Source organism: Oncorhynchus keta, chromosome 1 (genome assembly GCF_023373465.1).
Source record: "Oncorhynchus keta strain PuntledgeMale-10-30-2019 chromosome 1, Oket_V2, whole genome shotgun sequence".
Lineage (NCBI taxonomy): Eukaryota > Metazoa > Chordata > Actinopteri > Salmoniformes > Salmonidae > Oncorhynchus > Oncorhynchus keta.
Genome location: NC_068421.1, coordinates 66,381,599 through 66,525,777, shown reverse-complemented (window position 1 = coordinate 66,525,777; position 144,179 = coordinate 66,381,599). Strand labels below are relative to the sequence as shown.

General features: G+C 44.4%; 5 protein-coding genes and 1 long non-coding RNA gene across 28 annotated transcripts in view; 4 read left to right on the top strand and 2 right to left on the bottom strand.

The window, feature by feature from the left end:
• Positions 1-1,480, bottom strand: part of LOC118391321 (uncharacterized) — a 2,333-nt gene extending 853 nt beyond the window's left edge. Inside the window, exons 1-2 of the mRNA XM_035782602.2 lie at positions 1,307-1,480; positions 1-1,126 (exon numbers count right to left, since the gene is read on the bottom strand). The exon at positions 1-1,126 is cut by the window's left edge and continues 853 nt beyond it. Of these exons, the coding sequence (XP_035638495.1) occupies positions 1-1,126; positions 1,307-1,480 (1,300 nt within the window). The remainder of the gene's footprint in view (positions 1,127-1,306) is intronic.
• Positions 991-5,903, top strand: LOC118391307 (fizzy-related protein homolog). 5 transcript variants are annotated; one of them, XM_052458208.1, is made up of 14 exons: positions 991-1,053; positions 2,323-2,419; positions 2,640-2,768; positions 2,891-2,954; positions 3,053-3,183; positions 3,264-3,343; positions 3,434-3,617; positions 3,726-3,791; positions 3,908-4,010; positions 4,109-4,293; positions 4,423-4,656; positions 4,741-4,845; positions 4,932-5,024; positions 5,166-5,903. In XM_052458208.1, the coding sequence occupies exons 2-14, from the start codon at positions 2,351-2,353 to the stop codon at positions 5,205-5,207; spliced, it is 1,485 nt and encodes a 494-aa protein (XP_052314168.1). In that variant the 5' UTR covers positions 991-1,053; positions 2,323-2,350; the 3' UTR covers positions 5,208-5,903. The 5 variants fall into 5 exon arrangements, with proteins under 5 accessions (XP_052314168.1, XP_052314172.1, XP_035638473.1 ...); XM_052458212.1 differs by lacking the exon at positions 991-1,053 and adding an exon at positions 1,709-1,850; XM_035782580.2 differs by lacking the exon at positions 991-1,053 and having other exon boundaries at positions 1,860-2,419; positions 3,056-3,183.
• Positions 5,904-15,392: 9,489 nt separating this feature from the next.
• LOC118391291 (HAUS augmin-like complex subunit 5) lies at positions 15,393-25,833 on the top strand. Of its 2 annotated transcripts, none has more exons than XM_035782542.2 (20): positions 15,393-15,584; positions 15,771-15,869; positions 16,069-16,131; positions 16,282-16,314; positions 16,485-16,509; positions 16,640-16,772; positions 16,899-17,058; positions 17,178-17,268; positions 17,359-17,450; positions 17,540-17,594; positions 17,696-17,823; positions 18,297-18,375; positions 18,470-18,618; positions 18,808-18,970; positions 24,179-24,259; positions 24,354-24,499; positions 24,639-24,735; positions 24,855-24,993; positions 25,179-25,311; positions 25,412-25,833. In XM_035782542.2, exons 1-20 carry the CDS (start codon positions 15,532-15,534, stop codon positions 25,512-25,514), a joined length of 2,022 nt encoding a protein of 673 aa, XP_035638435.1. In that variant the 5' UTR covers positions 15,393-15,531; the 3' UTR covers positions 25,515-25,833. The 2 variants fall into 2 exon arrangements, with proteins under 2 accessions (XP_035638435.1, XP_035638442.1); XM_035782549.2 differs by having other exon boundaries at positions 15,500-15,690.
• A 971-nt stretch (positions 25,834-26,804) lies between these two features.
• Positions 26,805-37,834, top strand: LOC118391279 (paired amphipathic helix protein Sin3b). Of its 2 annotated transcripts, none has more exons than XM_035782520.2 (19): positions 26,805-27,288; positions 28,370-28,476; positions 29,052-29,205; positions 29,466-29,825; positions 29,989-30,141; positions 30,261-30,383; positions 30,472-30,561; positions 30,678-30,796; positions 30,977-31,190; positions 31,474-31,590; positions 31,749-31,987; positions 32,101-32,284; positions 32,373-33,108; positions 33,230-33,399; positions 33,576-33,749; positions 34,015-34,107; positions 34,423-34,517; positions 34,868-35,066; positions 36,824-37,834. In XM_035782520.2, the coding sequence occupies exons 1-19, from the start codon at positions 27,181-27,183 to the stop codon at positions 37,052-37,054; spliced, it is 3,666 nt and encodes a 1,221-aa protein (XP_035638413.1). In that variant the 5' UTR covers positions 26,805-27,180; the 3' UTR covers positions 37,055-37,834. The 2 variants fall into 2 exon arrangements, with proteins under 2 accessions (XP_035638413.1, XP_035638422.1); XM_035782529.2 differs by having other exon boundaries at positions 26,806-27,288; positions 29,466-29,804.
• LOC127906365 (uncharacterized) lies at positions 35,073-36,819 on the top strand. 6 transcript variants are annotated; one of them, XR_008061036.1, is made up of 4 exons: positions 35,073-35,426; positions 36,008-36,493; positions 36,544-36,743; positions 36,791-36,819. It is a non-coding gene; the product is annotated as an uncharacterized LOC127906365 (long non-coding RNA). The 6 variants fall into 6 exon arrangements; XR_008061037.1 differs by having other exon boundaries at positions 36,008-36,399; positions 36,447-36,493; positions 36,544-36,817; XR_008061038.1 differs by having other exon boundaries at positions 36,008-36,399; positions 36,544-36,817.
• Positions 37,835-39,321: 1,487 nt separating the features above from the next.
• LOC118381985 (xenotropic and polytropic retrovirus receptor 1 homolog) lies at positions 39,322-139,524 on the bottom strand. Of its 12 annotated transcripts, XM_052458158.1 has the most exons (20): positions 139,183-139,524; positions 128,955-129,006; positions 75,930-76,031; positions 73,260-73,477; positions 71,999-72,148; positions 71,710-71,793; positions 68,459-68,540; positions 68,085-68,272; positions 58,532-58,711; positions 55,992-56,160; positions 54,700-54,894; positions 45,183-45,349; positions 44,950-45,089; positions 44,614-44,835; positions 44,180-44,470; positions 43,972-44,125; positions 43,862-43,927; positions 43,774-43,817; positions 43,676-43,739; positions 39,322-43,555 (listed from the first exon to the last, which is right to left on the bottom strand). In XM_052458158.1, exons 1-15 carry the CDS (start codon positions 139,249-139,251, stop codon positions 44,410-44,412), a joined length of 2,079 nt encoding a protein of 692 aa, XP_052314118.1. In that variant the 5' UTR covers positions 139,252-139,524; the 3' UTR covers positions 39,322-43,555; positions 43,676-43,739; positions 43,774-43,817; positions 43,862-43,927; positions 43,972-44,125; positions 44,180-44,409. The 12 variants fall into 12 exon arrangements, with proteins under 12 accessions (XP_052314118.1, XP_052314110.1, XP_052314121.1 ...); XM_052458150.1 differs by lacking the exon at positions 43,676-43,739 and having other exon boundaries at positions 39,322-43,565; positions 43,762-43,927; positions 43,972-44,081; positions 44,158-44,470; XM_052458161.1 differs by lacking the exons at positions 43,676-43,739; positions 43,774-43,817; positions 43,862-43,927 and having other exon boundaries at positions 39,322-43,577; positions 43,994-44,081; positions 44,158-44,470.
• Positions 139,525-144,179: the final 4,655 nt, after the last annotated feature.

Genomic DNA, 144,179 nt, shown 5'->3' with positions numbered 1-144,179 from the left:
TGCCCTGCTTCTGTGATTCTGGTAGCTGATGAAGGTAATCACATAGCAAAGACCTCACCGCCTCGCCATTGGAGTCATCCAGACATGCAGGAGCTAGGTCACATGGCTGGGAAAGGCTTTGGCTCGACTCTTCAAGCCACTTCTCCATAAAGGGATCATTATTCATCTCACACATATTATGTAGAATGCAGCATGCCTGAGTCATCACAGGGATCAGAGCAGCATTGCTGTTGTTGCGCTTTAAGCACTGCCAGCGGGCTTTCAGGCGACGAAAGGTACCCTCAATAGGGGTCCGTGCATGGCTTAGCTGAGTATTAAATGCATGTTGCTGAGGTGTTAGTTGAGGTGACTCTGGATAACATTTGAGCAGCCAGGTCTGCAAAGGGAAGGCTGCATCACCCAACAGCACAAAGCCAAGAGGTTGGCCCATAAGTTTGTGAGGTGTCTTCGGTGACAGTCCCCCTTCTCTCGCCAACATCCATAGTTCAGAGCCCAGCAGTATGGTTGCATCATCAGTGCTGCCTGAAAAGCCTACACGGATGTCCCAGAAGTGACCATGTCCATTCACAACTCCCTGCACCACCATGGAGGGCCATCCTTTGCTGTTCCAGCCTTCACTGGTTTGGCTTTGAGATTTCACAGAAATGTGAAGGGAATCAATGATACCCACACAATGAGGGAAACCCCACTGTGTGTTGAACGCAGCAGCAATTTCCTCCAGCTCCTGTTCACTTGGCTGATGAATGAAGAGTGGCTTCAGCACTGTCACAATGATATTGCATACGTCTCGTACACATTTGATTACTGTGGTGCTGCTCGTGCCAAGTAGGTCACCAATAGAGAGATAGTCCAAGTTGGTGGCCAACCGTAATATAACCATTGCCACGCGTTTCTCCAGAGAGACATGACAGGTAGGGTCTTTTACTTCCGGTCTGAGCTGGTCACAGAGTTGGTCAAATGTGTCCTTGGTCAGATGGAATGTGTTGAGCCAGTCTTGAGGATGGAACTCCTTAGTCACAACCCTCTCCCACCAGTCTGATTTAGGCTCTGCAGGTGAGTAATGTCTCATGGGTGAGGGTCTTGAGGGGGAGGATGGTCTTGAAGGTGAGCTTGGTGGTGGCTGAAACTAAAAGAAAAGATAGCAGTTATGGATATTTGAATTGCCACTTTTTACTAATTGAAAAACTTAAAAGTTGGGATGTTTGAATCTCCTAGGATATTTGATTTTGTCTTTGAAATACTGCATGTGTTCTCTTGATAGTCACTTTACCTTGTCAGGTTGATTCCACATGAAATTGTTACTTACTGTATGTGCAAGCCTCTTCATTTTGTTGAGGATATAGATTCGATGTCTGATATGCCGTTGGATTTCCATCCGTTTATCCATGATGGCTTTTCTAATCTTCTCTCTACGCCTCATGGACAGATACAGAAGCCTCGACCTCCGTTCCACAACAGCTTTCTTCATAGAACTCTCCATGGCTTAGTGTCGAATCTAGCTACAGCATCAAAATGGAGACATGCATGCAGCAAACTGCTATGTTTTCAAGCTCAAGTTGAGCTAGATAACGTTAACTCATTATAATGCCATGGGTGTTATCAGCACAGCCATATATTAAGATACATAGATGGCTCTGGTTATGAGTATTTTTTTAGCTAAATTATTTGCTTGCTAGCTAACCTGTGTATACTGTTAGCAAAGGAAGTAGTTACGTTGATTAGCTAACCTAACGACATAGCTTATGTGCGTTTTCAGAATTCACCAAACAGACGTTAGCTAGTTGCAGCAGCATTCTTCTCCTCTGGCAACGTGTGACTGTTCAGTGTTTTGATTTGAACAGCTTAGCTACGTAAGCATTTCCCACAATGCATTGCAATTTGGTCAGTAACATTTTATGCTAGCCAGCTAACAAGCTAGCACACATAACTTTGACTTATTTCATTCTACATTATTGCTCTTCAGTTGCTCGTGAATAAGATAAAAAAATATATATACTGGTGTGTCCTGACACCTGCACTCGATTTAAAAATATTTACTTCCGTGTCCAAGGCAATGTGTTTGGTATTTGGTAGCTTATCAGAGTTAGCTTAGTTTGCTAACGTTACCAAGCAGACGGGAAGGCTCCCTGTCTATTCTTCCGGACTTAAGTGAAGTTAGCTAGTTATCTGTGGTTTAGTGAAATGTCATCGACGTAGACTGAACCCTCGTTTCTTTGGTGGTGTTGTTTCTGTTAACTTGGTAAAAAAAATACATGGCATCCAAAGTGCAGAGGATCAGGTCCAGCAGTAGACTGCTCTTTTAACTGTGGCTTTCCAATCAAGATCCAGCCAGCGAGGCACTACCACTACTATGGACCAAGAGTATCAGCGTCGCCTGCTTCGGCAGATCAACATTCAGAACGAAAACACCAGCCCCATTGTAAGTATTAATTATCATGCCACTCTCGCTTTTATTATATTACTGGGAACATTTCTGAAGGGTTATTAAAAGGAAGGTGTGTCTCACCTAACCAAAGTGGCGCAGTGATGAAATACTATTAGAACAATGTTATTTTAAAAGGGCAGTGGCACTTGTTGGTTCACCATTTACTTGTCATGATTCATTAGTAGTCATTATTTTACACGTTGTCATTGTACAGAAGGTGACCGAGGTGATGCGAAACCTGACGCCCAACAACTCCCCGATGTCCTCTCCCAGCAAGCATGGTGACAGGTTCATCCCATCCCGTGCAGGGGCCAACTGGAACATCAACTTCCACAGAATCAATGTATATGTCACTTAAACCTCTTTAATACCCTATCAATTATAATACATTACCTCACTATAGATTATTTTATTGATACATTTAGTCAGCTCATTGAGAAATGTGTATGTGATCTGTCTTTTTAGGAGAATGAGAAATCACCAAGTCCAAATAGAAAAACAAAGGATGTGACATCTGATAGCAGCAAAGGTAAGTTACATGACAAACTATGCCACATCGGATGAAATTACTAACATTTAAGAACGGCATACATTATAGTAGTTAATGTAACTGTGGTTCTGTATTAGCAGATGGGCTGGCCTACTCGGCTTTGCTGAAAAATGAGCTGCTCGGAGCAGGCATTGACAAAGTTCAGGACCCCCAGACAGAGGACAGACGGTTGCAGCCATCCACGCCGGAAAAGAGGAGTCTCTTCAGTGTAAGAATCTAATTTGTTTCCAAGCTACGTTAAGTTATTCTGGAGCAAGGTCTGACCCAAATCTTTTCCTTTATGTGCAGTACTCACTCAGTGCTAGGAGCACAACAGATGAGGACAATGGCATCTCTCCCTACTCATTGTCACCTGTCAGTAGCAAAAGGTAAATTCATAAGTTGGTGTCTCTGTAAAGGTGGTTACTGTTAACTTCAAATCAATGTTTTTTCATTTGGTTTGTTTTCTTTCTGTGCAGTCAGAAGTTGCTACGGTCACCCAGGAAGCAGACCCGTAAAATCTCAAAGATCCCATTCAAGGTCTTGGATGCTCCAGAACTACAGGATGACTTCTACCTCAACCTTGTGGACTGGTCTGCTTTAAATGTGCTGAGTGTTGGCTTAGGCACATGCGTCTATCTCTGGAGTGCCTGCACCAGCCAGGTACTGCTTGTGTGACAAATACATGTGCATATGATTTAATTAGCCTCTCATTCCACATGGTGTTCATTTCTATACAAACCCTCAGAGAGCATTGATTTGTCTTTCCAGGTAACTCGTTTGTGTGACTTATCAGTGGAGGGGAATTCTGTTACGTCCGTGGGCTGGTCAGAGAGAGTGAGTTAAACTCTATATCTGCCGTTTGTAAATCCCACCGTAACACTTTGTACTTGCTCTAGCTGTTTTTTGTGTGTGTGGTTTCCTGACTCCAATGCTGTGCGTTTCTGATTCAGGGCAATCATGTGGCGGTGGGGACTCACAAAGGCTACGTACAGATCTGGGATGCAGCAGCTGGCAAAAAGCTCTTTACACTAGAGGGTCACACTGCTAGAGTTGGTGAGCACTCAGTGGAAATTCCCTGTTATAGATGTAGCATACTAGTTGTTCATTTCATTGGTCTCTCCCTCACCATTCCCATGTCTTATCTTCCACAGGTGCACTGGCATGGAACGCAGACCAGTTGTCATCAGGTAGTCGAGACCGTATGATCCTGCAGAGGGACATTCGCACACCACCTCTCCAGTCTGACCGTCAGTTGCAGGGTCACCGGCAGGAAGTATGTGGTCTGAAGTGGAGTACAGACCACCAGCTGCTTGCCTCTGGGGGCAACGACAATAAGGTATAATAGCATATATCATGACTCTGTGTCCATATCCCTTAGATATGGCTTTTAACATTGATTAGCTAAGTTTACAACATAACAACCTCACCAACCATGTATGTCGGTTCTGGCCTGCATTTCTCTCAGCTGCTTGTGTGGAACCACTCTAGTACGGCACCAATGCAGCAGTACACGGATCACCTAGCTGCAGTCAAAGCCATCGCCTGGTCCCCCCACCAGCACGGGCTGCTGGCGTCTGGGGGAGGAACGGCTGACCGCTGCATTCGCTTCTGGAACACGCTCACCTCACAGCCACTGCAGTGCATGGACACAGGCTCGCAGGTCTGCAACCTGGCATGGTCGAAACATGCCAATGAACTGGTATGTACCACTCAGTGTTGTGATGGTGATCCTATAATGTTATTTAAACTTTGATGGTCTGGTGGCACTCTCCCTTTTCTATAGGTCAGCACACATGGTTACTCTCAGAATCAGATCCTGGTGTGGAAATATCCTGCACTCAGTCAAGTAGCCAAGCTTACCGGACACTCGTACAGGGTACTCTACCTGGTAAAGTAACATTGTCTTGTTTTGATGTTCCTAACCTCCTAGCTTTTCCTAATGTTCTGATATTGTCTATCCCCTGCACTATGAAGGCAATGTCTCCTGATGGTGAGGCCATTGTCACAGGGGCTGGTGATGAAACGCTACGCTTCTGGAATCTCTTTAGTAAAACACGGTCAACAAAGGTGCTAAAGCGGAGTTGATTTTTCACATTTGTGTACAGTACACACTACACTCAAATCTGCTCTTAAATTACAGTACTTGTCTATGTTTTACTTTCTTGTTGTCCTGTGATTTTAAATTAACCTTTTCCTCTTTTTATTCAGGAATCGGTGTCCGTTTTAAACCTCTTTACCAGGATAAGATAACAGCAACGCAAGAATAGACTTGATGGAGTGCCTTGAATTCATTACAACATTCATCAACACAATGCAAAAGAATGACCTAACATGGACATGACATATTGTCATGGAGGAGGAAAGAACTGTTTTACTTTTCCCAGAAACAGAAAATAATTTGTCCTCAATGTTTTTATTAGATTTATTTCTATTCATGTACACTTCAATATACAGTTATGCTTTTTCTATGTTGATTTTTGTATTCCATGTCTATGTTGAAAGTATGTGTTAAAGGAGCCTTAAAGTACAATGTAGAGAAATGGATCTACAATTTTAGTTTATTTTTTTTGCCATTTGAAATTCTATATTTGAATGTTATATAGACGGGCAAATTGTATAATATAATGGGACAATCATGGCTTCTCCATGGCAGTTGTTTTAAGAAAAACAATTAACTTTTGGAATTAAAAAAATAGCCACTAAATGTGTCAAAGCACTACATTGAATATAGTAGGGTGGAGTGAACAAAACTGAGTAAAATGTGATGTTAAATTTCTGGAACTCAAGAACAAGATAACAAGAGTATTGCAAAATAAATGTCTGGTGTTTTCTTAGACTTTACTGAGTTATAGTTCATATAAGGAAATTAGCTTAATAGATAAATTAGACCCTAATGAATAGATTTCACATGACTGGGAATAAAGAAATGCATCTCTTGGTCGAGGACACCTTTATTTTTTTTAGTGCTGTGGATCAGAAAACCGGTCAGTATCTGGTGTGACCACCTTTTGCCTCATGCAGTGTGACACATCTTTGCTTAGAGTTGATCAGACTGTTGTGGTCTTTGGATTGTTGTCTCACTCTTCAATGGCTGTGCGAAGATTCTGGATTTTGGTGGGAACTGGAACACGCTGTCGTACAGGGTGATCCAGAGCAGCCCAAACATGCCAAATGGATGACATTTCTGTTGAGTATGCAGGCCATGGAAGAACTGGGACATTTTCAGCTTCTAGGAATTGTGTACACATCCTTGCGACATGGGGCCATGTATTACCATGATCAAATGTGAGGTGATGGCGGCGAATGAATGGCACAGCAATGGGCCTCAGGATCATGTCACGGTATCTCTACATTCAAATTGCCATTAATAAAATGCGCTTGTGTTTGTTGTATGTTATATAGACAGACGGGGGCAAAAATGCACAGCTTATACCTGCCAATACCATAACCCCACTGCTACCATGGGGTAGTCTAAGCAAACCTCTCGTCCACACGACGGCATACACACCAGCTGCCCAGTACAGTTGAAACCAGGCTTTATCTGTGAACAGCACACTTTGAAGGTGAGCATTTGCCCACTGAGATCGGTTACGATGCCAATCTGCAGTCAGGTCAAGACCCTGGTGAGGATGACAAGCATGCAGATGAGCTTCCTTGAGATGGTTTCTGACAGTTTGTGCAGAAATTCTTTGGTTGTGCAAACCCACCGTTTCATCAGATGTCTGGGTGGCTCGTCTCAGACCATCCCGCAGGGGAAGAAGTCGGATGTGGAAGTTCTGGGCTGGTGTAGTTACACGTGGTCTGCTGTTGGGAGGCCGGTTGGATGTACTGCCATGTTCTTTAAAACAATGTTTATGGTAGAGAAATTAACATTGAATTCTCTCCCAATAGCTCTGGTGGACATTTCTGCATTCATCATTTCAATTGCACACTCCTTCAAAACTTGACACATCTGTGGCATTGTGTTGTGTGACAAAACTGCACTTTTTAGAGTGGCCTTTTATTGTCCCCCAGCACAAGGTGCATCTGTGTAATGATCATGAAGTTGAATCAGTTTCTTGATATGCCACACCTGTCAGGTGAATGGATTATCTTGGGAAAGGAGAAACACTCACCAACAGGGATGTAAACACATGTTTGCAAAAAAAATGAGATAAATAAGCTTTTCATGCTTTCTGGGATGTTTTCTTTCAGCTCATGAAACATGGGTCCAACACGTGTTTATATTTTTGTTCAGTATACTTTTTAAATGTGCAACTTCATCGTCATGAGCCAATCTAAACAACCATCTGGTTTTGGCCTATTAGCAGGGCCGGACCTCCCATTAAGCAAGACTATAGCGGCACTTCAATTTGGGGCGGCATTTTGACAATTTGGCTGCCGCCCTCCAGCGCCACCAGCTCATAGCCTTGCTGCAGTTCGACTAGTATTGGACTTGATAGACGACAATGAGCACATTATGGAAGATAGCTTTATTTGATTTTTATACTTTTACATGTCATTTGATACAGTTGAACATTATTTTCTTTTAGAGAATTAGATTTTTTGGTTTTGATCAGTATTTTCAAAGTGTAATTAAGACACTTTACAATATTAATAACAGCTCTGTTAAATTATCCCATGGAACTTCACAAAGATTCGACATTAGACGTGGAATTAAACAAGGATGCCCAATTTCTCCTTTCTTATTTTTATTGGTCCGACAAGTTATGGCACATCATATAAATAACGCTAGTTTTAGGGGTATTCAGATACAAGACAAAGAGATAAAATGTTCACAATTGGCTGACGACACCACTTTTTTTTATCATAATGAAATCAGGAAAGCTATTGAGTGTATTAATGCCTTCTCACATGTATCAGGTTTATCTCTGAATATTAGGACATGTGAATTATTTGTGTTGAAAAGATATGACTTAAACTCAGTATGTAATATCCCTGTAAAAGATGTGATAACATATCTTGCTATTCAAGTTAGCAAAGATCAGAAAGAAAGAGCCAACTTAAATGTATCTCCTATTGTAGAGAAAATTGGAAAGAGATTTAACTCCTGGTTATTAAGAGATCTGTCTTTATCTGGACGTGTACTTTTATCACAATCTGAAGGTCCAGATGAGTTTATACCTCCCTTGCCTTCGATGTTCCTCTGTCGGTAACTAAAATGGTTGATACTAAATGTTTTAACTTCATATGGAGGAATAAACCTCATTATTTAAGACAAGCGGTAACATGTAGCACCCAGGGTGAGGGAGGCTTGAATTCTCTGGATATTAAAACCTCTAATATAATCTTTAAGATTAAATGGATACAAAACTATTTAAGAAATAAAGATTGCATTTGGAATATCATGCCTAATTTAATATTCCAACAGATTGCTGGTCTAGAATTCTTACTCAAATGCAACTTTAATATGGGTAAAATCCCAATTAAGCGTGCAAACTTTCATAAACAAGTACTTCTACAAACACAATTTTTCCCCACATAGGTATACAATCTGGAATAATAAAGACATAAATACAAAAACAAGTCTTTATTTTCCAGAACTGGTTTGATAACAACATTATCTGGGTTAAACAATTATTGAATAATGATGGACAATTATATGATTATCCAGAATTTATTAGAACACACAATTTTACATTCACTCCTGAGGAGTATCAAATTGTTGTTAGAGCTGTCCCTAAAGGTGCTATTCTTCTTTTAGGAGAATATAACAACACTCCAAGTGCAACTATTGAGGATTTCGTAGCCTCAATACAATTAGAAGGAATCGACATTTTAAACTATAAATGTAATAAACGATGTCAATATGTTACTATTCCCGCTGGTAAAATGTACAGGAATGCAGCCCTAGGACAAGTGAACTGGAACAAAGTCTCATTGTTGTCTGGTAAATATTGTATATCTAATAAGGTGAAAGAAGTATCATACAAACTCATTCATAGAATCTATCCTGTAAAGACCTTTATTATACACAGATTTAAAATAGCTATTGATAACAAATGTGTATTTTGTGGCTGTGACCCAGAAACTCTTGACCATTTATTTTGGGACTGTTCTTGTCGGAAGATTTTGGAGTGAGTTAGAAGATTTATTTTAAAGGAAACGACTATTGATGTTAATTTGAAAGACTCTGATGTTATGTTTTATTTTGATCCAAATGATATGGACCCTGATTTAACTATCATTGTTAATTTGTTTATCTTTCATGGAAGATTCTTTGTCCATAAAATTATGTGGGCAGAGAACAAACCCCTCTTCACATTATTTAAGATAGAATTTAAATATTATTTTGAAATGATCAGTAAATGTAAAAACAAAAAAGCAATACGCACCATAAAAGTATTTAACAAATTGAAAATGAATCTTGACATGTAATACTGTTAGGTTTATGTACTCTTGTTTGTATATTTATATTTTTTTGTATTTGTTGTGTGCATACATCTTTTTTTAAAGCAAGTTTAAATAACATTTTAAAAAGCCATGCTGCAGTTCCCGCCCCAACCCCATTCCCACTTCTCTCGATGTTCACTCCCAATATCCTTGGTAACTATGGTGATGTGTGTGTTTATATGGGATTATCCAATTGTGAAACATTAATAAAAATGAATCTGCCAATTAAATTATTGTATTTTTATTAAATTTGTTTGTGTGTGTGTGTGTGTGTGTGACGAAAACGATTAGTGATTAAGGCAGTAGCCTAACCTCGCTTGTTAACGTTAGCTAGCTACTACTAGTGGATATTGTTTTAGCTAAAAGTAATCTATAGAGATTTGAAACAATTTGCTACCAAGTCTAAGAGAAAAAAACGATCAGGACGCGAATATATTTTTTTAAACAATGAGAAAAGAGGCACAATCTCAAACCAAAGAAAAATTCGCTGGTGAAATTGATCAGCGTGCAGCAATGACCATCAGCTGGTGTGGAGAATGACAAGCCTACGAGGACAGGCCATTCATTCGCTGAGAACGACGAGCCCCAGTTCGCTGATCCTAGCTGCGAAGAAGGCAAACCGGAGGAGTCGGACCCATGCACTTCCACCAATGATTAATGCTCTCTGGCTGGACTAGAACAGGTGGTCGCACCAGGCCTAGCCACACCTCCAAACAATGTTGGCGAAGACCCTACTATCTTGGACGCAGACTCAGATTCGTCGCTCTCCACTCTAGGTGGAGACGAAAAATAAATAAATGTTGAAACTGATTTTGGGCAATCAAATTCGATATGTAAATAAGCAAAATTCGTTAAGGCTGGGTCATTGACATAAAACTTATTTTACACAACTCCAGCGAAACTAGGCCCGCCATGCGTTTATGAAAGCAGTTGTTTCCAAAGCTCAAATGATCTTACTCTGTTTTACAGTTCCACAGAAATATTCAAATATATGTTAAATATGTTATATAAAAGTGTTAACAATTATGGGGTCACGCCATGTGTGATATGGGGTCATGCCATCATAGCACTGAGACTGCACTCGTGAAGGTGGTAAATTACCTTTTAATGGTGTCAGACCAAAGCTCTGCATCTGTCCTCGTGCTCCTAGACCTTAGTGATGCTTTTGATACCATCGATCACCACATTCTTTTTATTTTTTTTCATTTATTTGTTCAACTTTATTTAACCAGGTTGGCTAGTTGAGAACATGTTCTCATTTGTAACTGCGACCTGGCTAAGATAAAGCATAGCAATTCGACACATACAACAACACAGAGTTACACATGGAATAAACAAAACATAATCAATAATACAGTAGAACAAAAGGAAACAAAAAGTCTATATACAGTGAGTGCAAATTAGGTAAGATAGGGGAGTTATAAGGCAATAAATAGGCCATGGTGGCAAAGTAATCACAATATAGCAATTAAACACTGGAATGGTAGATGTGCAGAAGATGAATGTGCAAGTAGAGATACTGGGGTGCAAAGGAGCAAGATAAATAAATAAATACAGTATGGGGATGAGGTAGGTAGATAGATGGGCTGTGTACAGGTGCAGTGATCTGTGAGCTGCCCTGACAGCTGGCGCTTAAAGCTTGTGAGGGAGATAAGAGTCTCCAGCTTTAGAGATCTTTGCAGTTCGTTCCAGTCATTGGCAGCAGAGAACTGGAAGGAAAGACGACCAAAGGAGGAATTGGCTTTGGGGGTGAGCAGTGAGATATACCTGCTGGAGCGCGTGCTATGAGTGGGTGCTGCTATGGTGACCAGTGAGCTGAGATAAGGCTGGGTTTTACCTAGCAGAGACTTGTAGATAACTTGTAGCCAGTGGGTTTGGCGACGAGTATGAAGCGAGGGCCAACCAACGAGAGCGTACAGGCCTCAATGGTGGGTAGTGTATGGGGCTTTGGTGACAAAACGGATGGCACTGTAATAGACTGCATGCAGTTTGTTGAGTAGAGTGCTGGAGGCTATTTTATAGATGACATCACCGAAGTCGAGGATCGGTATGATGGTAAGTTTTACGAGGGTATGTTTGGCAGCATGAGTGAAGGATGCTTTGTTGCGATATAGGAAGCCTATTCTAGATTTAATTTTGAATTGGAGATGCTTAATAAGGTACGGTGGGATTCGAAATGGTCGGTAATCTGTTTGTTAACTTGGCTTTCAAAGACCTTAGAAAGACAGGGTAGGATAGATATAGGTCCTTTGAAGAGGGGGATGACCGCGGCAGCTTTCCAATTTTTGGGAATCTCAGACGATACGAAAGAGAGGTTGAACAGGCTAGTAATAGGGGTTGCGACAATTTCGGCAGATAATTTTAGAAAGAAAGGGTCCAGATTGTCTAGCCCGGCTGATTTGTAGGGGTCCAGATATTGCAGCTCTTTCAGAACATCTGCTATCTGGATGTGGGTGAAGGGGAAATGGTGGGGGCTTTGGCTGTGGAGGGTGCCGGGCAGTTGACCGTGGTAGGGGTAGCCAGGTGGAAAGCATGGCAAGCCGTAGAGAAATGCTTATAGAAATTTTGGAAAGATGGGAAACCCAAATTGGTCTACACTGACAAGTTCTGGCCTGGTTTAGATCTTATCTGTCAGAAAGATATCAGTTTGTCTCTGTGGATGGTTTGTCTTCTGACAAATCAACTGTAAATTTCAGTGTTCCTCAAGGTTTTGTTTTAGGTCCACTATTGTTTTCACTATATATTTTACCTCTTGGTGATGTCATTTGGAAACATAATATTAACTACCACTGCTATGGGGACGATACACAACTGTACATTTCGATGAAACATGGTGAAGCCCCAAAATTGCTCTCCCTGGAAGCCTGTATTTCAGACATAAGGAAGTGGATAGCGGCAAATGTTTTACTTTTAAATGCGGACAAAACAGATATGCTAGTTCTAGGTCCCAAGAAACAAAGAGATCTGTTGGAGCTGACAATTAATCTTGCTGGTTGTACAGTCATCTCAAATAAAACTGTGAAGAACCTCTGTGTTACTCTGGACCCTGATCTTTCTTTTGGCAAACATATCAAGAATATTTCATAGACAGCTTTTTTCCATCTTTGTAACATTGCAAAAATCCAAAACTTTCTGTGCAAAAATGATGCAGAAAAATTAATCCATGCTTTTGTCACTTCTAGATTAGACTACTGCAATGATCTACTCTCCTGCTACCCGGATAAAGCACTAAATAAACTTCAGTTAGTGCTAAACACGGCTTCTAGAATCTTGAATAGAACCAAAAAAATGGATCATATTACTCCAGTGCTAGATTCCCTACACTGGCTTCCTTTTAAGGCTAGGGCTAATTTCAAGGTTTTACTGCTAACCTACAAAGCATTACATGGGCTTGCTCCTACCTATCGTTCCGATTTGGTCCTGCTGTACATACCTACACATATGCTATGGTCACAAGACCCAGGCGTCCTTATTGTCCCTAGAATTTCTAAGCAAACAGCTGGAGGCAGAGCTTTCTCCCATAGAGCTCAATTTTTATAGAATGGTCTGCCTATCCATGTGAGAGACGCAGACTCTGTCTCGACCTTTAAGTCTTTATTTGAGACTCATATTTTCAGCAGATCCTATGATTGAGTGTAGTCTGGCCCAGGGGTGTGAAGGTGAACGGAGGGGCACTGGAGCGTCGAACCGCCCTTGCTGTCTCTGCCTGGCCGGTTCCCCTCTCTCCACTGGGATTCTCTGCCTCTAACCCTATTACGGAGGCTGAGTCACTGGCTTACTGGTGCTCTTCCATGCGTCATTTGAGTGGGTTGAGTCACTGACATGATCTGGTCCGGGTGGGGGAGATCTTTGTGGGCTATACTCGGCCTTGTCTCAGGGTAGTAGGTTGGTGGTTGAAGATATCCCTCTAGTGGTATGGGGGCTGTGCTTTGGCAAAGTGGTTGGGGTTATATCCTACCTGTTTGGCCCTGTCCGGGGGTATCGTCGGACAGGGCCACAGTGTCTCCCGACCGCTCCTGTCTCAGCCTCCAGTATTTATGCTGCAATAGTTTATGTGTCAGGGGGCTAGGGTCAGTCTGTTATATCTGGAGTATTTCTCCTGTCTCTTCTGGTGTCCTGTGTGAATTTAAGTATGCTCCCTCTAATTCTCTCTCTTTTCTCTCTTTTCTTTCGGAGAACCTGAGCCCGAGGACCATGCCTCAGGACTACCTGGCCTGATGACTCCTTGCTGTCCCCAGTCCACCTTGTCATGCTGCTGCTCCAGTTTCAACTGTTCTGCCTGTGGCTATGGAACCCTGACCTGTTCACTGGACGTGCTACCTTGTCCCAGACGTGCTGTTTTGGACTCTCTCTCTCTACCGCACCTGCTGTCTCTAACTCTGATTGATCGGCTATGAAAATCCAACTGACATTTACTCCTGAGGTGCTTTCCTGTTGCACCCAAAACAACCACTGTGATTATCTGACCCACTTGTCATCTATGAACGTTTGAACATCTTGGCCATGTTCTGTTATAAGCTCTACCCAGAAGAGGACTGGCCATCCCTCAGAGCCTGGTTCCTCTCTAGGTTTCTTCCTAGGTTCTGGCCTTTCAGGGAGTTTTTCCTAGCCACTGTGCTTCTACATCTGCATTGCTTGCTGTTTGGGGTTTTAGGCTAGGTTTCTGTACAGCACTTTGTGACATCGGCTGATGTAAAAAGGGCTTTATAAATACATTTGATTGATTGATTTTTTTAACAGGTGGGATATTATTAATGAGAAACTTGTTTTCCTACTATAGGTAGTAGGGTGCATAATGACATCAACATTGTAACTCTCCGATGCAGAGGTTAAATATAATTGGAGCTTATTTCTTCATCTTCCAAAAAATAAGTAGTAAACCCACCTGTTCGACAGACACAATTATCCTATCCATCGATGTCGTTATAGCCAAATACTCCAACACTGTCGTATGCACTGATTAAATACCCGTGTCTGGGAAGGGCTGTTTGACTAAAACCAGGGCTCGAATTGAGTGAGGGTATCACATACCCTTTGTTAAATAAAAGGGCAAAAAGGAAATCTATTGTTTGCTTTATATTTTGAAATAAATACATAAAACGTATCCAGATTACATAAAGCGTTCTATAACAATGCTTAACTCTGTGATGCCTTATGGTAGAAACAAGCTCTAAAATGACTGTGAAAGACGTGACTCCGATGCATATGGGGATATATTGATTCCTCTCTATGACAATCTGAAGCTAAAACAAATACTTTGCTATTCTTTCCCTATATAAACTGAGCTTTTCTCTTTTGAAATGAAAAGATGTTTGTTTAAACCCAGGTAGCTTTTAGGGAAGCACTTCTGTTGCTGGGTTATACAACCGAGGAGTACCCAGCATTTGAAGCTTACAGTTTTCTGCGTCAGTAGAGCCTGTCTGGGTGGAAAGGTAACTTCTGAAAGTGCCATGCGTAGATGAATAACGATGTCTAAACGTAATTATTTTTGTCTCGCCTAGGGCGGCAGAACATCCAGGGCATTCGTGATTTTATCAATGTAATCAGATTGAAAATATTAGGCTATGTTATTGACATTGAACTGATAATATAGCCTACTAAACAGATGTATTAAAAATGTGTTTAACCTATTAATTGGCCTGCTATTATGTTCTGCTCCTCCGACTTTTAGCGGAGAAAAAAATGGTCCGAAACCAAAACCTAGCGGGGGCAGATTTTTATCTCGCCTAGTGCAGCAGAACGTCCAGGACCGGCCCTGACTATTAGGTCTTTATTATTATTTGCCATATGACTGGAATATGTATTTATACGGAATGGTGAAGTGGATGAAAGCTGCTGTGTCGCTCTGACTACTTTATTGAGGGGAAAATGTACTTACTCTGATGTGGTTGTCCCGCCTATCTATTTTATAATTAATGCACTAACTTTAAGTCATTCTGGATAAAATCGTCTGCTAAATTACTCAAATGTAAGTTTCCCATTTTGTGTAACCTTTTCGTGTTCATTACAGAAACCGTTTAAGAATCACACAGACCAAAACGAGAATTCCGAATCCAGGTCGATCTCGTCCAGTTTCGTTCAGTTTGCTTCCGAAATGTTTTGCAATAGAATCGGCGTAATGTTGTAGAACTTTTTACGTACTATTTGTCCTGTTTCAGAACGTAAGCAAACGTCACCGGATATGCTACAGAGCGGGAAGTTGAACGGGTGGAAAAATAACAAGCGCCCAACTGAGTAAAGTCGGACAGTTAACTTTTCTTGCCATCTTTTTGACAGTCAATCACTTGGAAGCAAATCTACTTTGCCATCGTACTATTACAGCCACCTGTCAAGCTAAAATGTACTTGCTAGTATTCGATTTTGGTGAGAATTATTGAGCTGGATAGCTAGCTAACGCCTCGCTTGTTTTGTCTGGAGAAGGATGGGAGACAGGACCCTGCTGCGGGAGCTAAAGCGGTGGGCGATTGAAGAATTTAATCTACCAACCCAAAGTCTCCCAAACGACAACTACTTTAAAACGTGCGTAACGTCATTCATAAATGTCCAATTTAACGTACATGCACTTTTTTTGGCCTTGTTGAGCTATTCCTTTTTGTCTTTGTAGTTAGAATTGCTACCGTCTTTCATATCGGCAATTGCAGACTTATTAAAACGAATTTGTCCCAACATTGAGTTAACCCAAGTGACGTTAAGTATATTGATGTTTGTTTTGATTCAGGTTATGTGTTGGCCCGGGTGCCTCTATATGGAGATATGTCACACAACATATTTTCAATCAGAGGTGGGTATGCAGACAGGTTTTTACAACCTTATTAATTATACTTCCTAGTGTTTCTATCAATTTTTGTTTGTAGTAGCTAGGTCAACTATTGTCGTTTTGTCCTTTTACGTGTGGTCTTCCAATATCTTCTCTATTCCTTTCTCTTTGCAGGAATGTAAGGGTTATGCGTGGAAATCTCAGATGGTATCCTTTATTTTTGGTGTCTTGAGTTATCTACAAATGTGATAATTTCATTGTCTCTGAGATGACACAAACTCTTGATAGGATAACTGCCAAATTTCTCTGATATTAATATGACACACAGGTTTTGTTGTATGTACAGTTATACAAGCCTTGACATTGTGCTCTCTCAGGTACAAAGTTCTGCACGATAAGGAGGTACAACCATATTTCTCTAAACAAATGTCTAGATAGTTTGATAGTCTTAAATGTGATACTGTAGCAATGTGTTAGTGTTATGTTTTCTGTGTGCTCATTCTTTTACATTATTGTATGTACACATTTGCAGTTGAAACAAGTAGTGGGGCAGAGTGATGCTGCTAAGCGGTTTGAGCTTCAGGAGCAGATAGATGAGCTGAGAGTAGAACTAAACCACCTGGACTCTCAAATCAATGGGACTGAAGCACAGCTGGTTACTGAGGGTGAGCATTTGGCCAAATATATACTTTTTTCTACATACCACATCCCAAAATCTTCTAGGTCTGTATATGTGGATGTCCTCTTTCGCCTTGACGCGCTGTTCTCTGTAATCCCTTTGTATTGAGTAGAGGAGTCCATTAACCGGAGCTGGGAGATGGTGGAGGAGAACCAATGCAGGGAGCTGCTTTTACAGGCTTTTAAGCAGCGCTGCATGAAGGAGCGCCACTCTCTTTCAGAGGATATCCTCAAGATCAGTGGGCACTCCCAGGTTCTGGAGCAGCTGTCTAGGTGTGCTTGCTAGAGCCTCTGCCGTTGACCCTTTTACCATTTCTTACCACACTTCCACATGCATTTGACACCTCAAGCCAACCCTAAAATCCATTCTTTACTTTTGGTGTGTTTTGCAGGAGGGCAGAGGTGAAGGTGGTGTTTGGAAATGAAACCTCCAATAGCAGTGGGGACCATCTCAACCCATCAGGAGCAGAGCCTAAGGTTCTGGTAAGTGCTTTACTATATTTTATTACTTATATGATAGTCTTCGAAGTGATGGTTTTGCATTTTACTGGTCTTGTTTATTTTTCTCCTTAGCGTAACATCCGAGAGTTGTGTGATGAAAGACTCCAGTTCTTCCAGTCTTTGCAAGAGAGTGAACTGAACATGACATCTTCCACTGCCACACAGTAAGAATCATCAGATGGTTTTATATAGGAACCGGAGTCATCCATGGGATACTTCTATTGATAAATCATTGATCTCTCTCTTTCTTCAGCTTGACACGTGAACAGAGAACTGCAGTATTTCAGCATTGGTTAAGTGCTGTGGAGGTAAGTTGCATTGTTTGCACCTAGATAGTTACATCATGGTCTGTTTCTTATTTTCTTTATTTGAGTGAGAATCATATTGTTATTTTTTAAAATCTCATCAGGACTTGTTGCAATGCTATCCTCCGAACCAAGTGCTGTCAGCCTTGCAGTACCTGGCCTTGGGACAGGAAATGGCATTGGAGGAGATGCTTGCCTCTTTGGGTATGGCTCGTGATGTTGCTGCATTACGGTAAATGGTTCAAAAAAAAAGTATATTTAACATTTTTTTATTGTATTTTAACCCCTTTTCTCCACAATTTCAATCTTGTCTCATCGTTGCAACTCGGGAGGTGAAGGTTGAGTCATGTGTCCTCTGAAACATGACCCGCCAAACTCGGAGGAAACACCATTCAACCGGCCCGCCACTAGGAGTAATTGGAGCGTGATGAGCCAAGTAAAGCCCCCCTGGCCAAACGCTCCCCTGACCTGGAAGATGTTGGGCCAATTGTGCACCACCCTATGGGACTACCGAACATGGCCGGGTTGTGATTCAGCCCGGGATCGTTCCCGGGTCTGTAGTGATGCCTATAGCACTGCAAAGCAGTGCCTTAGACCGCTGTGCCACTCAGGAGGCTGATAAATGGTTAAATTGATAAAGTTAGCTGGACAAAAATATCTGCATGGATTTGAATTATAGGGGCAAATGTATCTGTTTTATTTTAGGTTTCGCTATGAGAGTAATCACCTGCTGGACATCTCAAAAGAAGAGGAAGAGCTACCAACCGTTAAGAGTCTTTTACAGGTACTTTACACGTTTCCGTTTACACTAAAATACCAACATGGGGCCAAGACACTGCATAGGCTAGAACAGTAATATGTGTGGGATCTTTTTGCAGTCAGCTTGGGAGGAGGTGGAACAGAGTCTGATGGAACTGGCTCAGACACGGTCACGAATTCAACAGCTCCAGACCCAGCTTCATACCCGAAAAAAAGAGGCACATTTAGAGCTGATTGGCGGGGAATCTCAAACCGACGCCCTCTCACTGTAAACCTGCACTATAGATTGGCTTCTTCCACATCATTTACATGTCGTCAATGAACATGCTAAGCCTCTAAACCAGTCATGTCAATTCATCAGAATACTCTGGTTTGTTGTCTGTATCTATTGTTTGTGATGCTCTTTACGCTTTCACAGTTTAAAACCTCTTTTCTCCCATGTTTCCGTCCTGCCCAGGTCAGTGTTTAAGCTGGAGATGCAGTGTGTGATTCAGGCAGCAGTGAGAAATGGTTTGCGGGACCAGTGTGTTCAAATGGAGCAGCATGCCAGCGACCGACAGGAGGACCTCCGCAGCCTACGGAGCCAATGGCAAAACATCATGGACTTCAGACAGCTTGGGGTGAGAACCTGCCATCATTACTATTTCATCACTTGCCGCACATTTATCTCAATCTCACACAAATGATCAAGGAACCTACCAGGTACAACCCATAATCCGTAAACATGGGCACCCACATAGATATCATCGTGACCAACTTGCCCTCCAAATACATCTTTGCTGTCTTCAACCAGGATCTCAGCGATCACTGCCTGTGTCTGTAATGGGTCCCCGGTCAAACGACCACCCCTCATCACTGTCAAACGCTCCCTAAAATACTTCAGCAAGCAGGCCTTTCTAATCGACCTGGCCCGGGTATCCTGGAAGGATGTTGACCTCATCCCGCCAGTAGAGGGTGCCTGGTTGTTCTTTTAAAAGTGCTTTCCTCACCATCTAAAATAAGCATGCCCCATTCAAAAAATGTAGAACTAAGAACAGATATTGCCCCTGGTTCACTCCTGACTTGACTGCACTTGACCAGTACAAAAACATCGCTTGGTGTACTGCATTAGCATCGAATAGCCCCTGCGATATGCAACTTTTTAAGGAAGTCAGGAACCAATATACACAGTCAGTTAGGAAAGCAAAGGCTAACTTTTTCAAACAGAAACTTGCATCCTGTAGTACTAATTCCAAAACGTTTTGGGACACTGCAAAGTCCATGGAGAATAAGAGCACCTCCTCCCACTGCACTGAGGCTAGGAAACACTGTCACCACCGATAAATCTACGATAATCGAGAATTTCAATAAGCATTTGTCTACGGCCGGCCATGCTTTCCATCTGGCTACTCCAACCCAGCCAACAGCTCTGCACCCCCCACAGCAACATGCCCCAGCCCCCCTCTTTCTAAAATGATCTGCCGCAATTGTTGCAACCCCTATTACTAGCCTGTTCAACCTCTCTTTCGTATTGTCTGAGATCCCTAAAGATTGGAAAGCTGCTGCAGTCATCCCACTTTTCAAATGGGGGATACACTCTAGACCCAAACTGCTACAGACCTATATCCGTCCTGCCCTGCCTTTCTAAGGTCTTCGAAAGCCAAGTTAACAAACAAATCACTGACCATTTCAAACCCCACCCTACTTCTCCATTATGCAATCTGGTTTCCGAGCTGGTCATGGGTGCACCTCAGCCACGCTCAAGGTAGTAAATGATATAACCGCCATCGATTTAAAAACAACTTTGCAGCCGTCTTCATCGACCTGGCCATGGCTTTCGACTCTGTCGACAACATTCTTATTGGCAGACTCAATAGCCTTGGTTTTTCAAATGACTGCCTCGCCTGGTTCACCAACTACTTCTCAGACAGAGTTCAGTGTGTCAAATCGGAGGGAATGTTGTCCGGACCTCTGGCAGTCTCTATGGGGGTGCCACAGGTTTCAATTCTCGGGTCGGCTCTTTTCTCTGTATATACAGTGCCTTGCGAAAGTATTCGGCCCCCTTGAACTTTGCGACCTTTTGCCACATTTCAGGCTTCAAACATAAAGATATAAAACTGTATTTTTTTGTGAAGAATCAACAACAAGTGGGACACAATCATGAAGTGGAACGACATTTATTGGATATTTCAAACATTTTTAACAAATCAAAAACTGAAAAATTGGGTGTGCAAAATTATTCAGCCCCTTTACTTTCAGTGCAGCAAACTCTCTCCAGAAGTTCAGTGAGGATCTCTGAATGATCCAATGTTGACCTAAATGACTAATGATGATAAATACAATCCACCTGTGTGTAATCAAGTCTCCGTATAAATGCACCTGCACTGTGATAGTCTCAGAGGTCCGTTAAAAGCGCAGAGAGCATCATGAAGAACAAGGAAACACCAGGCAGGTCCGAGATACTGTTGTGAAGAAGTTTAAAGCCGGATTTGGATACAAAAGATTTCCCAAGCTTTAAACATCCCAAGGAGCACTGTGCAAGCGATAATATTGAAATGGAAGGAGTATCAGACCACTGCAAATCTACCAAGACCTGGCCGTCCCTCTAAACTTTCAGCTCATACAAGGAGAAGACTGATCAGAGATGCAGCCAAGAGGCCCATGATCACTCTGGATGAACTGCAGAGATCTACAGCTGAGGTGGGAGACTCTGTCCATAGGACAACAATCAGTCGTATATTGCACAAATCTGGCCTTTATGGAAGAGTGGCAAGAAGAAAGCCATTTCTTAAAGATATCCATAAAAAGTGTTGTTTAAAGTTTGCCCCAAGCCACCTGGGAGACACACCAAACATGTGGAAGAAGGTGCTCTGGTCAGATGAAACCAAAATTGAACTTTTTGGCAACAATGCAAAACGTTATGTTTGGCGTAAAAGCAACACAGCTCATCACCCTGAACACACCATCCCCACTGTCAAACATGGTGGTGGCATCATCATGGTTTGGGCCTGCTTTTCTTCAGCAGGGACAGGGAAGATGGTTAAAATTGATGGGAAGATGGATGGAGCCAAATACAGGACCATTCTGGAAGAGAACCTGATGGAGTCTGCAAAAGACCTGAGACTGAGACGGAGATTTGTCTTCCAACAAGACAATGATCCAAAACATAAAGCAAAATCTACAATGGAATGGTTCAAAAATAAACATATCCAGGTGTTAGAATGGCCAAGTCAAAGTCCAGACCTGAATCCAATCGAGAATCTGTGGAAAGAACTGAAAACTGCTGTTCACAAATGCTCTCCATCCAACTTCACTGAGCTTGAGCTGTTTTGCAAGGAGGAATGGGAAAAAATTTCAGTCTCTCGATGTGCAAAACTGATAGACATACCCCAAATGACTTACAGTTGTAATCGCAGCAAAAGGTGGCGCTACAAAGTATTAACTTAGGGGGCTGAATAATTTTGCACGCCCAATTTTTCAGTTTTTGATTTGTTAAAAAAGTTTGAAATATCCAATAAATGTCGTTCCACTTCATGATTATGTCCCACTTGTTGTTGATTCTTCACAAAAAAATACAGTTTTATATCTTTATGTTTGAAGCCTGAAATGTGGCAAAAGGTCGCAAAGTTCAAGGGGGCCGAATACTTTAGCAAGGCACTGTATCAATGATGTCGCTCTTGTTGCTGGTGGTTCCTTGATCCACCTCTACGCAGACGACACCATTCTGTATATATCTGGCCCTTCTTTGGACACTGTGCTAACAAACTTCCAAACGAGCTTCAACGCCATACAACACTCCTTCTGTGGCCTCCAACTGCTTTTAAATGCTAGTAAAACTAAGTGCATGCTCTTCATCCAACCGCTGCCTGCCCGACTAGCATCACTACTCTGGATCGTTCTGACCTAGAATATGTGGACAACTACAAATAGCTAGGTGTCTGGTTAGACTGTAAACTCTCCTTCCAGACTCGCATTAGGACCTCATAGAGCTATCCCCCCTACTTTTTTCAATTTCCACCTGAAGACATGCCCAAATCTAACTGCCTATAGCTCTGGCCCAGAAGCAAGGATATGCATATTCTTGGTACCATTTGAAAGAAAACACTCTGAAGTTTGTGTAAATGTGAATTGAATGTAGGAGAGCATAACACAATAGATCTGGTTTAGATAATACAATGAAAAAAAACATACGTTTGAATTTTTTTATTGTTGTATCATCTTTAAAATGAAAAAGATAAAACAAACATTCAGATAGGATGATGGGGACAATTTCAGTGAAAAATATAAGAGGGCAACAGTACTTTTGCAAAGTTTCAGAATGATAACTTCCAAAATGAGTGTGCTACATGACATTTATCACGACGTCACCCAGGTGTCCCACACAAGTAGCCCAAATGTACCCAAGTGGCCAAATTGGTGAATGTATACATTTTGAAACAAATAACTATATACAAAATGCCAAAATGGTATTCTAACACCCCCAAAAAAAAAAAACCCCCAAAAAAAAAAATATGGGGAAAAAATATATACATTTACAAAATAACATGGTTAACTATTTACACACTTTCAATATTTGGAAGACCCTCAGTCCTCTATCAAATCAAATGTATTTATATAGCCCTTCGTACATCAGCTAATATCTCAAAGTGCTGTGCAGAAACCCAGCATAAAACCCCAAACAGCAAGCAATGCAGGTGTAGAAGCAGGGTGGTTATAACTAAGTCTATGATTTCATAGAGCAGTCTGACTGAGCGATGGTAGGCACCAGCAGGCTCGTAAGCATTCATTCAAACAGCACTTTCGTGTGTTTTGCCTGCAGCTCTGCTGTTTATGACGTCAAGCCTATCAACTCCCGAGATTAGGCTGGTGTAACCGATGTGAAATGGCGAGCTAGTTAGCGGGGTGCGCGCGAATAGCGTTTCAAATGTCACTCGCTCTGAGACTTGGAGTAGTTATTCCCCTTGCTCTGCATGGGTAACGCTGCTTCGAGGGTGGCTGTTGTCGTTGTGTTCCTGGTTCGAGCCCAGGGAGGAGAGGGACGGAAGCTATACTGTTACACTGGCAATACTAAAGTGCCTATAAGAACATCCAATAGTCAAAGGTTAATGAAATACAAATGGTATAGAGAAATAGTCCTATAATTCCTATAATAACTACAACCTACAACTTCTTACCTGGGGATATTGAAAACTCCTGTTAAAAAGAACTACTAGCTTTCATATGTTCTCATGTTCTGAGCAAGGAACTTAAACGTTAGCTTTCTTACATGGCACATATTGCACTTTTACTTCTCCAACACTTTGTTTTTGCATTATTTAAACCAAATTGAACATGTTTCATTATTTATTTGCGGCTAAATTGATTTTATTTGGAATGAATTGCAAAAGTCACTAAAGCTGGAGACATATCTCCCTCACTAACTATAAGCATCAGCTGTCAGAGCAGCTTACTAATCACTGCACCTGTACACAGCCCATCTGTAAATAGCTCAACTAACTACCTCATCACCATATTGTTATTTTTTTGCTATTTTGCACTTCAGTATCTCTACTTGCACATCTATCACTCCAGTGTTAATGCTAAATTGTAATTATCTCGCAACTATGACCTATTTATTGCCTTACCTCCCTCATCTTACTACATTTGCACACATTATATAGATTTTTATATTGTGTTATTGACTGTACGTTTGTCTATCCCATGTGTAACTGTGTTGTTTTTGTCGCACTGCTTTGCTTTATCTTGGCCAGGTCGCAGTTGTAAATGAGAACTTGTTCTCAAATGGCCTACCTGGTTAAATAAAGGTATAAAAGGAAATGTGACACTTTTTTTCGTGTTTTTCTTTATAGGATGTCAGGCAGGAAAATATAAGCGGTCTGATCAAGGGGAACTCAACAGCTAAGACTGAACTGACTCGTGTGCACAAGGAGGTAGACCCACTCTATGCTGCGGTGTACTGTAATGCATATTGTGTAAACCGTGGCCATCTAACTTGACCTTTTCTTCTCTCCTGTCTGACCTAAGATTGGACAGTTTGTTCAGGGAAAGCTGGTTCCCCAATTTGCTAAAGTTCTTTCAGCAGCCAATAGGCTTCGCAACTCTGTGTCCCAAGAGGCCAGACAGTTTGGGAACGTGTCACTGTTGACACTTGACCGCAGGATCATTGAAGGGTAAGCGCTTCATATTTGTTCGTATTTGATGGTTGAGAAGCGTTATCCTTCTTATCACTATTTGGTCTGGATGAGAAAAAATGCTCAAAGGAACATTTTTCAGATGGTAAAGTTTTGTAAACTGCTATATATATTTCAGCGAGCAGAGAATTCCAGCATCGTGGTTGTCTATCCATCGCTTGCATTCCTTGCCCTTCCACAATCTGTGTCAAAGCCTGGCTTTCCCAATGTATCGAGTGAGTCCCAGCTGATTATTCCATGGCCATTTATGCACCCAGTGGTTTGCATCTTGCTCTTATCCTCCTGTTTATTTATGTATTGTCTGTTTTGTGCCTGCTTTATGATTCTCTGCCAGGCCCCTGAGGAACTGTACACCCAAGCTCTATCCCAGCATCTGGAGCTTCGATTTCTGCGTCGTTTGCTGCAGTTGCACTCCTCCTCTTTAACAAATGTAGAGAAGCAGGGAGCGCTGCTTCCTGCACCTGACCAACAAGGTACAGATTTTCCATAGAGTTCAAAGACGCAAACTAACAAATGGTAGAGCTCGATGCCATCCAATCAGATGCCAATCAAACTGTATCACTCATCTTTACCTAGTTAACCAAAGGCAGATTATGCAATCGTACATGTTTGATCTCCTCGTCTCGCTTTCATCTCCCTTTTATGTATTCCTCCTTAGCCCTCCTGCTACGTGTCCTGGAGGAAGACAAGGAGCTGCTTAAGTCTTTATTGCCCAAGGTTTGGGAGCTTACCCAGCGCTGCTCACAGGGCCTTTCTTATGGGTATCAGGTCAAGATTGCCATTTCCCATTGGTAAGTGCTACCATTAACACTTTCTCCCATATAACTCTTACTCATATTGAACCTCCATATTATTCACAATTCACCTTTTTCTTGTGTTATTTCTGTGCAGGTGGGATCAGCCTGCTCAGTTTGCTCTGCCTGACATACGCAAGGGGGGACTGACTTTTCAGCAGTGGCTACAGAGGTGGAAATTTGCAGCTAAGGCTTCTTGATGAGCTCCCTAGAAAATAAAGACAAGACTGAAATGCATAGATACCCAGCAAACAGGATGTCCAGGAGACCATGACACAACCTTCCGAAGTTCTGGGGACATCCTAACGACTAATTTCTGTTTTTCAGGGTATGCACCAAGGTGAATTTTAGAGAACAATACTGTTCTTTGTAGTACTAAAACTACAATTTTATTCCCACTGACATTAATTTACAATATTGTTTGTTTCTCATCTTCTTTTTGCTAAACATGATGCCATTCAATTTGTATCACACGTACATTTCTATTGTCTTTATGCCATTAAATGAACTTTGCCTGCACCTTATCTCTGTTTTAATGTGCTTGACGGTTAATCTCAGTCACAAATACAATCCTATTTGACCATTCGTTGTTATCCATATGACCATATTATTGACAATACAGACATGCTTTTTTGGTTGATAGAGGAATAGATTGTTTGAAATGAGTGTTCCATATAGGACCACTTTGTTCATGGTGTGGTTTTGCAACGTCTGTGAGCTGTAGTTGTATAAATAATACTAGTATCCTGTGTTTTATTGGCAACTAGCAATATTCAGGACTTGTTCTTGACACATGGAATGCTTTTCTGTGTGATTTGCATTGTTTGACCAATTTTATGGCATGCCCTATACTTTCCTTCCCAGTTAATGAGAGGCAGGCAGTCAAATGACATTGCTCACACTGGTCATATCTCGATCTTTGCAAGTCGTAAAAATATGCCAATTATACGTGCAACGTGGACACTTCTGTACAAATTTGTCCTCTACTCTGCATATGAAGGTGTGAAAATTGAAAAAGGACTACTGTTATGTTGAACGATGATGCAGAACAATCCCGAGCCCCGACTCAAGTTATGTTGCGTTAATAAACAAGTGGGAAGGTGGTATTTACCTCATTCAAGTGGGAAAAGGCCACATGAAGGACCCTTCCAACTGGTAATTAATTACTAGTCTATCATCGCTGAGCGCGGCTTCTCCCACATACTGACCTCTGAAGTCACCCACTAAGGAAATTATCTCGATAACAGCATTTTTGGCAGTTAAATTTAACAAAACATAAAAATCTGAATTATTTACAAGTATGATTAGCTGTACCTTTCGTTTATGGTTGAAGTAGCTTGTTGGCCATTGGCCAATCTGCATTTCTCAACGAGTAGAAGAACAGTGAATGCATCCAATTGGTAATAACCACCTTCCCACTTGTTATGAACGCTTCATTATGAGGCTGACTCCACCCCTTTCTCCATGCGTCTGCGCACTGATCAACTGTGCTTCCGGATGCCAAGATTGAGCAAGACTGACTGCACAGCTGCCGCCGAATTTAAAGAGACAGGCAATAGTTAATTTGAAATAACATAATCAGCAACCATTGTGTCAAAGCTTGTTTTAAAAGAGGCTTCACTCTGACATAGCGCACCAGTAGTAGTCACTCGTTAGACCAATAATGGCGTTCATTCAAAGTCAAATCGAGTAGTAGCTTATCATAGCTAAGTTACCTGGTTAGATTTTCCCTCTTGCTTGCTGGCTAACGTTAGCCAAATAAGCGTTGCTAGCTGGTTTCCCGACGAAGAGCAAGATTTGTCGGCTAGCCAACAACCATATACCGAAGCTTATAATCAAGTAGTAGTGGCTACTATCGCCGGGATAATGGCGAAAATTCAGGCACACAGCAACACGAAACAAATAAACCAAATTCAAGACAAGGCCTATGTTGTACAAAAACAAGTGCAACAACAGCACTTTCAGAAACTGAAGGTAAGAGACGGGAACAAAAATGGAAAAGTCTTCCTCAGAACCATTTTGTGTTCGTCAGATATTGGCCATCTCTCGATGCTAACGAGTTAGCTTGCTAGCTAATCATAAGGGGTTCTGATTGGAATGTTACTAGCTAGATAACGCTAGTTGGCGTTTGTTGTCGCATGCATGCACAGTACTTTAGTGGAGGTTAGCAAACGCCAGCTAACTTGGGTTCTTCAATGGCGTTAAACACGATTTTAGTAATGAGTCACTGGGTCACCCAAATACAGCCTAATAGGATGTAACGTAGGTTATCTAGCAAGTTGATTTGGCTGGCTGGAAGCTACCTAGTATCGATTGTCAGACAACTTCGGACATCCGAAGTTCCTTGTTCACCTTCTCTGCCCACACTACCAGGCAGAACAAAGTCAAACGTGCGTTGTCTAGAATGGGATGGTGTTTGTTGGCACAAAATGGGAGACTTGTCTTTGCTGGTTTGTAATCCGAGGTCGACAGCTAGCAAACATACTCGTCAGTTCACTCGCTTGGTTATGAACAGCATGGTATATTTAGAAAACCCTAACGTTTATTGTTTATTCAGGCGTATTCCTTGTTTTCCACTAAGCACACAGAACCATCGATTTTGTTAGCTAGCTAACCATACAGTTTACGTTTTCATAGTTGGCCAGATTTGAGCTACGTTAATGTATCAAAGACAAAGGTGTTTCGATGTCATGTATAGTAAGCCTATTTATTAAACTTGTCCGAGCAAGATTTTTATCTGCCTATTATTTGAAGTGCAGCTGCAAATAATACTGGTAGATAGTTGGAAAGGTAGCTAGCTAAACGGGTTATGGTCAAGACATGCCATAAGTTATTCAGCTTGTGACTGCATTGAGGAGCAACATGATTGGTTTGCCCCTGTGTTTGTGAACGTGTAATAACAATTATAACATAATACACACCACATTGTTCTTTGTTGATGATCTGGTGGTAATCTGGAGTGGGCCCCTTCATTTATTGCATGTTCTGGAGAGAAAAAAACCAATTTGCTCTAATGAATTTTCATTTGGTTCCTCACCATGATCTTCTCCCTCAGGTTGAAGATGCCCTATCATACCTGGACCAAGTGAAAATACGATTTGGGAATGACCCTGGAATATACAACAAATTTCTTGACATAATGAAAGAATTTAAATCACAAAGGTATAGCATTTCCCTTTCCTATTTCTTGATAAGTGATTAACTTTAATAGTATAAAAATCTATCTTAATTAAAGGCCCAATGCAGACATTTTATATTAATATCAAATAATTTCTGGCTAACAATTACATACCTTACTGTAATAGATTTCCATTAAAATGCACTGAAAGTATATTTTTGGGTAAAACTTTTATCATGTAAAAGTTTTGTTAGGGCTGAGTGGGGAGGGGGAAACTGAAAACTAGCTATTATTGGCAGGGAGGTTTGGAACTCTCTTTTTGTTATTGATCTATTAATCGATTTACCCCATGGTGGTACCACCATGGAAAGATGACACCCGCTTATGGAAACCTGCTGATTAGAAGGTCCCTGTGTAGTTGCTGGGACCTATAGATTTTATCACACTTTTACTGTGTTAGTTTAATCAGCTTTTGTACAATATGATATACAACACAGTAAAAACACAATTTTGACTGCACTGGGCCTTTAAATGTGATGAAAAGCAGATGTTCTTAATGCCATCTCATTTAAGGTCATGTCCTCTGTCCCTATAAAAGTCTTTCTCTCCTCGTTCTTAGCATTGACACACCAGGTGTTATAAACCGTGTGTCTCAGCTCTTCCACGGACACCCAGACCTTGTCTTAGGATTCAATGCCTTCCTGCCCCCAGGCTATCGGATAGAGATTCCCAAGAATGGAGTGGTTTTCCTTCAGTCACCTTTCTCTGCCCAGGTGGGTCACTATAAATGTGTATTGATTGGGTTTCCAGACAATCGTAATACTGGCTGCCTCTGCTGTGTAACCAGTTGTGTAACCCAGTTTTATGAATCAATATCCACACAAAGTATATATAGTGGGTATATATATGTATGTGTGTATGTATGTGGAGTTTTTCACCAGAGCAGACCATATAGTCACACATGAAGGTGCTCTTAAGATGCATGTTGTGAAGTTAATTTATGTTTAACATGAGTGCACCTTTTCTTTGGTAGGTCTCCCCAGGCCAGGGAAAGAGTATTGCAAGCCCTGCTGTGAGTGCCACTGGCTCATCTGTTGCTGAAGCTGGGTCTGCCCAAAGTGAAGCTGTGGCATCGCCTGAAAGCATCTCCTCGTCCTCTGGACCCCCAGAGCCCCCCAGTAGACTGTCCTTGCCACTCCCCAGCAGAGAGAGCCAGTCCCAGCCACAGTCCTCCTCGGTGTCCCCCCCTGCCTCGGAGCCCAGCCCAGTAGAATTTGACAGTGCTATCAGCTATGTCAACAAGATCAAAAACCGCTTCTTAGACCATCCAGAGATCTACAGATCCTTCCTTGAGATACTACACACTTACCAGGTACACTGTGTCATCAATATGGTAATTGATTTGTTTTTCTGTCAATTGAAAACAACACATTTGATTGATTAAAGTGAAGTTGTTTGCTAGCATCTAGGTCAAGGCAACTTTAAATTGTTGCAGATGAGTGTGTATTCTATCACAGTTACTCAGATGGAACAACGGTCTGTTTTTGTGCTAACAGAAGGAGCAGCTTGAAGTCAAGGAGAGCCGGGGTCGTAGTAGTAGTGGGATGACGGAGGATGAAGTTTTCTCAAAAGTGGCCAGCCTCTTCAAAGGCCAAGAGGACTTACTGGCTGAGTTTGGACAGTTCTTACCAGATGCTAAGAGATCATTGGTTAGTATTTTCCCCCTCTTTCTGAGATTGTTACCTGTCCATGGTCATTATGTTTGATCAGTTGATTTTCAGTGCCATTTGTGTTGGTATATCGAACTATTAGTTCTGTATTCTTTCAGTTCACTGGCAGCTCCCTGACAGGGAAAGACCAACTGAAGAGGGCAGAGGATGAGGATATGAGCAAACATAGCAAGAAGAGATCAAGGCCCATGCTGCTGCCGCACATGACGCCACTGCTCAAGGTTTGGACTTAATCACACATTCATATGCTTTAGCATTTTTCTAGAAGATCTTTATTGTATGTGATTGGTTATGGTTTGGTTATTTTAGAAAAAGATGAAGTTTTCGTGCTCCCAAGACCAGTCCTTTGCCTCAGTTGGGAAGCATGGAGTCTTGCGGGAGTTCACCTTTTTTGACAAGGTAATGCTCAAGACGACACAAGTGTCAGTGTTGGAATGATTCCATAATGTTTTGGCTCTGACAGACATCATGAAATCCTTGGTCACCAATGACGATAATGTTTTGATTTGTTGCAGGTTCGACGTTTCTTCAAGAGCCAGGAGGTGTATGAAAACTTCCTCCGCTGCATTGCTTTGTTTAACCAGGAAGTGGTTTCGGGAGCAGAGCTGCTGCAGCTTGTCACCCCCTTTTTGGGGTAAGTGGACTGTGGGAGCTTACATTGGACCATGGGAGCTTTCAAAGGGAACAGTCACTGATGTCTTCCGGAGTAAATAAATGCATACTGATATTTTTGTACTCTATGAAGGGCAGTATGTTTTGCCAAGTCTCCTCTTGAGCCATTCATTTATTTGTACATGTTCATTATTTCCTCCAGGAAGTTTCCAGAGTTATATACCCAGTTCAAGTCATTTCTGGGGGACAAGGAGCTCTCTCATTCAATGTCGGGCCTGTCAGACCGCTACATGGAAGGGGGTGGGGGCAGGGAGGTCGACTATGCATCTTGCAAGCGCCTGGGATCCAGCTACAGAGCACTACCCAAGACTTACCAGCAGCCCAAGTGCAGCGGCCGCACTGCCATCTGCAAAGAGGTCTGCATAAATTAAACAAGTTGTTTTTTTAAAGATTTGCCATTCCAGCACTGATTTCTAGTCCAAGTTCATAGCATTTTTTGAGTCTGTTAGTGGAAGACATAAAAAAGTTGTTTGAGGGCTAGATATCTGGCCTTGACAGTGATCAGAATTGAGCATGTGATTATTATTTTTCCCAGGCACTAATGGCTTCTGGTTGGCTTTAATGATAATATTCTTAATTGTGTGGTTATTGAAAGTGAAACCAAACAGGTGTTAAAGTCCTGATTTCCTGCATTTACAGGTGTTGAATGACACCTGGGTTTCCTTCCCCTCGTGGTCAGAGGACTCTACGTTTGCAAGCTCTAAGAAAACTCCATACGAGGAGCAGCTTCATCGCTGTGAGGATGAGAGGTTTGAAGTAAGCAAGATGAGATAGCAGAACTACTATTACTTCAGCCACCAACTATATACAATCAGACTGTTCTCCCTTATCTACCCAGGGCATTGTTCTGCAGAATCATTTAGATGAACATGTTCCAGAATGATTGCTAATGGTTATTTTCCTGTTTCCTCAAGTTGGATGTGGTCCTGGAGACAAACCTGGCCACCATCCGGGTCCTGGAGAGTGTTCAGAAGAAGCTGTCCCGTCTGTCGCCCGAGGACCAGGACCGCTTCCGCCTGGATGACTGTCTGGGTGGCACCTCTGAGGTCATCCAGCGCCGAGCCGTCTACCGTATCTATGGCGACAAGGCCCCTGAGATTATAGAGGGTCTGAAGAGGAGCCCTGCTACTGCTGTGCCTGTGGTGCTCAAGAGGTCAGGGTGCAAACACAAACCACACACACATCCAGGGGTGTAACTAAGATACTTGGCGAATGTGAATCTATCTGTGTGTTAATTCTTCCATGTCTTCTCTGCTGTGTCTGTAGATTGAAAGCAAAGGAGGAGGAGTGGAGAGAAGCCCAGCAGGGCTTCAACAAGATCTGGAGGGAGCAGTATGAGAAGGCCTACCTCAAGTCCCTGGACCACCAGGGGGTCAACTTCAAGCAAAATGACATGAAGGCCCTCCGATCCAAGAGCCTGCTCAATGAGATTGAAAGTGTTTATGATGAGGTGAGTACTCCGATGTCAATTGTCTACTTTCTTTATTGATAAACTGATACATCTCCTCTCTGTGTCTAACACGTCTGTACCCCTTCAGCGTCAGGAGCAGAGCACAGAAGAGGGGGGCGTGGGCCAGCAGGGGCGTGATGGGAGCAGTGCGGTAGTGGTCAGCGAGCCACACATGGTGTTCACCTATGAGGACAAACAGATCCTGGAGGACGCCGCCTCTCTCATCATCTACCACGTCAAACGCCAGCCCACCATCCACAAGGATGACAAGGACCATATCAAGCGCATCATCCAGCACTTTGTCCCTGACCTATTCTTCTCCCGCCGCGGCGAGCTCAGTGAGACTGAGGAGTGGACGGACGAGGAGGCCGAGGTGGAGGAGGGAGGAGACCGGGGAGGTGGTGGTAGCAGCAGCATAACAGGAGCAGTAGCAGCACCAGTTGGCCAGCCACAGCAACAACAGCAACTGAACGGGGAGTCGAGGCGGCGGCGCTGCACCTCTCCTCAGACAGCGGAGCTGGGTGGAGCCTCCTCTCACAGCCTGGCCCCAGAAGGAGGGGAGAAGGTGGACCTGAGAGACCCTGAGGCAGAGCACCAGAAGGAGCTGGACGGAGTCTACAACCTGTTCTTCGTCAACAACAACTGGTATTTCTTCCTGCGGCTGCACCAGACCCTGTGCCAGCGGCTGCTGAGGGTGTACCGGCAGGCAGAACGGCAGCTGCTGGAGCACCGGGCCGAGCAGAACCGTGAGAGGCTGCTGATGGCAGAGGGTCGCAGGGATAAGGCCAGTGACCTGGCCATGGAGCTCCGCCTCAAACAGCCAAGTGAGAGAACTTCTCTGTTTTTGTCTTTTAATATTTTGTATTCCACATTGGTGGGTGTGTATCTCTGTATGGGAGAGGGAACATTGGGCTAAAGTTATTTTTTTTTGTACTCGATCCACAGGTGAGGTGGAACTGGAGGAGTACTACCCAGCGTTTTTGGACATGGTGCGCAGTCTTCTGGATGGGAACCTGGAGTCTACGCAGTATGAGGACACACTGCGGGAAATGTTCACCATCCACGCCTACATCGGCTTCACTATCGACAAGCTCATCCAGAATACCATTAGACAGGTCAGGGTTGTCTCTTAAGCTGCCCGGTTGCATTCTACAGAACCAGATCCATATCCGTTCACTACATATTCATGCTTTACCTCAACATTGTGATCCTGAAGTGTTTGACTGTTCTCTGAATGCCTGTAGGTTCTCCTTCCTCCGGGCTGACATATCATTTCTCTGTCTCTGTGCAGCTGCAGCACCTGGTGAGTGACGAGGTGTGCCTGCAGGTGGCTGAGCTGTACCTGGCTGAGAGGAAGAGGGGTGCAGCGGGGGGGAACCTGTCGTCCCAGTGTGTGAGAGCAGCCTGGGAGACCAGCTACCAGTGGAAGTCTGAGAGGGTCATGGCTGAGGAGAACTGCTTCAAGGTAATGGCCTGCACTGGGGAGACAGACGGCGAAACTTTTAGCCTTGAATATTTGATATGATTTTCTATTGATTCTGTGCTTGAGCATGGGGAGACTCTGAGGGTGTATCTTTTTATTTGGTTGAGAGGGAATAGTTTCCTCCTAGCGTTAGTGTAGGGCTTTAGCTGCTGCTTTTTTGGAACAGAGATTTTGTGCATTCTGAAACCGTCATAGGTGTTAATCGTTGATGTTTAATAGCTTTCTGTGGTGTGATTGGCCTTTGTAGGTGTTGTTCATTCAGAACAAAGGCCAGGTCACCTTGACCATTGAGCTGCTGGACACAGAGGAGGCGCAGGCCGATGATCCCCTGGATGTGCAGGTAAAGAATCCTATGGACAGTCGCACCCATAGAATGTCACAGGATTCCCTTTGGACATCAACATAGACTGACCTTGTAAGGCAACTTGCTGCTTCAGATTTTGATGGGCAGCTTGCATTTATACAACACAGTTTGAGGTTATTAAATTGTAAACATTATTAGTTCTCCCACCTACTTTCAAAAGTCAATACAAGGTAAAATGATCATTAAACCTCTTGAGTTTATAGCCTTTTTGTTATTTAATCTCAGTTTTAGTGTTTTTGCAATGTCCTGGCTTTTTTCCATATTGATGCCATTTTCTCTTTCCCTGTCCAGTGCCTGTCCAGCTATATGGAACAGTTTGTAGGGACAGAGTCGACGCTTTGCTCGCAGACTGAAGGCTACTTTTTCAAACCTGTATTTTTGCCCAGGTAACAGATTCATGCTATTACCGTTAGTTGTGATGTCCATATATTGGCCATCGTATGAAGCCACATTATTTCCCTAGATGTTACATGGCAATCCTCTATTGTGTTTTCACATTTTGCCATTTCGCTGTCTTCAATAATGACTGCGCAAAAGTATTTGAATGCAGATGGTTTTTGCCCGCCAGAACAGCAATGCACAAAATGAGTCCTACTATCACAGGCCCTGATTTGAATCTGAATGTGGCTGTCCCGGTGGTCCTCTGTCTGATCCTGAGGCACAGTATTTTCCTTCTGATAAACTCTTGACTGTCCCCCGCTTCCCTGTGCTACCGTGTGTGGGTCTCTGTGTGTAGGAACCTGAGGCACTTCAGACGCTGGCAGGTGCGCCAGGTGGAGGCGATGCGCTGCAGACGGGAGTGGCACAGACAGCTGGGTGTGGAGAGTGCTGGCAGTCTGGACTGCCGCTTTAAACTCAACACCCACAAGATGGTGTTTGTCATGAACTCTGAGGACTACATGTACCGCCGGGGAGCGCTGGTCAAAGCCAGGAAGGTAGCTATCTATTAGTATTTATGTCTTACTCTGTATGTGTTTTGAGGTGAACAGCTAAGGAAGGAATATCTTGTCTCTTTATTGATTTATAGCTTTAGATGGCAGACATAAATTCTGGTTCCAAGTTCATTTAATGTTATGTGTCTTGTTTTGGCATCAGCTGGACCTTATCATCCAGACTGCTTCCACAGTGGTGCATGAAGCCCTGTCTGTAGGCTTCACTAACTCTTCCCATCCCTCTCCCTCAGTCCCAGCACTGTCTGTAGGTCTAACTCTTCCCGTCTCTCTCCCTCAGTCCCAGCACTGTCTGTAGGTCTAACTCTTCCCGTCCCTCTCCCTCAGGCCCAGCACTGTCTGTAGGTCTAACTCTTCCCGTCCCTCTCCCTCAGGCCCAGCACTGTCTGTAGGCTTCACTAACTCTTCCCGTCCCTCTCCCTCAGTCCCAGCACTGTCTGTAGGCTTCACTAACTCTTCCCGTCCCTCTCCCTCAGGCCCAGCACTGTCTGTAGGCTTCACTAACTCTTCCCGTCCCTCTCCCTCAGGCCCAGCACTGTCTGTAGGCTTCACTAACTCTTCCCGTCCCTCTCCCTCAGGCCCAGCACTGTCTGTAGGCTTCACTAACTCTTCCCGTCCCTCTCCCTCAGGCCCAGCACTGTCTGTAGGCTTCACTAACTCTTCCCGTCCCTCTCCCTCAGGCCCAGCACTGTCTGTAGGCTTCACTAACTCTTCCCTCAGGCCCAGCACTCCCTCTCCCTCAGGCCCAGCACTGTCTGTAGGCTTCACTAACTCTTCCCGTCCCTCTCCCTCCCCAGCACTCAGGTCCAGCACTGTCTGTAGGCTTCACTAACTCTTCCCGTCCCCCTCTCCCTCAGGCCCAGCACTGTCTGTAGGCTTCACTAACTCTTCCCGTCTCTCTCCCTCAGACCCAGCACTGTCTGTAGGCTTCACTAACTCTTCCCGTCCCTCTCCCTCAGGCCCAGCACTGTCTGTAGGCTTCACTAACTCTTCCCGTCCCTCTCCCTCAGGCCCAGCACTGTCTGTAGGCTTCACTAACTCTTCCCGTCCCTCTCCCTCAGGCCCAGCACCGTCTGTAGGCTTCACTAACTCTTCCCATCCCTCTCCCTCAGGCCCAGCACTGTCTGTAGGTCTAACTCTTCCTGTCCCTCTCCCTCAGGCCGAGCACTGTCTGTAGGTCTAACTCTTCCCGTCCCTCTCCCTCGGTCCCAGCACTGTCTGTAGGTCTAACTCTTCCCGTCTCTCTCCCTCAGTCCCAGCACTGTCTGTAGGTCTAACTCTTCCCGTCCCTCTCCCTCAGGCCCAGCACTGTCTGTAGGTCTAACTCTTCCCGTCTCTCTCCCTCAGGCCCAGCACTGTCTGTAGGTCTAACTCTTCCCGTCCCTCTCCCTCAGGCCCAGCACTGTCTGTAGGTCTAACTCTTCCCGTGTCTGTCTCTCCTCAGGCCCAGCACTGTCTGTAGGTCTAACTCTTCCCGTCCCTCTCCCTCAGGCCCAGCACTGTCTGTAGGCTTCACTAACTCTTCCCGTCCCTCTCCCTCAGGCCCAGCACTGTCTGTAGGCTTCACTAACTCTTCCCGTCCCTCTCCCTCAGTCCCAGCACTGTCTGTAGGCTTCACTAACTCTTCCCGTCTCTCTCCCTCAGGCCCAGCACTGTCTGTAGGTCTAACTCTTCCCGTCCCTCTCCCTCAGGCCCAGCACTGTCTGTAGGCTTCACTAACTCTTCCCGTCTCTCTCCCTCAGTCCCAGCACAGGGTGGCTGTGAAACAGCACGAGCGCTTTGACAAGTGGCACCAGGGCTGGCTGGCAGAGCACGTGCCTCCGGTGGCCGATCGCTCGGTCCACGACTGGCTGATGGGTGAGGAGGAAGAGGACATGATCCCCTGCAAGACCACCTGCCTCAACACACAGGTCAAAGGCCTGCCTGTCAACAGATACCAGGTGCATTACAGTAGGAAACCCCCCTCTCCCTAGAGGCTGGATCCACACACAATCTCTCACACACACACACACCTGACCTACTACACACGGAGAGAGACTGGGTGGACTTTGCAGATGTATTGAGACTGAGATTGGGGGATCCAGTGCGGAACACAGGAGCTCTTCATCCGATTCACCCATGCTGCTTCTCTGTTCACACAGTCAGCAGTGCAAGCAGAGGGACGTGAGAATAAAATCATTGTTTGTTTCGGAAATGTTTGTTTCAGAAATGTGAATGTCTTATTTTTTTCTTTTTTTTGAAAGTCCATTGTAGTTTTTAGCTTCTGAAGCCAGAGGGCCTTTTGTTTGTTTTTGTATATGTTTATACTGAAGTACTGAGAAATGGTTAAAAATGTGTTTCATGCTCCACAATGTCTTTTGTACAGTAAGCTCAACTTCAGTAATTTGATTACTGTATGTGCATATACAACTGTACACATTTTATATATGCATTTACATGAATATGATGAAAAATGTAAAATTACATGATCTTAGTGTTTTGCAGGCAGCCAATTCTAGATATTTACTTTTTTTTCTGGTCATTTTTATTTTTCTTGTGACTAAACAGATGATTGATTGCCAGTGTGACAAGTCCTCACAATTGATTTAACTTTGTACATTTTATGGAACATCAGAATTATGTATCATATTCAAATCTTTACTTTGGTTTGTCATTTTGCATATTAAAAATAAACTATCAGTGTTAAAATAATGTATAACATTTATCCTGTATCAGTTATCATGAATAAACAACTGAGTTGTGAACTTCTTAAACAGCCTGGAAAAGCATTTTTAACATTTGTATACAGTACCAGTCAAACGTTTGGACACGCCTATTCATTCCAGGGTTTCTCTTGGCATTCTCTCAACCAGCTTCATGAGTTAGTCCCCTGGAATGCATTTCAGTTAAAAGGTGTTCCTTGTGGAATTTCTTTCCTTCTCAATGCGTTTGTTGTGACAAGGTAGGGGTGGTATACAGAAGATCACCCTATTTGGTAAAAGACCATGTCCATATTATGGCAAGAACAGCTCAAATAAGCAAAGAGAAATGAGTCCATCATTACTTTAAGATCAAGGTCAGTCAATATGGAAAATGTCAAGAACTTTGAAAGTTTCAAGTGCAGTCGCAAAAAACATGAAGCGCTATGATGACTGGCTCTCATGAAGACCACAGGAAGGAAGACCCAGAGTTACCTCTGCAGAGGTAAAGTTCATTAGAGTTAACTGCACCTCAGATTGCAGCCCAAATAAATGCATCAGAGTTCAAGTAACAGATACAGCTCAACATCAACTGTACAGAGGCTGCGTGAATCAGGACTTCATGGTCGAATTGCTTGCTGCAAAGAAACCATTACTATACTCCATGTTTCGGATATTCAATAAAAAAATATACTAAACACCAATAAGAAGATTTGCTTGGGCCAAGAAACATGAGCAATGGACATTAAACCGGTAGAAATCTATCCTTTGGTCTGAGTCCAAATTTGAGATTTGTGGTTCCAACTGCCTTGTCTTGGTGAGATGCAGAGTAGATGAACAGATGATCTCCGCATGTGGTTCCCACTGTGAAGCATGGAGGTATGGGTGTGTTGTGCTGGTGACACGGATTTATTTAGAATTTAAAGCACACTTAACCAGCATGGCTACCACATCATTCTGGTTTGGGCTTCGTCCCACTATCATTTGTTTTTTAACAGGACAATGACCCAACACCTCCAGGCTGTGTAAGGGCCATTTGACCAAGGAGGGAGTGCTGCATCAGATGACCTGGCCTCCACAATCACCCGACCTTAACCCAATTTAGATGGTTTGGGATGAGTTGAAATGCAGAGTGAAGAAAAAGCAGCCAAAAGTGTTCAGCATATGTGGGAACTCCTTCAAGACTGTTAAACTATTCCAGGTGAAGCTGGTTGAGAGAATAACAAAGAGTGTCAAGGCAAAGGGTGGCTACTTTGAAGAATCTAAAATCTTTTTTAATTTTTACATTTTTGTTTACATGATTCCATATGTGTCATTACATACTTCTGGTGCCTTTATTATTCTACAATGTAGAAAATAGTAAATAAAGAAAAATTAGGTGTGTCTAAACCTTTGACTGGTACTGTATATACAGCAACACCTCCCCCATGTAATTAGTTTTCTTGATTGTGTTGGGCTGCAGAACTTGGAAGCGCAACATTGTGGCTTTTCTTCTCATTCCAAAGAATTTGCCAACAAAATTCCTAACATATGTATGTATGTTCAACATTAGGAAATCTCGGTACAGACAACACTATTTTTATTATGGAATGGACAAAATAAAAAAGCCAGAGCCAGGGCGACAGTTTAAAAAAATATGCTTGGTTTATAAAACCCAGATGTGACAGGATCACCAAAGTGTATACAGAAATACAAATGAGACCATCGTTAAAACCATCATAGTACAGCGTTATACACTCAACATTTACAATCTACTCTGTAAAAGGGCTATTGTAAGACATTTCCTTTCTTGTCTTTTTAAAACACAACCACATAACTGATCTTTTTATCAGTTTTCAGAACGCGTTTAAAGTACATCCATGTAGTTACTATAGACACCATTAGTCTTCTACTTTAGAAAGGATACAACAACATCAAGAAGGAAGTAAATATGCAGAGACATCAAGCACATAACATGGGATTTAGCAAGCAGTAAAATCAGCAAATCATTGAGAGGTATTACTCATGAGAAAATGTGATGTCAGGGCTTGCGTATGATTCAGGTCTTAGAAAATACCTATACAAAGTAACCCTCAATGTCAAAGGGTTATCACTTTCTAACCATATCTTGACATTAAAAATGGCTCAGTTGTACATAAATTAGTGAATAACTGCTAAGCAGTCATATGCATTAGAATGCTTCCATCTTAGGAAACCATTAGTATCTTGTTAGTGTCATCACTCGCTTGACTGAGGGTTGTCAACCCCTAGTCTCCTCCCTCCAGTAGCCCTGGACGCAAACCCTGAGGATGAGGGAGTCAGGAAAAAATATGGAAACACCAACAAGATACAGCCAATCACAATCCAGGTTCACTTTCTACTTTTTCTCCTTTTTTTTAACAAACACAATTCAACAGGTTTTACACTTAAAGAATGCAGGATTGTGAACAATCAAAATGCTCCTCAATACCTGGAATACTGCTTGTTCTAAAGCTAAATGAAAAACAATGTATGTAATCAAGGAAGAACAGTACAGCTAGAATAATCAGTATTCTCCAGATAATTAAATCATTCAGATATGTACAATGGAAAACAAAAGCAGCATGCAGGCAAGACAATTGTCAGAGTGATACTTAAACAATCTCATGAAGGTGGGAGGGAGAAGTTTGTGGTCTCTGACAAAACAGGACAGTGTTAAAGTTTTAGACTAGATTAAACAGAGTGTGTGTGTGTATCTGTGTGTGTTTTGGGAGGTAGAAGAGCTCTCCATCACTTCAAAAGGACTGAAATGCCAAAGGCAACCTTGCAGCAGGGTGCTCTCTGGTGGAAAGACTGGTTGACTAGCCTGTTCCATATTTGTCGTGAGTGTGGAAAGAAAGTGGAAGCAACTATTCTTCCAACAAAGAAGACACAATCAGTAGTTAGATAATTTAATTGTGTGTTTTGTGATAGTGGTTTCTATCACTACCAGACTTCATTGCACAGCCATAATTGCCATATGTCTAAGTGCATCATCACCACAGTAATGGAAGAAATCTATCTCAAAGGCACACGACATTGTGTGTATTTCTTGTTGTTGATGGTGCTATTACACATTTACAACATTTTGTAGCCTATGAACTTTGCAATTTAAACAAATATTTCGTGCTGGGACCCCAACTGTCATTTCTCATTAGACGTGTCAACAGTCTAAATAAATAAGAAAAGCTAAGAGAAAGGCAAGACAAGCTCATGCTGATTGATCGACACATCAACACTGTACATCAACTACTGCATTGTGTAAACACAGTTGAGCCCCAGGGTGAAAGAGAGAGGCTGTCACACACAGTGAGTGGGGAGAAAGCAGTCAACAACACACACTTATCCTTCCCTTGAAAAGCCACGAGGTCCACGGATAAGGGGCTTACCCGCTTCAAAGTTACAGCCGATAGATTGTGCTTGAAAATGATATAAGTAAAGCGTGCATGTAACAAAATGAACAAACAAAAAGAGCGCCAACAATGGATGCCAGTTGAACAATTTCCATGGGGTTCTTTTTCTTGGCGAAACCAAGTAATAAAAAGTACCAATGTTAATCAAGGAACATATATTAAAGCAAAATCATGAGTTGTGTTGATGAGTGCGTTGCCATAAAAGCATGAGAAACAGACATGTACTGTAGAATGAGTTGATCATTGATAAATCAACTTCACCTTCAACATAATTTTTGGGCACTGAGACTTGAAACTGTGAGCTAACCCAGTCCTAAACAACAGAGTAAATACTGCAGGCCCTACAACCCAAGGAGGACGGGCCTATTTAATCACGGCTATCTGATCTGAGAACTACTGTTTCACAGCATAGTCTTTCCAGGATTAAAGATCACTTGACACAGCAGGTATACGACTCGCTCACTTGGTCCCTTTTCTAGTCAACAGGCCTGACAAACCCTACCACCAAAAACCCTGACACACGCAGAGTCCCAGGACCTATGATACTGTACATGACGCATGCATTCTATATTCAAAACAGGTGATGCAGTAGCTTTGTTGTAAAGTTCATAGATATTTCAGAGGAAGAATGGCAGATCAGGGTGTGGACTGTTATTTGGATAGTGAAAGTGCTAGCAGACATGACAGATGAGGATCTCCTGTTTAGCCAGGGCATCCCTCCCATGGAAAACCCATCTCAGCAGACGAAATCAATATCCTGTGAAGATGCCACATGATCTACTTGGCGATATTACAGTCAGAGGAACCTCAGTGGAAAACCCTGATCACTGTCAGCTGATCTCGCTCCACTGCTTCTGAGAAAGTAGAACAGAGAAAATACAAAGTGCCCCACACAATCAGTAGAAAACACTGCAATCGAAAATGGTCACAGTGCTGTTTTAGTTGTTGAGCAATAAAAAGAGAGAATGGGATAGTATTCTTAAAAGGGTAGAGAAATGCACGAGACTCTCAGACATCTCAGTAGAACAAACAGACTATTCTTCTCAGGCTAGCTAGATGATTGATGCTACGCCAGTGAACAACATTCATTAAAATAACGCTTTAGCAGAAAAGCAAAGTACAGTTATGAACATGTAGGGCACTTGAACTAAAGCCAATTAGATAATTGACTTGTTTGTTTTTGCAAAACTTTGAAGTTGTAACATGGGCTGGCTAACTGATCTGTGGGAAAAGTTTATATGAGAGGGAGAATGAGCCACCTGAAGTGTTCTTAGTCTTCTACGGAAACAGTAGCTTTTAGAAAACATGGCACAAGTCTAATTCAACATTCCCACCATTGAGAAACACATACATATCATTGCACATATGCTTGAGCTATTCTCATTCTTCTAAATAATACATGGAGTACATAATAGTGCACATGAACAAATATACAAAGCAACTTTCACAGACTAAAATATGTTTAAATTATATTTTTGTACAAGTTGTTTTTGTTTGTTTGTATTAAATGCACTTTTCCTGCAAGTGCCGCCAGGGTTTTACACTGACTTTATTATTACAACTCAATAAACAAAATCAACCCAGTAAGTGGAGTAGAAAAAGAAGCAACAGGTTGAAACCAGTTGATGTTGTTGATATGCTGTGGTAAATGTTGCGATCCAGAGTCCATGCTCAGGCTTCTTATTATTATTAGTCTTTTTGATAAATATTTCTTCTCCCTGTTCATCCTAATATAATAAATGCATGTAAACAGTCGGTTGTTCTCTAATACATCTCCAAAAATGGCAAAGAACTACAAAAACAAATATACAAACAAAAAAGTATCAACATAAAGTCCGTTAAAAAAATTAAAGTACTCCCAGTAAATCCCAGTGCTTGGTGGGTTTTCTAAATATGTTCCTGTGTGTATCCCTCTTTGTCTGAAGAACTCAAAACTGTGTGTGTGTGTGTGTGTGTGTGTGTGTGTGTGTGTGTGTGTGTGTGTGTGTGTGTGTGTGTGTGTGTGTGTGTGTGTGTGTGTGTAATCCCATCTCATCTATACCAATATCATATACTGAGATTGTGCTTGAATAAATTAATCTGTTTGTGTGTCACTGAATTATTGTGTGTTTCTTTGTATGTCTATATGTATTAGTGTGTATGTTTCATGTCTACCTGTGTCTGCCTGCATGTCTACCTGTGTCTGCCTGCATGTCTACCTGTGTCTGCCTGCGTGTCTACCTGTGTCTGCCTGCGTGTCTGCCTGCGTGTCTACCTGTGTCTGCCTGCGTGTCTACCTGTGTCTGCCTGCGTGTCTACCTGTGTCTGCCTGCGTGTCTACCTGTGTCTGCCTGCGTGTCTACCTGTGTCTGCCTGCGTGTCTACCTGTGTCTGCCTGCGTGTCTACCTGTGTCTGCCTGCATGTCTACCTGTGTCTGCCTGCATGTCTACCTGTGTCTGCCTGTGTGTCTATCTATGTCTGCCTGCATGTCTACCTGTGTCTGCCTGCGTGTCTACCTGTGTCTACCTGTGTCTGCCTGCGTGTCTACCTGTGTCTACCTGTGTCTGCCTGTGTCTGCCTGCGTGTCTACCTGTGTCTGCCTGTGTGTCTACCTGCGTGTCTACCTGTGTCTGCCTGCGTGTCTACCTGTGTCTGCCTGCGTGTCTACCTGTGTCTGCCTGCATGTCTACCTGTGTCTGCCTGCGTGTCTACCTGTGTCTGCCTGCGTGTCTACCTGTGTCTGCCTGCGTGTCTACCTGTGTCTGCCTGCGTGTCTACCTGTGTCTGCCTGCGTGTCTATCTGTGTCTGCCTGCGTGTCTACCTGTGTCTGCCTGCGTGTCTACCTGTGTCTGCCTGCGTGTCTACCTGTGTCTGCCTGCGTGTCTACCTGTGTCTGCCTGCGTGTCTACCTGTGTCTGCCTGCGTGTCTACCTGTGTCTGCCTGTGTGTCTATCTGTGTCTGCCTGTGTGTCTATCTGTGTCTGCCTGTGTCTGCCTGTGTGTCTACCTGTGTCTGCCTGCGTGTCTACCTGTGTCTGCCTGTGTGTCTATCTGTGTCTGCCTGTGTCTGCCTGCGTGTCTACCTGTGTCTTCCTGTGTGTCTATCTGTGTCTGCCTGTGCGTGTGTGTATGTGTGTGTGTGTGTGGTGTCTGTATATATGTGTGTATGTGTGTGTGTGTGTGTGTGTGGTGTGTGTGTGTGTGTGAGGCAGCTCTGTGATGGAGTGATCATTGGGGTTGTAGAGCTGGTGCTTTGGGCTCAGCTGAAGGCCTCATCATCTGTGTCCTCAATCAACACCTTGGTGTCCTTCTTGGATGATCTGGATGAGAGAAGGAATAGACACATGAATACTGTCAGACAAACTCAAGGCTAACATATACCGATTCCTGTCCATGTGGCCGTAAGTTATGTGTATTTTTGGTGTGTGTGTGTGTCTGTGCGTGTGTGTGAGGAGGTTCTTACTGAGAGGACAGCAGGGGGCGCCGCAGGGACAGGCTGTAGCTGCGTTTCCAGCTCTTCTTGCCCTGACGGTTCCTGACTCCGTCCTCCTGGTCCATCATCTGCTCCAGCAGCGTCTGGTCGTCAGCGTTCAGCGGAGCCACCGAGATGTCCCTCACGGCACGGAACTCACCACAGTTATTCAGGTGCTCATTCTCCAGACGGAAGAAGTTCCAGACAAAACGCCTGTGTGTGGATACAGAATGAGGTATAACATAATGAGCAGAGAGAGAAAGAGAGGGGGGGGCAGAGAGACAGAGAGAGAAGTAGTCTGTCCAGCTCTGTAATACTGTAACCCACCTGAACACCTCTAGAGGAGCCAGAACGGTGGCCACAATGTCTCCCACAGAGGGGATGTTGGTCATGGTGGTGAGGGAGATCTGGATGGTCCAGGCGAAACGCAGGATCACGTCCTCTATGATGGCACAGTAGTAGTATGCCTGGGAAATATAATGACCAAGTCAGGTCAGAGGACGAGTGTGTGTGTGCCGTGCTGTGTGTGTTCATGCAGGTTATGTGTGTGGGATGCTCACTTTCTGTGGGTAGACAATCTCCTCCCTAAGGAAGGTGTTCTCCCCTGCTCCACGGTCAAACAGGCCCCAGTCCATCTTCAGGTCCCAGATCAGAGTGTACAGGGAGCTGACGGCTGAGAACACCATCAGCAGGTAGAAGAACATGTCTGCATCGGAATGCTTTTGTTCTGTGAAGCACAAACACAAAGCAATGAGTCCATTCGTCTGTGTAACGGTAGTGAAATCAAATAAATAAATACATTTTGCCCAATCTGTGTGCATTATACCTTGATAATTAAGAAGAACACATATGTTGCCTGCTTTGAACAGCGGACAGAGACAGCAGCTTGTTCATAAACGTTTGTCTCTGGTCTTCACTATCCCCACCAGAGGGAGAACTTCTACCATAAGTACTGCATTTACTGAGACAGGTTACCATGGATGTCATGCTAATTCTTAGTATACTATTCAGAGGCTCTTGAAACAACATGTTGATATGTCCTTCAGTTTGGCAATTCACTACTAATAAAAAGTATATTTATTATGTTCTAATTTCATCTTGACGTCATGCCAGTTAGAATGTGTAGTGGTAACCAGCTCGGCAGTAGCGTCATGTTGATTTCCCTGTATCATAGCTGTGTATTTTGACTGGGCCAGACTCCCATGCTGTTCCAGCGACAGCCTGAATGCCTGGGGGATTATTGATGACTGAGGTATTCTAGTCTGATCTGCCTGGGCTCTGGGCTCCCCCGCTGTGACAGAACAGTGTGGCCTGACACTGAGAGACTCACACACCAACAGGACACCCAGGCCTAGAAGACACGTCACGCAATGTGACGCAACCACTCTTATGACAACTATTCACACCCAACTATTCACACCGGCCTCCTTTACCCAGGTGGAGAGTTCTGACTGAACTGAAAATGACTATGGTGAATCCCCTGGGTAAGTCTACTGTGCGTCTTAGAATAGTCTGTTGTATTGTTATTTTTCCCCATGAAGGAATATGACCAGTAAGTAACAGCAGGTGTGTGTGCAGTGTGTGTGTGTGTGTGTGTGTGTGTGTTGTGTCTGTATACCTGTGTGTGTGTTATGTGTTTGTGTTCATATGTAGTGTATGTGAATGTGTGTGGGTTTTGTGGTGAGTGACAGTCTAGTGTGCGTGAGGGTGTGTGCATACAGTGTGTATATATAGTCTTGTGAGTGTGCATAGAGTCAGTACAAAATAAGGTCAATTCAGATAGCCTGGGTAACCATTTAATTAACTATTTAGCAGTCCTATGGCTATTTAGCAGTCCTATGGCTATTTAGCAGTCCTATGGCTATTTAGCAGTCCTGTGGCTTGGTGGTAGAAGCTGTCTCGGAGCCTGTTGGTCCAAGAGACGACACTACAGTGTGTGCATGCATGGTTGTGTGCGCACTGACAGACTGGTTAGATACACAGTCTGACCTGACCACACACAGACTCTAGCAGGGCTGAGACAGGGACAGTGCCAACCGTCATGGTCAATGCCTCCCACATACTGCCACCAGGGCGCCAGGAAAGTAACAGTGTACATTTTTCACATAGAATTACATTGGTCCCTCTAGCCCTGCTCTCACCCTACAGTGGGTTCTGCATCAGGCTACCTCATCTAGTACCATGTCCCCGCATTAACCCAGTATTACTAATATTATAAATATTTCCTGATGAGGTTTATCCCTCAAACTTAAATGTTTTACGTCTCCTTTAAAAAAGTATTTTTGATATATTCACAGCAGGCAATTACATACATTATACATTACATACTCATTAAAGTTTGCAGGACAAACTTGTGTCCCAAAATGTGTAAATCCGGAATGAAGGAAAACTGGAGCATCCTAACACCACCAAACTACTGCATCAACAAACAATTACAGATACAGATAGATTGTACAGGTGCCTCAAAGCTGGGAAACTGAGAAATGACAAAGCAAAATGACAAAGAGAAAACAGATTTTTATAAATGTTTGTCATTTATAATAATAAAAACCTGGAAATATCACATTTACATAAGTATTCAGACCCTTCACTCAGTACTTTGTTGAATCACATTTGGCAGCGATTACAGACTCAAGTCTTATTGGTTATGACGCTACAAATTTGGCACACCTGTACTTTGGGAGTTTCTCCCATTCTTCTCTGCAGATCCTCTCAAGCTCTGTCAGGTTGTATGGGGATCGTTGCTGCACAGCTATTTTCAGGTCTCTCCAGAGATGTTCGATCGGGATCAAGTCCGGGATCTGGCTGGGCCACTGAAGGACATTCAGAGACTTGCTCAGAAGCCACTCCTGCTTTGTCTTGGCTGTGTGCTTAGGGTCATTGTCCTGTAGGAAGGTGAACCTTCACCCCTGAACATTCTGAATGTTCTGGAGCAGGTTTTCATTAAGGATCTCTCTGTACTTTGCTCCGTTCATCTTTCCCTCCACCCTGACTAGTGTCCCAGTCCCTGTCGCTGATAATAATAATAATAATATATGCCATTTAGCAGACGCTTTTATCCAAAGCGACTTACAGTCATGTGTGCATACATTCTACGTATGGGTGGTCCCGGGAATCGAACCCACTACCCTGGCGTTACAAGTGCCATGCTCTACCAACTGAGCTACAGAAGGACCACGCTGAAAAACATCCACACAGCATGATGCTGCCACCACGATGCTTCACCGTAGGGATGGTGCCAGGGTTCCTCCAGACGTGACGCTTGGCATTCAGGCCAAATAGTTGGTTTCATCAGACCATTGGTTTCATCAGACCAGAGAATCTTGTTTCTCATGGTCTGAGAGTCCTTTAGGTGCCTTTTAGCAAACTCCAAGCGGGCTGTTATTTGCCTTTTACTGACGAGTGGCTTCCGTCTGGCCACTCTACCATAAAGGCCTGGTTAGTGGAGTGCTGCAGAGATGGTTGTCCTTCTGGAAGCTTCTCCTATCTCCACAGAGGAACTCTGTCACCTCTCTGACAAACGCCCTTCTCCCCCGATTGCTCTGTTTGGCTTGGCGGCCAGCCCTAGGAAGAGTCTTGGTATTTCCAAACTTCTTCCATTTATGAATGATGGAGGCCACTGTGTTCTTGGGGACCTTCAATGCTGCAGAAATGTTTTGGTATCCTTGACACAATCCATGGCACGGCTTTTGCTCAGACATGCACTGTCAACTGTGGGACCCTATATAGACAGGTGTGTGCCTTTCCAAATCATGTCCAATCAATTGAATGTACCACAGGTGGACTCCAATCAAGTTGTAGAAACATGTCAAGTATGATCAACGGAAACAGGATGCACCTGACCTCATAGAGAAGGGTCTGAATACTTATGTAAATAAGGTATTAAGTATAAGTATTCAGTGAATTCTTATGTAAATAAGGCATTAAGTATAAGTATTCAGTGAATTCTTATGTAAATAAGGCATTAAGTATAAGTATTCAGTGAATTATTATGTAAATAAGGCATTAAGTATAAGTATTCAGTGAATTCTTATGTAAATAAGGTATTAAGTATAAGTATTCAGTGAATTCTTATGTAAATAAGGCATTAAGTATAAGTATTCAGTGAATTCTTATGTAAATAAGGCATTAAGTATAAGTATTCAGTGAATTCTTATGTAAATAAGGCATTAAGTATAAGTATTCAGTGAATTCTTATGTAAATAAGGTAAAGTATAAGTATTCAGTGAATTCTTATGTAAATAAGGCATTAAGTATAAGTATTCAGTGAATTCTTATGTAAATAAGGCATTAAGTATAAGTATTCAGTGAATTCTTATGTAAATGAGGTATTAAGTATAAGTATTCAGTGAATTCTTATGTAAATAAGGCATTAAGTATAAGTATTCAGTGAATTATTATGTAAATAAGGCATTAAGTATAAGTATTCAGTGAATTCTTATGTAAATGAGGTATTAAGTATAAGTATTCAGTGAATTCTTATGTAAATAATGCATTAAGTATAAGTATTCAGTGAATTCTTATGTAAATAAGGCATTTCTGTTTTTGTTTTTGTTCTTCTAAAAAAAATTGTTTTCTTTTGCCCCTAATTTCATGGTATCCAATTGTTAGTAATTACTTGTCTCATCGCTACAACTCCCGTACGGCTGGGGAGAGACGATGGTCAAAAGCCACGCGTCCTCCGAAACACAACCCAACCAAGCCGCACTGCTTCTTATCACAGCGTGCATCCAACCTGGAAGCCAGCCATGTGTCAGAGGAAACACCATGCACCTGGTGACCTTGGCTAGCGTGCACTGCGCCCGGCCCACCACAGGAGTCGCTGGTGCGCGATGAGACAAGGATATCCCTACCAGCCAAACCCTCCCTAACCCGGACGACACTAGGACAATTGTGCGTCGCCCCATGGACCTCCCGGTCGCAGCCGGCTGCAACAGAGTGTGGGCGCGAACCCAGTCTCTCTGGTGGCACAGCTAGCGCTGCGATGCAGTGCCCACTGCGCCACCCGGGAGGCGTGCAAACATTTCTTAAAAACTGTTTTCGTTTTGTCATTATGGGGCATTGTGTGTAGATTGATGAGATATATATATATATATTCCAGTCCGTAACATTGCGCGTACTGAAATGTATTGAAAAAATATCTGGATTATGTTTGCATTGTTTATTTAAATGGTATTATTGCTAGGTAATTACTGCACTGTTGTAGCTAGAAACACAAGCATTTAGTTGCACCTGCGATAACATCTGCTGTGTATGCGACCAATACAATTTCACTTGAATTTATTTGATAGATCTGAAATCAAAAAACGTTGAATATGATCACATAAGATACCACTCGTCCATCACTAAGCCTTTCTGGTTGGCCTCAAGGGCTCTGTAGGACTGATGTCTAGTGTAGGTGGCTAGTCATTGATCTGGAGCTAAATAGAGGACAACGGCGGTCACTTGCTTCTGTCACGCTCACTAAATGTTTGTGTTTAACAGGGGCCTAAGCGGTTAAAAGACATTTAAGAGTGAGATGTTGCCATGACAGGCTCAGGACAGGCCTCCCATTGAAGGTTATAATAAGCACCTGGGAACCCGGGAAAAGCAATCATCTGTCTCTGGGTTGTTATCTGCTGCGGTGCTGCCTGCCTGGGCTGTCTTGTACTGCTGTTCAGGTGATAAAGAATCTATTACCTGCCTGCCCCATCACTTTCACCACCCCCTCTCCTCACAGAGCCTATCCAATCAGACACTGAGACCTAGCAAGACAAACAAAGGTTATTGACTCAGGGAAAGTGGCCTCGTGTTGAATTCACACGGCTGATTGGTAGTGAGATAGTGAGTCTGTGTAGTGATATTAGTACCTGCCTGGGTGGAGTATAATTTCTATGGATATGGATTTACATTACAGATACCGGTAGTTATATCTCAACTCCACCTACAACTGAATATGATGCTTGGTCATAATAGGCAGCATGTTTCAGAGAGATAGTGTTGTTGTAACAGGGTTGAGGCAGAGTTCAGTGGGTATCATGACCCTGTTAGTTGGTTTGGGGAGTGTTAGAACGTTGAGCTCTTTCCTATGCAGTGGTTCTGGCAGCTCCATGTGTCCATAGACAACAACATCCTACTCAGTCAGCAAGCCATGGCCTGGCCCTGGGTCTCATCTCTATTCCAGCAGCATCCACCAGAGATGTGTTTCGCCGCAGGAAGGTTATTACAGCTCACTCTCCTCGAGCAAGTCCATCCTCTTCCCCTCTTCCACTGCTGCCCTCCCTCCCTCCCTCCCTGCCTCCCTCCCTGCCTCCCTCCCTGCTCTCTGCTCTCCTTTCTATCTGATGATCAGTTCAACTTTTTCTTTCATCTTCATTGTCGTTTTACTCTCACCTACACGGCCGGTCTATTATTCCTCTTTAGCGTTAACACTTTTTTAATATTAATATATTTTTAGTCTTAGGAACATTTTCCCTCTGTCTCTCACCTAGTCCGTCTTCTACCTGATCCATTGTCCCACCCACACTCTATCGGCCAATCATTGTCTTTCCCACCAGACCAATTCTGCTATTTTGTGTTTTTTGCGCTGATCTTAATGAAATGTTGTTGTACATAATGTTTCCACCATTGTTTCCTATGGCTGTTAAGAGTATCTGGACATCAGAACAGAGATTAATAACCTCGATTTGGATGAAGATTTCTACTTCAAAGGGGCAAAAAAGTAAAAGGTCATAAGTAAATCAGAACATGCTAATCCAGAGGTGGCACTCCTAGTGGCCTGTAATTTGGATGCAGGAAAACTGAAATCTATTTGACCTAATTTCTTGTCACATGTGCAACAAGAGGCAAAACATCTCTAGATCACCTTCACTCCACACACAGAAACGCATACAAAGCTCTCCCTCGCACTCCATTTGGCAAATCTGACCATAACTATATCCTCCTGATTCCTGCTTACAAGCAAAAACTCAAACAGGAAGTACCAGTGATGCGCTCAATACGGAAGTGATCCGATGAAGTGGATACTAAACTACAGGACTGTTTTGCTAGCACAGACTGGAATATGTTCCGGGATCCATCTGATGGCATTGAGGAGTTCACCACATCAGTCACCGGCTTCATTAATAAATACATTGACGACGCCGTCCCCAGAGTGACCGTACGTACATATCCCAACCATTAAACAGGCAAAGCATCAATATAGGTCTTAGATTGATTCCTACTACACCAGCTCCGACACTCGTCGGATGAGGCAGGGCTTACAAATGATTATTACAAAGTGAAACCCAGCCACGACCTGCCCAGTGACGCGAGCCTACCAGACGAGTTAAATGCCTTCTATGCTCTCTTCGAGGCAACCAACACTGAACCATGCATGAAAGCATCAGCTAAGTATCTATCATGGTCCACACACACCAACACAGATGTAAAGAAGGCACGGCAATGCCTCTTCCCTCTCAGGAGGCTGAAAAGATTTGGCATGGCCCCTCAGACCCTAAAAGAGTTCTACAGCTGCACCATTGAGAGCATCTTGACTGTCTGTATCACCGCTGTGTATGGCAACTGCTTGGCATCCGACCGCAAGGTGCTACAGAAGGTAGTGCGTACAGTACATCACTGGGGCCACTCCCTACCATCCAGGACCTATGCTAGGTGGTGTCAGAGGAAGGACCCAAACATTGTCAAAGACTCCAGCCACCCAAGTCATAGTTCTCTCTGCTACTGCCCGGAAAGCGGTACCGACGCATCAAGTCTACTCTGGAACCAACAGGATCCTGAACAGCTTCTACCCAGTTGTAAATGAGAACTTGTTTTGAACTAGCCTACCTGGTTAAATAAAGGTGAAATAAATAAAAATACCCTCAAGCCATAACACAGCTAAATAGTCAGTTAAATAGTTAACCAAATAGCTGTCCGGACCATCTACCTTTCTATTATTTCTCTATTTTTTTCTCTGCATTGTTGGGAAGGGCCTGTAAGTAAGCATTTCACTGTTAGTCTACACCTTTTGTTTACGAAGCAAGTGTCGAATAAAATGCTATTTTATTTTAATTAAGCTACTACTGTACAAGAGCTGATGCCATATTGATCCTGAATAAAGTATTTTGCCATACTGTCAGGCTCAATATCCTGTGGTTCTGGGGACTCTAAAGTCAGGAAATCCCTTCGTCCTTTTTCTACATTTCCAGGAACAACAGCTGGGACAACATACACAGCACCAGTCTATGATTTAATTATAGATGATTTCTACTGTAATCGTCTATTCACAGGACTGCCAAAACTGTATCTGCACAACTTCAGTCTTTAACCTGCATTCAAATGAATCCTACTCCTTTACTATATCGTAGGAGAGTACATACTAAAACCCAGTAGGAGGGTACATTTTACCCTCTGCATTGAGTCCCTTTTGCATTATCATACATTTATTGTAATGTGAATATAGCACAATTCTCCGTGGTATTGGTGTAATACTGGAATCAATGGGGTCATGAGGCAGCATCAGAGCACTACTTTGTGGATGTATAATGAAGGTGATATATATATACACAACCTGGGAACCCTGCCAACATTTCTGATGCTGATTTACTACCGCTGTGCCCGGCATGAACATGATTCAATACTGAGCGATGATCATCATGTGTGCTGTGCGGCGCTCTGTTCTTCGTATGAAACAGATGCTCTGTCATTTAGGTGCTAGGCTCCGGTCCACTGGGTCCAGGCCTCATTTATCTATCCCATCTACTGTATGTCACAACAGAACTGTCAAACTCTGTGTCCAAGATGCACCTCACCTCCACATTCACATCTGGCTAGACTTCAGTTGATTGGCCCATACAGCAGACATACCAACATATACTGTATACTGTGACTCAGACTGAGTCTAGCAACAATAAAGAGCAATGGACTGGACAATTTGATAAGTATTTTCATATTTTTAATAGTCTAACCCATATTCATCTCTTTTAGATTCGAATGACTATGAAGAACATACTTCAAATATGTATGGAAACCCTGTGCATACACGTTTTGTAAATTCTCAATTTGGTAGCCATGCCAACGCAGTTGAAAGACTGCGGGTTAAGTGGGTATGGTCGTCTGGATATTCCCTCTATCCCTTCTCACTTAACGCCCCCCGACTCTACCTCTCTGTTAAAAGGGGGGGGGGATGAAACAGGTCTTCACACAGCATATGAAATGAAGAGGGCTCATTAGTCCAGGGTCCACAGGGCTGAAGACTAGAGGAATGGACCGACTGACTGGAGGAGGAAAAAGCCTTAATGGATTCATTTCCTAAGAACCTAAAACCTCCTCACTGCCTCCAAACTGACAGCCAAATGGAGTCAGGTTACAGAAGAAACACAAACATTGATTTAAATGTATAAAGAAAAATGAAGCAAAAATCATGCTGTGCAGTAACATTTAACATTTTCAAAGGTTGAGCGGAAGTTTAAAAGCTGGCATTTGCACAAATAAATATATAACTGTCGATGGACGAGCATATAAATAATGAAATGGCAAAAACCGCTTAGCAAACTGCTTTGAAATTATCCACTTGGACAAACATCTATGCAGCCAAGATATGAGATTGCACAAAGGCAGAGTATTGAAGGGATGCTGTTGTGATAACACCTCTGAACCAGATTAATCAGCGGCTGATTGTGGAGCTGGAGAATGACAAGCCAGCCTGCCTTCTTATGTCCTAGTCTCTCTCTCTCTCTCTCTCTCTCTCTCTCTCTCTCTCTCTCTCTCTCTCTCTCTCTCTCTCTCTCTCTCTCTCTCTCTCTCTCTCTCTCTCTCTCTCTCTCTCTCTCTCTCTCTCTCTCTCTCTCTCTCTCTCTCTCTCTCTCTCTCTCTCTCTCTCTCTCTCTCTCTCTCTCTCTCTCTCTCTCTCTCTCTCTCTCTCTCTCTAGTCTATGCTGTGCTTTAGTACTTTTTCATTTCCATTATAATGAGGCATTGACAAACAGAGAAGAAATCCAGCCATTTGCACTCAAGGTCAGCTCTGCTTTCATTGTGTTCATACAGCTTGTGATGATCTGAGCTTCAGCATTCCCCTTCCTGTCCAACTGGCTCAAAAAGCAAGGTGTGTCTCCTTACCTTTGTGGGTGCTGTAGAGTGCAGCGAAGGTGACCACAAAGAAGGTGGTGGAGTATTTGCCAGCGTTGACCAGGTGGGGGAAAGCTCGCTTGGTGTCTCGGTACCGACGGAGGCACTGCACGAAACGGAACCAAGCAGGCAGACACTGGATAATGGCACGTAGACCGTAGGAGTAACTGTGGCATGTGTAATCACCTATTGGGAATGGGGGAGAAAATTACACTTTAACAACCAAAACATTCAAACATTTATCAAACACAGCCATATTTTCATGATGTATATGGTTTTGGTATCAACCATTCTTATAGCTTGACCTTTTGAACTGTTCTGTTAGAATGGAATGGGTTTGTTGGACTCACTGAGAGACAGCTCAAGGTCATTTGTGGACTAGCTAGCTGTAGTCCCAGTGCTTTGACTCATTGCCATACACCCACATTGATCTTTGTGGGCTATACTCAGCCTTGTCTCAGGATGGTAAGTTGGTGGCCAAGATGCAGCAGCACTCTCTACATCACTGGGGCCGAGCTTCCTGCCATCCAAGACCTCTATAACAGGCGGTGTCAGAGGAAGGCCCTAAAAATGGTCAAAGTCTCCAGGCACATACGCTGCTTCTACTGTTTACTATCTGTCACTTTAGTCCTCGTTATATGTACATATCTACCTCAATTACCTCGTACCCCTGCATATCCACTCTGTACTGGTACCCTGTTTATGTAGCCAAGTTATCATTACTAACTTTTATTTTTACATGTTTATTTCTCTATTTCCTTTCTCTCTGCATTGTTGGGACCCTAAGGGCCCACTAAGGGCCCATAAGCATTTCACTGTTAGTCTACACCTGTTGTTTACGAAGCTTGTGACAAATACATTTTGATTTGACTCTCTGAGTGGACAGCTAATCAACATGAGAGTCACACTGCTGGACACAAACATTTCCATTCAATTACCTCGCTGCTGATTTTTCAGGCCACAGCAGGGGGCTGCAAATTACTGAGGAGAACCATTTTCCAGACAAACAGACACAGTCAGACTTGCAGACAGAGACAGGCAGACAGAAAGACAGACAGACAGATCCCACTGAATATTGACTGGAGTCAGAGAGAGCTAAACCATTCCACCTTAGTACATGTCTCCTAAACAAAACTGTTATAGATGAGTTTGAACAGAGCTGCTGAACCAGCATGATATATAGGTTTGGGTTACATACATTCAGCTGTTCCTTCACTGCATACCTGACATGACAGTTCTGCACTTACAGAGCAACGGTAGGTACTCATTATGGTCTAACTCACTGTTGAACATGGGCAGGAGGCCTTTGCGGTCGGTCCATTTGAGCTCAAAGCTGTAGAAGCAGATGAGATACTCCAGGTCCATCAGTACAATCACCAGAGAGTTGAGCTGGTCGGCCAGCCAGAAGTCTGCAAACTCCACGCGATGGAACGGCGCCGTGAACACACGGAACTGGGAGACAGACAGACAGAGTTAGTAGTCCCATACAAGACACAGGAGATCTGATTAAATACATATGCTTCACTGAAGGGGTGCAATGTGTGTTGGAATAGTCTGAGGTTAAGATAACATTGACAGCTCTTCTGTCTACAGTACACCTCTGCATACTAATGCCACTAGAACTCCCATGCTTGTCTCACAATAAGCCATTTAAGACATTACAAATAAACAAAGAGAAGGGACACACATGTAAAGACCTGGGCTACAACCATGTATAAGAGACTTGAACACTGAGGAAGCTCATTGTCATGCAGCAAATGAGGCTGTAATGTACAGGGTATTATAAACTGGGTGGATTGATCCCTGAATCCAAATTGGCTCACAGCCGTGGTGTATCAGACCGTATACCACAGGTATGACAAAACATTTATTTTTACTGCTATAATTATGTTGGTAACCAGTTTATAATATCAATAAGGCACCTTAGGGGTTTGTGGTATATTGCCAATATACCACGTTAAGGACTGTATCCAGGCACTCCGTGTTGTGTTGTGCATATGAACAGCCCTTAGCCGTGGTATATTGGCTATATACCGCACCCCCTCGGGCCTTGTTGCTTAATTAGAGTAGTGGAAGACGAGAGGGCAGAGCAGAACAGGAAGCTACTCTCCAAATGAGCTGGGACATGTTGAGGTCATGAGCCCTGCAACAGCCAGCAGTCCTAGTATCTCCCTACAGTAAATGGACTGCTGGATACCTATGGAAAGCCTGATGAGGCTCGAGCTGGATTGTGTCAACCTGTCACTAATTTAACAGAGCTATTGCCACACCAGCAATAGTTTGCCCCTCACTGAGAGGTACTGCTTAGGTAGGTATATATGGGCTCACATTCTGTGAATGGCTGGTGAAGTAATAGACCATATTTTTTTCCACTTCTATATTTTATTACACCTTTATTTAACCAGGTAGGCCAGTAGAGGACAACTTCTCATTTACAACTGCGACCTGGCCAAGATAAAGCAAAACAATGTGACAAAAACAACAACACAGAGTTATACATAGACAAACGTACAGTCAATAACACAACACAAAAGAAAAATAGAAAAATCTATGTACAGTGTGTGCAAATGTAGAAGAGTAGGGAGGTAGGCAATAAATAGGCCCTAGAGGTGAAAATAATTACAATTTAGCATTAATACTGGAGTGATAGATGTGCAGATGATGATGTGCAAGTAGAGATACTGGGGTGCAAAAGAGCAAGAGGGTAAGTAATAATATGGGGATGAGGTAGTTGGGTGTGCTATTTACAGATTGCTTTCTACAGATACAGTGATCGGTAAGCTGCTCAGACAGCTGATGCTTGAAGATAGAGAGGGATAAGATAAGACTTGATTTGCAGACAAATTATATTTTTGCTGACACAGTAGTCAATCCGACACTCCACACATGCACAGACATGACGGTCTGGGACCAGCACAGGATCAACTGCATGGCCATGCCCCTGGAGAAGTCTGATTTAATATAGCCTAATATGATTGGGTTTACTAGTGCTTTGGGTATGGTTTCTGTTGGGACTGGATCATGTTATCACGGGTCTGCGAATGAGACTGTGGGTGAATGGGAATAATACTCTCCCCCTCTTGCCTCCAGGGTGCTACACAGCCTCACTACGCAGCCTGACCGAGTCCCAGATTGTTTCAGTTGCAAATGTCAAACAGTATTGATTCATCCTGTTATGTATGCGAGTTAATGAAAGATTTCTACCTGGCAATATATGCCGTTATTGATCTCCACACCATCTCCATACACATAAATTATAGACATTGAGAAGATAAACCTTCCTCAAAATGTATTCATTGTGTAAACAAACACACCAGGCAATCTGTCTCGATTTGTTCTCTCATTATGTGTTTGTCCTCAGGTTAGTTCCTGTGTTCAGTGTGGGTGTGTGGCTCTCTAGGATGCTGCACAGGCCCCAATGGAGCCCAATCAAAGCTGGAGAGGGCTGTGGAATGGCTCAGAGGGCTGGGAAACTAAGGGATGGGGAGGATTGGAGGAGCAGCATACTGATGGATCCATCCCTGTAATGATTGCACAGTCACAGCCGCCACATCCCCCAGGGACCCGCCTGCATTCTATTATCCCTCACCCCACTGGCCTCTGTCTCACACACACACTGAATCCTCCTACCTCCCATCCCCATCCCCCTAGCCAGCAAACATCAGACAAGTCAAAGACAAGCTGAATACAACAAAACACAATACAGTAGGAGAAAGATATCAAATACAGTGTTGTACAAACAAACACCAGTTGAGTCGGGTTTCATTATACTGATATCATTGCATCATTATAATACAGTAGTCCCAGTGGAGAAGGAGCTCACCAGCAGTTTGAGCAGCCAGAAGCGGGACTTGTAGTAGCCAGTCTTGAAGGGGTTGATGAGGAAGAGGAGCATGAAGCCGTAGAGGATGAGGGGGTTGACCTGCATGGGCAGCATGGTGTACTCAGAGTACAGACAGGACAGGATGCTCATACACCACAGCACCCCCAGGAACCCTGCAATCTAGGGAAGAATTCAATAGATAAAACAATCAAACACGCAATAGATTTTTTATTCAACTACCTTTATAACACTTTATATAATTTGTCCTTGGCAATATGATCAGAAAGAAACATAGTGCATGTCTTCAGATTAGTATTATTGTTGAAATGTTTAATTTCCCTTATTCAGCACATTCTCTCTCTGGTGGTCACACTAGATCATTTTCTCTCTGTGGTGGTCACACTACATCATTCTCTCTCTCTCTGGTGGTCACACTAGATCATTCTCTCTCTCTGGTGGTCACACTAGATCATTCTCTCTCTCTGGTGGTCACACTAGATCATTATCTCTCTCTGGTGGTCACACTAGATCATTTTCTCTCTGTGGTGGTCACACTACATCATTCTCTCTCTCTCTGGTGGTCACACTAGATCATTCTCTCTCTCTGGTGGTCACACTAGATCATTCTCTCTCTCTGGTGGTCACACTAGATCATTCTCTCTCTCTGGTGGTCACACTAGATCATTCTCTCTCTCTGGTGGTCACACTAGATCATTCTCTCTCTGGTGGTCACACTAGATCATTCTCTCTCTCTGGTGGTCACACTAGATCATTCTCTCTCTCTGGTGGTCACACTAGATCATTCTCTCTCTCTGGTGGTCACACTAGATCATTCTCTCTCTCTCTGGTGGTCACACTAGATCATTCTCTCTCTGGTGGTCACACTAGATCATTCTCTCTCTCTGGTGGTCACACTAGATCATTCTCTCTCTCTGGTGGTCACACTAGATCATTCTCTCTCTCTGGTGGTCACTAGATCATTCTCTCTCTCTGGTGGTCACACTAGATCATTCTCTCCCTCTGGTGGTCACACTAGATCATTCTCTCTCTCTGGTGGTCACACTAGATCATTCTCTCTCTCTGGTGGTCACACTAGATCATTCTCTCTCTCTGGTGGTCACACTAGATCATTCTCTCTCTCTGGTGGTCACACTAGATCATTCTCTCTCTCTGGTGGTCACACTAGATCATTCTCTCTCTCTCTGGTGGTCACACTAGATCATTCTCTCTCTCTGGTGGTCACACTAGATCATTCTCTCTCTCTGGTGGTCACACTAGATCATTCTCTCTCTCTGGTGGTCACACTAGATCATTCTCTCTCTCTGGTGGTCACACTAGATCATTCTCTCTCTGGTGGTCACACTAGATCATTCTCTCTCTCTGGTGGTCACACTAGATCATTCTCTCTCTGGTGGTCACACTCTGGTGGTCACACTAGATCATTCTCTCTCTGGTGGTCACACTGGTGGTCACACATTCTAGATCATTCTCTCTCTGGTGGTCACACTAGATCATTCTCTCTGGTGGTCACTAGACTCATTCTCTCTCTGGTGGTCACACTAGATCATTCTCTCCTCTGGTGGTCACTAGATCATTCTCTCTCTGGTGGTCACACTAGATCATTCTCTCCTCTGGTGGTCACTAGATCATTCTCTCTCTCTGGTGGTCACTAGATCATTCTCCCTCTGGTGGTCACTAGATCATTCTCTCTCTCTGGTGGTCACACTAGATCATTCTCCCTCTGGTGGTCACACTAGATCATTCTCTCTCTCTGGTGGTCACACTAGATCATTCTCCCTCTGGTGGTCACTAGATCATTCTCTCTCTCTGGTGGTCACACTAGATCATTCTCCCTCTGGTGGTCACTAGATCATTCTCTCTCTCTGGTGGTCACACTAGATCATTCTCCCTCTGGTGGTCACACTAGATCATTCTCTCTCTCTGGTGGTCACACTAGATCATTCTCTCTGGTGGTCACTCTGTGGTGGTCACACTAGATCATTCTCCTCTGGTGGTCACACTAGATCATTCTCTCTCTCTGGTGGTCACACTAGATCATTCTCTCTCTCTGGTGGTCACACTAGATCATTCTCTCCCTCTGGTGGTCACACTAGATCATTCTCTCTCTGGTGGTCACACTAGATCATTCTCTCTCTCTGGTGGTCACACTAGATCATTCTCTCCCTCTGGTGGTCACACTAGATCATTCTCTCTCTCTGGTGGTCACACTAGATCATTCTCTCTCTCTGGTGGTCACTAGATCATTCTCTCTCTGGTGGTCAGATCATTCTCTCTCTCTGGTGGTCACACTAGATCATTCTCTCTCTCTGGTGGTCACACTAGATCATTCTCTCTGGTGGTCACACTCATTCTCTGGTGGTCACACTAGATCATTCTCTCTCTCTGGTGGTCACACTAGATCATTCTCTCTCTCTGGTGGTCACACTAGATCATTCTCTCTCTCTTCTCTCTCTCTGGTGGTCACACTAGATCATTCTCTCTCTCTGGTGGTCACACTAGATCATTCTCTCCTCTGGTGGTCACACTAGATCATTCTCTCCCTCTGGTGGTCACACTAGATCATTCTCTCCCTCTGGTGGTCACACTAGATCATTCTCTCTCTGGTGGTCACACTAGATCATTCTCTCTCTCTGGTGGTCACACTAGATCATTCTCTCTCTCTGGTGGTCATCATTCTCACACTAGATCATTCTCTCTCTGGTGGTCACACTAGATCATTCTCTCCTCTGGTGGTCACACTAGATCATTCTCTCTCTCTGGTGGTCACACTAGATCATTCTCTCCTCTGGTGGTCACACTAGATCATTCTCTCTCTGGTGGTCACACTAGATCATTCTCTCTCACACTAGATCATTCTGGTGGTCACACTAGATCATTCTCTCTCTGGGTGGTCACACTAGATCATTCTCTCCTCTGGTGGTCACACTAGATCATTCTCTCTCTCTGGTGGTCACACTAGATCATTCTCTCTCTCTGGTGGTCACACTAGATCATTCTCTCTCTCTGGTGGTCACACTAGATCATTCTCTCCCTCTGGTGGTCACACTAGATCATTCTCTCTCTCTGGTGGTCACACTAGATCATTCTCTCTCTCTGGTGGTCACACTAGATCATTCTCTCTCTCTGGTGGTCACACTAGATCATTCTCTCTCTCTGGTGGTCACACTAGATCATTCTCTCTCTCTGGTGGTCACACTAGATCATTCTCTCTCTCTGGTGGTCACACTAGATCATTCTCTCTCTCTGGTGGTCACACTAGATCATTCTCTCCCTCTGGTGGTCACTAGATCATTCTCTCTCTCTGGTGGTCACACTAGATCATTCTCTCTGTGGTGGTCACACTAGATCATTCTCCCTCTGGTGGTCACTAGATCATTCTCTCTCTCTGGTGGTCACACTAGATCATTCTCCCTCTGGTGGTCACTAGATCATTCTCTCTCTCTGGTGGTCACACTAGATCATTCTCCCTCTGGTGGTCACTAGATCATTCTCTCTCTCTGGTGGTCACACTAGATCATTCTCCCTCTGGTGGTCACTAGATCATTCTCTCTCTCTGGTGGTCACACTAGATCATTCTCCCTCTGGTGGTCACTAGATCATTCTCTCTCTCTGGTGGTCACACTAGATCATTCTCTCTCTGGTGGTCACACTAGATCATTCTCTCTCTCTGGTGGTCACACTAGATCATTCTCTCCCTCTGGTGGTCACACTAGATCATTCTCTCTCTCTGGTGGTCACACTAGATCATTCTCTCTGGTGGTCACACTAGATCATTCTCTCCCTCTGGTGGTCACACTAGATCATTCTCTCTCTCTGGTGGTCACACTAGATCATTCTCTCTCTCTGGTGGTCACACTAGATCATTCTCTCCCTCTGGTGGTCACACTAGATCATTCTCTCTGTGGTGGTCACACTAGATCATTCTCTCCCTCTGGTGGTCACACTAGATCATTCTCTCTCTCTGGTGGTCACACTAGATCATTCTCTCTCTCTCTGGTGGTCACTAGATCATTCTCTCTCTGGTGGTCACACTAGATAGTTCTCTCTCTCTGGTGGTCACACTAGATCATTCTCTCTCTCTGGTGGTCACACTAGATCATTCTCTCCCTCTGGTGGTCACACTAGATCATTCTCTCTCTCTGGTGGTCACACTAGATCATTCTCTCTCTCTCTGGTGGTCACTAGATCATTCTCTCTCTGGTGGTCACACTAGATCATTCTCTCTCTCTGGTGGTCACACTAGATCATTCTCTCCCTCTGGTGGTCACACTAGATCATTCTCTCCCTCTGGTGGTCACTAGATCATTCTCTCTGTGGTGGTCACACTAGATCATTCTCTCTGTGGTGGTCACACTAGATCATTCTCTCTCTCTGGTGGTCACACTAGATCATTCTCTCTCTCTGGTGGTCACACTAGATCATTCTCTCCGGTGGTCACTCTGGTGGTCACACTAGATCATTCTCTCCCTCTGGTGGTCACACTAGATCATTCTCTCTCTGGTGGTCACACTAGATCATTCTCTCTCTCTGGTGGTCACACTGATCATTCTCTCTCTGGTGGTCACACTAGATCATTCTCTCTCTCTGGTGGTCACACTAGATCATTATCTCTCTCTGGTGGTCACACTAGATCATTCTCTCCCTCTGGTGGTCACACTAGATCATTCTCTCTCTCTGGTGGTCACACTAGATCATTCTCTCCCTCTGGTGGTCACTCTCCTAGATCATTCTCTCTCTCTGGTGGTGGTCATTCTCACTCTGGTGGTCATTCATTCTCTCTCTCTGGTGGTCACACTAGATCATTCTCTCTCTCTGGTGGTCACACTAGATCATTCTCTCTCTCTGGTGGTCACACTAGATCATTCTCTCCCTCTGGTGGTCACACTAGATCATTCTCTCCCTCTGGTGGTCACACTAGATCATTCTCTCCCTCTGGTGGTCACACTAGATCATTCTCTCTCTCTGGTGGTCACACTAGATCATTCTCTCACTCTGGTGGTCACACTAGATCATTCTCTCCCTCTGGTGGTCACACTAGATCATTCTCTCTCTCTCTGGTGGTCACACTAGATCATTCTCTCTCTGGTGGTCACACTAGATCATTCTCTGGTGGTCACACTAGATCATCTGGTGGTCACACTAGATCATTCTCTCTCTCTGGTGGTCACACTAGATCATTCTCTCTCTGGTGGTCACACTAGATCATTCTCTCTCTGGTGGTCACACTAGATCATTCTCTCTCTGGTGGTCACACTAGATCATTCTCTCTCTCTGGTGGTCACACTAGATCATTCTCCCTCTGGTGGTCACTAGATCATTCTCTCTCTCTGGTGGTCACACTAGATCATTCTCCCTCTGGTGGTCACTAGATCATTCTCTCTCTCTGGTGGTCACACTAGATCATTCTCCCTCTGGTGGTCACACTAGATCATTCTCTCTCTCTGGTGGTCACACTAGATCATTCTCTCCCTCTGGTGGTCACACTAGATCATTCTCTCTCTCTGGTGGTCACACTAGATCATTCTCTCTCTCTGGTGGTCACACTAGATCATTCTCTCTCTGGTGGTCACACTAGATCATTCTCTCTCTCTGGTGGTCACACTAGATCATTCTCTCCCTCTGGTGGTCACACTAGATCATTCTCTCTCTCTGGTGGTCACACTAGATCATTCTCTCCCTCTGGTGGTCACACTAGATCATTCTCTCTCTGGTGGTCACTAGATCATTCTCTCTCTCTGGTGGTCACACTAGATCATTCTCTCTCTCTGGTGGTCACACTAGATCATTCTCTCCTCTGGTGGTCACACTAGATCATTCTCTCTCTCTGGTGGTCACACTAGATCATTCTCTCCTCTGGTGGTCACACTAGATCATTCTCTCTCTCTGGTGGTCACACTAGATCATTCTCTCCTCTGGTGGTCACACTAGATCATTCTCTCTCTCTGGTGGTCACACTAGACATTCTAGATCATTCTCTCTCTGGTGGTCACACTAGATCATTCTCTCCCTCTGGTGGTCACACTAGATCATTCTCTCCCTCTGGTGGTCACACTAGATCATTCTCTCCTCTGGTGGTCACACTAGATCATTCTCTCCTCTCTGGTGGTCACACTAGATCATTCTCTCTCTGGTGGTCACACTAGATCATTCTCTCTCTCTGGTGGTCACACTAGATCATTCTCTCTCTCTGGTGGTAGATCACTCTCTGGTGGTCACACTAGATCATTCTCTCCTCTGGTGGTCACACTAGATCATGGTGGTCACACTAGATCATTCTCTCTCTCTGGTGGTGATCATTCTCTCTCTGGTGGTCACACTAGATCATTCTCTCTCTCTGGTGGTCACTAGATCATTCTCTCTCTCTGGTGGTCACACTAGATCATTCTCTCTCTCTGGTGGTCACACTAGATCATTCTCTCCCTCTGGTGGTCACACTAGATCATTCTCTCCCTCTGGTGGTCACTAGATCATTCTCTCTGTGGTGGTCACACTAGATCATTCTCTCTCTGGTGGTCACACTAGATCATTCTCTCTCTCTGGTGGTCACACTAGATCATTCTCTCTCTCTGGTGGTCACACTAGATCATTCTCTCCCTCTGGTGGTCACACTAGATCATTCTCTCCCTCTGGTGGTCACACTAGATCATTCTCTCTCTCTGGTGGTCACACTAGATCATTCTCTCTCTCTGGTGGTCACACTAGATCATTCTCTCTCTCTGGTGGTCACACTAGATCATTCTCTCTCTCTCTGGTGGTCACACTAGATCATTCTCTCTCTCTGGTGGTCACACTAGATCATTCTCTCCCTCTGGTGGTCACACTAGATCATTCTCTCCCTCTGGTGGTCACACTAGATCATTCTCTCCCTCTGGTGGTCACACTAGATCATTCTCTCTCTCTGGTGGTCACACTAGATCATTCTCTCTCTCTGGTGGTCACACTTCTCTCCCTCTGATCATTCTTCTCTCTCTGGTGGTCACACTAGATCATTCTCTCTCATCTCTCTGGTGGTCACACTAGATCATTCTCTCTGGTGGTCACTCTGGTGGTCACACTAGATCATTCTCTCCCTCTGGTGGTCACACTAGATCATTCTCTCCCTCTGGTGGTCACACTAGATCATTCTCTCTCTCTGGTGGTCACACTAGATCATTCTCTCTCTCTGGTGGTCACACTAGATCATTCTCTCCCTCTGGTGGTCACACTAGATCATTCTCTCTCTCTGGTGGTCACACTAGATCATTCTCTCTCTCTGGTGGTCACACTAGATCATTCTCTCTCTCTGGTGGTCACACTAGATCATTCTCTCCCTCTGGTGGTCACACTAGATCATTCTCTCCCTCTGGTGGTCACACTAGATCATTCTCTCCCTCTGGTGGTCACTAGATCATTGTCTCTGTGGTGGTCACACTAGATCATTCTCTCTCTCTGGTGGTCACACTAGATCATTCTCTCTCTCTGGTGGTCACACTAGATCATTCTCTCTCTCTGGTGGTCACACTAGATCATTCTCTCCCTCTGGTGGTCACACTAGATCATTCTCTCTCTCTGGTGGTCACACTAGATCATTCTCTCTCTCTGGTGGTCACACTAGATCATTCTCTCTCTCTGGTGGTCACACTAGATCATTCTCTCACTCTGGTGGTCACACTAGATCATTCTCTCTCTGGTGGTCACACTAGATCATTCTCTCTCTCTCTGGTGGTCACACTAGATCATTCTCTCTCTCTGGTCACACTAGATCATGGTCACACACTAGATCATTCATTCTCTCTCTCTGGTGGTCACACTAGATCATTCTCTCTCTCTGGTGGTCACACTAGATCATTCTCTCTCTCTGGTGGTCACACTAGATCATTCTCTCTCTCTGGTGGTCACACTAGATCATTCTCTCTCTCTGGTGGTCACACTAGATCATTCTCTCTCTCTGGTGGTCACACTAGATCATTCTCTCCCTCTGGTGGTCACACAAGATCATTCTCTCTCTCTGGTGGTCACACTAGATCATTCTCTCTCTCTGGTGGTCACTAGATCATTCTCTCTCTCTGGTGGTCACACTAGATCATTCTCTCTCTCTGGTGGTCACACTAGATCATTCTCTCTCTCTCTGGTGGTCACACTAGATCATTCTCTCCCTCTGGTGGTCACACAGATCATTCTCTCTCTCTGGTGGTCACAGTAGATCATTCTCTCTCTCTGGTGGTCACACTAGATCATTCTCTCTCTCTGGTGGTCAAACAATATCATTCTCTCTATGTTGGTCACACTAGATCATTCTCTCTGTGGTGGTCACACTAGATCATTCTCTCTGTGGTGGTCACACCAGATCATTCTCTCTGTGGTGGTCACACTAGATCATTCTCTCTGTGGTGGTCACACGACATCATTCTCTCTGTGGTGGTCACACCAGATCATTCTCTCTGTGGTGGTCACACTAGATCATTCTCTCTGTGGTGGTCACACGAGATCATTCTCTCTGTGGTGGTCACACTAGATCATTCTCTCTGTGGTGGTCACACCAGATCATTCTCCCTCTGGTGGTCACACAAGATCATTCTCTCTCTCTGGTGGTCACACAAGATCATTCTCTCTGTGGTGGTCACACAATACCATTCTCTATCTGGTGGTCACACTAGATCATTCTCTCTCTCTGGTGGTCACACAAGATTATTCTCTCTCTGGTGGTCACACCAGATCATTCTCTCTGTGGTGGTCACACAATACCATTCTCTATCTGGTGGTCACACTAGATCATTCTCTCTCTGGTGGTCACACTAGATCGTTCTCTCTCTCTGGTGGTCACACAAGATTATTCTCTCTGTGGTGGTCACACCAGATCATTCTCTCTGTGGTGGTCACACAATACCATTCTCTATCTGGTGGTCAGACAAGACCATTCTCTATCTGGTGGTCACACTAGATCATTCTCTCTCTCTGGTGGTCACACAATACCATTCTCTATCTGGTTGTCAGACAAGACCATTCTCTATCTGGTGGTCACACTAGATCATTCTCTCTCTCTGGTGGTCTCCCAAGATTATTCTCTCTCTGGTGGTCACACAAGATTATTCTCTATCTGGTGGTCACACAAGACCATTCTCTCTGTGGTGGTCACACAATATCATTCTCTCTCTGGTGGTCACACAAGACCATTCTCTCTGTGGTGGTCAAACAATATCATTCTCTCTGTGGTGGTCAAACAATATCATTCTCTCTGTGGTGGTCAAACAATATCATTCTCTCTGTGGTGGTCAAACAATACCATTCTCTCTGTGGTGGTCAAACAATACCATTCTCTCTGTGGTGGTCAAACAATATCATTCTCTCTGTGGTGGTCAAACAATATCATTCTCTCTGTGGTGGTCAAACAATATCATTCTCTCTGTGGTGGTCAAACAATATCATTCTCTCTGTGGTGGTCACACAATATAATTTGTTCTCTCTATTATTACCAGTAGTTGTCTCAGTGTACTGTCTGGCTTGATTCTTGTTATTGTCCTTTTGTACCCCCTGGTTCTCCCCTCTCCCTTACCTCAAACAGGTGCTGGTGGGAGAGGTTGCTGCGAGGGTTCAGCTCAAAGATGAGCACGTGGTTGACCCCCGCCTGGCGCCAGCCGTACGTGTTAATGCCCAACAGGAAGAGGAACTCGATCAGCAGGAAGCCACCACGGTAGATACGCACCAGAGGCCACACGTTCTCATACCGGATGAGTACAGCACCTGCAAAATAATAATAGCAATTAAATAATCTAATTCTCCATCAAAATATCTGAGGCTACAGTCTTGTCATAAAATACAGTATGCACTACTAACTTGAGCTCCCCACTAATGGCAAGCCCCATATCCTGTGTATCTGTTAATCCCCCAGTAAAAAGGCCTTATTAGCATGGTTGTGTGTGAATGTACCACTGAGGATGAAGGAGATAGAGAGGACGATGAAGACCCCACAGTAGAGGCCAACGCGGAAGGTAGTCCAGGCTAGAGCAGGCTGCAGGAAGGAAAAGCAGAGAATGACAGAGATGAGCAATTACCAGTTACTAGGCCTGTGTGACTGCCAGTCTGCTCTGCTCTACTGTAATGTTGTCAGGCACACAGCTGCAGATCCACACTAGGCAGTTACTAGGCCTGTGTGACTGCCAGTCTTCTGTGCTCTACTGTAATGTTGTCAGGCACACAGCTGCAGATCCACACTAGGCAGTTACTAGGCCTGTGTGACTGCCAGTCTTCTCTGCTCTACTGTAATGTTGTCAGGCACACAGCTGCAGATCCACACTAGGCAGTTACTAGGCCTGTGTGACTGCCAGTCTGCTCTGCTCTACTGTAATGTTGTCAGGCACACAGCTGCAGATCCACACTAGGCAGTTACTAGGCCTGTGTGACTGCCAGTCTTCTCTGCTCTACTGTAATGTTGTCAGGCACACAGCTGCAGATCCACACTAGGCAGTTACTAGGCCTGTGTGACTGCCAGTCTTCTCTGCTCTACTGTAATGTTGTCAGGCACACAGCTGCAGATCCACACTAGGCAGTTACTAGGCCTGTGTGACTGCCAGTCTTCTCTGCTCTACTGTAATGTTGTCAGGCACACAGCTGCAGATCCACACTAGGCAGTTACTAGGCCTGTGTGACTGCCAGTCTTCTCTGCTCTACTGTAATGTTGTCAGGCACACAGCTGCAGATCCACACTAGGCATTTACTAGGCCTGTGTGACTGCCAGTCTTCTCTGCTCTACTGTAATGTTGTCAGGCACACAGCTGCAGATCCACACTAGGCAGTTACTAGGCCTGTGTGACTGCCAGTCTTCTCTGCTCTACTGTAATGTTGTCAGGCACACAGCTGCAGATCCACACTAGGCAGTTACTAGGCCTGTGTGACTGCCAGTCTTCTCTGCTCTACTGTAATGTTGTCAGGCACACAGCTGCAGATCCACACTAGGCAGTTACTAGGCCTGTGTGACTGCCAGTCTTCTCTGCTCTACTGTAATGTTGTCAGGCACACAGCTGCAGATCCACACTAGGCAGTTACTAGGCCTGTGTGACTGCCAGTCTTCTCTGCTCTACTGTAATGTTGTCAGGCACACAGCTGCAGATCCACACTAGGCAGTTACTAGGCCTGTGTGACTGCCAGTCTTCTCTGCTCTACTGTAATGTTCAGGCACACAGCTGCAGATCCACACTAGGCAGTTACTAGGCCTGTGTGACTGCCAGTCTTCTCTGCTCTACTGTAATGTTGTCAGGCACACAGCTGCAGATCCACACTAGGCAGTTACTAGGCCTGTGTGACTGCCAGTCTTCTCTGCTCTACTGTAATGTTGTCAGGCACACAGCTGCAGATCCACACTAGGCAGTTACTAGGCCTGTGTGACTGCCAGTCTTCTCTGCTCTACTGTAATGTTGTCAGGCACACAGCTGCAGATCCACACTAGGCAGTTACTAGGCCTGTGTGACTGCCAGTCTTCTCTGCTCTACTGTAATGTTGTCAGGCACACAGCTGCAGATCCACACTAGGCAGTTACTAGGCCTGTGTGACTGCCAGTCTTCTCTGCTCTACTGTAATGTTGTCAGGCACACAGCTGCAGATCCACACTAGGCAGTTACTAGGCCTGTGTGACTGCCAGTCTTCTGCTCTACTGTAATGTTGTCAGGCACACAGCTGCAGATCCACACTAGGCAGTTACTAGGCCTGTGTGACTGCCAGTCTTCTCTGCTCTACTGTAATGTTGTCAGGCACACAGCTGCAGATCCACACTAGGCAGTTACTAGGCCTGTGTGACTGCCAGTCTTCTCTGCTCTACTGTAATGTTCAGGCACACAGCTGCAGATCCACACTAGGCAGTTACTAGGCCTGTGTGACTGCCAGTCTTCTCTGCTCTACTGTAATGTTGTCAGGCACACAGCTGCAGATCCACACTAGGCAGTTACTAGGCCTGTGTGACTGCCAGTCTTCTCTGCTCTACTGTAATGTTGTCAGGCACACAGCTGCAGATCCACACTAGGCAGTTACTAGGCCTGTGTGACTGCCAGTCTTCTCTGCTCTACTGTAATGTTGTCAGGCACACAGCTGCAGATCCACACTAGGCAGTTACTAGGCCTGTGTGACTGCCAGTCTTCTCTGCTCTACTGTAATGTTGTCAGGCACACAGCTGCAGATCCACACTAGGCAGTTACTAGGCCTGTGTGACTGCCAGTCTTCTGCTCTACTGTAATGTTGTCAGGCACACAGCTGCAGATCCACACTAGGCAGTTACTAGGCCTGTGTGACTGCCAGTCTTCTGCTCTACTGTAATGTTGTCAGGCACACAGCTGCAGATCCACACTAGGCAGTTACTAGGCCTGTGTGACTGCCAGTCTTCTCTGCTCTACTGTAATGTTGTCAGGCACACAGCTGCAGATCCACACTAGGCAGTTACTAGGCCTGTGTGACTGCCAGTCTTCTCTGCTCTACTGTAATGTTGTCAGGCACACAGCTGCAGATCCACACTAGGCAGTTACTAATTCATTTAGCTTGACAGATAGACACACCTATCCAGGGAAGCTGAAGCCATTCACAGAATCCAGTTCACCTGTTCAATGCACCTTATAGGTAGTGTATTTACATTAACATGTGTTATCGTCAAGTACTTTTGTACGTGCTAAAAATACACTTCCTATAAATGTTCCCACAGGAGTCTGGACAAGCCATTTGGATCTGGCATAATTCAGGGTGGACATGACATTGATATCAATACAACTATAAATATGAAGGATAAATATGAAGGAGATGGATGGATGGATGGATGGATGGATGGATGGATGGATGGATGGATGGATGGATGGATGGATGTCTGTCTGTCTGTCTGTCTGTCTGTCTGTCTGTCTGTCTGTCTGTCTGTCTGTCTGTCTGTCTGTCTGTCTAAGCTCTTTTTCCAGTCTAGTATGGAGAGCCTCTTACAGGATCAATACTGTGGGGATGAATATGGTGTGTGTGTCACATACCTCTAATGTATACACACACAGCAGGAAGGACATGAAGAGTGGGAAGTGTGTCACTCTACCATACGACGTTTATGTTGATGAGATCCTGGCGCTGGCAGGGAATTATGGTGGGGATGATCTAATTGGTTAATTGTACACTAACTAACATACACCCTCTAGTAAACCTGTGGTGTCAGTCTCTCTCACCTGTGCTGCCCCCAGTGGAGGCACTCTCAGCCTCTTCATTGCCTTCTGACGGTCCCCTCCCTCCAGCTCTGTCGTCACCACAGCCTGACAAACACAACACACATGTCACTACTGTTCATCCAGGAACAAGTTCAAATCCAATACAACATATTAAAGAGCAAAAGTCAAACACCGGGATCCGATTTTGCCAGAATTAGCAATTTTGTGGTTAAAACAGATGATTGATAATGAATATCAACCTAAACAATGCTTTGACCTCCACAGTCAGGTGCTTCTGTTCCATACTTACCTCAGTCTCAGAAATGAGCTGGGTGATCTTCTTACAAGTGTAGAAGGGGGCCACCTCCACATGGGCCACGCGCCAGTCAGCCCCACGGGGAGTCTCCAGGATCTTATCATGCTTCTTCAGGATCTTACGGAAGCCTGTGAAGTTCAGATTCTGGGAGAAAGACAAATCGGGGGGTTAAGTCTGAACTGAGCAAGAGATGCAGAGAGGGAGAAGGAGACAACGATTAAACGGTTGAGAAAAACTGAACTGCTGAGATAAAGAGAGGAACAGAGAAGAAAGACACACCACTAGAGAGAGGTGGATGGAGAGGTAGTAAGATGCAGAGATATTTGCAGAAAGATGAGAGAGTGTAGATAGGCTGACTGTTTCACCTGGTAGTTCCGCATCAGGATGAGACTGAGGTAGTATCTAGGGGTAGTGTGTAGGGTTTAGGGTTAAGGTTACCAACTTGGTAGTTCTGCAGTAGGATGAGGTTGAGGAACTGCCTAGGAGTGGTGTGTAGGGTTTAGGGTACCAACCTGGTAGTTCTGCCTCCGGATGAGGAAGTACCTAGGTGTGGTGTGCAGGGTTTAGGGTACCAACCTGGTAGTTCTGCCTCCGGATGAGGAAGTACCTAAGGGTGGTGTGTAGAGTTTAGGGTACCAACCTGGTAGTTCTGCCTCCGGATGAGGAAGTACCTCGGGGTGGTGTGTAGGTGCCTCCGGAATGAGGAAGTACCTAGGGGTGGTGTGTAGGGTTTAGGGTACCAACCTGGTAGTTCTGCCTCCGGATGAGGAAGTACCTAGGGGTGGTGTGTAGGGTTTAGGGTACCAACATGGTAGTTCTGCCTCCGGATGAGGAAGTACCTCGGGGTGGTGTGTAGAGTTTAGGGTACCAACCTGGTAGTTCTGCCTCCGGATGAGGAAGTACCTAGGGGTGGTGTGTAGGGTTTAGGGTACCAACCTGGTAGTTCTGCCTCCGGATGAGGAAGTACCTAGGGAGGTGTGTAGGGTTTAGGGTACCAATCTGGTAGTTCTGCCTCCGGATGAGGAAGTACCTAGGGGTGGTGTGTAGGGTTTAGGGTACCAACCTGGTAGTTCTGCCTCCGGATGAGGAAGTACCTCGGGGTGGTGTGTAGGGTTTAGGGTACCAACCTGGTAGTTCTGCCTCCGGATGAGGAAGTACCTAGGGGTGGTGTGTAGGGTTAAGGGTACCAACCTGGTAGTTCTGCCTCCGGATGAGGAAGTACCTAGGGGTGGTGTGTAGGGTTTAGGGTACCAACCTGGTAGTTCTGCAGTAGGATGAGGCTGAGGTAGAACTCGGAGAAGGCCAGCTGTAGGTCCTTGATGTTGCGGTGTTTGCAGCGTTCCTCCTGGGACAGGTGGAACACTGTCTTGCGTTTCCGCAGACCTGGCGCATTGCTCTCACGCTGCGCATCCAGAGACGACTGCAGCTCATTCTGCAGGGTGGCAAAACGCCTCTGGGCTTCCGCAAGTTTCTCTGCATGAGGGAAGGAGATATGGAGAACAACCGAGTGAGCAACAGTGTCAGTATGACAAAGACAGATTTGATTTCACTCTGCTGATGTCTCGTGGAAATTTCTAGTGGTTTTGAGAGTAACTTCTACTGCACTGAGACTGTCAGAAACATTAGCTTGCATTAACAGCCCTGCAGTAAATCCAGCCAGAGGTAAACACACTTCTCCCTGCCCTCCTCTCCATTACGGAGAAGTGAAAAGAGGAGTATTAGGTTCTGCAGACGTGTAAATGCAGCCCTCGGCAGGCCCATTACCAGGGTCATGACAGGGTTCATTTCCCTCCTGAGAGAGACAGCAGCAGGGCAGGGGGGAACCTGAGTAGATCTGGAACATGGCCCTCATTCTCCCCCAGCCTCCCCATCCCAGTCCCACGAACACATTCCAGGACTGAACTCCTCGAGCCCGGCTTTGGCACATATCCTCCACTGTCACCTCCGCCTGTGTCTGCACTCTGCACCCCACCACATCCTATTCATAGGCCAAGGCTGGAGAGAGGGTTCTGCAATAGACCTCTTCAGTCCTGATTCACAACTAGACCGCCTGGTCAATGGCAGGGCAGAGAGGCCCTGCCTGCATGTGTTTGTGACAATGACGAAGCACCGTCTCATGTTCCCCACGGTCAATCAGTGAAGACAGGGGTGTTACGTTAGGTGCAGTGGGTTAATTGGTTACTTTAACGCTCAGTTGCAAACACAGCCTCGGAATTTCACAGTACTCGACTCACAGGAATGCCTGCTCTTTTGATGGCTAAAATTAGAGTAATCCCTCACAGGATAACAGTAGATTATGTCACTGACACTGTCTACCCTGTCCAGAGGGTCTCTATCTGCCGCTCTGCATGGATCAAGTCATGACTTAACATGAGGCGTGAGAAAGTCAAGACTCACACACTTGACCTAAATTGGAAGAAATGAAGCCTGGGTAGATTTGTGTGTACAGACAAAGGTGTCAGAATGGTATGCAGGCTGAAGAGACTAAAATAAGCCTTAACGTCTGAGCTTTGCCAGGATCAGCCACAGGTCAAATATTGTCTCTGGAGTCTATATCTGAGGATACATACAAATATTTTAGATATTGTGACAGCATTTAACAGAGACTGTGTTGTGCCTTGGTTTTTCTCACTGGCATAGAGTTAAATGTACTGCTCCAGGTTAACTTAAGGGGGTCGATGACCCCTTTCAGAAGAGGGAAGCTGCTTGCTACAGCTCTCTGCGGAGGCGACGACTCTCTTATGTAAAGCTCACACCTTGAACAAGACATGAAAAGAGGGAGATAACGATGTCTGTCCAACAAGATTCAGTAATTGCTTGTTTCATCCCAACATCCGGCTAGAAGGATATACAACACATCCAGGCGTAGAAAATGAGAGATTATGACGCTGCAGTCTGGAGTCCGAGAGTGAAGTGACTGACTGTGGCTGGGCTACAAGCCAGCCAAGAAGACCTAACACTGCGAAAAACAACATTTACTATAGATTTCCTTATAATCTGAATTGAGACAGATTTATTCTAGTAAAGCCAGATGTCTGGCCTTGATGTGGGGCGGCAGGTAGCCTAGTGGTTAAAGCGTTGGGCTAGTAACCAAAAGGTTGCAAGATTGAATCCCCGAGCTGACAAGGTAAAAATCTGTCGTTCTGCCCCTGAACAAGGCAGTTAAACACACCGTCATTGGGTGATAACCCACCTAGGCCGTCATTGAAAATTAGAATTTGTTCTTAACTGAATTGCCTAGTTAATTGAAGATAAAACAAATAAAATACTCAGACTCATTCTGCTGGATGTGCTTAATGAGCAACAGTGATGGGAAATCCTTGTTTTCAGGGAAGATAAAAACGAGGAGCAACAGGATGTTGATCAGAGTGCCAGTTCTCTTTGGCAGTCCAACCTGGTCTGAGTTTATTTCAACTTCTGGCAAAGCCTCAACTCTGAAGGGGATGGGAGGGGAGGTTTTAAGGAAAAGCAAATTAAAGTAGACACTAATGAATGCCCCTTTTCTATATTTTGTTGGCTTCCTGTCTAACTCGTACCATTACCAATAAAGTATGTACTCGTTGGTAATGGGATTCAGAATATATCAAATGTCCATGTTGCCAGGCAGCATCAACCCATTAAATACAGTTCTACAAAACATCACGTAGTTGGCACCCAAATAAAGGTTATCACTCAACATGACAACCGTATGTGCAAGAGGTCAAGTAAATTACTGGCTACTCCCATTGCACTGCAGGCATTAGTTATTATGGCATTATAAGTAACTACGAGTGGACAAACTGCAGATGCTCACAGAAAATCAAAGGGGTGGTCTAACTTAGTCAGAGAGACAAACTTGCATAGCATAGCATAGCATAGCATAGCATAGCATAGAATAGCATAGCATAGCATAGCATAGTAGCACTGCTCCATCAAATTAGCCTACCTGAATAAAATGTGTTGATCTTCAAAAGCTCCTTCTCACAATTCTGAAAAAACCTCTCCTCAAACTTGGCGTAGTATCTCTTGACAGTGTCTTCATCTGTAACTGGAGGGGGGAAAAAAGAGACGGAGAGAGAGAGAGAAAGGTCACGTTTCGAACAAAACATTCAACATAAAAACATTATTTAACCAATGAAAAACAATTAATGCACACATCATTATAGACATTTTCAAAATGTATGCATCTGGAAATGATTGACCTAGATGAATATGACCACAGCTTGGAGCTAAACAGGTAGCCTATCAGTTTGGCTTATGATTACATTCACATCCCTTTTCAAGATGATCCTCCTTCAACAAGCATCAATGCACTTAAACAATGCTTTCATTCAGACCAGGGTACCAAGAGAAACAAAACGGTTAAAAATGGCTTGATTGACAGTGTACTGTTCAGCCCAGAAAAGACACCAAAACGCCCCTGCCACTCTCGTTCCTCTGACGGTCATTAAATGTTGGGGACAAGCACAGTGGCACAGTTCTAAATAAGGATACATTTAATTTGTCCCTTCCCTTCCCTCTTCTGTCTTCTTACTTGGTGTTGCTCATCCAGTACACAGAGTAACCCAACACCCCTATGAGTTGCCTGGGGGACTCCTCCCCCTCTCTGCATCCCATGCTCCCCCCACCCCATCCCCATTAACCTTAGCCCAGCTTGGCCCACTGGCGTTCCAGTAAAGACAATAGCAGCCAAGAGGACCAGGGCCACAGGGCACTGTCCCAGCCACAGCTTAAAGTCTGACCACAGGTCCACAGCACAGGATCAACAGGCTATAGTTCTAATGATTTTATTTATAGTGACCACAAGTTCCAAAACCCATCCATCTATAACAGCTGGCAATATTTGACTGTGATCCTTAGAGTAGAGAGTCACAGTGTAAGAGATAGACCTCATCTCCTGGGACTGAGAAAGACAGAGACAAAGAGGACCTGCACACTGAGAGAATGTGCATCTTAATATCCTCTCTCTGCTACTAAAACATGCATTATTTTCAATGATTATCCATCACGATCACTCTCTTATCAATGTTAGCCTGGCCAGACTTGCTAGTTGACACCAGTACTGATGCATCATTGATGTTCTATCTAAATGCCACAGCCAGGGATACATCACACCATCCATCACACTATCTCTGCTAAATGTTTGTGCAAGAGTGGGGTTATAATAGAAATGTCAGCTAACCTATCATATGAAATGGCCCTTTAATGCAAGTTGAAACCTTTAGATGGAGAGGCATTCCATTCTGTTCTTAGTAAAAGCAAAAAGATGCCTAAGGCTGTGTAGGCTGTCAATATTCCTGCTCTATTCACCTGCATACAGAGAATCCAAGGAGAGACTGAGTGTTCAGTAAAAGGCTGTGAAAATGTTCCTTGGGGTCAGTGAGCCAGTCAAGCGATGTGCAGATTTATATACAAAATTAGAAACACATCTGTATATCAATAATTAGTGAATTGAATCATGTTCAGTGGTTGAAACTTCCTCATAAGGGACTTTATATGATGATTCACTCTGATAGTGCTGGGGAGATGTGTCCCCTTACTGCAGTTCAGACTAACCTCATGACAGAGGCATCTTGCAGTCCTCATTAAACATCAAAAACAACATCATCAATGAACAAAAATAAAACAACAGCAGCCATGCTCAACTGTTCAGAACTGAGACATAAAGAGAGATCAGAATGTGTGTGCTGTAAGACACAGCTGGCATCAGTGGGTCATAGCCAGTGTTAAGTGTAGGTCAGGAGTGTGTGAGTGCCTTACAGTGTACACCCACACACCTCATCCCCTCCTGTCTGGAATAGAAGAGAGGAGGATGAGAGGAGGATGAGAGGAGGATGAGAGGAGGATGAGAGGAGGATGAGAGGAGGAGGAGAGGAGAATGAGAGGAGGATGAGAGGCAGCAGCTAGCTATCTGCATGAGGAATGAGGGATGGAAGTTCACTCCCTCACTTCCTAATTCCATTGCAGTCACAACACACCTTGGACCAGGACATATCAATGGAGAGTTTAGCCATTTTACATCGTCTGGCTGGTTGCCAGTCCTCCCAGCACAGACTGGGATAAGTGTAGAGAACAAGCCTGTGAGAACAGGGCACTGCAATACCGCTGCAAAACCAGGTCAAATACAAGATCCCAAAGGAAGAGGTTATAGAACACTGGAACTAGTCTACATGACAACAACTGAGGGAGGAGGCAGATGAAGGAAGAAAGCGAAATAAGAGGGATGTGGACTTTGGATGAAATGATCAGAGATTATGTTATGAGAGGAAATGGAGGAGAGGAAAGCCTGGAGAGAAAGGTAGGTAGAGGGCCGTGGAGTGACCCCTCACCCCTATCTCCCCCGCTGAAGTTCTACTGACCCCTATCTCCCCCCGCTGACACTCTACTGACCCCTATCTCCCCCCGCTGACACTCTACTGACCCCTATCTCCCCCCGCTGACACTCTACTGACCCCTATCTCCCCCCCGCTGACACTCTACTGACCCCTCCCCCGCTGAAGATCTACTGACTCCTATCTCCCCCGCTCACTCTACCCCCTATCTCCCCCCGCTGACACTCTACTGACCCCTATCTCCCCCCCCCCCGACACTCTACTGACCCTATCTCCCCCGCTGACACTCTACTGACCCCTATCTCCCCTGCTGAAGATCTACTGACCCCTATCTCCCCCTGAAGATCTACTGAAGATCTACTGACCCCTATCTCCCCCTGACACTACTGAAGTTCTACTGACCCCTATCTCCCCCGCTGACACTCTACTGACCCCTATCTCCCCCCGCTGACACTCTACTGACCCCTATCTCCCCCTGCTGAAGATCTACTGACCCCTATCTCCCCCCGCTGAAGATCTACTGACTCCTATCTCCCCCCGCTGACGTTCTACTGACCCCTATCTCCCCCTCCCCCGCTGAACTCTACTGACCCCTCTCCCCCGCTACTGAAGATCTACTGACCCCTATCTCCCCCCGCTGAAGATCTACTGACTCCTATCTCCCCCGCTGAACTCTACTGACCCCTCTACTGCTGAAGTTCTACTGACCCTATCTCCCCCGCTGAAGCTCTACTGACCCCTATCTCCCCCCGCTGAAGATCTACTGACCCCTATCTCCCCCCGCTGAAGTTCTACTGACCCCTATCTCCCCCGCTGAAGTTCTACTGACTATCTCCCCGAAGCTCTACTGACCCCTATCTCCCCCCGCTGAAGTTCTACTGACCCCTATCTCCCCCCGCTGAAGCTCTATCCCCTCTCCCCCGCTGAAGCTCTACTGAACCCTATCTCCCCCCGCTGAAGTTCTACTGACCCCTATCTCCCCCCGCTGAAGCTCTACTGAGGAGGTCTGCTGGTCCCCAGGAGACTGTGTCTGTGTGTATTCGTGCACGTGTAGAAGTGTGTGTGCGCATGTGTGTGCGTGAGCATGTGTGGCGTGTGAGAACAAAGGAGCGAGAGGCAGCGCCGTCCCTGCAGCTACACATTGAGTATTCACCATGCCTCTGATGCAAAAACGTCTCTATAACCAACACTCTACCCTCATTTGCTTCACCTCAACCTTACTAAAATCTGCATGAATCAATATAATTAGGCTCACAGAGTTAGAGTAAAGTACAAACTGTCTGTGCTAATTTATTTTCAACAAAAACAAAGGACAGAAATAAACAGCTTAATTGCAGAGGAAAAAAATATGAGTTAAATCATAGACGGTATTTAGTGTGTTTATTCCCATTTATCAAAAATGTCTGTATTTATCTGAACTCAATGTCTTCTCTCCATCACTGTATGGAGCCTCATTATTGCACCACTGGCTGGTGATGAGACAGCCAAGCCCACTCATAGTCCAATGGTACCATCCTCCCCAGTGTCCCTCTGACAGGCAGCTCTGGAGGGCCTCTCCCTGAGCTCATTATCCTCAGAGTGGTACTGTGGCACAGCTAACAGCCAACATCCCTCAAGGCAACCAGTCCAGCCCACTACTGCCCCAAACAGCACTCTGCTACAAAGACCCAGAGCCACAGCAAACAGGCTGGGCCATACCAAAGCTGTCTCCACCAGCCGTCACTAAATGGCTTCCTGCAGCAGTATCTGCCCTAACATTACAGGGATAAGTGAGCGCTTAGGTGGATATGTGTGTGCGCGTAAGTGTGTGGTGCAGGCAGTAGGATGATGATGAAATGACTCCGAGGAGAGTAACAGTTTTGTCCCTGGGGGCTCTGTGTGAAGATGGATACTCTGGCCACCTCATCTTGTGCTGTTTGATAGTGTTTGTTGGACATTAGTATTTCACCTCTCTGTCAGCACTGAGCAAGGTTCTACTCTTTCTTTTGAGGTGAGCTCCATGATGTTTTGTCTATATAGTGACATGATGGAGCTCTGAGGTTTGTAACCTTTTACTCGCGACAGAGTGTCTCATGGCTGGGTAAGTAGTCATTTCTTTGTTTTCCTTCATGGTTTCTTAGTTGTGTTTGTTTCAGTAGTTACTGGGTATAGTAAGTCTAAAAAGTAAGCTTTCAGTTTGATCAAGATGTGTTAACAAGCGCTGCATATCACGGCCATTTCCTGTAGGTGCTTGAAGTGGGTGGGGTATGCGCCACAGTCCGAGTACAGAGGGGCTTCCCAGCATGGCCTACATACTGCCGTTCGCCATCCTGTTTCAATCCGTCAGCTGGTGACGCTCATGGCAGTCACAAGAGGGACGTGAGTAAAGCTTAAGTGCTTTAGAGCAGCCAGGAAAAGAAAGGCACTTTATTATTCTGTTGTGGAAGGATGGGTGAGTCCAAGTGTTTGTGAGTGTTTGTGTGTGCATAAGGATGCATGTGTTTGTGAATATACAGTACCCTCCCGAATTATTGGGACAGTGAAGCATTTTTTTCCTATACTCCAAAAGCAAAAGTATCGGGACAAATTCACTTATATGTTTATTAAAGTAGTAAAAAGTTAAGTATTTGTTCCCATATTCATGTTGGGTGACTCTACACATTTGTTGGATGTGTTTGCTCTTTGTTTTGGTTGTTGTTTTGGTTGTTTTTGTGCCCAATAGTTATTAATGGTAAATAATGTATTGTGTCATTTTAGTCACTTTAATTGTAAATAAGAATATTATATGTTTCGAAACACTTCTACATGAATGTCGACGCTACCATTATTATGGATAATCCTGAATTAATCATGAATAATGACGAGTGAGAAAATTAGAGATGCACTATGTACAAAAAGTGCTGTAATTTCTAAACGGTTCACCCAATATGGGTACAAAATACCCTCAAATGAAAGTGGACAGTCTGCACTTTAGCCTCATATTAATTGTATCATTTCAAATCTAGACTTTTGAAGTGTAGAGCCAAAATAATAAAAAGTGCTTCACTGTCGCAATAATTACAATAATTGCACATCTAATAAATATATGATCTAAACCTACACAAACTGTTAGCAGCCATCTTTATCAAGCCATGATTAACCCTATGTGCATTCACTGGTTCCCAGTGCTCCTGTAAGATGAGGTTCAGGAATATGGACAGCTCTTGCTCAGCTGTTATCAGTGATGCCCAGTCCAGTGGGGACACGTCCTTGGGTTACTGGTGGAAGCAGTAACATATTAGTCTACCTCATGATAAATCAATACAACAATAGGAGAGCAACCATGAATAATTTCTACAGCCTTTGATATCCTCTTGACCTTTATGCAGGTCAAAAGTGAGAAAAATAAGGGGATCTGAATAAAATGTTCTATATCTGAAGACAAATGATTAAATTTACTGCCTACATTGTGTTCATTCAAGGTCTTCTGTCAGAAAAACAATCTGGTCTTCTCTGAGAAAAACAATTCCCTTGCAGGTTGCATAATGGTGGGCAGCCCCTTTCCCTTCTGTGGTGTAAATAAATCATAAGGAGCACGAGCAACTTCTCCAGACCTGACTCAAATCTCCCCTCCTGACCCACCCCATCAAGCCTCCACATAAATCTTTCACACAAACCCCCAAGTGGAGATGAGAAAACATGAGCTCTCCACCATGTCAGAGGCTCTAACGCTCCCTTGCTGTACGAACACACACACACACACAGAAAGAAACATGAGGTGTTGTGGGTGACAGGATATAGTACTGTAGTTTTCAGACGAAGGAGAGGGTTGTTTATAGCCTAATCAACAGGTAAAGTGGAAGTCTTTATTCCTGGTTGTTTGACCCATAGGAGAAAATCAAGCTGATGTACCGGTGTTCCATTTTATGCCCATAGTCCATTTTCCTCTGTCCGTTTTTACTGAATGTCTTCATATTGTGGCGTTTATCACTGGGAGTGTGACAGGAACATGGAGTATGATTGGCCCAGAGGAGAGGGGTGATGTGCCCCTTTATGTTGGGACCAGTGATGTCGTCATCTCCCATTATCCTGAATGTGAAGCCAGGCGAGAGAACATGACATGGATCCTTCTCCGAGTCTCACACAGACACAGCTATATCAGCCCCAGTCATTTTACACCTCATTTAAGCCATGTAATGACACCTCATTGCTGTTTATCACCCATGTCCTTCTGGCATCATCATTAGCTGAAAGTGCAGTTACTGCCACTATATTCATGAAATTAATGTCCCTCATCTCTTTCCACTCAACCTGAGTTAAATCATTTTAATGGAATGGAACTTTACCAGAGGTGGCTATATATATTTTTTAAAGCTCTATTATCGTAGGTGCTGTGAGGACTCTACGACCTGCCCACATTAGACAGGGTCTTTTCTTATCGTATCACCTTCCTGTATTGAACTGAGAGAGTGGGTGGGAGTGCTCGGGTGCTGCCTCAGCTGGCATTATTCTCAGGTTTCCCCCTATCTGAGGAGGAAGGAAGCCTTGTTTGGGAGAGAAAGAGAAAGTGCCCTCACACAGAGCAGTGCTTCCATTCTACATCCTCTTGTTCCAGACATACAGGATAACCATGAAGCAAAACCATGCAGACAGTGCCCCCACACCAACCCAACCCCTCCTCCGCTTTGTTCCTCTTCCCATTCCCCCCTCCAGCCACAATTCATTATAACAATCATGCAGTTTGTGGAGCCAGGAGACCATTCAGAATGAACATTAACTAGGCTAGCCTGCTACTGTAGGTCCGGAGTGGTTTATCAGCCCGAATAAGGAGGAGTATAAATAAAAACTGCCTGCTAAGTAAGCAACTCAAACACAGTAGTAATAGTAAGGTAGGAATCACTTTTCAAGAGGCCACTTTACAACTTGAGAGAGGTGTTTGTTTATCCGGTGCATTGATTAGTGTGTGTGTGTGTGTGTGTGTATGTTTAGGTTGGATTCCCGGCAGCCTGCAGATATTGCACCAGTTGAATACATTAGTGGCAGGAAGGAGTCAAGACCAGATGGGATATGAAATGATCTGAGGGACCAAGAGGGATACTGAGACAGGAGAAGGATATAATATGGAATATTACACCAGCTCAGTGAGACAAAGAGACACACAGGGAGAATGAATCATGAAACATTCACCAGTTCACTACTTAATAAAACACACTGCAGCTAACTCGATTATGCTGGAGGTAGTGAATGCCTTTTATTGCTTTTGTTAATATATGCCATGTCTTAAGGAAAAAAAGAAGTTGTTGATTGAGCTGAAAATCATCCCATCCTTTGAAGTGCACGCACTGAGAATGTTACAAAAAAAATCAGGAGATCCGTTTGCTGTAGTTGAAAGCGCTGTCCAAGGTTCTGAAACAGCTTTTGAGTGAAGTAAAAACATTTCGGATAAGAAAAAAGCCTGATATACAGAATAAGTTGTCTGGTGTACTTTCAGGCAATTTCTGCACCAAGATAGGAATGAATGTCAAAACCATGAATTAAAGACAAATTGGCTTCTCTCCTCTCACCCATAGAAGGATGTTTTAATATATCCCTTTATCATAGCCTACATCCCTCAAACCGCATTAGAGCAACGCTCCTAAACCAAAGGGAATTTTGTCATACTTTCATTAGAACTTCTTCAATTTTCCTCCATATAGTACTATAGTAAAACTTTCACAATAGCTTTGACCCAATTACCTTCCAGAGTTCTGTTGTCCATCCTCTTTAAGTCAAAACAATGACCAATCATTGAGAGTCTGAGAACAAGAGAGTCTGACAACAAGATGCTTCTAACCACATGGGTCATTTATGCCATATTTATCATTGCTGTATCTCTCTCTTGACCTAAAGATGCTCCTGCAATTGTTTTGGGGACTCCTGAAGTGGAAACATTGAATTACCATCTGACTCTGAGTGTGTATGACTGCCGTTGTACTCACCACTGCCCTGCACTGTTTCCATCACCACTGTGATACAGTCGGACAGTTACAGCATTTAGGGCAATCCACTGGATACATAGCCCTCAGAGCACCACAGTGCATACACACCCAGTGGGCCTCTCTCTATGCAGTAGAGACGGAGTCATTTAGACTAAGGGGCTTGTTTAATAGTTGAGCTGTGGAAGAAGGAGGATAGAGTCAGAAGGAGTTACAGAGGCCACAGAGGAAGTAGACCACACAATCCTCCAGCCAGGCATAAAGAAACCCACAGCACAGGAAGCATATTTACTATGAATGGACTCTTAATCACTTCTTCCATTTAGCTAACAAGGCTTTAAATCTCCTCCACTTACTGTGTCCTCCCTGTCCTCATAAGGATGGGAGGTCAGAGGCAGCAGTGGGCTACAATTGAATACAACTAGGCATGTCTGTTGATCTCAACTCACTGGTTTACTTTAGAAAGTCTCTCTCTCTCTCTCTCTCTCTCTCTCTCTCTCTCTAAAACCTCCTCACTGCCTCCAAACTGACAGCCAAATGGAGTTAGGTTACAGAAGAAACACAAACATTGATTTATCTCTCTCTCTCTCTCTCTCTCTCTCCTCATGTGTAAAGAAAAATGAAGCAAAAATCATGCTGTGCAGTAACATTTAACATTTTCAAAGGTTGAGCGGAAGTATAAAAGCTGGCATTTGCACAAAAGATATATAACTGTCGATGGACGAGCATATAAATAATGAAATGGCAAAAACCGCTTAGCAAACTGCTTTGAAATTATCCACTTGGACAAACATCTATGCAGCCAAGATATGAGATTGCACAAAGGCAGAGTATTGAAGGGATGCTGTTGTGATAACACCTCTGAACCAGATTAATCAGCGGCTGATTGTGGAGCTGGAGAATGACAAGCCAGCCTGCCTTCTTATGTCCTAGTTGTTCTCACTCACTCACTCACTCGCTCGCACGCACGCACGCACGCACGCACGCACGCACACACACACACACACACACACACAGAGGATGTTTGGCCCAGACCTCACCCTGCCTGCTAACAGCTCCATATGCAGCGGCTCCTTGAAGATCAGGGCCCTCCTGAGTAACTCCTCTCCCCCACACCTCCCTCGGCAGGCAGAAGGAAAAGCCATGCTGATAACAGAGCTGATTGAGGGGCTCACTGGCTGTCACTCTGCTATCTCTTTTAAGCAAAGGAATGGAACTGATGAAGGAGAATTAAATGTTTTTTCACAAAGTTTGTTAAGTCTTTTCGATTAATATTTCAAACAGTTTAACCCCTTACACTTGTGGGTATATTGGCCTGTATGGATAGGGCCATATTTAAATGTTTCTAACAGAAGAACTATAAAAAGCATATGCATGACCATGGTACCAATTGAAAGACGACACTTTGAAGATTATGTAGAAATTATCAGACCAAGGTGAGGACACAACAGTTCACCAGGCACAAGACTGAATCTAAACATTACAATGTTGATGCAAGGGTTTGAGTGAGATGCACTTTTATGACTCATTGAAAGAGCCTTCAACTATAAGGTTATTTTTTTTTAGCTCTGCCAGTTTTGCCATTGAGGAACTGAAGCAAGCACACTTTCGAACCCTGCCCTGCGTCCCCACTATCACACAATTACTGTTGTTGTTAACGCAATCTAAAAATGTCCCATTATTTATCGCAAACTGGGTCAGGTGGGCATTATTTGAAAGCGTATTCTATTACCAACATGGTTAGCTAAGTTATAAAATACGATTTTACAGTGTTAGGCTTTCTAAAGACACTTCAGACAAACAGATTGTCATTTTGATGCACATATAATGGAGTCCTGAGTGCATTCAGGTGTGTGTTTCACGGCTAATTGTCTTCACAATTAAATAAACATAGGCTAATTCAGTACAGGACAACCCAGGGTACAACGTGTCATCTTGTAACTGTACATCAAACATAGCTATCATAGACGTTGATAGAGTAAATGACATAAGTTCTCAAATATGAAATGTCAAGGGCACATTTGAACTCGGGTGTGTGGTTTGGTTGTATTACATCAAAGTGCTATTTATTATCATCCTCAACGTCTCATCTTTCAGAACACATCCACTCCCCTCAATTTACAGCATTTCTCTCACTCAGACAACAACAAATGTGCAAAAAGTAGCCCAATTAGCAGGAGGGATGGGGGCATCTTCTTGTCGTGCACAGTGCTCCCGTTTATAATGGCTGTCTGTCAAAACCCATACAACGCTGTGAAGCGGAGAACCTGACCTCTGACGTCATGTATAGCATGTTACTGTACAGCTACTGCGTTCCAATTTAGGCCCTTATCAATGACAAAATCTGCCATTTTCAACCCGTATACGGGATGACAGGGGCTGTGAGCGGAAAGGGCTACGTCACTCTAAATTACAATTCTGCATACCTGCATACATACCCATTGCATACATGTACCCATTGAAATAAAATTCAAGAACTGTTGTACACATACTAAATACAAGCTACATATGGAGTGTGCAGTGATGGCTGTGTGGATGGAGATGTATAAACAGGGAGTTCTTTGAAGAACAATATCAAACAGAATCATCTACCTAGGGAACAAGTGTCCAACTGTGACAGTGAAATCACAATGATGTAAAGACTGGGGAAATTAATCAAGAACACAGATCCTGGGAGGTGGAATAATTCAACCTGAACCACAACATGTTTTGTATCATGCATCATAGCATGTGTTGTCCTTCAACTACAATATGGAATTCCTGGCTATTAATATGTAAATGCTTTTGTACTGCATTTCCTTTCGAATAGGCCAACACATTCTCATGATCATGTCAGGCATCTCAGATTACATTGCTTTTCATTAGTTTGGTACTGATCCGATAAAGGAAATAAGATAAGCATTATGTTCTCAGCATGCACAGTCACGCAGCACTAATAGGAGAGACAAATACAATCAAAGAGACAAGCTATTATTTCAAGGAGGATCTTTCAAAGAAAAAACATGACCCTGCAGAATAAGCTAAATCCGCTCTGGGATGCTACACAACCAAGTCACATGAGCCACGCAGCTAGAACATTAGGCAGGAGCAGGACTGTGCTTTCAATTACTTCAGAGATATATGCTTGCATGATAATTAGACAATTAACAATTTCTCCCTCCTCCTCTGTGGAGCAGTGTAGCCGTGCCTGTGAATTAACAGGACTGTCACTGCGTACATCAGCACGTAGCACTGCACCGCATGAAATCAGGTGGCCTGCTCTGCCTTGGGAAACAGTCACATCCCATTTTAAAATGTCACAACATGAAGAGCTGAGGGATGAGGCAGTGAGGTAATGCCTGTTCTCTGCAGGAGAGCTGAGCTGACCAATACACTGCGCCATGCTGACCCCGGCACAGACCCCAGACAAGATGCCCTGGTGCAGAGCTCTGACACCACGTGTTCCTGTGAGAGGAGCAGTCTGGGGGAGGGGGGGATGCCAGGTCTCATCAGAGAATAGTCTTCTCTCCCAGCAGATGTCCAGAGCCTGGCAGTGTTTGCCAACTCTCCACAGACACCAGCGCCTGTGGTCCTCCTGAGGCACAACAACAGAGGAGAGAAATGTTGATCTGTCCTCCATCAGCCTAAATAGGACAGCTAGCTCTTACTGATGCTAACAGCCTGCTTACATTTCTACATGAGGAGAAACTGCATCTACATTTTCTTATCATCAGGACCGACGACATTTCATGATAAATCAATTGCAGGGAATAATGTCAGATAATCTTGTCAATTATTCAAAGTAAAAAGTAAACGTTCACTGGCCGATGACTGAGGGCAAAGTCTAATAACTTGAACTGTAGCTAAAATGAAAGCTACAATTTGAACTGGGCAAGATAATGGTCTAGATGTGCAGTTTGCACGCTTGGAAAAATCTTCCCTGCAAGTGAGGGGCTGACATCTGAGATTAGATCCAGTCTGTAATGAGATCAGAGTCCAGTTAAAGGGAAGTCATTCACCTGAATAGAGAAGCTCTAGTGACACTGACACTACTGTCAATCCCAGATGGATCACATCTCAGTACTTTAGCTCCTCAGAAATATTCACTTATTCAAAACATTTCTTTATCTCCTATTTAATGACCATTTAATGGTGTGTAATTCATTTAAATGCCCCCATTACATTCTATTATTGTGTGCATTATGATGGGGTAATCACCTTGGGGCAGAGAGTGGAATAGGGGTGGAGATCTGGGACAAGACGGCTAGGACAACCCTCTCAGAAATGCCTTTCCTCTGTCTTCAGACATTTAGCCTGTCTTCCTTTGTGTGATCTGAGGATCTCTCCCATAAACAACCGCATTAGGAGGGCAGGTCTATATGGCCACGCCTCATTATGGACCGTCTGCCGGGCTTATTAAGACAATGTTTCTGTTCTCATCTCACCAGACAGATTGATATTAATAACCATCCCATCTTTAAGACACGCGCAGCACTAAGGATCAGAACCGGCTGGCTGTCCTCTTGATGTCTCATTTACCGCCTCGATGGAGGTTAGACTGAGAGAAGGCTTCTTCCCTGGCTCCATGGCTCCGCCCTTCTACCTCGCTCACTGCTGTGCACTCAGGTGGAAGGGATAAGGGCGGTGTTCACACAGCTCTGCATTCAAGGGAAAACAACCCTGCTACTGTTGATGCTGCTGCTGTAAAGTCTATAGCGACAACCTCTGAGCTTTGCAGACTGAACACAGTCACAGTGAACACAGTGGACCCGGTTCATTTAGCCACATCACTAGGCTGGTGATTCACTTCGCTCACATATTTCATCATGTCTAGAGGCACAACAGAGCTGTGGGGTCTGAGCCAGAGGCTTAGGGCAATTCATTGCTTTGTTTAAAACCTGGAGACACTGTAGGTGGAGAGAATGAATTGTCTGCAATAAATATATTGGTACTGCCGAGAGATGTTTGCTATTGTATCATGTCTCCTTGGAAACGACTGGCATTCAAGTCAGTGTGATGGTGTGAGGAAATGAAGTCTTAGAGCCTAATCTCCCAGGCTCTTCTCTGTTGGCCAGGGTTAACGAGCGCCTCATCACTGTTACTAGGGAGGTTCTGAACCCATACGCCTTAACTATCAACAAATATTAACCACATAATTACAAACTTTGCATAGAAATGCATGGAAATAATCTTCTTTACAACTGACAAATAAAATAACTAAATGCACAATCTAATTTGAACTGAATATCATTTGAATGTTCTGACAAAATGTGTTGATTAGATCCAGCAGAAAAAGACACATCTTTCTCTTCTCTTTCCGTATATTTCACCCTTTTACAACAGTTGTTGATGAAAATAATAATACAGCCATCACCTGGCTGTCTGGCAGAAAATAGCTGTTCCATTTTAGTGGGTTCACTGGGAGTGGCATTGTTATTATCGACATCTCGCTCCGTCTCCTCCCCTGGACCGTGTAGCCATTAGCAACCATCTACAGGAGTGAGGCTTTTCCATTGATGCAGCCAATTGCTTTCACATGAATGTGTGCGCATGCATGCGAATGAGCAGGTGTCCATGGATGTGTGTGTGTGAGTCTAAGGGAGTGAGTGTGAGCGAGTGGATGTGAGCGAGTCCATGTTTTATTTTTATTTTATTTAACTAGGCAAGTCAGTTAAGAACAAATTCTTATTTACAATGACGGCCTAGGAACAGTGGGTTAACTGCCTTGTTCAGGGGCAGAACGACAGATTTTTACCTTGTCAGCTCAGGTATACGATCTAGCAACCTTTTGGTTACTGGCCCAACGCCCTAACCACTAGGCTACCTGACGCCCCACTCCAGGCCCTGGAGTGATGGTGTGTTGGTGGGTTAGTGTTGAGGGGAAATGATTGAGAGGGTCTGGGGGTTGTTTCAGTGATTGTACATGATGCGGTTTCAGTATTCATCATTTTCCCCCAGTTTGATTTCAGATCAGGCAGACATCCATAATATGCATTATCTTGACAGAAAGGAAACAATGGAATTTGTAAAAATCCCTTTACTTTCACAGGATGTACGTTGAAAAGTAAATCTGCACACTGCAAGCAGTCAGCAAAAAGTGATCAATGGGCATTGACCAGGCAAGTTCAGTATCTTTGTATTGCATGGCAAGCAACACCCCTCTCTGTATGCCTCCCAATCAATATCACACACTCCTATTATAGCTGGGATAGCTAATCTCACTGAGGGGTGGAAAAGGCAGCAGAAATGACTGCAATGAAATGAGATTGGGAATGGCATGAAACATGACAAATACAGCATTCAATGTACAAACTGTAGGATAGACACAGTCCACTAAGTGACCATGCCCTTTCCTCAGGCAGTGCAGTGTGTTGGTACCAGGGGTGGAACTTTGGTTTTAGAAGTGGGGGGGACATATTTAACACTCCAAACAGCCTACCTGACTGCTTGGCAGCATCCCCATAGTCCTAAAGCACACCGTTGCCTCGTTTTGTATCACATTCCAATGATAAAACTGGGGGGGACAAAAATGCAATTTCAGAATGTGGAGTGGGGGGCATGCCCCCATTCCCAGTGAAATGTGCACCCTTGGTAGGTACAGTATGACTTCATTTTGGCACTGTAACGTGAAAACCCTTTTAGACTGAGCCTTCCACTGGGGAGTCATGTGTAAAAAAACATCCACACTTTCTCCTTATCGCTTGGAGATCTCAAGCCACCTGAGAAAACTGTGTGTAGTAGCTACTAGGAAGGCTAACGATAAGGCTGCCATTGTGCTCAATCAGACTGCCTATAGGAGGAGCTTGTTGATGCAGTGTACCACTTCCTAATTACTGTCGGTTAACTAATCTCTGAAGTCTTTGTCTTCGTTTCCAAGGGAGCTAGAATCATGTGACACCGCATGGGTGTGCCGTGTGGGAGTGTGTGTGTGCATGTTTGAGACAGTAAGAGTGTTTGTGCATGTGTATAATGTACAGAAGAGAGGGGAGGTTAAGAGGGTCTGCATTATTGCATTAATCATGGCAGTTCTAAAAACACAGAGCTGCTGGAGGAAGGAATGGAGGCTCTTTGTGATCCAGCTAAGCCCTGGGAGATCAGCCTCACCTCTCCTCTCCCCTCCCCAGCAAAGCCCTGGGAGATCAGCCTCCCTCCCCTCTCCTCTCCCTAGCCAGGCCCAAGGAGATCAGCCTCCGTCCCCTCCTCTCTTCTCCCCAGCCAGGCCTGGGGATATCAGCCTGCCACACCCGCTGATTGATGTGATTGACTATCTTTCATTGGAGGCCGGGAGCACAATCTGATAGTTTATTCATTAAAACAATCCTAACAGTCCTGGTGGGATCCTAAAACGCCCGCATAGAGAAGAAGTGTCTTCAAGAAAAACGCATTTATTATGATGGATAGGATACTGTATTGCAACTGCATGGATTTTATTTACAGGTATAATCTTCTACCGTCCATAACCTAACTGCATGGATTTTATTTACAGGTATAATCGTCTACCGTCCATAACCTAATTGTATTGATTTTATTTACAGGTATAATCTTCTACCGTCCATAACCTAATTGTATTGATTTTATTTACAGGTATAATCTTCTACCGTCCATAACCTAATTGTATTGATTTTATTTACAGGTATAATCTTCTACCGTCCATAACCTAATTGTATTGATTTTATTTACAGGTATAATCTTCTACAGTCCATAACCTAATTGTATTGATTTTATGACATTGACCCCACTCAACATGTGTCCTCGGTGGATTCAATTATAGGAGCACTGTGTCGTCAGTGACGTTTCAACCTATTTACATCATACAGGATGATTTAGATAGAAGTGAACATATCTAAGCTGTTGTACCAAAATTGTATTCAGTTGTTTTGGATGAATTCCTTGCCAAAATGATTCCTAAGTGTCACTTGGGTTTATAGTCAACACCTTACAAATACAGCACTCAGAATCTATGGAATTTATATGTACATATTCTTATTCCATCCCTTTAGATGTGTGTGTATTAGGTAGATATTGTGGAATTGTTAGATTACTTGTTAGATATTACTGCACTGTCGGAACTAGATGCACAAGCATTTCGCTACACTCACATTAACATCTGCTAACCATGTGAATGTGACCAATAAAATTAGATTAGATTATTTCTGAAAGGTGTTGAGTGGTTTGCCCTGTCTCTCAGTTTGATATTGCTCTGTAATGTTTGATGTGTTCTATACAATGCCCTCTTCATCAAACTCATTCACTATAAGAGTTCCCCAAGGTGATGTTAAGGTCTATTAAAAACACACACACACACACACACACACACACACACACACACACACACACACACACACACACACACACACACACACACACACACACACACACACACACACACACACACACACACACACACACACACACACACACACACACACACACACACACACTGAGTGGTGGAAGGCCCCTGAAGCTCAGTCAGCCTCAGTGAACTGTGAGTATTACCTGGGCCAGCTGCTGCTGCTCAGGTTCACTTAATTAACCCAGCCATTAATAAACAGCAGAGCGGGAGGAGGGAGGGGCTCCATTTGGAACTGAGGCTCTAGACTCCAGGACACATCAACCAGTGACTCTGAATCCTGTAAATATCACACAGAAAACTATGCACACTATGCAGGTCTCATGGCACATAACAAGGCTGGATGTTATTGGATGGCAGTGAAACCAAAGGCCAACTAATTTTAGACAATGAGGCTTAGTGTGGCTTAGAATGTTAGGATTCCCTGACCTACAGTAGGATTAGACGGGAGACAATCTGACAGCATACAAGGTAAACACCGGCAGTGATACGTGTTCCTGGTCCATGGTCGTAGAATCATTTATCCCTGTCATTTATATGTGTGTGTCCTCCCACTTTGTGGTCAGGGTGTCAGATTCCTGTTTACCGGAGGTGCTGGAGTGGTTCCTTGTGGCTAACTCCACATCCCCCTGTCTCCAGGGATCAACACTGGGAGTAGAGCTGGATGTCAGCAGGCCTAGACACGGTCACTCTATCACAGTCTGAGGAGACCCCAGGCTCTATTCCTGGCTCCCTGCTCTCTCAGGAGCAGCGTCCGTGGGGCAAAGATCCTCTGTCTGCTCAGAGGCTAAAGGAAAGTCATTAGAGAGTTTAACGTTTAACTCAGTCTATCTACCCTTTAGCCTCTTGCCTTCAGCCTAGGATGTCAGGAAAGACAGGCCTGCAGAGAACAACACTGCAACTGCGTTGATATGAAGGGCCACCCTTTTAGAGAGTGGAAGATATAATCCTGGTGGTTATCCCAGGTCTCACACACCACTCAGACATAACAAAGCATTCCAGCGATACCCTTAAAATATCAACAGCTTCATTCTCCGCAAGAGCTCCCTGTTATGAGCGAGACGGAGGTAAAATCACTTTATATAGCCATGGAAATGAACATGCTAATGCTGCCTTCCTAAACGCTATCACAGCTATCACACTGAATGGTAATGCAGCGTAGGCCTTTGTTATTGATTTGGCCTGTTCTACTCTGTGCCTCCCCCCACCTCTTCATTACAGGGCTAGCCCTCCTGTGTGATTCATAATGAGACCCACTCCCCCTCTCTCCCCTCTGATTGGTCCAACTCCGTTCTGACTGAAGGCTGCCTGCTGTCTGAGTGAGGTACATACTGTATATCAGCTTGATGCTCTTGGTTTTAGAGGAGTAAACAGAGCAGGGTATTGTACTGTAGGCAGTGTCCCAGCAAGAGCTGAGTTCGCTGTGGATTATGGTGCATACATCTTGCTGTCAATCTCTACAATTCTATTATTTCTGTTTTTCCCGCTGGACTCTCTTTAATAAGGAAATCCTTGAGCCAATTTAACGGTTCATTAGATGAATGAGCAGCCGATGAAGAAAGAAATCACATTTGTCTGTGTTTTCTGTCATTCTGAGCAAAAAAACATGAACTGCTGCAGTTTGTTGATTCACAATGTTATCCTGAGGTTTGACAGTATCCACAACCCCCCCACCTCCTAACAACCACCGAAGCCTTGTGGTGACCTTAATAACCTTGTTTGAATACATACATTTAATTTCAATACCGTTAGCAGGCTGCATGTGTGTCAAGGGAGGGGGGTGAAAGGACTAGTCATCTCCAGTGAGTAGACTGCTAATGCACACATGATGTGCTGGCCGACCCATTAATGACATGAAGACAAGTTAAAGGTTTGCTGTTGCTGCACTGCAGCCATGTTTCTCTTAATGGTTTTCATCCATAGCAGACACACAACATTCATATTCACAAATATACATGTGAGCTCACAAACAAAGATGAAAACACACAGAGATGCGCACACACACATGAACACACACACACACACACACACTGTGCCACAGTCCAGATGAAAAGAGGGCCAGGGCAACAGGAATAATAGCATTGCTCACAGTTATAAAATCTCTCACAGCACCTCTAAGGACGGGTGGGGAGGATAAACACACACACAGATGTACAATAAACATAGCAACACACACAAACCCATCGAAGAGAGAAGAAGATGAAAGTCAGTCAGTCTGTGGATGCTAGGGGAGGAGGGGGAGAGAGGGGGAGGGTCTGAGAGACAGACAACAAAAGACCAGTCCAGTCATGAAGTTCAAAAGACCCCTTTCAACCGCACATCTATCGATGCACACACACACACACACACACACACACACACACACACACACACACACACACACACACACACACACACACACACACACACACACACACACACACACACACACACACACCACTATGTTTACTAAAACATGTATTTTACACACATATTTTCCTGTAACGAGGGAGTGTACATAATGCAGAAGCCCTGGGGATATGTAATACTCCAGTAATATGGTATCTGGATCATTTGTTGTAATCATCTGGACTAACATGAGTGTTTAGTCCTAACCCTTCCTCTGATAATGAGTGGACTGTGTGTGAGGCACACGCCCAACAGGCTGACTGACTGCTGTTTCACACACTAACACTCAATGATGCTCTTTGTTTCCAAGGGCTCTCCTCGAGCACATGGAGTACAAACACTTACACATGGGCTGTCCTCTTCAGTTGTCTGAGAGGGCTCCTCCTGTACTCACAAGCTTAAAAACTAGGCCTATAGATTATAGGTCATTTATCCAGGTTCGTATCGCGTTCATCTCCATTACTCCAGACTTCCTCTCCGTCTCTCCATTCCTGAATAATTGAATCTCCAACCATTGTCTCTATCACCATGCTTGAGGATAGCCATTGTTTGTCACTGTTCTAAAATGTAATTGAATGACCTCTGAAACATAGCGTTTTATGGATTCAAATATAAACTAAAAAAAGGCACATGGGCCGAGAAATGTGTTCAAATTTAGAACTTACATAAAATCAAATGAATAACCATCAACACAGATCTGGTTCATCACACCCACACAGATCTGGTTCATCACACCCACGCAGATCTGGTTCATCACACCCACGCAGATCTGGTTCATCACACCCACGCAGATCTGGTTCATCACACCCACACAGATCTGGTTCATCACACCCACACAGATCTGGTTCATCACACCCACACAGATCTGGTTCATCACACCCACACAGATCTGGTTCATCACACCCACGCAGATCTGGTTCATCACACCCACGCAGATCTGGTTCATCACACCCACGCAGATCTGGTTCATCACACCCACGCAGATCTGGTTCATCACACCCACGCAGATCTGGTTCTTCACACCCACGCAGATCTGGTTCTTCACACCCACGCAGATCTGGTTCTTCACACCCACACAGATCTGGTTCATCACACCCACACAGATCTGGTTCATCACACCCACGCAGATCTGGTTCATCACACCCACGCAGATCTGGTTCTTCACACCCACGCAGATCTGGTTCTTCACACCCACGCAGATCTGGTTCATCACACCCACGCAGATCTGGTTCATCACACCCACACAGATCTGGTTCTTCACACCCACGCAGATCTGGTTCATCACACCCACGCAGATCTGGTTCATCACACTCACGCAGATCTGGTTCATCACACCCACGCAGATCTGGTTCATCACACCCACGCAGATCTGGTTCATCACACCCACACAGATCTGGTTCATCACACCCACACAGATCTGGTTCATCACACCCACACAGATCTGTTTCACCTGTCTTGTGATTGTCTCCGCCCCTTCCGGGTGTTGCTTATTATCCCCAGTGTATTTTTCTCTGTGTTTCCTGTTTCTCTGTGCCAGTTTGTCTTGTTTGCCAAGTCAACCAGTGGTTTTCCTTGCTCCTATTCCCCCCCCCCAGTCTCTGTTTGTTTCTAGTCCTCCTGGTTTCGACCCTTGCCTGTCCTGACTCTGAACCTGTCTGTCTGTTCTGACTACCAGCCTGCCTATCCCCTTGTACTGTTTTGGACTCTGATCTGGTTTCTGACCCCTGCCTGGCATGACCTCGAGACTGCCTATCGTCTGGTACTGTTTGGACTGGCCTTTGCCTACTCCCTTTGTTATAATAAATATCAGAGCTCTACCATCTGCCTCCTGTGTCTGCATTTGGGTCTCGCCTTGTGCCCTTATACAAATCAAACAAATAACCATCAAATGAATAACCATCAAATCTGTGTATCTCCAGAGTGACCAGACCAGTGCTTTGTGGTCTTAAGGCCTTGCTCCCTGTGCAAAACAATATTCTTAATGTTATCCCTGCACCACCAAAGAGACTAGACAGACTCCCCCAGGTATTTGTCTTCGACTCAACAGACAGAGCCTCAGGTCTGAATGATTGTTGATGGGAGCTACAGGTAACTGGCAAAATAAAGGGAACACTTGAGTAAATGAGGGACATAAAGTATATTGAAAGCAGGTGCTTCCACACAGGTGTGGTTCCTGAGATAATTATGCCTAGGGTCATGTATAAAAATGCCAAGTTGCCCATTATTTTGTCTACCATGGCTAGAAGAAGAGTTCTCAGTGACTTTGAAAGAGGTGTATAGGGGGTTTAAAGGGTGTGTGTGTGTGTGTGTGTGTGTGTGTGTGTGTGTGTGTGTGTGTGTGTGTGTGTGTGTGTGTGTGTGTGTGTGTGTGTGTGTGTGTCAGTCACCAGATCTCAACCCAATTGAACACTTATGGGAGATTCTGGAGGAGCAGAGCCTGAGACAGCGGTTTCTTTTATTTTGTCAGCTACCTGTATCTGTACTACAGAGGAGCAGCTTTCTCTCCCAAGCTAAAAGCTCAATCTTCCTTAGTCCCATTGAAAGGGAGTGGAGATGCTTCAGTGCTAACTCACCCGGCCCCAGAGAGCCTACCTCCACGGCATTAGTTATTGTTCAGAGAGAGGAGGAGATGGTGAATATTCACACAAGCAACACACACGCGCCGTGACTAAACAAAGCCGAACACGATTTTGCTGTAACCAACCTGGAGAGACATGTAAATCAAATTCATGAATGAATAAGCAGAGAATGATGTACTTAGAAAAAGGATCAGTGTAAGACATGCACTGACACTATATCAACTGCAAGCTGACTAAACAAAGCTTAAACTTGCCTTGAGACAACCAAGAGGGAAAATGCCACCGAGACCATATGGAGTATGGCTTGGAAAAGCTCCAAGACACACACAACTCAGCAGCTCAAATTAAATTAACAGAAATCATGTGGGGTTTTTTCAACCAATTGAAACTAGGATAGATATACAGAAGACATGCAGTAGTTTGGCTCTGTAAATGTAAATCATTGTATATACTTTCCTAAAACAGTAAGAGGATGTGAGAGAAATGGCAATGACCGAGGGCTCGGGGAGGAATAACATAACGATGAACAGTGATGGATGTGGAATATGAGAGCACACACAACGTGAAACCCTAACGCAGCCAGCCATAGTGACAGTGATGGGTGATTTACAACAACACTTTGGCTAGGCAGAATTTACGTAATTGCAGCACTTATCACACCATCACAGAAACATGAATAGATTTGCAGAGCGGGGCAGTTGTCACGGCAACAGCGACAAGGGTTCACCAAGAGCATGTCTTGGGCCTTAGGAGGGAGGAGAGGGGATGGAAAGAGCAGGAGAGAGATATTACATGTTAAGTGAACAGGGACGGTAAGACATTAAGGTGTGTCACTATGATAAAGTTAAAACCATGTAAAACAGCAGAGACTAATCTCCATTATGTAATTGCAGATCTATAGTATAAATCACCTCCATATTTCAGCATAGTTAGCACAAATCAGGCTGCACTGGGTGTCAGGGAAAATGTACTGTACAGTCCCAAACTTATCCAGATCACCTGTAGCTGTTATTTGGGGTATTTCATGGTGTGGTTTGACCACAGTTCTGGAAAAGCATCAGTCAGTATTTATAGTGTGCACTGACCATTCTAACGACCTAGCAGGAGATTCACTTCACAACGTAATCTGGATTTAGAGGGCTAGGATGAATGAGTATGGAACCATGTGTGTTGTATTTGTCCCAGGGACATAGTGTGGTAGAAACACATGGAAAGGATGAGTGTAATAGAGAATTTGGATTTGGTTTATTGTAAATGTAACCTTTATTTAACTAGAGAAGGCAAAGGCCATACAGGAAGGTTGGCATTGCAGTGTCTTTAGTTAACATGTCATTTAGAGACATGAATTTTCCAGTAAGCGTTTCTAAACATGCATAAAGAGATTGTTAGGAACGTGAAATAGGGTTGCTGGGGCATCTGTGACTGCCGTGAACAGTGTTAGGGCGCTGTGTGTTTTTCACAGTCCTCTGAGCAACGCATGCGCCAGTAGCAGAAGAGTTTTACGGGATGACAGATGTGGCCAAGTTCACAGAGTGAAATAAACAAGCAGCCTCTCACTGAGTCACCGTCTAAGCATCTGAGTCAGCCAGGACAGCACACACACACACACACACACACACACACACACACACACACACACACACACACACACACACACACACACACACACACACACACACACACACACACACACACACACACACGTCTGAGTTGGCCTGGAGAATATGCAACTCTATATCAGGACAGGCACATCATCCACGTCTGGGAAGTGTGCTTTACACACTAGCAGAGATAAATTATCAGGCAGCTTTTGAATCCTAGTTTGAAACACAACCTGGTGAAGTAGGTCCTATACCAGAGTTGGTCTCTCTTTATGAACTAGGTATGGCATTGCTTCCCCAGCCATTCCTGGTACCCCTGTTGGCATGTCTGTGTTTAATCTGAAATCACATTGTTCTATGTCTGCACTCTCTGCATGATGTCACTGGAATGTTAGATAAGTGACAAAACAACCACTATAAAAATGTTAAATAAATTGTTCAAATACCATCAGATCAAGAGGTTTATTTTTAGTAATCTGATAACACATTTCACAAGTGTATATACAGTTGAAGTCAGAGGTTTGCATACACCTTAGCAAAATGCATTTAAATTCAGTTTCTCACCATTTCTGACATTTAATCCTAGTAAAAATGCCCTGTCTTAGGTCAGTTAGGATCACCTCTTTATTTTAAGAATGTGAAATGTCAGAATAATAATAGAGAGAAATATTTATTTCAGCTTTTATTTTTTTCATCACATTCCCAGTGGGTCAGAAGGATACATACACTCAATTAGTATTTGCTAGCATTGCCTTTACAATGTTTAACTTGGGTCAAATGTTTCGGGTAGCCTTCCACAAGCTTTCCACAATAAGTTGGGGGAATTTTGGCCCATTCCTCCTGACAGAGCTGGTGTAAATGAGTCAGGTTTGTAGGCCTCCTTGCTCACACACGCTATTTTAGTTCTGCCCACAAATTTCTAAAGGATTGAGGTCAGGGCTTTGTGATGGCCACTCCAATACCGTGACTTTATTGTCCTGAAGCCATTTTGCCACAACTTTGGAAGTATGCTTGGGGTCATTGTCCATTTGGAAGACCCATTTGCGACCAATATTTAACTTCCTGACTGATGTCTTGAGATGTTGCTTCAATATATCCACATACTTTTCCTACCTCATGATGCCATCTATTTTGTAAAGTGCACCAGTCCCTCCTGCCACAACATGATGCTGCCACCCCCATGCTTCATGGTTTCGGAGCAGTGACTTCTTCCTTGCTGAGCGACCTTTCAGGTTAGGTCGATATAAGACTCATTTTACTGTGAATATACAGTGCCTTGCGAAAGTATTCGGCCCCCTTGAACTTTGCGACCTTTTGCCACATTTCGGGCTTCAAACAAAGATATACAACTATATTTTTTTGTGAAGAATCAACAACAAGTGGGACACAATCATGAAGTGGATCGACATTTATTGGATATTTCAAACTTTTTTAACAAATCAAAAACTGAAAAATTGGGCGTGCAAAATTATTCAGCCCCTTTACTTTCAGTGCAGCAAACTCTCTCCAGAAGTTCAGTGAGGATCTCTGAATGATCCAATGTTGACCTAAATGACTAATGATGATAAATACAATCCACCTGTATGTAATCAAGTCTCCGTATAAATGCACCTGCACTGTGCATCTCAGAGGTCCGTTAAAAGCTCAGAGAGCATCATGAAGAACAAGGAACACACCAGGCAGGTCCGAGATACTGTTGTGAAGAAGTTTAAAGCCGGATTTGGATACAAAAAGATTTCCCAAGCTTTAAACATCCCAAGGAGCACTGTGCAAGCGATAATATTGAAATGGAAGGAGTATCAGACCACTGCAAATCTACCAAGACCTGGCCGTCCCTCTAAACTTTCAGCTCATACAAGGAGAAGACTGATCAGAGATGCAGCCAAGAGGCCCATAATCACTCTGGATGAACTGCAGAGATCTACAGCTGAGGTGGGAGACTCTGTCCATAGGACAACAATCAGTCGTATATTGCACAAATCTGGCCTTTATGGAAGAGTGGCAAGAAGAAAGCCATTTCTTAAAGATATCCATAAAAAGTGTAATTTAAAATTTTGCCACAAGCCACCTGGGAGACACACCAAACATGTGGAAGAAGGTGCTCTGGTCAGATGAAACCAAAATTGAATTTTTTGGCAACAATGCAAAACGTTATGTTTGGCGTAAAAGCAACACCCTGAACACACCATCCCCACTGTCAAACATGGTGGTGGCAGCATCATGGTTTGGGCCTGCTTTTCTTCAGCAGGGACAGGGAAGATGGTTAAAATTGATGGGAAGATGGATGGAGCCAAATACAGGACCATTCTGGAAGAAAACCTGATGGAGTCTGCAAAAGACCTGAGACTGGGACGGAGATTTGTCTTCCAACAAGACAATGATCCAAAACATAAAGCAAAATCTACAATGGAATGGTTCAAAAATAAACATATCCAGGTGTTAGAATGGCCAAGTCAAAGTCCAGACCTGAATCCAATCGAGAATCTGTGGAAAGAACTGAAAACTGCTGTTCACAAATGCTCTCCATCCAACCTCACTGAGCTTGAGCTGTTTTGCAAGGAGGAATGGGAAAAAATGTCAGTCTCTCGATGTGCAAACTGATAGAGACATACCCCAAGCGACTTACAGCTGTAATCGCAGCAAAAGGTGGCGCTACAAAGTATTAACTTAGGGGGCTGAATAATTTTGCACGCCCAATTTTTCAGTTTTTGATTTGTTAAAAAAGTTTGAAATATCCAATAAATGTCGTTCCACTTCATGATTGTGTCCCACTTGTTGTTGATTCTTCACAAAAAAATACAGTTTTATATCTTTATGTTTGAAGCCTGACATGTGGCAAAAGGTCGCAAAGTTCAAGGGGGCCGAATACTTTCGCAAGGTAGATACTTTTGTACTTTTGTTTCCTCCAGCATCTTCACAAGGTCCTTTGCTGTTGTTCTGGGATTTATTTGCAGTTTTCACACCAAAGTACGTTCATCTGTAGGAGACAGAACGCGTCTCCTTCTTGAGTGGTATGACGGCTGCATGGTCCCATAGTGTTTATACTTGCGTACTATTGTTTTAACAGTTGAACGTGGTACCTTCAGGCATTTGGAAATTGCTCCCAAGGATGAACCAGACTTGTGGAGGTCAACATTGTTTTTCTGAGGTCTTGGCTGATTTATTTTTATTTCCCCATGATGTCAAGCAAAGAGGCACTGAGTTTGAAGGTAGGCCTTGAAATCCATCCACAGGTACACCTCCAATTGACTCAAATGATGTCATTTAGCATATCAGAAGCTTCTAAAGCCATGACATCATTTTCTGGAATTTTCCAAGCTGTTTAAAGGCACAGTCAACATAGTGTATGTCGACGTCTGACCCACTGGAATTGTGATACAGTGAATTATAAGTGAAATAATCTGTCTGTAAACACACAGGCCTCCACTCAGACAGGCTGTAACATCCAAACACAGGCCTCCACTCAGACAGGCTGTAACATCCAAACACAGGCCTCCACTCAGACAGCCTGTAACATCCAAACACAGGCCTCCACTCAGACAGGCTGTAACATCCAAACACACAGTCCTCCACTCAGACAGCCTGTAACATCCAAACACACAGTCCTCCACTCAGACAGGCTGTAACATCCAAACACACAGTCCTCCACTCAGACAGGCTGTAACATCCAAACACACAGTCCTCCACTCAGGCAGCCTGTAACATCCAAACACAGGCCTCCACTCAGACAGGCTGTAACATCCAAACACAGGCCTCCACTCAGACAGCCTGTAACATCCAAACACAGTCCTCCACTCAGACAGGCTGTAACATCCAAACACAGTCCTCCACTCAGACAGGCTGTAACATCCAAACACACAGTCCTCCACTCAGACAGCCTGTAACATCCAAACACACAGTCCTCCACTCAGACAGGCTATAACATCCAAACACACAGTCCTCCACTCAGGCAGCCTGTAACATCCAAACACAGGCCTCCACTCAGACAGGCTGTAACATCCAAACACAGGCCTCCACTCAGACAGCCTGTAACATCCAAACACAGTCCTCCACTCAGACAGGCTGTAACATCCAAACACAGTCCTCCACTCAGACAGGCTGTAACATCCAAACACAGTCCTCCACTCAGACAGGCTGTAACATCCAAACACACAGTCCTCCACTCAGACAGGCTGTAACATCCAAACACACAGTCCTCCACTCAGACAGGCTGTAACATCCAAACACAGGCCTCCACTCAGGCAGCCTGTAACATCCAAACACACAGTCCTCCACTCAGACAGGCTGTAACAGCCAAACACAGGCCTCCACTCAGACAGCCTGTAACATCCAAACACAGGCCTCCACTCAGACAGGCTGTAACATCCAAACACACAGTCATCCACTCAGACAGGCTGTAACATCCAAACACAGGCCTCCACTCAGACAGCCTGTAACATCCAAACACACAGTCCTCCACTCAGACAGGCTGTAACATCCAAACACAGGCCTCCACTCAGACAGCCTGTAACATCCAAACACACAGTCCTCCACTCAGGCAGCCTGTAACATCCAAACACAGGCCTCCACTCAGATAGCCTGTAACATCCAAACACAGGCCTCCACTCAGATAGCCTGTAACATCCAAACACAGTCCTCCACTCAGACAGGCTGTAACATCCAAACACACAGTCCTCCACTCAGACAGCCTGTAACATCCAAACACAGGCCTCCACTCAGGCAGCCTGTAACATCCAAACACACAGCCTCCACTCAGACAGCCTGTAACATCCAAACACACAGTCCTCCACTCAGACAGGCTGTAACATCTAAACACAGTCCTCCACTCAGGCAGCCTGTAACATCCAAACACACAGCCTCCACTCAGACAGCCTGTAACATCCAAACACACAGTCCTCCACTCAGACAGGCTGTAACATCTAAACACAGTCCTCCACTCAGACAGCCTGTAACATCCAAACACACAGTCCTCCACTCAGACAGGCTGTAACATCCAAACACACAGTCCTCCACTCAGACAGGCTGTAACATCTAAACACAGTCCTCCACTCAGACAGCCTGTAACATCCAAACACACAGTCCTCCACTCAGACAGGCTGTAACATCCAAACACAGGCCTCCACTCAGACAGGCTGTAACATCCAAACACAGGCATCCACTCAGACAGCCTGTAACATCCAAACACAGGCCTCCACTCAGACAGGCTGTAACATCCAAACACAGGCATCCACTCAGACAGCCTGTAACATCCAAACACACAGTCCTCCACTCAGGCAGCCTGTAACATCCAAACACACAGTCCTCCACTCAGACAGCCTGTAACATCCAAACACACAGTCCTCCACTCAGACAGCCTGTAACATCCAAACACAGGCCTCCACTCAGGCAGCCTGTAACATCCAAACACACAGCCTCCACTCAGACAGCCTGTAACATCCAAACACACAGTCCTCCACTCAGACAGGCTGTAACATCTAAACACAGTCCTCCACTCAGACAGCCTGTAACATCCAAACACACAGTCCTCCACTCAGACAGGCTGTAACATCCAAACACACAGTCCTCCACTCAGACAGGCTGTAACATCTAAACACAGTCCTCCACTCAGACAGCCTGTAACATCCAAACACACAGTCCTCCACTCAGACAGGCTGTAACATCCAAACACAGTCCTCCACTCAGACAGCCTGTAACATCCAAACACACAGTCCTCCACTCAGACAGGCTGTAACATCCAAACACAGGCCTCCACTCAGACAGGCTGTAACATCCAAACACAGGCATCCACTCAGACAGCCTGTAACATCCAAACACACAGTCCTCCACTCAGGCAGCCTGTAACATCCAAACACAGGCCTCCACTCAGACAGGCTGTAACATCCAAACACAGGCCTCCACTCAGACAGCCTGTAACATCCAAACACACAGTCCTCCACTCAGACAGCCTGTAACATCCAAACACAGGCCTCCACTCAGACAGGCTGTAACATCCAAACACACAGTCCTCCACTCAGGCAGCCTGTAACATCCAAACACAGGCCTCCACTCAGACAGCCTATAACATCCAAACACACAGTCCTCCACTCAGGCAGCCTGTAACATCCAAACACAGGCCTCCACTCAGACAGGCTGTAACATCCAAACACAGGCCTCCACTCAGGCAGCCTGTAACATCCAAACACAGGCCTCCACTCAGACAGGCTGTAACATCCAAACACACAGGCCTCCACTCAGACAGCCTGTAACATCCAAACACACAGCCTCCACTCAGACAGCCTGTAACATCCAAACACACAGTCCTCCACTCAGGCAGCCTGTAACATCCAAACACACAGTCCTCCACTCAGACAGGCTGTAACATCCAAACACAGTCCTCCACTCAGGCAGCCTGTAACATCCAAACACAGGCCTCCACTCAGGCAGCCTGTAACATCCAAACACACAGCCTCCACTCAGACAGCCTGTAACATCCAAACACAGGCCTCCACTCAGGCAGCCTGTAACATCCAAACACACAGCCTCCACTCAGACAGGCTGTAACATCCAAACACACAGTCCTCCACTCAGGCAGCCTGTAACATCCAAACACAGGCCTCCACTCAGGCAGCCTGTAACATCCAAACACAGGCCTCCACTCAGATAGGCTGTAACATCCAAACACAGGCCTCCACTCAGGCAGCCTGTAACATCCAAACACAGGCCTCCACTCAGACAGGCTGTAACATCCAAACACAGGCCTCCACTCAGGCAGCCTGTAACATCCAAACACAGGCCTCCACTCAGACAGCCTGTAACATCCAAACACACAGCCTCCACTCAGACAGCCTGTAACATCCAAACACACAGTCCTCCACTCAGACAGGCTGTAACATCCAAACACAGGCCTCCACTCAGACAGCCTGTAACATCCAAACACAGGCCTCCACTCAGGCAGCCTGTAACATCCAAACACACATCCTCCACTCAGACAGGCTGTAACATCCAAACACACATCCTCCACTCAGGCAGCCTGTAACATCCAAACACACAGCCTCCACTCAGGCAGCCTGTAACATCCAAACACAGGCCTCCACTCAGGCAGCCTGTAACATCCAAACACACAGTCCTCCACTCAGACAGGCTGTAACATCCAAACACACAGCCTCCACTCAGACAGGCTGTAACATCCAAACACACAGTCCTCCACTCAGACAGCCTGTAACATCCAAACACAGTCCTCCACTCAGGCAGCCTGTAACATCCAAACACAGGCCTCCACTCAGACAGCCTGTAACATCCAAACACACAGGCCTCCACTCTGACAGCCTGTAACATCCAAACACAGGCCTCCACTCAGACAGCCTGTAACATCCAAACACACAGCCTCCACTCAGACAGCCTGTAACATCCAAACACACAGCCTCCACTCAGGCAGCCTGTAACATCCAAACACACAGTCCTCCACTCAGACAGCCTGTAACATCCAAACACACAGTCCTCCACTCAGACAGCCTGTAACATCCAAACACACAGTCCTCCACTCAGACAGCCTGTAACATCCAAACACACAGTCCTCCACTCAGACAGCCTGTAACATCCAAACACACAGCCTCCACTCAGGCAGCCTGTAACATCCAAACACAGGCCTCCACTCAGACAGCCTGTAACATCCAAACACACAGTCCTCCACTCAGGCAGCCTGTAACATCCAAACACACAGTCCTCCACTCAGACAGCATGTAACATCCAAACACACAGTCCTCCACTCAGGCAGCCTGTAACATCCAAACACACAGTCCTCCACTCAGACAGCCTGTAACATCCAAACACAGTCCTCCACTCAGACAGCCTGTAACATCCAAACACAGGCCTCCACTCAGACAGCCTGTAACATCCAAACACAGGCCTCCACTCAGGCAGCCTGTAACATCCAAACACACAGCCTCCACTCAGACAGCCTGTAACATCCAAACACAGGCCTCCACTCAGACAGGCTGTAACATCCAAACACAGGCCTCCACTCAGGCAGCCTGTAACATCCAAACACAGGCCTCCACTCAGACAGGCTGTAACATCCAAACACACAGCCTCCACTCAGACAGCCTGTAACATCCAAACACACATCCTCCACTCAGGCAGCCTGTAACATCCAAACACACAGTCCTCCACTCAGACAGGCTGTAACATCCAAACACACAGCCTCCACTCAGACAGCCTGTAACATCCAAACACACATCCTCCACTCAGACAGCCTGTAACATCCAAACACACAGTCCTCCACTCAGACAGGCTGTAACATCCAAACACAGGCCTCCACTCAGACAGCCTGTAACATCCAAACACACAGTCCTCCACTCAGACAGGCTGTAACATCCAAACACAATCCTCCACTCAGACAGGCTGTAACATCCAAACACAGTCCTCCACTCAGGCAGCCTGTAACATCCAAACACAGTCCTCCACTCAGGCAGCCTGTAACATCCAAACACAGGCCTCCACTCAGACAGGCTGTAACATCCAAACACAGGCCTCCACTCAGGCAGCCTGTAACATCCAAACACAGGCCTCCACTCAGGCAGCCTGTAACATCCAAACACACAGCCTCCACTCAGACAGCCTGTAACATCCAAACACAGGCCTCCACTCAGACAGGCTGTAACATCCAAACACAGGCCTCCACTCAGACAGGCTGTAACATCCAAACACACAGTCCTCCACTCAGACAGCCTGTAACATCCAAACACAGGCCTCCACTCAGGCAGCCTGTAACATCCAAACACAGGCCTCCACTCAGATAGCCTGTAACATCCAAACACACAGTCCTCCACTCAGACAGGCTGTAACATCCAAACACAGGCCTCCACTCAGATAGCCTGTAACATCCAAACACAGTCCTCCACTCGGACAGGCTGTAACATCCAAACACACAGTCCTCCACTCAGACAGGCTGTAACATCCAAACACAGGCCTCCACTCAGGCAGCCTGTAACATCCAAACACACAGTCCTCCCCTCAGACAGGCTGTAACATCCAAACACACAGACCTCCACTCAGACAGGCTGTAACATCCAAACACACAGTCCTCCACTCAGACAGGCTGTAACATCCAAACACACAGTCCTCCACTCAGACAGGCTGTAACATCCAAACACACAGTCCTCCACTCAGACAGGCTGTAACATCCAAACACACAGTCCTCCACTCAGGCAGCCTGTAACATCCAAACACACAGTCCTCCACTCAGACAGGCTGTAACATCCAAACACACAGTCCTCCACTCAGACAGGCTGTAACATCCAAACACACAGTCCTCCACTCAGACAGGCTGTAACATCCAAACACACAGTCCTCCACTCAGACAGGCTGTAACATCCAAACACACAGTCCTCCACTCAGACAGGCTGTAACATCCAAACACACAGTCCTCCACTCAGGCAGCCTGTAACATCCAAACACACAGTCCTCCACTCAGACAGCCTGTAACATCCAAACACACAGTCCTCCACTCTGACAGCCTGTAACATCCAAACACACAGTCCTCCACTCAGACAGGCTGTAACATCCAAACACACAGTCCTCCACTCAGGCAGCCTGTAACATCCAAACACAGGCCTCCACTCAGGCAGGCTGTAACATCCAAACACACAGTCCTCCACTCAGACAGGCTGTAACATCCAAACACACAGTCCTCCACTCAGACAGGCTGTAACATCCAAACACACAGTCCTCCACTCAGACAGGCTGTAACATCCAAACACACAGTCCTCCACTCAGGCAGCCTGTAACATCCAAACACACAGTCCTCCACTCAGGCAGCCTGTAACATCCAAACACACAGACCTCCACTCAGACAGGCTGTAACATCCAAACACACAGTCCTCCACTCAGACAGCCTGTAACATCCAAACACACAGTCCTCCACTCAGGCAGCCTGTAACATCCAAACACACAGCCCTCCACTCAGACAGGCTGTAACATCCAAACACAGGCCTCCAAACAACATCCAAACACAGGCCTCCACTCAGACAGGCTGTAACAGGCCTCCACTCAGACAGGCTGTAACATCCAAACACACAGTCCTCCACTCAGGCAGCCTGTAACATCCAAACACACAGCCCTCCACTCAGACAGCCTGTAACATCCAAACACACAGTCCTCCACTCAGACAGCATGTAACATCCAAACACAGGCCTCCACTCAGGCAGCCTGTAACATCCAAACACACAGCCCTCCACTCAGACAGCCTGTAACATCCAAACACACAGTCCTCCACTCAGGCAGCCTGTAACATCCAAACACACAGTCCTCCACACAGACAGGCAGTAACATCCAAACACAGGCCTCCACTCAGGCAGCCTGTAACATCCAAACACAGGCCTCCACTCAGACAGGCTGTAACATCCAAACACACAGTCCTCCACTCAGGCAGCCTGTAACATCCAAACACACAGCCCTCCACTCAGACAGCCTGTAACATCCAAACACACAGTCCTCCACTCAGACAGCCTGTAACATCCAAACACACAGTCCTCCACTCAGACAGGCTGTAACATCCAAACACACAGTCCTCCACTCAGGCAGCCTGTAACATCCAAACACACAGTCCTCCACTCAGGCAGCCTGTAACATCCAAACACACAGACCTCCACTCAGACAGGCTGTAACATCCAAACACACAGTCCTCCACTCAGACAGCCTGTAACATCCAAACACACAGTCCTCCACTCAGGCAGCCTGTAACATCCAAACACACAGCCCTCCACTCAGACAGGCTGTAACATCCAAACACAGGCCTCCACTCAGGCAGCCTGTAACATCCAAACACAGGCCTCCACTCAGACAGGCTGTAACATCCAAACACAGGCCTCCACTCAGACAGGCTGTAACATCCAAACACACAGTCCTCCACTCAGGCAGCCTGTAACATCCAAACACACAGCCCTCCACTCAGACAGCCTGTAACATCCAAACACACAGTCCTCCACTCAGACAGCATGTAACATCCAAACACAGGCCTCCACTCAGGCAGCCTGTAACATCCAAACACACAGCCCTCCACTCAGACAGCCTGTAACATCCAAACACACAGTCCTCCACTCAGGCAGCCTGTAACATCCAAACACACAGTCCTCCACTCAGACAGGCAGTAACATCCAAACACAGGCCTCCACTCAGGCAGCCTGTAACATCCAAACACAGGCCTCCACTCAGACAGGCTGTAACATCCAAACACACAGTCCTCCACTCAGGCAGCCTGTAACATCCAAACACACAGCCCTCCACTCAGACAGCCTGTAACATCCAAACACACAGTCCTCCACTCAGACAGCCTGTAACATCCAAACACACAGTCCTCCACTCAGACAGGCTGTAACATCCAAACACACAGTCCTCCACTCAGGCAGCCTGTAACATCCAAACACACAGCCCTCCACTCAGACAGCCTGTAACATCCAAACACACAGTCCTCCACTCAGATAGCCTGTAACATCCAAACACACAGTCCTCCACTCAGACAGCCTGTAACATCCAAACACACAGTCCTCCACTCAGACAGGCTGTAACATCCAAACACACAGTCCTCCACTCAGGCAGCCTGTAACATCCAAACACACAGTCCTCCACTCAGGCAGCCTGTAACATCCAAACACAGGCCTCCACTCAGACAGCCTGTAACATCCAAACACACAGTCCTCCACTCAGGCAGCCTGTAACATCCAAACACACAGTCCTCCACTCAGACAGGCTGTAACATCCAAACGGTCCTCCTGACATAATACTGTAAATTACTGTAGTAAATTAACAGAGCAGAATACATTAGTGGTCGGTGGTCGGACAGTATGTTCATCTAAATCATAATTAGACATTCAGGATTCAGCACAGATCCAGAGTTAAAAGGCTTTGCAGACATATCTAGTGATTCAACTATGAAATGGGAGAGACGTAAGTGAGTGTGTCAGAATTAGTGGGGTATTAATGCAGATTGTATATAGAACAGAAACAGTAATGAGAAGAAGAGTAGGAGAAACAGAGATCAGATGCATACCTCTGCAGAACACTTAGCCTGTCACTCATTCTCAGGGCCACTCACACAATAAGGGGACGGCTGTATCCAGGCAACGTGTAGGACTACCGCGCTATTGCTGACTGTATCTCCCGGCCATCATCCAATCACACATAAATTCATACATCTGCTATTCCTCAAGGATCCATTGTGCTTGCCAGCCAGCTCTGTGTGTGTGTGTGTGTGTGTGTGTGTGTGTGTGTATGTGTAAGTCACTCTGTAGTGTGTCTGAATGTCTTCATTCAACTATCATTCCTCTATTATTATTCTGGCTGTCTAACTGGCTCCAGTCCACACCTGCTATTATGATTTATTTTTGTACAGTCTGTACTTCACATGGAACTCAAAGCAGTTTTTGTTTTAGTTTGTACTCAACTGACTCAGCTGTATAAAAAGAAAGGAATTTGCACACTTATGTGCTCCCAACAATTTAATGTGTAAACCTAACCAATAATAATCAAATAAAAATGGTTGGGAGCATGTATAGAGTGTGCAACTTCCTTTCTTTCTTTTTCTACAGTTTACTCTTCGTTAGTCAGCACCTCTCCAAAAAATGTTGGGTGTGCGTCGGCTCGTGATTTTTACTAGTTTGGACTCAACTGCCAACAGGTCTCAGGATGGAATAATACAAATAAAAACATTTGCAGAAAAAAAGCCCGAACTACATGTGCAGAGAGAAATATCAAAATACACTACATGACCAAAAGTATGTAGACACCTGGTCGTCGAACCTCTCATTCCAAACGTATGGTCATTAATATGGAGTTGGTCTCCCTTTTCCTGCTATAACAGCTTCCACTCTTCTGGGAAGGCTTTCCACTAGATGTTGGAACATTGCTGCGGAGACTTGCTTCCATTCTGCCACAATTGTGAGGACAGATGCTTGGAGACAAGAAGCAAGTACAGGGAGTGAACATTTAATGAATAAACAGAAACAAGACAGGACAGCGTCTGGACATGAAAAACACAACGACAATAATACTGACACAGGGAACAAACTGAGGAGCAGACAGATATTGAGGGGCAATCAACAAAGTAATGGAGTCCAGGTGAATCAAATATTGCGCAGATGCGCGTAATGATGATGACAGGTATGTGTAATGATGGGCTGCCTGTTGCCCTCGAGCGCCAGAGAGGGGGAGCGGGAACAGGTGTGACAACAAGAGCATTAGTGAGGTCGGGCACTGACGTTGGGAGATTAGGTCTGGCTCGCAGTCAGCATTCCAATTCATCCCAAAGGTGTTTTATGGGGTTGAGGCCAGGGCTCTGTGCAGGCCAGTCAAGTTCTTCCACACCAATCTCCACAAACCATTTCTGTATGGACCTCACTTTGTGCAATTGTCATGCTGAACTATACATTCTGGCAGGTAGCATTCTCAGAGCATCTGCCAAACCCAAATTTTTCCATCAGACTGCCAGATAGTGAAGCATGATTCATCACTCCAGATAATGCATTTCCACTGCTCCAAAGTCCAATGGCGGCAAGCTTTACACCACTCCAGCTGACACTTGGCATTGCGCATGGTGATCTTAGACTTGTTTGCGACTGCTCGGCCATGGAAACCCATTTCATGAAGCTCCTGACAAACATTTACTGTGCTGATGCTGTTTCCAGAGGCAGTTTGGAACTCGGTAGTGAGTGTTGCAACCGAGGACAGATTATTTTTATGCGCTACGCACTTCAGCACTCACCGGTCCCATTCTGTGAGCTTGTGTGGCCTACCACGTCGGCAGCTGAAATATTGTTGCTCCTAGACGTTTCCACTTCACAATAACAACACTTACAGTTGACAGGGGAAGCTCTAGCAGGGCAGAAATTTGACGAACTGACTTGTTGGAAAGGTGGCATCCTATGACGGTGCCACGTTGAAAATCTCTGAGCTCTTCAGTAAGGCCATGCTACTGCCAATGTTTGGCTATGGAGAATGCATGGCTGTGTGCTCGATTTTATACACCTGTCAGCAAAGTGTGTGGCTGAAATAGCCGAATCCACTAATTTGAAGGTGTCCACATACTTTTGTATATAAAGTATACAGTATTTACGGATACATGGTACAATATCACAATATTCTGTTTGGTGAAGAGTGTCAAAAGCAATCTGTGATATTATGGTTCAATGTTCTGGCACATGTTCCAATTATTACATTTCCAATCCCCCGGTCAGGCACACACTGTGAACAACAAACACAGGAAGGCAGGCAGCAGACACCTGGCAACACAGCACAGACTGTAGAGATAGAGTACAAGGCTGCAGGAACGGAGCTCACATCACACCCCCACACACACACACACACGCTGCCTACTCACTCAGTGACAGACACAAGTTTAGTCAAGGCAATCTGTTAGCATAACCGCCAGTGACAGGCCTTGTGATGTTCTCCTCAGAGTGTGTGTTTGATCCTTCAGGTAGAGGGGAATCAAAGCCCTCAGGGGGATCTCATCCTCTCATTCTCCTCTAACTGTTGCAGTGAAGTCACACAACAACATATGCATTAAAGCACAGAACACTAGAGCTTGTTTGTTTGTGATACAGAACTATTAACAGCCAGTGGAAAATGCTCATGAAGCTGCAGAGTGGACAGTTAAAGGACAATTCCACTCAAAAATGATATTTTGGTATTTGTTTAATTAGTCCATTGTTGATAGTCCCAAAATGTTTTTCATGTCAGCGATCAAGTTTTCAAGATGTATAACTTTCAAAACACAGAAATATAGACAGTATGATGCACTTTGCATCATCTGATGCAAAATGCTTCATACCGGCTGTATTTCTGAATTGTGACAGTAACACATCTTGAAAACTTGATCGCTGACATGCAAAACATTTTGTGACTACATCAACAAATCGACAAATGAAACAAATACCAAAAGTTAGTTTTTAGGTGGAAATGTCCTTTAAGTTGTCAGGATCAGAGCAGCAGCTGAAGCATAGAGACGCTGCAGGGCTAAACTGTAGCTGTACGTCTTTATGAGGAGATATGAGGACGCCATGCAACAGTGGGCTCATAAATGCTCAGATAAGTGTTGTGTCAATAGTCAAAGTTGGACCCATTAATCTTGAGGGAAGTCTTGGCTACTGTTAGGATGGGAGATGTGGTGTAAGCACAGCTAGTGAGACTGGAGGATGCTGCTGGGTCCATTAACCTAATGTGACCGTGCCATTAACAGAGTGCACCGGGGTTAAGTTATCACATGTTTTATGGTCATGTTCTCAGAGATCTTAGAATACATCTATTCATTGCCATTACAGTACTGTACAATACTATTACATCTCTTCTGTGTTTGAGACAGTGCTCTGGGAGAGTTAATAATTATATTGTTAGGTTGAGACATTATTATTGTCACCTATAGTGAATTTTCACATTTTGTAGGGCCTTTCAGTAGAAGTCTTGCCAAATAATTAATTGAGATGGGAACTTGTTCAGGAGTGCCTCAGTTAGCAGCAGGCTACAGTCAGTTAGTCAGTCAGTCAGTCAGCTAGTCAGTCAGTCAGCTAGTCAGTCAGTCAGCTAGTCTAGTCAGTCAGTCAGCTAGTCAGTCAGTCAGTCAGCTAGTCAGTCAGTCAGTCAGTAAGCTAGTCAGTCAGTCAGTCAGTCAGTCAGCTAGTCAGTCAGTCAGTCAGCTAGTCAGTCAGTCAGTCAGCTAGTCAGCTAGTCGGTCAGTCAGCTAGTCGGTTAGTCAGTCAGCTAGTCGGTTAGTCAGTCAGTCAGCTAGTCAGCTAGTCGGTCAGTCAGCTAGTCGGTCAGTCAACTAGTCCGTTAGTCAGTCAGCTAGTTGGTTAGTCAGTCAGCTAGTTGGTTAGTCAGTCAGCTAGTCGGTTAGTCAGTCAGCTCGTCAGTCAGTCAGCTAGTCAGTCAGTCAGCTAGTCAGTCAGTCAGTCAGCTAGTCGGTTAGTCAGTCAGTCAGCTAGTCAGCTAGTCGGTCAGTCAGCTAGTCGGTCAGTCAACTAGTCCGTTAGTCAGTCAGCTAGTTGGTTAGTCAGTCAGCTAGTTGGTTAGTCAGTCAGCTAGTCGGTTAGTCAGTCAGCTAGTCGGTTAGTCAGTCAGCTCGTCAGTCAGTCAGCTAGTCAGTCAGTCAGCTAGTCCTCTCAGAATGCCAGATAGGTCTCCTTTCAGACCTTCCTGGCATTCTAACTGCTGCAGCCTGCAGCCTTTCGATAAGAACCACGGCGTAAAGCCTCTCTTTGATGACAATAATGAAGTGAATTGCGAACACACACGCACACCCTGCACTCTGTGTGAAACAGGCTGACAGTAGGAAGCTGTCCCATGACAGCCAATTAATAGGCATGAAACACCAAATATCTTCACTGACAGCAACAGCTAACTTTTGGATGGTCATTGTAACTATTAGTGAATTCTTATTGCAGTAAGACTTCAGCTATCAAGATAGATAACCGCCTACACACACATCATCTCACTCAGGTCAGACTAAGAAACCGGTTCTTATCACAACTCTATATACGTCTGTCACTGATGATGAAAGTAGTCTACTATAGATGTACCTTCTCCACATGGTGTGCTAAATATCAAGGCAACAATTATCAATGTGAAATCTCTCTATATAGGACTCTGGATCGGATATGCAGCATCTGCAGCATCTGTCTAGGCTTACACACTACACACAGACTCCTCCAAGGTTGTTACACACTTCTCTAGCACTCACCCCAATCAGAGCACTAACAACGCTAAAACCTTGGCTATGAATTACTTACTGCCAGATAGCACATTTCTAAAAGTGACGTGAAGGACATACGGTAATGTTAACTGTGACTGTCTTGGAGGTATTTCTTGGTGAGAGCTGATTCTGAGAGTTGCACTGGAAAGTTCAGATGAACTTATTTAAAATCTTATTTTAGCTGCTCGCTCTAATCTCTGAGAGCTGTTGGTTCTCTATCTGGCCTGGTTAAACTGTGTCTGGACTATATACAGGAAATCAAGTCACCAGGGAGTCATGAAAAAATAACAACTCTGGAAATAATGGACCGTTGGAGAAAGTTGATCTACGCTATTATGTCATGTTATTAGATTCCCCTGTGTGATAACAGGCTGTTTTCATTTTGGTATCACTTTCCAATGCAATGCTACACCTGATACCTGTTCAGAATGGTACCTATAAAACGGCTAATAAAGACGTTTTAACCTAAGTAATGAACTGCTTCACAGGATATGCATCATAGCAGGACATAGCGGGAGGGGAATGTGGAATCCAATACTTGAAATGATTAAATTAGCTGCTATTTCCTGATTCAATTAAATCAAGAGGTATTTCCCATGCCTCTTATAGTGACTCATGTTTCATCATGATCTGATCATTGTGAAGAATAAAGCATCATGGTTCACACAATACAAAGTACCTGAGATCCCAACAGATATCACAAATAACCGGAACATTTTCTATTTTAGGGAACCGTATAAATCCGAGGGGGAGGTTTCACTGTAAAGTCTACACACCTGTTGTCTTCGGCGCATGTGACAAATACAATTTGATTTCAAAATGCAACCACCCCAAATTGCAAGTGATTTCATCCAACAGGCAAAGCATTTACTTAGGACAGTAATGTTCATGAGGCACTTGATCGATCTGGCTTCCCAGAAACATTTGAATCAAATCCATAGCCATGGGTGAGCATTTAGGCTAACAGTGGGAAGGCTCCTGGATAGGGGGGAGAGAGGAAGGCTGGTTTGGGAGCCGGAGGGTGTGTGTGTGGCACACTGTCAGTGGAGCGGCATGGGTCAGGGGCCTGCTGTGTTCAAAGAGCTCGGCAAGGGCAGAGGGGCTTTGTCTCTAAGGAAAGAGAGCAGTACGCTCTATAATGTCATTAACCTAAACGCAGTCCAAACAGACCATAGAAAGCTTGAGAGAGAAAGCTTGAGAGAGAGAAAGCTTGAGAGAGAGAAAGCTTGAGAGAGAGAGAGAAAGCTTGAGAGAGAGAGAGAGAGAGAGAGAGAGAGAGAGCTTGAGAGAGAGAGAGAAAGAAGAGCTCCAAACAGACCATAGAAAGCTTGAGAGAGAAAGCTTGAGAGAGAGAAAGCTTGAGAGAGAGAAAGCTTGAGAGAGAGAAAGCTTGAGAGAGAGAGAGAGAGAGAGAGAGAGAGAGAGAGAGAGAGAGAGAGAGAGAGAGAGAGAGAGATTGAAGTGTGTGGGACAAAAACAAAGGAGAGATTATCCAGGTTGTCAGGGGGGTCAGCTAAAAATGGGTCAGTGTGGCTGACGCTGTTAATTGAAGCCTGATATGATCCTGTCCTTTAGAAAGCTCAAGCTCATTAGCTTGCTAATGCACTGTACGAGTCCTCCCTGTCAGGTAGAACTGCAGCCAGAAGGGAAACAAAGGCTAGCCCTGATCTAAGGGGAAGTTATGCAAAGCAGACGCAAGCTGCTGCAGTAGCTAAATAACAGATCTGGAAATCAGTTAGGCTAGGCCTATGTCAATGGACGATTTTTGTAAACACAATATATTTAACTTGTTGGGACATCACAAGTGTAGCACAAGGTCTTACATTTTTCTAGGCCATGAAAATCTGATCTCATGTTGTCAGCTATCAACAGCCAACGGAGTGTTTTTGGCCCCTTGAATGTGAAAAAAATGTCCAAATGGATTTTGCTCACGAACTGAGTGCCATGGTTACCTTTGGCTGTGAGGTTTAGCTCTGTTCACCCCTCTTGGTTTCTCAGAAGAAACACTTATACAAACAGTCACGTATATTTGCACATATATTTGGTCCGGCAGGGTAGCCTAGTGGTTAGAGTGTTGGACTCGTAACTGGGAGGTTGCAAGTTCAAATCCCCGAGCTGACAAGGTACAAATCTGTCGTTCTGCCCCTGAACAGGCAGTTAACCCACTGTTCCTAGGCTGTCATTGAAAATAAGAATTTGTTCTTAACTGACTTGCCTAGTTAAATAAAGGTAAAAAATAACTAGAAACACATCTCAAGTCTAACATGAAAATGAGCTCTTACTGCAGACTGCACTTTCATGCCAAGGGAACAATAGGTTTGTTATGCTCAATTTAACTGCATACTAATTGGGCATATGGAGCCTAATTATGAGATGTTGACTGTCAGGACAACATGCATTTTGCCTGGGGAGAGAAGAATCCATAGACAAATGGTCATTTCTAGAACCACAATAGAAGAGATTAAGGTAACAATATGGCAGGGTATTTCCTGAAGTAACCACACAGCATATTAACACACTTGGGAGATGGTGGGCTGGTTTGTTTTGGTGGTGGTGGTGAAACAACGAGGGTGGATTGAGTAGACACCCTATCAGAGTAAGTACATTAAGTCCCTTCTCCACCGGTGGCTTGGTGCTTTTCTCTCTCTGTGCTTCCTGGCACCAGCCAGTCCCAGTCCCAGTCCCAGTCCCAGTCCCAGTCCGTCCCCAGGGCAGAGAGAGAGACGGAGGCTACATGGTACCACATGGTGTGAAAACTCTGACGCAGGATTAGACTCACTGTACAACGGTAATTGGTTATTATTAACACTCATCCCGAATATATTATCCACAAGCTGCGGATGACATGAAATATGCATATTTCCCGAGGCCACCATATGATAGCGACGGTTAAAATTAAGTGTTACGAAATAGAAACGCTCACATTCTTGACATAGAACTACTAGCTCAACGACAGACATTTGGGACGATTTTCCAACAGCTGCACAACAGAGGCGCTAGAAACTGTAACAGTGTGTATAGTGGGCCTGCCAGAGTGCGTATGTTTGAGTGTTTGAGTGTGTGTGTGTGTGTGTGTGTGTATGTGGCAGTCCAGTGTTTTGAAGCCTAACGGAAGTCTCTAGGGCTAAGCAAGCTGGTCAAAGATTAATGAAAGAAATGCTGGTCCATCGCTCGAGTCTCCACAAAGAGATTATTATGAATATGTTAGGAAAAAGAGGATATATTAAAGGAACACTTTGTTGGTCATGTGAAGCCATATTTAAAGTAATTGCAGTTCTCCTGCTACACCAGATAAGTATCCAAAACGTGTTTCTTTGAAAATGACATAATATCTATTTCAGGATTATCCGCATTTGTCACAACAGTATTTATTTACTGCAAATTAATATATTAATCTCTATGTGGAATATTGTTGTATCACAAATGTTTTGCTTTCTACATAAATTCTGATTTGTAGATTAAAGCACTGTAAACCATAAACACATACGATCCATTCCTCTAAATACAATGTATGTCTAACTTCACAATGTCTTTCTGTAACTGGGATAAATTACCAGATTTGTGAAGAGAGGCCATATTTCCAATCTAACACAGTGTTAATCATTCATTATTTAATATAAAACCAAACAAGTTGTCCAGACACTAGATCATTGAATAATTGATTCACTACTATAATAATAAAAATCACATTATTGCCTTAATGGGTTGACCCCTTGCACTCAAATAAGATAGATATGGTCATATACAGCATCTATTCTCTGTGAAATTTTGTAATTGATGGAAAAACACTTATTTGCTCATCCTTGTAATGAGAGCATTTAACAGAGGAGAGAAGATGCCATCCCCAAGACTCTAGCTCACTGCTTTACTATCTTCCAATCACTGTCAATGTCACCAGTCTCTCCTCTGCCACTTTAGCCCACGGGCACAACTGAGCATGGGGAGCTCCAACTCAATGCAGGAACGGCCAACTTCTCTCTCTGTCTCTCCCTCTCTTTCTCTCCCACTCACTTATACTGACCCCATGGGAAGGGACTCAATTTAAACCAACATGCCACTTGGATACATTCTGCAAAAAAAGATCCTATTTCCTACTGCCCACTCAAAATAGATCCATCTTTAACTGTCGAGTCAAATAGCGCAACTAGACCTGCAACTGTACGGGCCTAAAATGTATCTGTCAAAAGCAGTGACACAAGCTTTACCATAACTAGTCAGAGCATTTCAGAGATATTTTCTGTCATCACCTGCTCCCCTCTGGTGAGAATTACAATATAGATTAAAGAGTCAGTGGGAGAGACAGTGGAATATAGAGGGAGGGAGGGGCCAACACAGACCTCCAGCAACAGCCACCAGACAGCAGGTTACCCAGGAGGATACCGGCAGCCAAACAGCTAACAGTCTCCAGCCATCTCTGCAGAGGGACAATGGACAGAGTGGAGCACTGAAGGACACTGTCTCTCCTACACACTGCTAGCACGTGTGCACATACACAAACACAAACACACACTGGGACACAATGCTTCGTATTGTGTGTTTAGAAGTCAATAGTGGAAAAAACGTGATTAAGAATTGACATTTGAGAAATCGCTATGTGTGAGTTGAACATCGTTACACAATGAATCTAATTGTACTTCTAGATTAGGAACAGTTTCTCATTTCCCCAGCTCGGCAGCTTTGGAAGATACATTGTTAACCTGAAAGATTAGAAGAGCATGTAATGAATGCATTTGATTTGCATCAACACAAATAAAAAGACTTGAACATATGGTACTGCCGCCACCACCCAGGGTTCAGCCACGCCCACCCCCGGGTGTTTGTGCACTCTATATGTGTGAGAGTGTGTGAGAGAGGCGATAAACACACAGACTACAGACAAGGGCATAGTATGTCTCTATTTTTCTCAGACTGTAGTTGCTTTTTGCTCTTCACACACATGCCATACTGTGCTGTCAGTGAATGTAGGCATCACAAACCAACCTGTTTCAATAGTTATATAGAATCTCAATCATTTAGTTATAGACTCTTAATGGACATGGACTGAATACTACTCAATAATTCAATAGATTATTTTTTCAGAATACTTCTTGAAAAAAGAGGAATGCACACAGCTAAAACAAATCAATATGCCACAACCCATGCAAGACTGATCATGTCCATGAATGCAAGAAAAAGGTTAAGTTTGACATAACATGACTGATGGCAGCCATACAAGCTACTGATTAGGTCTGTGCCCTGATTAAAGCTGCTTCAGTAACCTGGCTGTCACGGTGAACAGAACCAAGTCAACAGAGCAGAGACAATGTCTGAAAGCATTTTAATTCTGAATAAACTCTCTGACTCCTGAGACCTGAGCAAATAACAACACCCTCAACTCATTCTCATCTCAGTCAGTCTGTTGGCTATCAGACCATCCATATGATACCCAGATTAGTGCCAACACACAGCCCGCTGGCACATGTTGGTCTTCATAAGGACGTCCCCCTCCATGTGTCACGCCTTGGTCTTAGTATTTTGTGTTTTCTTTATTTATTTGGTCAGGCCAGGGTGTGACATGGGTTATTGTGGTGTGTTTTTTGTGTTGGGGTTTTGTGGGGTGTCTAATTAGTCTATGGCTGCCTGAGGCGGTTCTCAATCAGAGTCAGGTGATTATCGTTGTCTCTGATTGGGAGCCATATTTAGGCAGCCATTTTCTGTGAGTGTTTTCGTGGGTGATTGTTCCTATCTTTGTGTTTGCACCAGATAGGGCTGTTTCGGTTTTTCGTTATTTCATTTCATTACTTTTGTAGTTTCTGTTTGTATCATTTTTCCTTCATTAAAATATATCATGAATCATCACGCTGCATTTTGGTCCGATCCTTGTTCTACCTCTTCATCAGAGGAGGAGATAGAAGAGAGCCGTTACACCATGCTTCCTTTTTGTGAGCGAGATCGGGATAAACCACTAATTACAGCCCTCGTCATACTGCTCAAATACCTTAAAAGAATAAGTGCCAGTTCTCCGGAAAGACCTTGACTCCTGCGAGCTCCAATAACCTCCTGTTCACCCCTCCCCCCACACCACCCCACTTCCCCTCTCACCATTCATGCGAGATCTAATTCACAGATGAATAATAGATGGAAAGACTTTCATCTATCAAGGTTTTTTTCTGTTCTCTTGCAGTGTGCACTATAGCTGCAGAGATAATGTGGAGGGGAGCATGCATTGGAGATGAGCCATGGGACCCTCTAGTCTGTCTGCTGCTTTAAGTCCCTCTCTCTCGCTCTCTGGCCATCCTTCCATCTGATAAAGAAGGAGAGGGAACAGCATCTCCCCAGTCTTCATCCAATTAGTCCCCTGCTTTTTCATGTTCATTACCCTGCTTCGATTAATCTATGACCTTGAGTTCCCTCTCAGCTCTTTATTGACCCTCCCATCTCCCTCTCTGGAGCATCAGCCAGAATGTTTACTATCCTAGTATACTACCCTCAACTCCTTGACATCTTTAACAATCTCCACTAGATAAATGCCCCTGGGCTTCTTCCTCCTCTCCTCCTACTGTAAAAGCTGGAACAAGCAAGGCTTTGTCTACCGATGCACATCCAGAAGACTGAGATACAGGTGGTAGCAGGCAGTTAGCGCTGCTGAGGAGGAATAAACCCACAAACACTGAGCAAATAGCATTTTCATCCAAATCGGAGCGGCAGCTTGTAAGACAGCCCATCAATAATGCAGGCTGGTGGGAGACCCTGGCTGCTAGGCTACTGGCCCACTGAATGTACAGTGGCTGTGTCCTTGGGCTACTGGGGAGAACTCCTGCTCTAGAGCCACACAGGGGACTCTCCTATAGCTGGGCCCACTGTAATAACAGCTGCTGTACCTAGGCACACGTGAGTGGGATAACAATCACAAAAACAATACCACCACCAGGCTTCAAATAGCCAGCCATGTCCATCAGCAACCAACAGCAACAGACAAAATGGAGGCTGCCCATTACAGACAGCGGAGAGTTGCGAGTGGAAAGCATCATGAAAGGTGGAGGTATCTGTGGTATCTGGGATTGATGTGATTGATGTTAGCGCATTCATCAAGTGGATTGCGTACTTATCACATTAATATTCCCCCTCATATGAAATTCATTGGCGCAAAAAGGGGAATGGCAGCACTGAGGTTTTTACTACCATGTTTATTTTCCTTAATTCATTCAATGAAGGTGGCTTTGAAGTGCAATAATAATGTGTCCAGTTGAGGTGTGAGAACAAAAGGCTGCAATATTGAGGATGAGAGTGAATGAGTGAGTGAGTGTAGTGCTGCTCCGTGGTCTTTGATCAGAGAAAGGCAGGCAGGCTAATTGCTAGTACCTGGTCTCTCAGCAGGCTTGTCCCCCTCTCCTCTCTGATAACAGCACCGCTCCACTCTGTGGACCTCCACCAACGCAGACAGGGGAGTCTGTCTGGGGCTGCAACCGTGATATACTCACACGTCACTATCTCACCAGTTTTACAACCAGCGAAAATCAAGAAAACTTCTAAAATTGTCTCCCTCCACGTCAGCTTCCGACATAATAATCTGATTGGCGGGCGCTTTGGTCTTTGTTGACTGAGTTGCCTGCCGCTGGTATTGCACCTGAGGACTGAAGTCGAGTCACAATTGCTGTTCTGCTATTGTTGGAGATACACAGGAAAAACCTCCATCGCCATGGCGTGAAGAGAGGAGGGGTGAAAATGGCTGGCTGAAGCAACACATTGTATTCCATACAAAAACATATGCTAGCTGTGTAATCAAGATATGAACTGTCTCATATTTCATTGCAATAACAGTGTAATCAGGCTGCACTGAGAGCTGGGTCAGAAACAGTGGTGAGAGGGCCTCTCGAGTGGTGCAGCGGTCTAAGGCACTGCATAACAGTGCAAGCTGTGCCACGAGAGATCCTGGTTCGAGTCCAGGCTCTGTTGCAGCCGGCTGCGATTGGGAGACCCATGGGGCGGAGCACAATTGGCACAGCGTCGTCCGGGTTAGGGGAGGGTTTGGCCGGCAGGGATGCTCTTGTCCCATCGCGCACTAGTGACTCTTGTGGCGGGCCGGGCGCAATGCACGCTGACACGGTCTCCAGGTGTACGGTGTTTCCTCCGACATATTGGTTAGGCTGGCTTCTGGGTTAAGTGGGTGTTGTGTCAAGATGCAGTGCTGCTTGGCTGGGTTGTGTTTCGGAGGACGCACGGCTCTCAACCTTCACCTCTCCCGAGTCCGTACGGGAGTTGCAGCGATGGGACAAGACCGTAACTACCAATTGGATACCATGAAATTGGGGAGAAAAGGGTGTTTTTAAACACTAGTGAGAGCAAGGAAAGAGGGAGAAGGCTGCTCCTAAAACCATCATGGTTTATTATGGTGCTTTATCCCTCTCCAGTGAAACTGCAGCTGCTCCATACACTAATATCACAGAACAACACCGACACAGAGGTATTATGCATCAAACCTCAACAAGGAAGGTAAGGTACTCAGGGGAACACACAAAGACTCCCCTCATTCATTCAATCTGCAGTTTCATTATGCAATAAAAACACAAGGCTTTCAGTCCTCCAAGCTATGTATTATAGAGCAGCCTAGAGAGACTATAAAACATTTTACTGCCAGTTTGTGATACCCAAGACCTTGGCTAACTAACCCAATATACGTGTTGTCCGTGGGAAATCATATTTCTGGTGTCTTCCTGTGAGCAGTCAATAGCACAACACTTCACCCACATTCCCCCTCCACCTCGGTCAAGCTGCTGGGAGGTGGGAGAGCCCTTCCCCTCGTCAATCATCCTGGATCACCTCTGATGTAACACTGCCTATGACTATGCCACTATGGCATGTAACATTACTGAGAGATAGTTCCGGGGGCAGACTAATTCCTCCCATTGCTGTGTTTATCTGCAGTTATTGTTCTCAAATCTCATAATCGGCAGGCTAATTGAATTGGACATTATCTAATACAATCTCACTGGAGGGAGAGAGAGGAGCAGGGGAGCCTGAACTCAAGCCAGCTGCTCCTCAGTGTGTTCCCCTGGTCTAAGCTGCAGTGCAAATGCTGTTTTAATTAAAACTAGGAAGCAAGAACAAAGGATCTCACAAGAGGTTAAATGGTATACGAGGCACTACAGCCACTCTGGTGCTGCATGTAACTAGAACAAGCTTTCTTAATTACTGAACATTCATCACAGTCAGGTAGGGAGTGCTGAACAAGGCATTTGTCAACATCAAAATATGACTTTCCTCATCAGTCTGGTATAAAAATCAACGCCAATGCAACAGGTTGTATTGTGTGGGCAATCTAGTATTGAGTCAAAGCTGAGGGATTATGTCTCTAGTAAAGTTTAAGATATTCATCTCCATCGAACATGTCTCTCGCATTCAAACCATCCAAAGAATGCTCTCAGCCTGACCACAGGAAAGCCTATGGTGTTGAAAACAATGGACACACACACACACACACACTGTGCTCTACATCTGCCCCTGCTGCTGCCCATCAATGTCTTGGGGCACTTGTTGACAGACTCTTTGTGGAACTCGTGGAGCTGAACGTCATATCCCTTTAGGGTTCCATGTCTTATTCAGAGTGCTGATCATACACATGGGAGAAACCTTCTTCAGTCATTAAGGTAGGCTATGTATAAAACATAGCACACATCTCAAATCCTACGGGACTACAGCTGGCCATATCCTTGTTTGCTGGAGTAACATGCACTTCTGAAGTATTTGACAGAAGCCTGCAGTAAGAGAAGGCTCTGACAGAGGCTTTGAAGTCTTGTACTTCTTCATGTCGAATCTCTACTACAACTAGGCTATATCAGGTAGCGGGTCAGTAACGGGGGCGGTAATAACCCAGTAAACTGTCTCCCGGAGGCACTAGTACTCTCTCAGAATACCATATCTCACTCAGACACGGTAGGCCTCGCTGCCGAGAGAGAAAAAAAAAACATCTCAGAAATCAGATTCAAGTAATTATTCTTTCGTTGAGGGGTGATTTAATAAAAATCCTTACTTTTTTTTAACTCAATCAGATTTGACACAGGGTTTGTGTGAGGAGGCTATGCTAAGCTTGTATTTCATGGGAAGCCTGTTAATCTTGTTCCTCATATGAAAAGTAAACAGTGACTGGTGCTACAATGCAGAGTCTCAATAACCTTCACTGTGTGCTCCTGTACAGTTATTTGGTCCCCCATGTATTCCTCCTATCCATCTGTGTTTCCATCCATTTACCCTTCACTGGAATTTAAAGGAGGGGTAGGATTGTCCCAGAGATGGAGGAGTGAGTGAGGGACCTGTGTATGGCAGCTCTGACAGAGGACAGACAGAACAGGATTCATTAGCCATGTTGGGGATAAGGCCAACCTGACACCCTCGGGAGAATGGTGTTTAAAGGAAAGACAGCTCACATACGTTAATGCCAAACTAGACACACAGACTAGACACACAAACTCTTTCATTTAGGCTTCACATGGCATCGTTGGCTGAAATATGATGGTGAAAGTTTGGCAATGTGATTAATGGTCTGTCAACAGCAGCTCACTAGGCTGTTTTCCTCTCATCATGAAGCAACTACAGACCTCTGTACTAGAGACTATAAACAGTCTGACAGTGAGGTATTTGTCAGCTCATTCCAAGCTTCATGAGTGGTGAGTCAGTATTCTTTTGGAGTCATGTGGCAAAAACCCACCACCCCTTCAATTTCTCAAACTCCAACTCTGGACACAGTGAGGGTGTGTTCCAGCCAGCTGACCATTGAGGACACTCAGTTCTGCTTCTGTTTCCTGTGCTTGTTCCAGCCCTGTTCAGGTCTTTATTCTGCTGAATCAATCTCCAACCCTATCAGCCGCACCTGCCAACTTCCTCTCTTTCCCATTCCCCCGGAACGGTGGTTTTGGAAACAACAAGGTCAGTGGATACTGTAGACACACCACTCTCACACACATCCAACACATACAGAACCACTGACTGGAAATAATGTCTCCCTCACACCTCGGCAGAAAGGCCCGACCTGACGGCCCAGTCTCCTGGAAGTCGACCTTCAGAGAGATGCAACTCCCCAGAGGACTAGAACTAGACACCGTTCACAGATCAGTGGCAGGCCGTACAACCATGACGTCTGGAGAGAGTTCTCATGCCCTCTTCCACACAGAGCATCTGATATACAGTACCAGTCAAAAGTTTGGACACACCTACTCATTCAAGGGTTTTTCTTTATTTGTACTATTTTCTACATTGTAGAATAATAGTTATGACATCAAAACTGTGAAATAACACATATGGAATCATGTTGTAAGCAAAAAAGTATATATAATATTTTAGATTCTTCAAAGTAGCCACCCTTTGCCTTGATGACAGTTTTGCACACTCTTGGCATTCTCTCAACCAGCTTTACCTGGAACACTTTTCCAACGGTCTTGAAGGAGTTCCCACATATGCTGAGCACTTGTTGGCTGCTTTTCCTTCACACTTGGGTCCAACTCATCCCAAACCATCTCAATTGGGTTGAGGTCGGGTGATTGTTGAGGCCTGATGCAGCACTTCATCACTCTCCTTCTTGGTCAGATTTCCACTGATCTAATGTCCATTGCTCGTGTTTCTTGGACCAAGCAAGTCTCTTCTTATTATTGGTGTCCTTTAAAAGTGGTTTCTTTGCAGCAATTTGACCATAAAGGCTTGTTTCACCCAGTCTCCTCTGAACAGGTGATGTTTAGAGGTATCTGTTACTTGAGATGTGTCTGAGAAGCAATTATTTGGACTGCAATTTCTGAGGCTGGTAACACTGAATAACGTATCCTCTGCAGCAGAGGTAACTCTGGGTCTTCCTTTTCTGTGGCGGTCTTCATGAGAGCCAGTTTCATCATAGCTCTTGATGGTTTCTGCGACTGCACTTGAAGAAACGTTAAAAATTCTTGACATTTTCCATATTGACTGACCTTCAGGTCTTAAAGTAATGATGAACTGTAATTTCTCTTTGCTTATTTAAGCTGTTCTTTCCATAATATGCACTTGGTATTTTACCAAATAGGGCCATCTTCTGTATACTACCTCTACCTCACAACACAACTGATTGGCTCAAACGTGTTAAGAAGGAAAGAAATTCCACAAATTAACTTAAGGCACAGCTGTTAGTTGAAATACATTCCAGGTGACTACCTCATGAAGCTGGTTGAGAGAATACCAAGAGTGCAAAGCTGTCATCAAGGCCAAGGGTGGTTGCTTTGAAGAATCTCAAATATAAATTATATTTTGATTTGGTTACTACGTGATTCCATATGTTCTTTCAGTTTTAATGTCTTCACTATTATTATACGATGTAGAAAATAGTAAACATAAAGAAAAACGCTGGAATATTGGAATAAAGAAAAACCCTGGAATGAGAAGATGTATCCAAACTTTTGACTGGTACTGTAAGTAGGCTATGCATTGTGGAAATGTGAGATTATGTCATGTAAACAAATACCAGCACGGCAACTCAGGCATTAATCAAAATACTGGCATTGGATGTTGAGTATGTATCATGCAACCATTGTGAAATGCAGAGATGTATTTTGAGGACTTTTATGCAGGGCCGGACTACCACATTTGGGGCCCCGGGGCATCGACCTCCAGTGGTGAAAAAATTTGAAATGTTATAATGCTAATCTACACACGAGGCTATGAGAAAATATTTCAGTTTTAAAGCTATTTTTCTGCAATTCTACACTTTTTGCCATGGTCAAAGAGAAGCATTTGCTATTTTGTAGCACATCTCATGCTATGGTTCAAAATATGCCATTTAAAAGCTAATTTCCTTCTATTCTACACATTTTTCTATGAGGGTGAGATCATTTTTCAGTTTTAAACTAATTTCCTAAAAATTCTAGACATTTTGGTATCATATACTATGATCTGGGGGGGCCCTCGACCTCCATATCTGCACAGCGATGGGGTGGTCACTGCACCCAGCACAAAGCGGCTGCTCTGTCGGGTGAGGGGTAGCTGGATGATCACTGCAATTTCCTCTATTTGTTGCAGGGCCTGTTTTTTCAGGGTGTCCGAGCGGGTGCAGTACAGGGAGAGTTCATTCTGTCCGTGGACCAGGACTTTCCTTACCTTCTATGGATGGGGCCTGGTCCTGGGCCGCATACAGCATATCCTTGAAAGCCTGGTAAAGGAAAAAACAGAGGGATAATCACTATTCAGTTTCTTAACTACCGTACAACCAATGACAGTTGACATTTAATCAAATCAATTAACACTTTTTCATTTGAGCAAATAATTACAATGATCAGTGATGGTAACATAATGAACAACATACTATTGATTGATACATTCAAGTAATCTACTTACATAGCCAGTCTCATGAATATTATGATAAGTACATGACTTCATGCAAACGAAGAACAAAACAAAAGGTCTGAAAACATAGCAGTATATTAAAGGTATATGAAATTGGCAAACTCAGTACAGAATGTCTACAGGGGAAAATAACCATCCTTCGGCAATAATTGATGTTACAGCCTCCAAGATGTGTGCAGATAATGAATCCAGGCTGACTTATAAGACATCAATGCACTTGTATTTAATCATGAAAAATATGTCTATCAGATTTCCAGATCTTTCAAATTAAAACAGATGGAGGCTGGCCTACACTACAAAGACCTCTTTATACAGAATGAGTTTATTTTTCCTTCAATCACTCTGACCTTGCAGATAATGTATATGGCCAGATAATTACAAGAGACATCTTAACATGATTCTCTAGTCTGGGACTGTGAGGCCTGGAACTGAATACATCTCTATTCCTCCATACCAATCTAACTTACTGGCTCTCTGCAGCAATAGCAGTAACTGGGAATGCGTTTCTTGGCCATCCAGTCAAAATAATTAAGCTTGTGACCTTCACTGAGATACAGGTACCCGCATGATGAACTTTGTGTATTGTGTGACAGTGTAGAACCAAGGTTTTTTTTTAATTCAAAGCTTAGATGTGACAAAGAATCTCAACCTCACTATATATGTAGCTTCTGTTCCATATGGCCATTCTCTTATCTGATGTTTGTATAAAGTGGATATAATCAGAGCAGAGGATGACGATAAATCATAGTATGTAGAAGGAACGTACTCAGAAACGCAGTTTGTTCTCTGTTCTACCTGAGCAATAATAATGCAGTCAGTTATTACTGTATGCTCATATTGAACACTAATCCAAGAGAAACATTTCATTTGTAGATAACATTCTCTTTGGAAATTGTGATTCGTAGTAGTGCAAACACCACCTGTGCAAACATTGGGTCATGTAGCAGGGCTTACTGGCCCAGGCTAATAGCTGGAAGAGTGCACACCTTTATCAAGATGGAGGCATATTGCCATGGCAATAGCACCGATGGGAATGGGGGCAGGGCAGGGCAGCTCTTTGGGGAATTTACATGCTCTGATTGTACTCTAGTACAACAGCTTACAGAGATCAACCTGCAGGTATCAACTGCCCTAATGAGTATGTTGGTCTTCTGTTGAAGTTAGATGTACAGTACTAACAATATCAACTACAGTATTGCAGATGTTAGGTGGTCTGAGATCTGAAATGACGGCTCTGATAATTCTCATAATCACTTTAACTGAGTGGATCTCTGAGCGCAGGAGCTGTACTGTGCAACGGAGGCAGGGCTGACTGAGACCAGATGCCTTCCCAGTAGGGGACAGAGGATGAGATGTGGGAAGCTCGCCATTCCATCTCTGTTATTGAAGTAAGATGGATGTATTACAACAGAACGCAGACATTTTGTGTCAGCTATAAACTAGGATGATCATATTCATCATGTTATGTGCAATTATTTCTGTTTTCATTTTTACCAAGGATCTTTTGTCAATGTCATTAAGTATACAGTGGTTGGAATAGTAAAACCTTCACATTATCCAATTTATGCAGAATGAATCATCTTGCATCGTGAGCCACTGGCAGAGCTAAATATATACCTGCACAGAGAGGCTAGAGTGGAAAACGGGCCCCACACTTTATCCTCTGCATGTAATTAACACCTGTGTACCTGCTTATGATATAAATAATAGCATGTCCCTTTTCAATAGGAAATTAGCTTACACAAGCATTATCATGCATATATAAACCCACACAAGTGATTAGATTGCAACGGTAAAAGCAAAAGAGGCTTCATTCCACCCACGCTGCCGCATAACCCTCTCTACGCTGCCGCATAACCCTCTCTACGCTGCCGCATAACCCTCTCCACGCTGCCGCATAACCCTCTCCACGCTGCCGCATAACCCTCTCCACGCTGCCGCATAACCCTCTCCACGCTGCCGCATAACCCTCTCCACGCTGCCGCATAACCCTCTCCACGCTGCCGCATAACCCTCTCCACGCTGCCGCATAACCCTCTCCACTCTGCCGCATAACCCTCTCCACTCTGCCGCATAACCCTCTCCACGCTGCCGCATAACCCTCTACGCTGCCGCATAACCCTCTCCACGCTGCCGCATAACCCTCTCCACGCTGCCGCATAACCCTCTCCACGCTGCCGCATAACCCTCTCCACGCTGCCGCATAACCCTCTACGCTGCCGCATACCTGCTTATGATATAAATAATAGCATGTCCCTTTTCAATAGGAAATTAGCTTACACAAGCATTATCATGCATATATAAACCCACACAAGTGATTAGATTGCAACGGTAAAAGCAAAAGAGGCTTCATTCCACCCACGCTGCCGCATAACCCTCTCCACGCTGCCGCATAACCCTCTCCACGCTGCCGCATAACCCTCTCCACTCTGCCGCATAACCCTCTCCACTCTGCCGCATAACCCTCTCCACGCTGCCGCATAACCCTCTCCACGCTGCCGCATAACCCTCTCCACGCTGCCGCATAACCCTCTCCACGCTGCCGCATAACCCTCTCCACGCTGCCGCATAACCCTCTCCACGCTGCCGCATAACCCTCTCCACGCTGCCGCATAACCCTCTCTACGCTGCCGCATAACCCTCTCTACGCTGCCGCATAACCCTCTCTACGCTGCCGCATAACCCTCTCCACGCTGCCGCATAACCCTCTCCACGCTGCCGCATAACCCTCTCCACTCTGCCGCATAACCCTCTCTACGCTGCCGCATAACCCTCTCCACTCTGCCGCATAACCCTCTCCACGCTGCCGCATAACCCTCTCCACGCTGCCGCATAACCCTCTCTACCTTGCTCACAGTCATGTTGCAGCTTCTGTTTCACCACCTCTGAGAGTACAGTATTCCACACTCACACAGAACAGACCAAGAACCAGACCAAGGGCCAGCCTTGACACAACCAAGACCATGTACCAATTGCACTAGCCAAAAGGAAAGGTCCCCGAGATAACAGACAGGAGAAAGGACAACGGGAGCTGTTTTATGCTGTTTGCTTTCATTATCTATGAGTGTGAGATGAATCTGGAATAACGCCAGCGTATCACACAGAAACGAGCTCTGCTTTTATGGCTGGCCTCTGGTCTCCTAATGAGCGGTGGACAGACCTCCATTCTAAACAGGTGTTTAAAATGGACAGCCTCATAGGATGAGCAGACTTCATTAATTTATCACTCAATCACTTTGTCAATTCCTAAAGTCACATGCAAACGTTTTAATGGTTAAGGTGTTTTTTCTCCCATACAGCCCAGCGAACTGCCCTGCTGCAGCAAAACAGAGGCATTTATAATAATCCAGACAACATTGCATTTGGAACAAAAAAATAAGAAAAAGTAATATTGATTGATGGTAATAACCCTTTAGAGAGACAAATGAGCAGCCAAACTAGAGCGAGGGACAAAACTAAACCAGGGAGACTTGTTGTGGCTGATGTTTCTACCACAACACTTTGTTCAAGACAAGTCTAAGGGACAGACTGATCTCAACGCTGTTTTGACAATAAACAAGATACATAACCTTATTCCTACACTAAGACCGCACTCACCAAGCTGCATAGGGACATAATACAAAAAGAAAATGCTCATCCAGAGGCAGCACTCCTTGTGGCCTGTGATTTTAATTCTGGAGAACTGAAATCTGTTTTACCTCATTTCTATCAGCAAGTCAACTGTGAAACAAAAAAAAATGAAGATCACCTTTATTCCACTCACAAAGACGCATACAAAGCTCTTCCTCCCCTTTGGCAAATCTGACCATAACTCTATCCTCCTAATTCCTGTTTACAAAAACAGGAAATACCAGTGATACACTCAATTCGAAAATGGTCCGATGAAGTGGATACTAAGCTACAGGACTGTTTTGCTAGCACAGACTGGAATATGTTCCGGGATCCATCTGATGGCATTGAGGAGTTTACCACATCAGTCACCAGCTTCATTAATAAGTGCACCGACGGCGTCATCCCGACAATGACTGTACGCACATATCCCAACCAGAAGCCATTGATTACAGGTAATATCCCCACTGAGCTAAAGGCTAGAGCTGCCACTTTCAAAGAGCGGGATACTAACCCGGACACTGATAAGAAATTGCGCTACGCCCTTCGACGAACCATCAAAACAGGCAAAGCGTCAATACAGGACTAAGATCAATCCTACTACACCGGTTCTAACGCTCGTCAGATGTGGTAAGGCTTGCAAACTATCACAGATTACAAAGGGAAATCCAGCTACGAGCTGCCCAGTGACACAAGCCTACCAGATGAGCTAAATGCCTTCTATGCTCGCTTCTGGGCAAGCAACACTGAACCATGCGTGAGAGCACCAGTGGTTCCGGACAACTGTGTGATCATGCTTTTCATAGCCGATGTGAGTAAGACCTTTAAACAGGTTAACATTCACAAGGCTGCAGGGCTAGATGGATAACCAGGACGCGTATTCAGAGCATGCGTTGACCAGCTGACAAGTGTCTTTACTGGAATTTTCAACCTCTCCCTGACCCTGTAATACCTACATGTTTCAAACAGACAACCATAGTCCCGGTGTCCAAGAATACAAGGTAACCTGTCTAAATGACTATCGCCTCATATCTGTAGCCATGAAATGCTTTGAAAGGCTGGTCATGGCTCACATCAACACCATCATCCCAGACACCCTGGACCTAATCCAATTCACATACTGCCTCAACAGATCCACAGTTGACGCAATCTCTATTGCGCTTCACACTGCCCTTTCCCACTTGAACAAAAGGAACACCTATGTGAGAATGCTGTTCATTGACTACAGCTCAGCATTCAATACCATAGTGCCCTTGAAGCTCATCACTAAGCTAAGGACCCTGGGACTGGACTTCCTGATGGGCCGTGGCCAGATGGTGAGAGTAGGCAACAACACATCCGCCACGATAACCCTCAACACAGGGGACCCTCAGGGGTGTGTGCTTCTGTACTCCCTGTTCACCCACAACTGCGTGGCCGCACACGACTCCAACACCATCATTAAGTTTGCTGACAACATGACGGTGGTAGGCCTGATCACCGATGATGATGAGATAGCCCATAGGGAGGAGGTCAGAGACCTGGCAGTGTGGTGCCAGGACAACAACCTCTCCCTCAATGTCAGTAAGACAAAGGAGATGTAGTGGATTACAGGAAACGGAGGGCCGAGGAAGCCACTATTCATATCGACGGGTTTGTAATGGAGCAGGTCAAGAGCTTGAAGTTCTTCGGTGTGTACATCACTAAGGATCTATCATGTTCCAAACGCACCAAAACAGTCGTGAAAAAGGGACGACAACTTCTCTTCCCCCTCAAAAGATTTGGCATGGGCCCTCAGATCCTCAAAACCTTCAACAGCTGCACCTTTGAGAGCATCATTATTGGCTGCATCACCACTTGGTATGGTAACTGCTTGACAGAGGGTAGTGCATATGGCCCAGTAGATCACTGGGGCCGAGCTCCCTGTCATCCAGGACTTCTATACCAGGCCGTGTCAGAGGAAGGACCAACAAATTGTCAAAGACTCCACCCACCCAAGCCACAGACTGTTCTCTCTGCTACCGCACGGCAAGCGGTACCAATGCACCAAGTCTGAAACCAACAGGACCCCGAACAGCTTCTACCGCCAAGCCATAAAACTTCTAAACAAGACTGCTCAGTAGCCAATCAAATGGCTACCCGGACAACCTGCATTGACCCTTTTTTGCACTCTCTCGTGCACTGACTCTATGCACACACACTGGACTGCGCACTCACACCCCAACACATACATATGCCCACACACACACATAACATGCACATACTGACTCCACACACACACTCACTCACTCACTCACTACATACACTGCTGCTACTGTCTATAATCTATCCTGTTGCCCAGTCACTTTACCCCTTCTTATGTGAACAGTACATACAGTACATTCAGAAACTTTACCCCTTCTTATGTGAACAGTACATACAGTACATTCAGAAAGTATTCAGACCACTTGACTTTTTCCACACTTTGTTACGTTACAGTCTTATTCTAAAATGGATTAAATAAAACATTTTCCTCATACATCTACACACAATACCCCATAATGACAAAGCAAAAACAGATTTTTATAAATGTTTACAAATGTGTTAAACCTATAAAACAGAAATACCTAGTTATATAAGTATTCAGACCCTTTGCTATGAGACTCGTTACATCTACAACTTGATTGGAGTCCACCTGTGGTAAATTCAATTGATTTACATGATTTGGAAAGGCACACCTGTCTATATAAAGGTCCCGCAGTTGACAGTACATGTCAGAGCAAAAACCAAGCCATGAGGTTGAAGGAAATGTCCGTAGAGCTCTGAGATGATTATGTCGAGGCACAGATCTTGGGAAGGGTACCAAAAGAATTCTGCAGCATTGAAGGTCCCCAAGAACACAGTGGCCTACATTCTTAAATAGAAGAAGTTTGGAACCACTAAGGCCCTTCCCAGAGCTGGCCGCCAGGCCAAACTGCACAATCGGGGAAGAAGGGCCTTGGTTAGGGAGGTGACCAAGAATCTGATGGTCACTCTGACAGAGCTTCAGATTTCCTCTGTAGAAAAGGAACTCTCCACAGAGGAACTCCAGAAGGACAACCATCTATGCAGCACTCCACCAATCAGGCATTTTTGGTAGATTGGCCAGATGGATGCCACTCCTCAGTAAAAGGCACATGACAGACCACTTGGAGTTTGCCAAAAGGCACCTAAAGGACCCTCAGACCATAAGAAACCAGATTCTCTGGTCTGATGAAGCCAAGATTGAACTCTTTGGGTCACGTCTGGAGGAAACCTGGCACCATCCCAACGCTGAAGCATCGTGGTGGCAGCATCATGCTGTTGGGATGTTTTTCAGCGGCAGGGACAGGGAGACTAGTCAGGATCGAGGGAAAGATGAACGGAGCAAAGTACAGAGAGATCCTTGATGAAAACCTGCTCCAGAGTGCTCAGAACCTCAGACTAGGGCAAAGGTTCACCCTCTAACAGGACTACGACCCTAAGTAGACAGCCAAGAAAATGCAGGAGTGGCTTCAGGGCAAGTCTCTGAATGTCCTTGAGTGGCCCGGCCAGAGCCCAGACTTAAACCCGATCAAACATTTCTGGAGAGACCTGAAAATAGCTAAGCAGCGACGCTCCCCATCCAACCTGACAGAGTTTGAGAGGATCTGCAGAGAAGAATGGGAGAACCTCCCCAAATGCAGTTGTGCCAAGATTGTAGCATCATATCCAAGAAGACTCGAGGTTGTAATCGCTGTCAAAGGTGCTTCAACAAAGTGCTGATTAAAAGGTCTGAATACTTATGTAAATGTGATGTTTCATCTAAAAACCAGTGTTTGCATTGTCATTATGGGGTATTGTGTGTTTAATTCATTTTAGAATAATGCTGTAACGTGAAAAAAGTAAAGGGGTCTAAATACTTTCCGAATGCCCTGTAGCTTCATCAATTACCTCGTACCCCTGCACATGTACTCGCTATTGGTACTCCCTGTATATAGTAATGTAATTTCCTACTCACTATATATACCCATGTTATTTTTTGTCATTATTATTCACTGTATTTATTTCTATTATTTTTATATTTTTTATCTGATCTGCATTGTTGGAAATGTACTCGTAAGTAAGTATTTCACTGTTAGTCTACACCTGTTGTCTACAACGCACGTGACAAGTAAAATGTGATTTGATTTAATATTTCCGGTAGATAATATAGTTATCTGTATTCTCTAAGAGTCAGAGGCTCTTGGCAATTTTTGCTTGTGCCTCCCACTCCAGTGCCCTCATGTCCATAACAGACAAAGAAGTCAGACAGTTGAAGAAGCCTAACACACAAACTATGCATTGCAAGTCTGACTCAGGCCTATCTTATTTTTTACTATGATATGACTGTGCAATGAAATATAATGCCTTTTGCTATTATGATTTCGTTCCCATGTTCAACACCCATCTGACACTGTACAGATTACAGTTGTAACACCAATCTGCTTGGAGAATCTGGATTGACTTTGCTTGGCCACAGGAGTGTTGTCTAATGCTCATGTACCAGCATATGATTTAAACACCTATAAGTGCATTCAATGGATGAAATGAAAGAAAACTCCATATGGGATTCATGCATGGAGCTCTGTAATAAATTCTCCCACAATAAAACATCAACCAGATCCACTGCTCTAAGGTATTTTCCTTTTCAATTAAGCAATTACAAAAAAATATATATAACAATGCTGTTGCTGTAGTAATACCAGTGTTAATACACAGGTATAAGAACCACTTGTAAAGTCTTACAATGTTTCATAATTTATTTGTAATCAGAATAATTGCGACCAGATGTCTGTCAATACAGCGCAACAGCTTAAGGAGACTAGACAATACATATTTCTTTCACTCAGAGAAAAATACTAAAAGTACAAAGCAAAGTGCTTTCTGAAAAGACAATTGCATATAATAAGTCATATTGAGTATTATTTAAATATTTGTCCAACATGGCATGACAGCGCTGAGAAGGTCATCCATCTCAAAGCTGACTGAGGTGTAAAATGGCTGATATGGCCATGTATTGGATTCCATGCGTCAGGCTGCAAATATAGACAAAGACTAGTGTGGCCATGTGTGTTTTACCCTCACCTAATCCAAATGAAGGCAGATACCTTCCTGTACCTACTTGTTGGTTTGCTAGATAAATTTAAGGTAATTATAAGTTGTACATGAACTTATCTTGTTATAGCATGGTATAAGCACACAGAGTGAGGCATGCAGGTTTGATAGTGGGATGCAGACTAAGACACCTCCAGAGGCTCGCTTCAGCATCTTTGTCTATAATTCATAGATCAAAATGGAATGGGCAGCCTTGTTAGAGCCTTTCTGCGCTCAGGCTCTTAATGTGAACCAAGAAGATGTGGGGTGTGACATTGAAAATGCTCCTCAGACTGCTTTCTCCAAACCATAGACACAATAAAAATGTCCAGTTTTAGACTTTTTGGTTTTGGCTAGGCTATATCTAATCCATTCAATTAAAGCCATAATATCTTATTAACCAAAATTGCATTTAACAAAATAACTTACATGTGTTATTCAAGTGTTATTCAATCAAATCAGTTGTCGCAAGGGGATATAATTTTCCAGGATATAAAAAATTTATGAATTATAAAGAAAAAATTGTATTGTGATTTTACCCATTTACTGAGACTATCCTATGCATATTAATTGACATATTTTATTCAAAAAGTTACATTTCTCATTCTTAAACAACCAAAGAAATATTGTAAGTTGTTTTCCAACACTGGCAAACAAAAGCAATGGACTAAGCCACATAAATACTATCCTTATTGTTCAGCGTTCCAATGTAATGCGCCATGTAGCGACTGTAGTGACAAAATACAGTGTATGTCAACAAATAGAAAGAAAGATAAATGTATCCCGTATATATAATAATTCAGTTTGCTAATAAAATAATTAACCAAATGAATAAATGCTTAGGGCCTATGAATAGCAAACATTTGATCTATGAACAAAAGTACTGTACCATCAAGCTGACAGCCTCAGGAAAGGTTGCACAAAGATAACTATGATGCACAAAGCAATTGCCTAAATTTTTAAAACTATCTAAATTAATTAAATAAGACTGCTTGGTTTATCAAAAGGAAAGTTACAGCCAACGCAATAGCCTACCATAAACTATCCGTATTTACATATTCAAGCAGTCTTTTGTTACACTATTCAAGAAGTAGGCTAAAAGTTAAAGGGATAGCTATAAGAAAAACACAAATCAAGATTAATACAATTTACGAAGACCAATACCGATACCAATACCATGCTATCAATTCATTATGTATTCATTAACATGGATATGAGTGACTTTTCTCACTTTAAATCAGAAAGCATTATCCTACATCGAAATAAAAACATGTGTAATTACCTCATATTGAAGGTACTGTTTCCTCCATTCCGGAGTAATATGGGACGAAAGGTGCTCCGCGAATTTCATTTTGCAGGACCAGCTATCTACTCAACGTCCGTAATTCCTACTAGGACTGTCCCCTGTTGACGCAAGTTTTGTTATGTCTGTCAACTTGCTGGCTCGCATGCGTCAGTTAACTCTAGGGCACACTGTCTTATCACGTTTAGCGTACTCCAAAGAAACTCCGTCCCATACTATTTTGTGGGAGGGATGGCGTTACAGAGGCCTCCCTCCCTATAACAGGTGGTTTGATGACAATATAACGGTCCCGGTGCAAATGCTTCAGTGACTCTACCTTCGATCCCTTGTCAATTCTGGGGACATAGCAGTTTGCCATCGCTTTCAGCCAACAACGTGGTTGCGTCACTGCGCAGTGACAGGCTGTGTATCAGGGGTGTATTCATTACATCTTGCAAAGGAAACAGTTTACCGTTTAAGAACAAAACAGAAGCAAACTGAGGAAATGGAACGAAACGGGTAGGGACTTTTCCGTTTGGAGTAAAACGTTTCGCAACAGACGAAACGTTTTGAAACAGAGTCGGCGTAATGAATATAACCCAGAAGACCCCCTCAGTGGAAGACACCCTAACTGTAGCCAATTAAGCTCTCTGTCTTTTCTTTATTGGTAGATTATTTGTAGAAAAATGTTTTCTACATGTATAGCCTACCTGCATGAATTATGGTAGGCCTATTGATTAATAAGGACCTGGGTGGAATCCTCAAGCTGTCACTTTCACTTGATTTCTAGGGGTTCATTTCTGGGAATATGCCTCAGAATTCCAGAAGGACCATGTGTAAAATAATCCTCAAATACGCAGTATTTGCCAATAGTCACAAACAATATATATTAATTTGAGCAAAATGCATTATTCTATAAGGTTAGATCATTTTAATTTAGGCTATAGACTGTGAATATTTGTTTCTTCTGAACTTCAGAGACTTACCAACTTTTACTTTGCCACACAATCACATGAAATGGCTAATCAACTGTCTGTTGGCAAGGTCATTCCATAGCCTATCGTACGAGAAGAAATTACATGAAACATTTTTTTAGTACGGTCGGGAATGAAGGAGCATCGTTAAAAGTTTATGAATCTGATTTTTTAATTCCCATTTGTTTCACTGCAATTGTCTCTGACTTCTCCATGTATTTATCGTCTTTGAGCAACAATAGCCTGGCCTACTGACCATATAATGAGGATAAAGGACCACCAAAATGTCAACACAAATAAAGTTACTTTGTTGGTCTGGTTTTGTTTCCAGACCATCCATCTTCTCTGAGGCCAAGTGGTGTACCAGGGTCCACAATGTAAGGTGCACAGTTTTTTATATTTAATTCACAATAGCCTACTTCCCTTTGCGCGTCTGCACTGCTAATATGAATCATCATCCTGTTGGAGTTCCATTCCATCATGATGACTTGCAATGCGAGACCGGTGTGGGTGCGTGCAGTTTATTGATGCCACCTTTAATAATAGATCAACACCTTCTAAATACTGCCATCTACTGGACGAACAACACTAATTCAACAGGCTACAGTTACATAGGCTACAATTGCAATGAGTTCATTCTCTTAAGAAAAAAGATTGCAGTCAGTGCAGTGTAACTGCAATTAAAGTGAAGTACAACTGCAGTATGCTGCAAATTTTGCGTCCAAAATAACACCGTTTTGTAAGTGTACACTTTTTTTGTAACGGTTCCGATCGTCTTTTCTGTTTTATTTAACCAGATAATATTATAATAATAATAAAGTTGCTCTTGTCAGTAGGCTCAGTAGGCTACAACATAGGTCTTTTGGGCAGAAAATAATGGCCATATAGGCTAAACGAAAAAATATAGGCTACAAACAAAAAAATTGCAATTTCGGTAGAAAATCTAAATAAATAAACAGCAGCTGCATGTCTAATCGCCTAGGCAGCCGATAGTGTACGCTTGATCTGCAATATCGTCTAGGATGGATGTGGCCAGCAAGTAATACACCCTCGTGTCCCTCGTGGACCGGCTCGTACATAAAACATCCTCAATTCAGCCTGCAAAGGCATAATTTCCCTCCTAGCTTTAATGGATGGCCTTCGGAAAAAACTGGACACATATGTGTAGGCTACTCTCTAGACATAACACAATTTTCCACCACCATTTTCGGAATTTCTGGGTGTTGCACACAGCATACCGCGTTCAGCCAAGGGTACACATTTGTTCCGAAGGCCCGCGATTAAAGCCAGTTAAGGAGAACAATTATGCATTTGCAGCCTGAATGGGCGAGCCGGTCCACCGGTAAGGCAAAATTGATACAGTGATGAAGGCAACAAACATGCTGGGGAGACTAGTCCAGCACATAAATCCTAGACGATAGTGCAGATCTAGCGCCAACTGACTAGAACCATTAAAAAATAAATAATATTACTCCAGTGCTAGCCTCCCTACACTGGCTTCCTGTTAAGGCAAGGGCTGATTTCAAGGTTTTACTGCTAACCTACAAAGTATTACATGGGCTTGCTCCTACCCATTTTCCGATTTGGTCCTGCTGTACATACCTACACGTACGCTACGGTCACAAGACGCAGGCCTCCTAATTGTCCTTAGAATTTCTAAGCAAACAGCTGGAGGCAGGGCTTTCTCCTATAGAGCTCAATTTTTATGGAATGGTCTGCCTACCCATGTGAGAGACGCAGACTCGATCTCAACCTTTAAGTCTTTACTAAAGACTCATCTCGTCAGTGGGTCATATGATTGAGTGTACTCTGGCCCAGGAGTGTGAAGGTGAATGGAAAGGCTCTGGAGCAACGAACTGCCCTTGCTGTCTCTGCCTGGCCAGTTCCCCTCTCTCCACTGGAATTCTCTGCCTCGAACCCTATTACAGGGGCTGAGTCACTGGCTTACTGGTGCTCATCCATGCCGTCCCTAGGAGGGGTGCGTCACTTGAGTGGGTTGAGTCACTGATGTGATCTTCCTGTCTGGGTTGGCGCCCCCACCTGGGTTGTGCCGTGGCGGAGATCTTTGTGGGCTATACTCGGCCTTGTCTCAGGATGGTAAGTTGGTGGTTGAAGATATCCCTCTAGTTGTGTGGGGGCTGTGCTTTGGCAAAGTGGGTGGGGTTATATCCTGCCTGTTTGGCCCTGTCCGGGGGTATCATCGGATGGGGCCACAGTGTCTCCTGACCCAGACCTGCTGTTTTCAACTCTCTAGAGACAGCAGGAGCGGTAGAGATACTCTTAATGATCGGCTATAAAAAGCCAACTGACATTTACTCCTGAGGTGCTGACTTGCTGCAACCTCGACAACTGCTGTGATTATTATGATTTGACCATGCTGGTCATTTATGAACACTTGAACATCTTGGCCATGTTCTGTTATAATCTCCACCCGGCACAGCCAGAAGAGGACTGGCCACCCCTCATAGCCTGGTTCCTCTCTAGGTTTCTTCCTAGGTTTTGGCCTTTCTAAGGAGTTTTTCCTAGCCACCGTGCTTTTACACATGCATTGCTTGCTGTTTGGGGTTTTATGCTGGGTTTCTGTACAGCACTTTGAGATATCAGCTGATGTAAGAAGGGCTATATAAATACATTTGATTTGAACAATCGGCTGCCTAGGCTACAGGTCTAACAAACGGCAACGATTTTCGGCTTGGGATAGGCCTTCATCAGGGATTTTTGTGACACATATAGTATATCCAACTGTTCCTGACACCAGACCCCACACTTTTTTACTCTACTGTGTGTACCTGTCTACCACTAGAAACATGCATTTAGATTCAGTGGTTGTAAAGATGGGGAGAGGTCTGTCCGTAATTAAGAGATGCTCCGCTCTTTTGACACAACACTCCACAAAGCAATTCCTGCAAGCTCTAGTTTTATCTTGTTGTGATTATTTTCCAGTCATATGGTCAAGTACTGCAAAGAAAGACTTAGTTAAGCTGCAGCTGGCCCAGAACGGAGTGTCACTTCTTGCTCTTCATTGTAATCAGGGGGCTAATATTAATACTATGCATGCCAGTTTCTCTTGGCTAAGAGTTGAGGAAGGACTGACTGCATCACTTCTTGTTTTTATAAGAAACATTAATGTGTTAGAAATTCCAAATTGTTTACATAGTCAACTTACACACATTTACCATACGGGTCTTTTCACTCTCCACAGGTCCAGAACAATTTCAAGGAAACGTCAGTATTATACAGAGCCATGAGTGAATGGAACCCCCTTCTATCTTATATAGCGCAAGTGAACAGCAAACCTGGTTTAAAAAACCAACAAATTAAGCAACATCTCATGACACAATGCCTCTTCCCCCATGTGACCTACTTGTTGTGTGTGTATGTACTGACATGTAATCTCAGCAAAAAAAGAAACGTCCCTTTTTCAGGACCGTGTCTTTCAACGATAATTCGTAAAAATCTAAATACCTTCACAGATCTTCATTGTAAAGGGTTTAAACACCGTTTCCCATGCTTGTTCAATGAACCATAAACAATTAATGGACATGCACCTGTGGAACGGTCGTTAAGACACTAACAGCTTACAGACGGTAGGCAATTAAGGTCACAGTTATGAAAACGTAGGACACTAAAGATGCCTTGCTACTGACTCTGAAAGACACCAAAATAAAGATGCCCAGGGTCCCTGCAATGTGAGGACTGTGAGATGCTTAAGATGGCGCTACAGAGAGACAAGACGGAGAGCTGATCGTCCTTGCAGTGGCAGACCACGTGCAACAAGACCTGAACAGGATCGGTACATCCGAACATCATACCTGCGGGACAGGTACAGGATGGCAACAACAACTGCCCGAGTTACACCAGGAACACACAATCCCTCCATCAGTGCTCAGACTGTCCACATTAGGCTGAGAGAGGCTGGGGTGATGGTAGGATTCACGTTTATCGTCTAAGAAATGAGCGTTACACCGAGGCCTGTACTCTGGAGCGGGATCGATTTGGAGGTGGAGGGTCCGTCATGGTCTG

Coding starts and splice junctions, on each gene's coding strand:
- LOC118391307 (XM_052458208.1), top strand. CDS start 2,351: ATGGACCAAGAGTATCAGCGTCGCCTGCTTCGGCAGATCAACATTCAG. Junction 4,657..4,740: donor CGAAACATGCCAATGAACTG/GTATGTACCACT, acceptor CCTTTTCTATAG/GTCAGCACACATGGTTACTC. Junction 4,846..4,931: donor CGTACAGGGTACTCTACCTG/GTAAAGTAACAT, acceptor TGCACTATGAAG/GCAATGTCTCCTGATGGTGA.
- LOC118391291 (XM_035782542.2), top strand. CDS start 15,532: ATGCTACAGAGCGGGAAGTTGAACGGGTGGAAAAATAACAAGCGCCCA. Junction 17,824..18,296: donor CGTGATGTTGCTGCATTACG/GTAAATGGTTCA, acceptor GTTTTATTTTAG/GTTTCGCTATGAGAGTAATC. Junction 18,619..18,807: donor CAAACCGACGCCCTCTCACT/GTAAACCTGCAC, acceptor CGTCCTGCCCAG/GTCAGTGTTTAAGCTGGAGA.
- LOC118391279 (XM_035782520.2), top strand. CDS start 27,181: ATGGCGAAAATTCAGGCACACAGCAACACGAAACAAATAAACCAAATT. Junction 33,109..33,229: donor GCTCCGCCTCAAACAGCCAA/GTGAGAGAACTT, acceptor CTCGATCCACAG/GTGAGGTGGAACTGGAGGAG. Junction 35,067..36,823: donor CGCTGGTCAAAGCCAGGAAG/GTAGCTATCTAT, acceptor TCTCTCCCTCAG/TCCCAGCACAGGGTGGCTGT.
- LOC118381985 (XM_052458150.1), bottom strand. CDS start 139,251: ATGAAATTCGCGGAGCACCTTTCGTCCCATATTACTCCGGAATGGAGG. Junction 58,712..68,084: donor CCCACCAGCACCTGTTTGAG/GTAAGGGAGAGG, acceptor ATTCTTCCCTAG/ATTGCAGGGTTCCTGGGGGT. Junction 44,836..44,949: donor GCTCCTCTAGAGGTGTTCAG/GTGGGTTACAGT, acceptor ATCCACACACAG/GCGTTTTGTCTGGAACTTCT.